Source organism: Colobus angolensis, unplaced genomic scaffold, assembly GCF_000951035.1.
Source record: "Colobus angolensis palliatus isolate OR3802 unplaced genomic scaffold, Cang.pa_1.0 Scaffold17, whole genome shotgun sequence".
Classification (NCBI taxonomy): Eukaryota; Metazoa; Chordata; class Mammalia; order Primates; family Cercopithecidae; genus Colobus; species Colobus angolensis.
In genome coordinates, this window is record NW_012114821.1 from 12,423,935 (window position 1) to 12,568,113 (window position 144,179).

Below are 144,179 nucleotides of genomic sequence, written 5' to 3' on the forward strand. Positions count from 1 at the left end.
TCTTATTTATTTATTTGACAAACATTTCAACCCACAGTATTACAGAGGCTCCTTGCACAGTAGGCAGACACTCAACAGATTGTCCTTTAAGAATAACACTTAGGCTGCAGCTTGAAAGAGTATTATAGTAGACCTCTATAATAACTTCCATACAGAAATAATTAGGTCAGTGAAATGTCTTCAGGCACATGAGATAATAGTAATAATAGATAGGCTCTATACTCATATGTTAAGTGTGAGGCACTAGCTAAATACATACCTTAGTTAATTTAATCCTCACAGCAATCTAGAAGAAATGTCATATTATCCCATTTAATGGATGAGAAAACTGAGTCACAGATGGATAAAGCAACTTAACCAAGGGTTCATAGCCAGAAAGGGGAGGGGTTGGCCTTGGAACACAAGAGGGCAATCAATGTCAGCTACCCTTGTAGGTTTCCCTATCAAACTCCTATAGTTTTTTAACCCCCTTTGAAACTTTGATATCCACAAAAATTGTATCAGATGTTCACAGGGGCTCCATGAAGCCAGAACTTTTACCCCAGGTGAGGATACAGAGGCTCAGTGAGGGAGCTTATATGATGAACCACCGACCACCCCACTAACGAAACTGCACCTGCACCCACCCTCAGCTTTGTGCATGGCTTTCCCCACCAACAACGTAGTACATAGTATACTCATTTATTGTGTTAGCTTTGTCTCCTCTGCACTAGCATTTAAGCTCTTTGGTGCAGAGATTTGTGTTTATTTTGCAAACAGAGGAGTGTCTGGCTCATATTAGGCACTCAAGAAATCACTGATTGGGAAAAAAGAGTGAATGAATGAATGTATGAGGGAGAGAGGAAGAAGCAAGGATGGGCAGCTGGTGGGACACACATCAGCTTGGTCTGGGTCTTACCAGGCCCAGTCTGATTTGCCCCGACCACCACCCTCCTCCTAGGTGGCCATGAACTGTCACCTGAGCCCTTTCTCCACTCCTGCTGGCACTTGGGGCAGGTTGGAGTTCCTCACCAGGATCCTGGAGCGAGAATGGCTACATCTGCAGCAGCACTGTTGGCAGTCACCTGCAGCCTGTTGGGAGAGTTCTCCCTACTCCCCACTTCTCAGAAACAGGCTTCAGGGCTCCAGACAGGAGAGCCTGCAGATCCAAGGATGCCACCAACCCACAGTCTCAGAGCCCATCTGGGGACACCAGGACCCACCTCTGAAGCAGCCTGGTAGAGTGGACTGTTCTGGAGTCTGCCAGGCCTCCTTCTGAATCCCGGCACTGCGCCTCCTAACTGTGATCACGAACAAGTTGCCCAACCTCTCTAAGCCTCAGTTTCCTCATCTGTGGACTGGGTCTAACACTCACAGGGCAACTGTGATATTTACATCAAAGGAGCTGACAGGCATTAAGCACCAAGTGCTTGCCAGACCCAGTTGTGTGCATGTACTCCCGTGGTCTTTGCTACCCTCATTAGGCCCTCAGACATGGCTACCATGTTCTAGTGGTCAAAGGCACTTTGCTCTGGGCCCTCAATCCCCAGACTCTCAGCGAAAAGACCTGGCCTGGTCCTCTATGCTCCCTTCCTCTTTTCTCTACAAGCTCAGACATGCAAAGCTGAGCACGTGGCTACTTGGAGAGGAACTTCTCAGCTCGACTTCTAAAGAAAATGCTGTCGTGCCATTCAATGACTAATATCAACAGCACCAGCGACGTTGCCTCCCCTTTCTTGACATTTCCCTCCCTGACCAAAGCGGTCACAACTGAAGGGGCATCAATCCCACTTCTCTCGTTGATTACCCCAAATCCTGTCTTTGTACAGAAATGTAAAACAACAGGGTTCTTCCCAAAAGCAGAAGTCTCCGAGTCTCTGAGGAACAGAGAAAAGCAGTGTCTAGGCATAGGGTGAGGGTAGTGGATGGAAGAGAAAGAAAAAAGGGAGGAAGGAAGCAACAAGGATGGTTAACCACCATCTACTGAGCTCCTGGTAGGTGTCAGGCACTGTGCCATGCACCAGGGATATAGAAAGAATAAGACACAGGGCCTTGTCCTCCAGAAGAGATGTCTAGTGAGAGAGAGAAGCAGGAAACCAAGATGGCATGCATGAGATTGGCATGTGGTATTAGGAGAACAAAGATCACTGAGACCCAATCCCATGCTGGCAGCAGATACCCTGGAGTGCCTGCTGGAGTGGATGGGAAGGCAGGGAGCTGCCCTTCTACTGGAGGGATTCTCTTTGACTTAGAGAAGATGTTGTCAGGGTAGGACTGCTTTGCTGTTTGGTGACTCAAGTCTGGAAAGCTAGACAGGGAATCAGCTGAGACCATTTGACAGGGATGTGGATCCTGAGTAAGATTCAAAGACAGATGAATCATTTGTCCTTGTCAAGTTGACGTGGGGTCAGTGAGAAAACTTGGAAGGGACCTGCTCTCCTGCTAGAGCAGCTGTGAGGTCATGGAGGAAGAACAAGGGCTCTAGGATGAGGCAGAGCTAGGCATCGACCTCAGCAATACCTGGAATCTGCCCAGCAGGAAACAGGAGAGCTGAGAAGATGAGCTGGAGGACCAGGTCTCTGGGCTTCCCATCCAGGCCCACTGGTTATCAGTTGTGTGAATTCGGGAAAGTGACTTAACCTCAAACTCCATTTCCCCATTTGCAAAGAATTGTGGATGGTGATTATACCGTCATTCTCCTGGAGCTGTTAGAGGATTAAATGTGAAGATCTGATAATCTACTTAGCACAGTAAGTGCCTGCTCAAAGGTGAGGTTAGAATATTGTTTAGCTGGTTGAGGGCTGTGACTCACGCCTGTAATCCCAGCACTTTGGGAGGCCAAGGCAGACGGATCAATTGAAGTCAGGAGTTCGAGACCAGCCTGGCCAACATGGTGAAATCCCGTCTCTACTAAAAATGTGCAAATATTAGCTGGGCGTGGTGGCGCACACCTGTAGTCCCAGCTACTCGGGTGGATGAGGTGGGAAGATCACTTGAGCCCAGGAGTTCGAGGCTGTGGTGAGCTATGATTGTACCACTGCCCCCAGCCTGGGTGACAGAGCAAGACTCCATCACAAAAAAAAAAAAAAAAATAGAATATTGTTCAGCTGTTACTATAGACCAGAGGACTCCAGGCTCCCTGAGCTTATGCCTCTGTTGCATGCGGGTAGTAATTCCTGCTTTTTGGAGTTACTCTCAGGATCAGGTGAGATCAATGTGTCATAGTTCCTCAATATCGAGGCTTCCTCTCCCCTCCCCCTGTGTGGTGTTCCTGAATCCCTGGAAATGGAGGGAAGCTTTGGAGCAGGCCATGGGGATTGTATGAGCATTCGGGGGCTTGGGTCCCTCACATTTTAACAAGAATATTTGGGCTTCGTGGGAGCGGCAGGTGCCATCTGAAACCTGCCCTAGGGTAGATTCGCTGGAGAATTAGGGAGCATTTTAGAGACGGGTGCAGCATTCCAGCATTGACTGGTGCCCCCAAACCACTTTGCCTTTTCTTCCCATGAACCCACCAGCCTGGGGAAGCCAAACCACAAAGTCCTAAGGATGACTGAGGAGAGAATAATTTAAGCTCCTGTTTTTCCAAAGGGATGCAGTAAGAAAGCTGAAGGGCACCGCACTTACTAGACTGAGCCGCCAGGCGAATGGCGTAATCACTCCCGCGCAGAAACTGCTCCGCGAAAGCCTCCCGGGGCGGAAAGAGTGGAGGAAGGCCGAGGTCCTCATTCCTCAGCAGGATTCCCTTGGCCACCAGGAAACTCTCCCCCAGAGGGAACCGAGAACTGTTGGAAGCTGAGACAATCTCTTCCGTTTCCCTAATGAACTGCAGTACAAGGAGCTTCGCTTCCTCACAGGAGCCAGGACCTAGGGGAATAAAAATATCCCAGATGGACTCACTCACCACGTGGACCTCCCTCTGACTCCCATGAAGCATGTGTACCGTCACACACACACATGCACACCACACACACCACACACAGACACACATCACACACATACATATACACACACCACACTCATATACACACATACACATACCACACATTACCCACACGCCACACACACCACACATGCACATACCACACACAAAAACTCACACCATAACCCATATAGAAACACACACCCCCCATAAACACACACCACACACACATACATAAACATACACCCACCACACCACACATATACACACACTACACAATACACACCCACATGTGCGTGCATTTTTGCCTCAGCTGTTTCCTTCTCAGCAGCTCTTTCCACAACCTGGAATATTCTTTGTTTTGCCTCCACACACTCATTCAGTCACCATTTGTGGAGGGCCCACAGCATAAGATGAGTAATAGCTCATATTTGCTCCATGCTGGGCATCATTCTGAGCACATCTACACAGACAATCTAATCGATGCAACAGCCTAATAAAATATTTTTATTCTCATGCTACAGATAAGAAACTGAGGCATGGTGAAGTCATATAATTTAAACGAGTTCCCAGCTAGCAAGTAGCTGATTCAGAATTTCAATCTAGACAGTCTCACTGTGGGAATAGTGATCTTGACTAGCTCTCTCTAATGAAGGATAGACAGATGATGGATGGATGGATGGATGGATGGATGGATGGATGGATGGATGGATGGATGGATGGATATCAGAAGTTGAAGGGAGGCACTGTAGATTAGTAGAGAGTTATTCCTGTGAAGCAGAAAGAGCGTGGCACTCAAAGACCTTTGGGTTCAAGTTTTGGGTCATTTATTAGTTGTGCAACCATGGATAATGCACTTAACTTCTCTGAGTTTCAGCCTCCTGATCTGTGCAATGGGAAATATTGGGGCCTCTAGTCCATGGGGTTTTGTAATGAGCCTTTGAAGTGTTGCAGTTGAAGTGCTTGGCACAGCATCTGGCACATGCTGTCCTTGGCATTGTCACTTAGCAAAATCCACCCTCGCCATATTTACTTAAAACATCACATTGTGAATTCAACAGTGGGGGTGTCACCGGATTCTTTTGAGAGCGTGGGATCAGCAGAAAACTTTGACTTCCAGAATTTGAAGTTATTGTTTTCTTGTTCAAAAGGATATTATCAAATAATTCATTCTATTAATCCCAGGGATTTTGAATCTCTGAAGCAAAAACTCACACTTAAAAACCTCAGCTTGCTCTCCATTTCTTCCAGGATAAAGTGAAAATCTACAACTTGGCACATAAGATCTTTTAAAATCTGTCCCCAGCTGTATGCAGTGGTTCACGCCTGCAATCCTAGCACTTTCGGGGGCCGAGGCAGACAGATCACTTGAGCCCAGGAGCTCAAGACCAGCCTGGGCAACATGGTAAAACCCCATCTCTACAAGAAATGCAAAAATTAGCTGGGCATGATGGCACATGCTTGTAGTACCAGCTACTTGAGAGACTGAGGTGGGAGGATCGCTTGAGCCTGCTGCAGTGAACTGAGATCATGCCACTGCAATCCAACACAGGCAACAGAGCAAGACTCTGTCTCAAAAAAATTATAATCTGTTCCCGATTTACTATCCGCCTCTTCTTTCATTCCCTCCTGCATCCCCTCCCCTCCTACGTCTATAACCTTTTCTCCACCTCACTCACAGCTTCATTGACTCAGTGCATCCTATTTCCTCTGTCGCAAAGGGCCTGCCACATCTGTGACTGGACAAACCCCTCTTAAGATTCATCCCAGTAGTTGGGGTCAAGCTAATCTTTACCCCAATCTTCAAGGAGTTAGTAGCCCCTTTCTCTGAGCACCCTCCACTGCATTTTCCATGTATATACCTCTGCTCCACCATTGCCATTTATTACTTTCCTGATAACATCCTTGGTTTCCCCCATTGGTCTCTGAGCGTCTCAGGGCAGACACCATCCTTTACACGACTATCTCCCCATCGTACAGTACAGTGCACACAGTAGACAGTTCATAAACGCATATTAAATGAAGAAAGCAAAATTTCAACCAGGCCAGAGATAGCAATGCAGACTCAAATTCCTAGAGGCCAGAGCCGTCACCCACACATGCATGAAGGAAGTTATTGGTCCCTTCATTACTCACTGTCAATTGTATTAATCCAGCCATCACTTATTAAGTCCTTCCTATGTGCCAAGTCCAGCACTTTATATCTACTACTTTTTGTAATTCTTCCAACAAGCCTTTGAGGCAGTTATGTGTTGTAACTCAGATTTTACAGATGACACTAAGACTCAAAAGAGTTAGCCTCTCTCAGGTCACAGAGCAGTAGATGGTAGAACCATGGTACAAGACAGCTACTGTTCTGTCCTCCAGGCCAGTCCTCCTCAAGCTTTTAGCTGTACTGAATCCCCCTGGGAATACTGTAGAAATGCAAGTTTTGATTCAATAGGTGGGGCCTGAGATCCTGAATCTTTAACGAGTTCCCAAGGTGAATGCCAATGCCACTGGACCACACTTTGAGTATCAAACCCTTTCAATCGTATACCCTTATCAACAAAAGAATTTGAATATGCACCCCCTCAAAATGGGTATTTTTTTATAAGGCATATACACATACTACTAAAATAATACACTACATGCAGATTTTTAGCTGTTTCAGCTGTTAAACGTTTAATTGCAAAAATGAAAATATTAATAGAAATGTGAAAGGAAGATAGAAAATACTGAATAGAGATGGAAGTTCTAACATTTTCTCCCTAATGGATGGTCTTGTATCCAGTCTCTTGTTACTCAATAAAAAAAAAGCCAATTACTCTAAGTCTAGTTCTAACACTCTCTCCAGCATTCCGACGAAGGTAAGACTAGTCAATAAAGTAATCGCAGCACTTTGGGAGGCTGAGGTGGGTGGATCACCTTAGGTCAGGAGTTCAAGACCAACCTGGCCAACATGCTGAAATCCCATCTCTACTAAAAATACAAAAAAAATTAGCTGGGCATGGTGGCAGGCACCTGTAATTACTTAGGATCTGAGGCAGAAGGATTGCTTGAACCTGGGAGGCGGAGGTTGCAGTGAGCTGAGATCACTCCATTGCATTCCAGCCTGGGCAACAAGAGTGAAACTCAGTCTCAGAATAAAATAAAATAAAGTTACTAGGTACTTTTCGTATCAACAGCTCACGCTCCTAAAATTGCATACAAATAGGACCAAATTTAGTCTTAGATAATTTAAAATTATAGGAATGTCCCCATGTAAGAGACCTGACCACTGGTATGGAGAATGATTCTACCACAAATACCACAAAAATAAATAAGATTTCTTATCTAACAGTCAGACCAAAATCAATGTGTTAACCTTGAGGGTTCTATTGCTAGAACTTGACATTTGAATGGAGGATCTTTGCATTGTCATCTCTGAGTTGTTCAAAATGCCAAGTTGTTCTTATCACGTGGTACTTTCACCCAACATTTTAAAAACCCAGTTGCTGCTAAAGCCTAAAATTTAGCTAGTATCAAAATAGTCTAATGGATTTTAACATTACTCAGAAAGGTCCAGACAATGTTAAACTTGCAAAGAATGAATTGAGAGATTTCACTGAACGCCTGTCATATCACCTATAATATTAGCAGTGGCTGGTTAGAGAGATTTGGATTTAGTGATAACAGTGTTGAACATATCTGGTTGTTCTTTCAAACTGCTGGCACAGCTAAGGGGGATAAGGTATTTTAACTGAAACTCAGTGTTAGCTTCCTTCTATTTATGGCTCATATATCATAACTTTACCATAAGTCTACCTGCCACAAAGCTGAATGTATAGACCTCAATTAGTGGCTCTCCAATCAGTCCCTTAGTTAAATCCTTCCAAATCAATTAAAGCCACTTCAGGTGGCACTCTCCTGAGGTCTGCGCATCTAGCAGCATTCTGTGCAAATAGCAGGTTCACTGTAATACTCATTGGTCCATTAAAAGGTGCACCTAACATAGGAGCGATTACTAAACATTAACCATAGGAGGACAAGGGCCAGGTCATCTCCACTTTTACAGCCTTCATCAGTTCTAAGATGAAGGTGCTTTGCACACAGAAGACATCCAGTAAAAATCTAAGACACCAATTGAAGTAATCAATTATATGAAAGTTTTAAAATATACTGTATCAATCTTGCCAACACCTGACTATGTTGATGCAGGGAAGTCCCTTTGCCTCTGTGAGCCTTGGTTTTCTCAGCCATCTCTAAACTCCATTCCAGCTTTGACACTCAATCCCCTCCCACTAGACATCCTTTTTTTATATATATATTAAACACATAGACACACACACACACTTAGCTCTTCATATGCATTAGCTCACATGTTGGGAGCTTGCTTGGCTCAGCTCGCGTTCCTTCCAGCTCTTGGCCAGCCTCATCCACACACCAGCAGTTCCGAAGGTCGAAATGTGCCAAAGGAGTGCTGAAGTCTGAGTAGGGCCCTGGGTATCGGCTGAGTTGGCCGTTTAGGATCTGCCAGAAGAGGTAGGGATCCAGGAGGACATTCTCCCTGGACTGGGACCGGTTCCCTTCCAGTGCTGCTAGTGGGACATCTCGCAGAGAAGGGTATTGGGACAGCACCGGGAAGACAACTTGCTGGCCAGCCTCATACAGACTCTGAATAAAGAGACCAAAGTTTCCGGAAGCTGCTTCTCTGTAGCTCATGATCTTCACTAGCAGCTCGGCAGGCATCAGCTCCTGACCCTTGTTCTGAGCCTCCCATCGTTGGTACCACTCGAAGACCTGCTCGGGAGGCCCATCACATTGTACTTGTCTCCACTGTCCATCGGCGCTGCACTGTGGGATGTAGGCGTCGGAAAGGGTGGGTAGCATGCTGGAGTTAGAGAGCAGGGCCTGCACCGTCCTGAGGAAAGCTTGCTCAGCCTGTAATTGACAGGGTGTGGGGCCTGGGGAGGAACAATGAGCAGGTGTTTCAGTTTAAGAAATTTAATAAACTGGAAAGACCAAGATAAAACCACTTAACTGTCCAAACCCCATCTGAAACCTCATATAGCCATAGAAATACCATGAAGCTTAAATTTGTAAATAATATCTAGATAGGCATTGCCCCATGACTAAATCAGCATCATTGAAATCAGTTGGTGATCAGCACTGCAGAAATGTGGCAGTTCTTTAAGGCCAAACAAATCTCCTTATTTATTCCTAGGTCTAATTAATATTATCTAAGCGTTCCAGGATCATTTTTAATATAAGCAGTCCATTTCATCTTTAACTGCAGTATAAGCATTGGCCAGGAGTGGATTTCTATTGCTGTACTGCATTAGGTCAGGGCCTAAAGAGAGACTCAGGGAAACTGCAGATTGAATACCCACAGACTTACATTTCTTGGGCTTCCCCATTGCACTTCGAGTTCCAGGAATGGCCTGACCCTTAGCATCAACACAGTAACACTGTGAGTTGAAGCACTGGACAGGCAGGAAATATCCCTCACTAGTACAAGCAGGGACAAACAAGCTGGAGCCAGCAGGCTGGCTGCCCATGAGGCTTTGCATGCGAGCTCTTTGCTTTTCACAGTCTGTGGGGCACCTCGGCTGTCCACCTCTCACTCTTGAGCCGGGAAGCTCTTTGCCCCAGGAATCCACACACCAGCACTCTCCGGCAAAGCACTGGACATCTTCATAGCTTCCTTCTGTCGTGCATGATGGGACAAAGAGCCTTTCAGGTGTCTGCTCACAGGTCTGGGACCTGAGCACCGTTTCCATCACATCACCTAAATCTCTTGCCACATCTTCTGGCACAGAGATAGCATGTTGCAAGAAGAGAAGGAATTCTGGAAGCTCCAGGAGAGAAGCAAGGAATTTGAGGGCATTTTGGTTCTCTTGTAGGTTAATTTCAAAGCCAAAGCTGCCCACAGTTGGCTTATTCATAGCAACATCCTTCTTAGCGGCTTCAGGGGTTCCTGTAGAAGAATTTGAATCTAATCCCACTGAGAGTGGCTTGGCCAAATCTTCCAGTCTCCCTCCATTCGAGAAGCTTGCAAGACCAAGTTGCTGGAAAAATTGACTGAAGTTAAATGTGCCTCTTGTGCCAAGGGCTCCAGACAAGTTAAACTGGCCAAGATTCACCAAAAATTTCCCTCCAAAAAGGTTTTGCTGGAGTCTCTTTGGGTTGGTGGTAAACTGAAGGGCAAGACGAGCCAGCCCTCGGGAGGGAAAAATCGCTCGGATGGCTTCTTTGAGAAGACTTTCTGAGACAGAAAACTGTTGGCTCTGTCCTTCCACCATTGGGCGGAGGAGCCCAGAGTCCACAAAGAGCTCTTTGATTGTGGGTGGGCAGGATGTGGCAAATCTGGCTACTCTCAGAGAGGCCCATCTTTTCTCCGGGGAGGAGAACAGGTCATGCTGGCTGAAGTAGCCTGAGGTCCCAAAGTAGAGTCTGGACAAGGCCTGCTGCCTTTTGGAGGCACAAGATCTGCCTTCAGCTGCAGGAGACAAAGTGAAATGGGAGAAAAGGTTTTAATGTCACGAGAAATCCTGAGACAGCTCCTCAGATCTTTCAGGTGGTAAGATGCCAGAACATTCAATCAAGGACAGCTACGTTTGAAACCACTTTCTTCTCTGTGTCGTTTTATTTTTTCCTTTCCCCTGCGCTACCTCTGTGGGGTCATTTTGGAGGAGTGACTATTCCAGTTGGCATGACCACTCCCCTAGCTCTCACTAGAGGTTAATCCCTTTTAAGGCAAGTCTCGTAAATACTGGCTCACTTTCTGAAAATCTGACCTCACTTGCCAACTGTACTCGGGTGAAGAGTGTCCCCTCCATGCACAGACATGATGTTCATGTCTACAGGGAACCTCAGAATGTGATTTAGAAATAGGGTCTTTGCAGATGTCACCAAGTTAAGATGATGTCATACTGGATTAGGGTGGACTCTAAAACCAATGACTGGTGTCCTTATAAGAAGGTCATGTGAAGACACAAAGATGCACACAGGGATGAAAGCTGTGTGAAGACAGAGGCACAGATTGGAGGGAGGCAGTCACAAGCCAAAGACACCAGGGATTGCCAGCAACCACCAGAAACCAGGAAGGGGCAAGGAAGAATTCTGCCACAGAACCTTCAGGGAGAGTATGGCCCTACCCACACCTTGATTTCAGACTTCTGGCCTCCAGAACTAGGAGGGAATAAATTTCTGTTGTTTTAAGCCACCTGGTTTGTGGTGATTTGTTATGGCAGCCCTAGGAAACTAGTACACCAACACATTCCTATGTGTATTTAATGAAACGATGTCTTCCAGCATGCATTCTCTCGTTGGAATTCTCAGTGGACTTTAATGCCTCACTATGTGTTTTTAGTGTGGCTAACTCCACCTTGGAGGTAGTCTTGTCTAGGCTAGCTATGGTCTCCTTGAGGGCAAGAATCATATCTGAAATGCTGTTAGTGGTTCCTATAAGAAGAAATATTTTCCTATATTGTAATATATAGTATAATATAGGAAAGATAATACTTCCTATAATAGAAAACAATAATGCCCACCCAGTGTACACACTTAGAACATTCTTCTGGGCTTCTTGACCTTTCCTAGAAATTATCAATTTAACAGTGATCAACTCAGCCAACTCTTTGCATGGTCAAGTCATTCTATCTGAACATCCTAGGCTGACTCTAGCCACAATAAGAGAAAAAACATGTAAAATTCAAACACCAAGGGGCTGTCTCAGTTACATAGGTGGATGTAAGTAAGCTCCATTTTTCTCCATAAAATCATAACTCTTACCTTTTAACTACCCCGCCCTCAACTTTTAAAATATGTTTTTCCTCTTGATTCACACAAAAGCCAAAAAGAAAGTCAGCCAATTTCCTTCTGTAACCAGGCAACAGAGAAAGAAGTGGAAAATGTGGTGGGAGGGGAGAGACTGGCAGCATCAGAGCACGTAACATCCCTCAACAAGGCCATGTCCTCTTTTAATGGATATTACAGGAAGGTATGGCAGAAATAAAGTTTACTGCTTTGCTTAGTCTTCTGCCAAATTAAGAGCTTACCCTTTCCATCCATTTGTTATGTAGTGTTACCAAAGCAAGGAAATTCAATTACTGTTTCCATGTGGCATTTGTTTCCACAGAAATAGGACCTGATATACTAGAAAGAAAAAGTGAAAATATATGATCCATCTATGCACTTGATAGAGCCATTTATGGTCTTTAATTTAGAAAACCATAGTTCTTCATTTCCACCTGGAAGTTGGACGGCACCACATTCTTTAGATTTTAGTAGAAATGAAATGTGATTGCAAATGCCTTCAAGAAAGTGTCTCCAAATTTCTTTTTCGATATTCTCACATTTAGCAGATAGAATATAACTACACATCATGAAGAATATTTAAAAGTTCAAGTTGGACAAACGGAATGATTTAACAGGAATTATTGAATGAATGTTAATATATATATATTGAAGCTATTAAAAAACCCTTCATTGGTGTATCACTATTCCTAATCTTTCAAAATCTACCCAGCTTCCCCAAGTTGGAAGCCTAGGAATGCTCCTGGTTCTTCCCTTCCTCATCATAACATCCTTCAAAATTTCACCAGGAAGAGAAAATGGGGTCTGCCTGGAATGCCTGCTAAGAGTTCTCACCGTCTCCCACTGTTTCTGCTGTAATGATGGCTCCATACTGGGTTGAATAGTGTATCTCAAAATTCATGCTCTTACCAGAACCACAGAATGTGACCTTATTTGGCAGAAGGGTCATTGTCGATGGGATTAGTTAAGATGATGCCCGATTGGATCAGGTGGAGCCTTAACCCAACATGACTGGTCTCCTTGTAAGAAGAGGAAAAGACTCACAGACAGACACAGAGGGAAGATAGCCACGTGGCAATGGAAGCCAAGACTACAGTCACGCTGCCCTAAACCAAAGAATGCACAGATTGCTGGTATCACTACGAGCTAGGAAGAGGAAAGAAAGGATCCTCCCCTAGAGCTTTCAGAGGGAGCACGTCCCCGCTGACACCCTGATTTTGGACTTCCAACCCCCAGAATAGACACAATACATTTCAGTTGCTCTCAGATGCCCACTTTGTGGTGATTTATTACCATAGCCCTAGAAAATGAATACAGACCCCATCATCTCTGGAACATAGCAATGACCTTCTAATTGGCCCGGTTGCCTCCGGACTACTGCTTCTTTGAGTCTCTCCTCCAGAATTTCTTTGCCTTACATGCAAAACCCATGATGATACTGTCCAACTTAAAACGTTTCACTGTCTTCACCTGACCTCCAGGATGAAGCCCCCAAGCCTCTGTTAGGATAACAAAGACCTCATTGTCTTACCCCTGCCTTTCTTCAGAATCTGGAGCACCACCCTATTCATACTCCAGCAATTTTTTTCTCTATCCTTCTTGCAGATTAGATGATCATTAGTGTATCAATGCCTATTATTCTGTCCTTCTAATTTTGCTTCTCCTGCTCTCCATATAGAGAACACCTTTCCTTACTCCCCTCCTTCAAGAAACATCTTCTTAGAAGATTCTGATCAAGTGTGGCCTCTTCCATGTATCTTTCCTAAATGCCTCCTTCCCATAGCTGCTGCAAGATTGAATGCCCGTCTCACCATGCTCCTTTAGTTACGTGCATGCTCCTGTCTCATGGCACATGGGAACTCAATTTTCTTTTATTTTTCTTCACCTATGAGCCCCCTAATATTCCCTGAGCTCCCTGAAAAAGCAACGAGGTCTGACACAAGATGACAAACATGTTGGAAGTTAATGATGATAAACTGGTTTTCAGACAGGTTGAGCTTGAAAGGCGAGTGGGGCACACCAGAAGGCAGTTGAATTAATGGGCTCCAGAGAAGTTGGTCTGGAGGACCACTACAGTAATACGATCCGAGGCCAAAAGAGGAAGCCCCCAGAGAAAACCCACCACAAGATGGCGGCTCCCCTTGCTGCCGGGTTCCATGGATTTCCTTCCCCTGGACATCCACACACCAACAGGGCCCTTCCATCTGACACTGTACCGCCTGATAGTCTCCATTTCGGCGGCAGCTTGGAACATAGGGGTGACCAAAGCTGGTTGCTGTAAACCGCTCCACTTCACATTTTGTGGGGCCTAGAGGAAATCCACACAGTAAAGGAGAAGATAGTGTCAACAATGCTTGGTGTCTTCACAGCATGTACTGCTGCTTACTCTTAATGATTCTTTTCATCTCTGCCCTCACTTTGCTGGAGCAGCCACGCAGACCATAGCGACTTTGAAACCCAAGAGGCATCCCCCTAATGGAAACACACACACTGTTGGCAGCTTATTACTTACATCGGAATCTGCCAGAGATGACTGATTGAACTGCGAGGAACCGTCTCTGTAGTATCCGGTACAGGGTAGTTTCGGTGAAGGTAGAAGGAAGGTCCAGACCAGCAAAAATGGTGTCATAAATTTCATCCAGTAACAACTCCAAACCTGAGCAAAGACAGCAAGACTTTCAGGGATGGTCTCACTCAGAAAGGAAGCCCTGACCTTGTTGTGCAAACAGATATTGAGAGAGAGCCTTCACCAGCATCATTAGGCAATAAGTCTGAACAACATTTTAACAGTTTCCAAAGTCAGGGCTGCTGCGGATGGTTGTGCAAGTTGTTCACAGAACAAAGGGAGCAGTGCTTATAGAATAAGAGATTAAATCCATCCTGTGCTCCACTCGCCAGTTTTGGGGCTGCATCTGCCCAGAGCGGGGCACTTCTTTCCAGTGTGCACAAAGGCACTATGTAGGCCAGCAGCAGCTACATTCACCATACTGCAAGATGACAGTTTGCTAAGGTTGTGTCCTCCTCAATGCCACAGCAGCCTGGCAGGGGGAAGGCAGTCACTCTAGCTGTGCTTTACAAGCAATGCTAGGCAGGCTCTCGGACCTGAGGAATCACACTCCCTTCCTTCAGATCACCTGAGGGGTGTCACTCACCTGTCTCAGCCAGTTCCCGCCCTTGGCTGTCAGCACAGTGGCAATACCCAGACACCTCAGGGAACCTCCTCTGGAAGGAACTGAAGGTCACAAAGGCATCTGGAAACCTTGGAGAGAATGAAATTTATGGTCACCATTCATAAAGGCAAGTCATCACAATCTCTTCCTGTAGAAATAAATGTGGCCAAGTCCACGCCTAGTGAAAAGGAATGTCTGCTTTCTTATGGCATGACAGTTGCTTCATGTCTTCTGCAGCAAATGCATTTCCTTTATAAATTAGTTTAACCTGGCTGGAACCAGGCTGGACCTTGTAAAATGAAGCTGTGCATAGCTGTCATCTACTAATTAGCCATTTTCCTCACTTATGGCATTTGACCAATTTATGCCCATGCGTTTGTCTCATAGGGCCAGGCAGAAAGCAGTCAAGGAAGATCACATTAACTGGTTCCTTTCCTGGAATACAGCTCTCGAGACTAAAGGCCAAGTCTGCTTTACAAACATATGGTACATTGGAGATGATCTCATTTGGGGAGATCAAATGACTTCAGGCCCCTTTACAACTTTTCAAAAGCTTGAAAAGAAGCCAGCTGCCACCACAGGAAATCCTTAAGAAGGAAATGTATCCAGTCCCACAGTTGAAAAAAGCACAAATCAATACAGCATCACTAACAAGGGCTATCCATCTCTTTCCATAAAGTGAGGAAAGAGATTCCCTAATCACATCCGGCCTGGCAATTGTTATAACGAGCTCATCAGCTGGATTCCCTGTCTTAGAAGTAATAGAAAGGTAAGGTATAGAAAGGTAAGGTATAAAAAGCCGTATTGAGGAGTTCTAACCCTGTGCAATGATTTAGCAACCAAAGAGGAACTGTTCATCTTTTATAACATTTAGAGATTTGTTTTCAGGCCCTATATAACTACAAAACTTATATATGCAGTCCAAGCGTAATGTGTTTCCACCTGTGTCTGAAATATATCTCCCAACAATAAATTAACAGAAGCAGCAGCTCTGTACATTGATAGGCCAATTGCTGTGCAATCTATTCTAGCAAAATATTGCAAAGAATCTTAATGTCCAATAGTAGAAAATTAAGAAGTAAATTATAGTAAATGCCCTAAATGTAATAAAATGCTATGATTGAGGACAATGCTTATAAAGTCTAGCCAAAAGGGAGTGTGTATAACATTATGTAAAAAGGTTAGATTATAAAATGCCATATACATGTATTGCAATTACAACTGTACAACTGAACCAGTATTGGAAGGCAATGTGTGGTGTAGTAATTGCTCAGAGCCTGACTTTGAATTTCCATTCAAGTTAATAACTATTACTTAATTTGAATGGAAATGGATATGCAAAACAAAAGCTATAAATGCACCATAGGATTATGGATGAGTTTTTTTCCATGCTATTAATCTATTATTCTGTGTATGCGTGTTAAACAGAATGTTGCAGTGTGTTGCATAACAAAAATTAAAAACTCACTTTGCTTAGTTGCCACTGATAGGGAGGTAGGGGGTATATAATAAAAGTTCATTCTTTAGAGCCTAGGATAATTCAATTTTAAACATACTAATAACAGTATAATAACAGCTTCCATTTATTGAGCACAGCTTTGTAAAAGACTACCTACAAAATGTTTTAATACACATTGGTTCATTTAATCCACCTAACATTCCTAAAAGGAAGGTGGTACATTTTAATCCCCCTTGTAGAGATTAAGAAGATGAGGTGTATGGGCCACTGTCTTGAACTAGCAGTGGAGACTGAGGTTTAAATCCGGCTCTTACCCACTACATGCTGCCTATCTCTGCCAGTGGTGTTTGTTATTCAGTGTGTTTTTCGCTGCACCTGGCTTTTGCCCTACACCCTACCCTGCACGGCATGTGACTCTGACACTGCTCCATATGCCCAGCACCTCGCTCTTCCTGGCATCTCATAGATGTTGATGACACAAGTGCTGGCCCAAGGTGGGTTCTGGAACACATTCCAGTGTGAGGCCCAAGTTTAAATCACTCTAGTTCCACGCTTGGCTAATTCAACCCAGAGACCCACCTCAACGTCCTGGTTCATGGCAGACATGACCTCCAGGGTCTTTGAGCCATCTTCATCCTACAACTTTATGGTCAGAGCCCCTCTCTGGGGGTTTCTGGTCTTATAAACTGCCCAGTACCTGGACCTACCAGTGTTTTTTCATGGACCTCACTCTTGATATTCCTGTTCTCGCATATTGGAGATCACCCTGTCTTCAGCTCTGGAGAGGGTCCTCCCACCCTCCCTGTAAGACCATCCTAAGGCCAGCTATGGCCATCTGCGCTCTCTAGGACTGCTCTTTGCTGACCTCTAGGACAGACACCCTGTGCTGCCATCTTTAATCCCTTCTTGCTAATTCTGTTTGTAGTGAGAAGTGCTAATATGATTGTTGCTATTAACTACTATTCATGAAATAATCACAGGTTATATGTATGAACAATCAGACTGAACACTCTCCGTATTTGTCTCATTTAATTCTCACAACCCTTTAAAAATCTTCATTTCCCAAATGAGAAAACTGGGATTCTGTGTGGTGATGTGACTGGGTCAAGATCATCCAGCCAAGACCAGGGACCAAGAATCCCAAGTCCATTTCCAATAGCCTTCCAATGACAGCAGGTGGCCAAAGGGTGAGACTACCTCTCCAATAGAGCATAGTCCTTTGGGGGCCCTGTCCTGCGATCACCAGTGATTTCAGGTTCTGAATCTTCCCAATTTCCTGTGTGCCCACAATTTCATTTGAGACAATTTGATTCTGTGGCTAATTTCTGAAATGATATCATCATCTATGCATTCTGGACTCCTTCTCCAAAATAATAATTAGCACCATGAAGATTGTTTAACTATTATTCTGCTACTGTCATTAGTGATTTACTGTCATCCGGGAACAGGGACTCTGTCATACTTTTAGCCTCCTCCTTGTTAGATCTCTTGCCCCACATCAACCAAAAGAAGCCAAACTACTGAGACCGAACCCAAAGCCCAGATGAAAGCTGGACAGTCTGGCTCCATCGCTAGCCTTTGGCCAGCTGGACCAAAGAATGCCCCCAAAGGAGGTGGGTTTGAGTGGGATTCTAAAGCCATGAATGGTGATTTGACCAGGAGATAACAGAGGAGTAAAGAACATATCTAGAAGGGTCGTTTACATGCCTCCAACTTCAAGGTGGGAGACAGAACCACAGGCGTGGGCAGCAAGGAAAACTGAGATATTGGTAGTCAGCGAGGGAGGTACAAGTCTGGTAGAGAACGCCAGGACCCAAGATTCGCAGTCTCTGAAATACAGCACCTGAAGATGCTTTTTTTTTTGAGACAGTCTGGCTCTGTCACCAGGCTGGAGTGCAGTGGCGTGATCTCAGCTCACTGCAACCTTTGCCTTCTGGGTTCAAGCGATTCTCCTGCCTCAGCCTCCCAAGTAGCTGGGACTGCAGGCACCCACCACCACACCCAGCTAATTTTTTATGTTTTTGGTAGAGACAGGGTTTCACCATGTTAGCCAGGATAGCGTTGATCTCCTGACCTCGTGATCTGCCCACCCTGGCCTCCCAAAGTGCTGGGATTACAGGCGTGAAGATGCTTTTTATAGGCACTGGCCTTTGGAAACCACTGGTCCTTCAGTAGCAGGACATTGTCAAGTCCGATGGTCCCCTGTGGCATACGGTGTTCTCCCCTTCATGAGGACCTGAGGATCTGAGGAACCAAGTTCCCTCCATCATGAATAGAAGAAAACATTGTGATCCCTGAGAAACTCTTATTTTTATCTGGTAGAAACCAAGTAACTTAGGCTATTTTTTCTTTTCTTTGGTTACAGGGAGCTCAGAGTCAAATATGCAGCCCCTCACATTTGTTATGACTTTGTAGAATGAGTGATGTGGGCCAATCTTTGCCTTGCCTTATTCTGATTTTCTACTTTTATTTTGCCTTCCTCATGATTCTCTCTAATTTTCATTTTTATCCTGTTTTGGGCATATCAGAAGAAAGGAGGAAGATAAAATCTACACAATATTTAAAACTTAAAAAATAACATATATTTTGGACTACCACTCCAACAAAGCACAGTCTTTCAGAAGCCCTGCCCTGCAACCACCAATGAGTTCAAGCTCAGGATCTTCCGAATTTTCTCTGTGCCCACGATCTAGTGGAAAAGGATGTTTGCCTTTCGTTGAAAAAAAAGCAAAATCTCAGGTAGCCATAGAAGAATCCTCAAGAAAGCAAATGCTAGCGGAGAGGCAAGGAGTGGCATTTCTGAGTTTATGCTCAGATTATGGCCAGCCTAGACAGAGAAATTACAACCAAGGCTCAGAGGAATGCGAAATTCTGGTCTCCACTGGGCATCTGGTCTTGTTCATTTTCAGAGTACGATTCCTGCCTCCGGGCTCAGTCAGATTCTCTAACGTCTCCCACAGGCAGTTATTTAGAAATCTAAACACTGACTCACAAATGAGCCATGCATTTCATTCTCTCCTGCACTAGGGAGGGTGCTCCTTAAAAGAAGAGACCATACCAGGTGCAGTGGCTCACGCCTGTAATCCCAGCACTTTGGGAGGCTGAGATGGGTGGATCACCTGAGGTCAGGAGTTCAAGACCAGCCTGACCAACACAGTGAACCCCATCTCTACTAAAAACCACTACAATCCAGCCTGGGTGACAAAGTGAAACTCTGTCTCAAAAAAATAAATAAATAAAATAAGGGGGGGCCGTAGCCTAGCAGAGCACCTGATACATAGCCAACCACCGCAGGTGTCTGTAGTGAGGGTGATCTGGTGGTTCCATAGAGAAGATTTCTCCATACAGTACCTTCCACGTTCTGGTTACAATGCCCCTTTACCATATATTAAGACACATCTGGTCCTATCTTCCCACTGGGCAATCTGGGTAGCATGGGTGGCTAAGGCATTTGAAGTTAGACTGGTTGCTAAGAAGTTTGAGTGTGTTTAGTCATTAAGGACAAGGGTTAATAAAGAAGTCAATTAACTCAGATCATTAAGGCTTTGATAATGGCATTAGCCGTGCTTAAAGGCTCTTAAGACCTTTACTTATAATCTGCTTGGTCAGAATGTGTGTCCACAATTAATGGTTGGACTAGCGCAATATGAAAGATGGGGCATGAGTCAGAAGAACCAGTGAAGCTTGCTTCCCATTACAACATGGTTATTTAAAATTTTCCAGCCAAACAGATATTGTAAGCAGTGGCCTTCTTGAAGGGCAAAAGGACCTACTTCAGATGGGCAAACACCATTGCAAAATTCAAGTGCAAAACATCACCCAGCACAAAAATAACTCACAGCAACAGGTCAGTGAATGAGCTGCCCACAGGATTCCAGCCTTCTGGTAGCCCCAGGGAAGTGATTGCCTTCTGTCACTTCTCCATTTGAATTTTCCCAAAAAATCTCCTTAGATTCAATATCCCAAAACAAAGCTTGTGGCTTTTCCTTTTCAAATTTATCCTCAAGAATCCATCCAGAAACCAGACTTAGGAGTCATTCTTTACTCCCCCCGACCCTCACCTCCATATCAATTCCTTCATCAAATTCTGTGGATTCCATCTGGTAAATATTCCTCCAGTTTCACCCTATCTCTCGGCTGTCCTCTCCGACACTTGCTCCATGTCAACATTGTTTCTTGCCTGGACTAGTGCAGTAGCCTCCAAACTCGGAGGATTGCCTCCTTGCACGCACTCTGCTCTCCCCTCACCATTCCATTCTTTCAGAAATCCAAGTCCGATGGTGATTATGATATACCCTTCCCCAATCCCAGGCTTCAAATGCTTGCTGCAATATTGAAACATACTTACACTGAAAAAAAAAAATTACTCTGCTCTCTGAAATTCAAACATAACTTGCCATCTCGTATTTTACCTGGAAACCTGAGTTGCTAAGCTTAGGCCCTCTATATTGCCTCCGAGGCTCCTTCCACTGTGCCCAGAGGAGTCACTGGGCCAGCGACTGCCCAGGTCTACTTAAGTGTCGGAAAATCCCTGATTACAGCTAGGCTTCCAGTAACCAACCACCCAACCCTTCCCATGACCTTTCAATACCAGAATTTGCTCAGAGACATGCTTGCTTACAAAATGAAAAAGATCCCATTTCAGGAGTAAATTTTTGTGTTTCTTTTAAACAAAGGCTGCTTAGTTCTGAACTTTTGCATTTAACTCGACTGCCCTCTTGTGGAAATAGCTGTGAATTGTGCCTCAACTTCAATGTGGCACCCACCAGGGTCTCGGGTCATTCACCAATTCCTTAAGCACAGATTCCAGACCTGCTGCATGCAAGGCTCTATGCCATGCACTGGCGGAACAGAGATGAGTTATATTATGTGGGATACTAAAAGGAGCCAGACAGTTCTAGCATCTAAGCTTATTAGCGTGAGTTCCTTTACCTCTGTGTTTCAATAATCATTTGTATAGTAGTGACTATAATTATCTAATTATTTCTGTAAGTATTAAGGTAGGTTAAAGGATATAAAATTCCCTATATATAGTAAGCAGTCAGGTGATCTTGAACTGAGAATACGTTGGTTTGCAGCAATGAGCATTCAGTAAAACTGGCTGTTTGAGATTTATACGTGCTCGCAGGCAGGCCAGGTCTGGAGGGGAAAAATCTAACCTATGTTTGCTGAAGCTGGCTGATGCATGAGAATTCCCCACGGAAGTATAGTAATTTACAACTTTGTAAATTCGCACCCATGGTTTCATATGTGAGGCCTCATCAAATCTTCACTATGATGTAATGAGCAGGGCATTGCCCTCCATTTGATGGATGGGAACACTGAGGCTCTAAGAGAGTAAGCGGCCAGGTCACTGTGCTAAGCAGTGGCAAAGGCAGAAGACAGGACCAGGCAGGTCATATAAATGGATGAGGTAGGCAAGGGTGTGGCAACAGAGCACGGAGGGACCTGGAGCACAGAAGGGCATGTCCTTGGTGTAAAAAGAGCAGCAAAGCCAGTGTCTTAATGCCACCAGTGAGTGCGTGCATGCAGCTTCCCACCCTTGTTCTTTAAAATCAGGAATTTAGAATTGTGTGTTTTAGGTTGAACATATGAAACTGCTCATGTTCAACTACTTTTTAACCTACAAAAATGGAAATTTCATGCGGTAAAACCTAATAAAAGTTTCCAGTTTTTAAGATATGATGCAGTTCAAACAAAGTCTGCCTAAGGGACAGTTCGGCACACAGGCTGCTAGTCTGAGATTCCTCCTGGCACAGCCCATGAGAATTTCCTCCCTCACACAGGGAAAGAAACTGGTTGTTTTGGAAGCCAGCCACAGAGAGGCTCAAGTTCTCCAAGAGAATTCATATCGGTCTTTGCAGACTAGTATTCATTTTTCTTTTTACTCCAAATGGTTCAATTACATCTGAAGTCTGCATGAACCCTTTACAATAAACAAGTGGCCACCATGGATGACCAGAAGCTACCCTGGCTATTTGAATCAAGATCTATAATTCTCTCTCTGTTTATATCATTATTTACATTTTTAAAGTTATTCATAAGTGCACATATACACACAGTTTACAAACATTCACAAATATAATGATATCCATGCTTTTGGGAATGTTGCCTTTTTTCCTTTTCTGCAGATCCCCTTTCTGCCTCCTCTTTATTTATTTATGTTTTATTTTATTTTATTTTTTTCTTTTGAGACACAGTCTTATTCTGTCACCTAGGCTAGAGTGCAGTGGCACAATCTCAACTCACTGCAACCTCTGCCTCCCGGGTTCAAGTGATTCTCCTGCCTCAGCCTCCCCAGTATCTGGGACTACAGGTGCACATCACCACATCCGGCTAATTTTTGCATTCGTTTTAGTAGAGATGGTGTTTCACCATATTGGCCAGGCTGGTCTCGAACCCCTGACCTTATGATCCACCCACCTCAGCCTCCCAAAGTTCTGGGATTACAGATGTGAGCCACTGCGCCCAGCCTTCTGCCTACTCTTTCTTCTGCAGAGCAGCTCTGGCCCTAAAGCAGCCCGGGATGACCACGTACTGTATGCTCCTTCCTCATACTCTGTACTCACATAGTGTTGTGCAGAGACCTGCATAGTAATATAGTCATATAAGCATGTATAAAGAATCTTTTTGCTTATTTGTTCTTTAAAAATTAAAGCATATTATATTTTCTGTGCTTTGTATCTTGTATTGTATTATCATAATATACTGTGGCCTCCTCTCCAGGTCAAATGTTCTAGCAGCTCTAATGCAGTCTTTTTAATGGCTACATATATATTTATGGCAGATTCACATTTATTCAGCCAGCCACCTTTTGATGATCACTTTATTCCCAGTTTCCTGCTACAATGAAAAATGATGCAGTAGGCACCCTAGCCCATATGTCTTCACATTCTGATGTTTTACATTTCATTGGCCAGAGGCCACATCTATTTTTCATTAAATACCGATTGCCAGTTTGCCTTGTTAAAAAACGCCGTGGCACTTTACATGCCCAGCACGGCTCATGAGAATGAGGTGGCTCTTAATACCTTATCATGCTGCACGTATGACACATGGAGGCCCCCAGCTCAAGGTGAGTGTGGGCTTCGGCAGGTGATGGCCCAGTGACAGGCACACCCCAGCTCCCCTTACCTGTTGTAGCTATGGACCAGATCAAAAATCATCATGTCTGTGGTGTTGACAAATTTGCACTGGACAGGCATAAACTCTCCTTCTGCTGAACACTGGGGTGGTGACTTGTCTCCCACCCCGTGGAGAAGACGACGATTTCTTATTTCACAGCTCCTTGGACCTAAACATTTTCATGAAAAAAAAAAAATTCTTATGTATGAGTAGACATATGTTTCTGCAGTTGAGCAGCACATACAGTCATGTGTCCCTTAGCAATGGGGACGAGCTCTGAGAAATGCATCGTTCGGCAGTTTCCTCGTTGTGTAAACATCATAGAGTGTACTTCTGCAGGCCTGGATGGCTTGCCTATGGCACACCTGGGCTGTATGGTCTAGCCTAGTGCTCCTAGGCTACAAACCCGTATGGCATGTTATTGTAATGAATACCGTAGGCAATTGTAAGACAATGGTATTTGTGTATCTAGACATCCCTAAGCACAGAAACAGTACAGTACAAATACCGTATAAAAGATAAAGAATAGTACACCTGTATGGGGTACTTAGCATGAACGGAGCTTGCAGGACTGGCAGTTGCTCTGGGTGAGTCAGTGAGTGAATGTGAAAGCCGAGGACATTCCTGTTCACTATTGTAGACTTTATCAACCCTGTGCACTCAGGCTACACTAAGTTCATAATTTTTCTCTCTCTTCAATAATAAGTTAACCTTAGCGTACTGCAACATTTTTGCTTTATAAATTTTTTAATTTTTTAAAACTTTTGACTCCTTTATAACACTTAGCTTAAAACAGGAACACAAGGTACAGCTGTACAAAAATGTTTTCTTTCCTTATATCCTTCTTCTATAAATTTTTCTCTATTTTAAATTTTTGTTTTACTTTTAAAACTTTTTTTGTTAAAAACTAACAGATACACACACACATTAGCCTAAGCCTGCTCGGGGTCAATATCGTCATTACATCACTAGGCAATAGGAATTTTTCAGCTCTATTATAATCTTATGGGGCCACCGTCATGTATGTGGTCCACTGGTGACCAGAACACCCATATGCAGCACATGGCTGTGCTTGCACTATACACGTGACAGTTAGAGACCCACGTAGTGACTCGGGTCTGCAACAGGAGACTCACAACGTTCAGTGAAATCTTGTTTATGTTTCTAAAGATCAGCCAGCAAATATGGCTTGTCTACCATATGGAAATATGAGAATAATAAAATCTTCCCTTTGAAGCTTTTACTTTCCCTACTGAGGACCTGGTTCTCTGCCCGTTTCGGCAGGAAACCCTAAACGCTTTGGATCGCAGTGAGGAAAGCTTCAGCCCCTCCCCAGCTCTAGGGGTGCAGGCACTCAGTGAAACTCACATCGCTTTGGCCTCCCCAGCTGGCGGGTCCCGTACACCTCCATCCCCTCTGCATCCACACACCAGCACTGGACCTGCTGCACGTCACACTGGACAGGCATGTAGTCCCCTGAATCCTGACACTGAGGGAGGTAGGAGGTGTCTGTGCTGTTAACGTAGCCACTCAGCAAGATCTGCTGCTTCTGTAGCTGACAAAATGACAGACCTGTGGGTACAAGGAGCAGTGTTAGCTAGAACTGCGGGGAAATTTCCAGGGGACTGAGCCCAGGAAAACTCATGCTTCCTCCCCAGAGCGACACAGCTGAGAGGGTAATGACACGCCCAAGGACACCCAGTGATGGGGTGGCAGCCACAGAACAGGCCTAGCTAGTATCCTGTGGACTGAGTTAGGGAAGGGCAGATCTCGCTGGTGCCACATCAATCAGTCAGGTATCCCAAGCACAGTACTGTGGAGGGGAGATGGGATCGAGTGCAGGCCTCGTATTAGCAGAGCTTTTCTGAGTCCAGTTTTCTCCCCGGGCTCGCTGTGTAACCCTGGGGAAGCTACTTCACCACTCTGAGTGAAGGTTAGTGACATTAACTGCTATGGTTTCAGCATTTGTCCCCTCCAAATCTCATGTTGAAATCTGATCACCAATGTGGTAGGTGTTTGAGTGCTGGAGGTGGATCCCTTATGAATAGATGAATGCCTCCCCTCGGAGTGAGTGCGTTCCAGCTCTATTAGTGTCCATAAGAGCTGAATGTTAAAAAGAGCCTGGCACCTCCACCCTCTGTCTCTCTAGCTTTCTCTCATCACGTGCTCTCTTCACAGATGGTTCCTCTTCCCCTTCCACCATGAGTGGAAGCAGCCTGAGGTCCTCACCAGCAGCAGAAGCTAGTGGCATGCTTCTGCACAGCCTGCAGAGCTGTGAGCCAAACACACCTCTTTTCTTTATAAATTATCTAGCCTTAGGCATTTCTTTATAGCAACACAAATGGACTGAGACATTAGCAACGATCACCCCCTATTGAATACCTACTATGTGCCTAGTGTTTACACGTGTTCTAAATCCTCACAACATCATACAAGGCAGATGCTATATTCATGTTACAGATGAGGACCCACAGCTCAGTGAGGATGCCTGACTCAGCCAAGCTCACACAGCAGGAGAGTATGGGGTCAGCATGCTCCCATGACAGCCGCGCTAGATGCATAAAACCAGTGCCCCAAACAGAGCTTTTAATCCATCAAAGGATAATTTTGGTTTTAGGTTCAATTTCCTTATTTTGAGGTGGCTGCCTTAAGTTAGCTGTTGTTTTAGGGTTATGACATTCTTTAAATGGGGTCTGTGTTTCTTTGATTACTCACTACAATAGTTATCTTAACTGGATAGCTTTGACCCAAGTCTTAAATTTTAGAAACACCTCACACTACAGGTGAGAAGGCACTTTGTATTTTTCTGGTGACTTTCTGATTTCAGGAGACGTTGATATCTGTTCACCATTGTCTTCTCAGCACCAGGCACAGTGCCTGGCTCATGGGAGGAACTGGGTAGATATTTGTTGAACAAATGACTGGACTTTCACAGTGGCCCTGCAGGAAAGAGGGCCTTCCATGGCTTGCAAGGAATGATTCTTATTCACAGAGGAGAAGCCAGCAGCCCAGAGGGAGGACCTGCTCAGTCACCCACCCAAACCCAGTGCTCATTCCTGGAAGTGAGTTGTCCTAGCAGGGTCCCTCCAAGGGACGTCCCCCATTCCCACTTACAAGCCACAGGCCGGCCTGGCTGCCTGCTGCCCAGCACTTCGCTGCCATCGGCACCCACACACCAGCAGGAGTGGCCGTTGTTCTGGCACTGGACAGTCCTGAGGAGGAGACACAGATAGGTGACTCTGGGATGGGCCCCCAAAGCCACACGCCGGCTCCCACCGAGGCTACTTTTCTTCTTCGTTTCAATTCTTCCAAGTTTTGGTTTGTATAAATTAGGGAGAGAGTGGAGTGGAGAAGGGTGGCTGACCTGGGAATGGAAAAGCCCCACTTTTCCTGCCTGGCTAACACCTGCTCTGGCTCCTGCCCCAGCCATTCATTCACCACCTGTCCAGCCTGCCAGCCCGGAAGCAAGTGATCCACTCTGGAGCGCAGGGCTTCAGCCACATCCACCAAGTGTCCTCAGTCATTATGAGGCTGCAGAGGGTAAAGGCAGTGCCCACACTGTATGGATAGGAAGTGGGGACTTGGGGGTGGGATGTTAGTGGGGTCAGGGGCCGGCAGGGTATAGTGGGAAGCACATGGGTGGGGTCAGGCCAAGTCATAGAGTTGACTCCTCAGAAATCATGACTGAACTGAGACCTGCAGGATGGCTGGAGGTATAAGAAGGTATAAGAAGGTACAAGATATTCCAGGTAAAGGGAACAGCGTATGCAAAGCCTACTGAAGAGAGGCCAGGTTTGAAACTGCAAGAGCCTGGAACAAGAGACTTAGGAATGGGAACATAAATAAGGCTGGGGAAAGTGAGACTTCCTCCTTAACTCCTTCCTTGCTGTTCCAGAATTCCCAGAGATCTAAGCGTCTCTGTACACTGGTGGGAGGTTAGGCCCATTAAGAGTGTACATAAGATAGCAACAGGGAGGGATGTTTCACAGATGTTCCCCAGAACGCAGTCACATAGATGGAGTTCCCCTGATTCAACATGACCGGAATAGCACAGGGAAATTTCAATCGCCTGCAGAGTGCAAAGGATTCCTGTCTATTCCGCAGGGAAGAATTGTCTAGATTATTACCACACTCACCACAGAGAGGGTCTCAGGCCCCAAGTCTGCATTAGGGCAGCTGGAGAAACCCCTTTCAGAGAGCAGCTCAATGAGGACACAGCGGCCCAGAAGCCCAGAGGCAGCCTAGAGAGCTGGCCCACGCAGTGTTGGCGGCAGCTAAGGACTGGGAAATCAAGGCCGCCTCTGCTTCCACCACCTCAGCTTCTCAAGAGGATACTTGGAGGAGGGAGAGGTCCCAAAGCACAGATCATTTGACACCCCCCTCAACTCTGCCCCACCCCCACACATGTCGTTTATTCAAGCCATCACAGAAAAAGTGATGTGAGGAAGAGAAGGGAGGGCAGTGGGAGGATGAAGCATGGATTGGGGTTCACGTGGTCAGATTGTCCAGTGTTGATCAGCTTGGGGAACTGAAAGGCGGGCACCTCCAAATGACAGTGACCAAGCCTCACAAGCACAAAGGAGTTGTAGGGCAGAGCTTGGGAAGAGAGGGGAAGGCACGAGATGCTGTTTATGGCATCTTGGACCTTGAGAGGTCCAAGCCTTACTGACATAAGCTGCTGCTGACATAAGCCTTACTGGAAGCTGCCATCCTCTGCGCACTGGGGCACGTAGTCTGCTTGCTTCAGAAAGGCCCTTTCCCTCTGCAGCTCACAGGGGCGAAGGGGCTGGGCATCCACCTGGTACTCTAGGAAAAGAAAAGTGGTTCATCAGAGAAGAGTGTGGACTGGGCTGCCAGGAGAGATGGGCTCTCGTAAGCACAGATGCTTTTCCAGGATTATCATCATTACCTATGACAGCCTATCTTAAAATTTGGCAGCTAAGCACACTTTTTTCCAGTATGACATTAACTCATTTAATGTGCAACATTCCCCTAAGAGGTGACAGGCAATATATCCTTGTCACTCATGAGGCACCAACTCTCAGGCAGTGTTAGTCGTCTGCCCAAAGTCACGTAGCTGGCAAGTGAAGGATTCCAAAATCAATGCTGGGACTCCACATTCCCCGCCCACCCCCACCCCACCACAATTCCCGTGAGGCTATTTGGAGTAAGTTAGAGAGCCATAAGGAAGTTCTTGAATCTATCAAGCCATGCCCTGCAGATGTAGCACCTTCCAGATATACATTGAAATACAGATTAATTAATAACATACATGACATATTCTCCATTGAGAACTCTTGTAACACATAGGATCCTACCCAGAAATCACAACCACATCATGAGGTATGTGTTATTTGTTTACTTTTTAAATAAAAAAAAAACAAAAAAAAACAGAAGCTTGGCACTTTGCCCCAAGTCACACGGGTTAGTGGCTGAGCCAAGGACAGAACTTAGGGCTATTTCACTCCACAAGTAGATTTCTTTTTCTATGGCTTCTTAAATACCTCTTATGGATGACATAGACTTTGGAATAGCTAAGGGGATAAAAACCCAAGGTCAATGCCAAAAGTTTGCCAAAATGGCGGGGCGACGGTGACCTAGAATTGAATTAGGAAGATCAACCACATTTCCCATCTCTGCTCCATCAATCACTAGCTCTGTGACCTCAAGTAATTCAGTTTGCCTCTCTCTAGATCTGCCTCTTTATCTGAAAAAAAAAAAGCAAATTACTGACATGTGGGCATCTGTGAAGATTAAATTCGATTGCATCTGTTCAAAGGCCCAAGGCAGAGCCTGGCTGACACTGGAGCTCCCTCCCCATGTCTGACTCCATGGCCTCAGAACTTACCAAAGATATTGGCCGACACCCAGCACACAGAGGCCAGCAGGCTGGAGATCTCCAGGACCAGGGCCATTTTCCTGGCCCTTCCTAGGGGGAAGGAGGAGAAACCACTGCTTGCCCTAGGTCCCCTGGCCAGGGAGCTTTTATAGAGCTGCCGTTGGCACTTTCCTTCCCACCCACAGGTCCTCAGTGAGGCAGTGCCCCATCCTGTTTTCTCTGCTGGTCACAAGGAGCTCCCTCCACCTGTGTCTGATCCTTCTGAGGGCACTCGTGTGGCCAGTGGAGCATGAGGATCTTGTCTAAACTGTGGGGGAACAGAACTGGGTGAGGTGACTTCAAAATCCTTCTTTATGGGTAAAGACCAAAGCTTTGTATCCTTGGAGGCAACAGGCTCAAGCCCATAGTGAGGGAAAAGCAATCCTTTGTTCTTTCCTCCCCACCCCCAACCCTTTCTCCTTCTCTTTCCTTCCTTTGTTGCCTTTCTTCCTTCTTTCCTTCCTTCCTTTCTTCTTTCCTTCCTTCCTTTCTTCTTTCCTTTCTTCCTTCTTTCCTTCCCTTCTCCCTTCTATCCTTCTTTCCTTTCTTTCTTCCTTCCTTCTTTCCTTCCTTCCTCCTTTCTTTTCTTTCTTCCTTCTTTCCTTCTTTTCTTTCTTCTATTCTTTCTCTAACAACATTTTAGAGCTCCACAGTAGCAGGCACCTAATCTAGACATGAGGATATGGCAGAGAACAAAACAGGTAAAACCATGCCCTCATTAATATAGACTGTGAAAACTTTAGTGAGGGAAGCAAACTACACACACGCACTCATATTGGTATTTCTATTCTTCTCCTCTCTTTCCTAGGACCTCAGACTTTGTCAACAAAAAGAAAGCAGGAACTGTGTATTCCACAGAAATCCTGTATGTAAGTTCGGTTTCTCCTGGCAAACAAGGCTTCCTTCCTTCAGTCCTGTTCCTGTGAGACCTGGGAAAACTCATCTCATCTCCCTGAGCCCCAGCCTCCTTCTCTAGAAAGCAAAGTTAAAAGGAGAATAATAATATGTCCCTATTTGTTAAGGTATTTGTAAGAGAATAAATAGATATGAAGAGCACATGCTCACTAGACGTGAGTAGTTATTATTATTATTATTATTGATTTTCTTATTTTGCAAAAGCATCATGCCAGGGAACAGCAAGTATTCAGAAGAATACTTACCCAGCCGGGTAAGGAGCTAGTGACAGATAGGGTCAGGAACTGGCAGGTAATGAGGGCAGGTTGCTGAGCCTGGCACCTGAGGAGAGATGGAGGGACCTGTGAGAATCTGGAGGACATGATCCTGGGGACAGTGAAGGGCAGGAGGACAAGCTGGAAAGTGGAAGAGACTCCAAACCTTGGGGGAAATAAAGGGGCTGATATAGCTGCCATGCCATAGACGGTACTACCTTCCACAAATAGGGTTATGAATATTAAATGTGTTAAGATATGCAAAGTGCTTAAAACAGCATTTGACACATATTAAGTATCCAGTGTTCACTACTGTACTAGTCTGCTATGGGTGTCATCACAAAGTATCACAGACTGGGTGGCTTAAGTAACAGAAATTTATTTTCTCATAGTTCTGAAGGCTGGAAGTCCAAGATCAAGGTGTCAGCAGTGTTGGTTTCTTTGAAGGCTCCTCTCCTGGGCTTGCGGATGGCCATCTCCTCCCTGTGTCCTCACTTTGTCTTCCCTGTGTGTGTGTTGGTGTCCTAATATTTATTTCCTTTAAGGACACCAGTCATATTGGATTAGAGCCCACCCTTGCGACCTCATTATGCATTTAATTACCTCTTTAAAGATCCTACCTCTAAATGCAGTCACATTCTGAGATCCTGGTTTTAGGACTTCAGAATATGGATTTGCAGGGAGGACACAATTCACTCCATAACAGCTACTGTCATCATTGTTGGGTTCATGATACAAACTAGAGAAAGTAAAACAAAACAGTTATTTTAAGTGTCAGGGTGTGGGATTAAAAACAGGTGAGAATCCGTGCTCTGCCCGTCCTTCCTGGGGACCATACATGCCTGGAGCTCCCACATCTCTCTCTAGCTCAGTCTCCAGCCAGACTTTTTTGAGCTTAGGTCCACTCTGCCTGGACACCCTACAGATATTTCAAATTCAACACATCCCAATCTGAACTCCTCAAACTTTCTCCTGACATCCCACCATTGGCTGTCTCTGTGATAGCAAATCCAAGCTCCATCCTAAGCCTCTCCCCTCAAGTCTTATCAGCCTCCAGGTCCTACCAGGCTGCTGCTCATTTCTACTTCTTGGGTCCTCCCCTCCTCTGCATCCTCACTCTTCCTGCTTCCATCACATCCCCTCAGCTCAGAACCAGCCAGCCAGAATAGCCTGCTGTACTGCCCCTCACCAGGGTTTCCCCACCAGCTGCAGGGACAGTCCTCTAAAATATGACCATCCATGTCACTTTGTAGATTCTACAAAAAGAGTGTTTGGATCCTGGTGAATCAAAACACAGTTTCCATTCCGTGATATGAAAAGGCACATCACAAGGTGTGATGTGCTGATGGGGATGGAGACTCAGCCAACAGATGCTCAGGAGGTGCTGTGGCAGGCAGATTAATTCACCCTGGGGAGTGGGAGGACAACTTGGATTAAGACCTAGATGTTAGGCAAAGGTGAGCTGGGGAGTGTATTGACATTTACTGGAAAAGGCGATACAAGAGGAAGAACTTACCTGCCTGACGCCCTGCTGCCCCATTACGTAGGCCAAGTTCACCCCAGGCTATGGAGAGCCGGCAGCATCCTTCTCTCTATAGCAATATAATAAGCACAGCATTGTGCAGTCCATGGTCATTTCTCCATTTCTACGTGCTCTAAAGCAGATAAATCTTAGAAAAAATTGAATGTGGTTAAAGATTTACCACAAACCTCACTCACCACGCTTCCCATTGCCCTAAAATGCATGCATAAAGCTTGCACAGGTTGGCCTCTGTGCTGAATCATTCTTGCTGGCCTCGTCCCTGAGAAGCAACCCACAGAACCATGCCAGAGGTGTCTCTGCTTCACTGGGTTTGGTGCTTTAGGAACTCTGGTCTCAGGGTTCATGAAGCAGGCCAAGATATCACTGGAATGAAGAGTACTATGAGAGAGGAATGGCAGGCCTGTGAGCTGACTCCACATCAGACCCCACCTGGAGAAGCAGCAAGGCGTTAGGAGCCTGTGGGGGAGCACTCAGTACTCCGAAATGCACAGGCTGCCTTCAAAATCCACGCAAAGAGCTTCCCTCCATACGCAAAAGCAGAGGTGCTTCTCTCCACTCAAGCAACAAAGCAGCAAGCTTCAAGAGAATCGAGCCAACGTGTCACTTCCACCACCCTGAAACCTCTTTCTCATAATGACTCAGCTACTGGTCCCTGCTTTTACCTCTTCTCCACTGAGCTCTGAAAACATACAGGCTTCCACAACGACTCCACATGGCAATGTCCTAATCTTTCTTCACCAGCTTGCTCCTTGCTCAGACCTCCATCACTCTGGCAGACTCTTCATCGCTGGCCCTGCCACCTCTCCCAGTCTCCTTGGCCTAAAATACAACTGCGTAACCTTCTCTTTCATCTCCATCATTCTTTAATACTAAGGTGCTTCATATAATAGATGCTTACTGAAGATTTAGGGGGAGATGGAGAGTAAGAGGAATATAGAGGAGGAAATGGCTTCAAATCTATCATCAGGCACCACTGTTTCTGACATCCATCTATCAGCTGTCATGCACCACAGGGAATTGCTTCCCAGTCATCTCTCCTTTAGTCCAGCCTGCTACTATATTGCTGGATCCCTGCTACCACTTACGGACAGCTTCTCCCCATCCCCCACATACCCAGGGACACAAAACCCCAACCCTTCTTCTCCTAGGTTTCTATGGCAATAATAAACATTTCTGGTTCTTGGTTTCTCACCCCAGAAAGACGGAGTGAAAAATACACTTTTCCCTATACCTCCTACGAAGTATAGCTACAACCATGAATATTATATATAAAATAAACATAAGAAGGCACTGAAAGGTAGAGAGAAGAAAGACTGGCTATCAACCTCAGGATCAGAGGGACGAGATATATGGTAGGAGTTTCCTAGATTTTCTTTGGCCTCCTGTGTCTCAGATGAGACGTTGGAGAAGCTGGACATTCAGAAATGCCAATAAGCACAGACAAAACAAGCCCCCAGAAAAGCCTCTTGAGCCAAAGTTCCAGGAAAGGGTGACAGACTGGTAAGACAGAAAACTTTCAGATAACAACCTCTTTACTATATCAAATATCTCAGAAAATTTGTCTCTAACCCCACCAAGCCAGCCAAGGTCAAGTGAGGAGCCCAGATTTCCACCCGTGTCAATCTGTAAGGAGGTTCCCCAATCCCCCTGACTGGGTTTGTCAGAGGAGGCAGAGTGTGGAGCTGTGACTTTTACCCTGCTGGGCAGGAATGAGCCTCCTGTTTCTGCTGTATCAGTGGAGACCTTGTAGGGAGCCTGAACTTCTGCTCTCATCCAGTGGTAATAAGGTGTCACTCTCCCCCTTGCCACTTAGGTGGTGTCAGAAGAGACCTAGTGAAGAATCAGGACCTTCATAATTGTCCAGCAGTAACAAGGCCTTCTCCAAGTGGTGTCCATGAAAGGCCACGTGATGAGCAGTAATGAGGCAACCCTGACCCTCCCAGGCGGGGTGGCATCAGCAGAGAGAAGAGACTGAATTGCCATCCCTGCCCAGCAGTACGGAAAAGCACAACAGCTTCCAGGTGTCAATGGAGTAACAACTTGGACTTCCAGCCCCACCTGGCAGTAATGAAGTGGCATCTCCTGTTTCCCAATGCAGTGATGTCATAAGAGTTCTTCTAAAATGAGATCCAGAGTTTCTTAACACCCAAATTGTTCAAGTTTTGATCAAAAATCATTAATTGTACCAAGAACTAGGAAAATCTCAACTTCAGTGAGAAAAGACTATCAATATATGCCAGCATCTGGTGACACAGATATCAGAATTATTTGATACGGATTTTAAAACAATCATAAAAATGCTTTAACGAGCAATTATAAATGTATTCGAAGCAGGTGAAAAAAATAGAATTTCTTGGTAAAGAAATAGAAGATATAAAGAATAACCATATGGAAATTTTAGAACTAAAAAAGAAAATAACCAAAACAAAACACTCGATATACGTGGCCTAACAACAAAATGGAACAAACAGAGAAAAAAACCCAGGAACTTGACAGAACAATAAAAATAACCCAATTTGAAAAACAGAGAGAAGAGAATATAAAAAGAACCTCAATGACCTACAGAACTATAACAAAAGATCTAACATTCATGTTATCAGAATGCAAGAAAGAAAAAAAAAGGTGGAACTGAAAATTTGAAAAAAATAATGGCTGAAAATTTTTCCAAATTTGGCAAAAGCCATAAAACTACAGATTTAGGAAACTGGGTAAACACCAGAGTATGAACTCAAAGAAACCAATACCAAAACATATCAAAGTCAAATATCTGAAAATTAAAGACAAAAATAACTTGTGAGAGTAGCAAGATAGAAACATCTTTCCTACAGAGGAAAAACAATTTCAATAATAGCAGATTTCTCATGAAAAATAATGGAGGGCAGAAGGTTATGGTACGACACTTTTCAAGTGCTGAAAGAAAGGAATTGTCAGTCCAGAATTCCATATCCAGTGAAACTATATTTTTTTAAGAATGAGGACAAGAATCAAGAGATTCTCAGGTGAAGGAAAACTATTTGTCACCAAAAGATCTTCCCTAAAAGAATGGCTAAAGCAAGTTTCAAAACAGAATGAAAATGACAAAAAAAGAAATCTTGAAACATTAGGAAAGAAAAAGGAACAATAAAACAGAAAAGAAATGGGTAGATGTGATAGTTCTTTCTTCTCTTCCTGAGTTTTCCAACTTATCTTTGATGATTGAAACAAAAATAACAACACTGTCTGATGTGGTTTTAACTAAACAGAGAGATAATATTTAAGACAATTATATTATAAATGATGGAGGGTAAAAATATGAAAAAGGGATAAGCTTTCTATACTTCACTCAAACTGGGAAAGATGCCAATATCAGTACATTATATATTATGTATGTATAATGTAATACTTAGAGCAGTCACTGAAAAAGCTGTACAAAGAGATACACTCAAAAAATGTCAAAGATAAATCAAAATAGAATTCTAAAAAAAAAAAAATGTTAAATAACTCACAGAAAGGGAGAAAAAAGAAAATAGAGAAATGGAAAACAGAGAGAACCAGCATGGCTCATGCCTGTAATCCCAGCACTTTGGGAGGCCGAGGCAGGCAGATCTCCTGAGGTCAGGAGTTCAAGACCAGCCCGGCTAACATGGCGAAACACCATCTCTACTAAAAATACAAAAATGGGCAGGGTGGTGCATACCTGAAGTCCCAGCTACTTGGGAGGCTGAACCAGAAGAATCACTTGAACCCAGGAGGTAGAGGTTGCAGTGAGCTGAGATCACGCCATTGCACTCCAGCCTGGGTGACAGAGCGAGACTCTGTCTCAAAAATAAAATTAAATTTAAATTTAAATGGCAGATTTAAGCCCCAAAATATCAATTATTACAATATGGTTACAATTAGTACAATATTAAAAGACAGAGGTTGGCAGAGTGTTTAATAAAATATGACTTACCAATGTACTGTCTACAAAAAGTTCACTTCAACTATAATAACATAGGTGGTTGAAAGTAAGGAATGAAAAATGAGGTACCATGCAAATATTAATCAAAAGAAAGGAGTGGCTTTACTAATATCAGACAAATAAAAAATTAGCAAATAAGAAATATTACATAATGACCTAAGGATTAATCCTCCAAGAAAAGATAGCAATCCTAATGTGTATACATTAAACAACAGAGCTGCAAAATAGGTGAGGCAAAAACTGATAGAACTGAAAGGAGAAATAGACAAATCAATTGTAACTGGAGACTTTAACACCTCTCCCTCAACAACTGATAGAACAACTAGACTGAAAATCAGCAAGGATACAAAAGAACTCAACACCATCAACCAGTAGCATCTAATCAACATTTATAGAATACCCCATCCAACAGAGAAGAATACATGTTCTTTTCAAGCATCCATGGAACATAAACCAAGATAGACCATATCCTGAGCCATAAAATAAATGTTGACAAATTTAAAAGAATTGAAATCATACAGAATGTGTTCTGTCAACAAACGGAATCAAAGTAGAAATAAATAAGGGAAAGACAACAGGAAATTTTCCAATCTCTTAGAAACTTAGCATACTTTAAGTATCCTCTGGGTGCTTAAATGGAAAACAGAGAAGACCAGCATGCCTCATGCCTGTAATCCCAGCACTTTGGGAGGCCATGGATCAAAGAGGAAGACTCAAAGGATATTTTAAAATACATTGAACTGCATTAAAATGTAAATACAACATAACAAAATTTGTTGAACACAGCTAAAGCAGTACTGAAAGAGAAATTCATAGCAAAAGTTTATAGTAAAAATGTTTACATTAGGAAAAGGAAAAGTTACTCATTAACCAGGTAACTATCAACATCTATGGAAAAGGGATGAAACAAGAAGCCAAGAGCATTTAGGGAAGAATTATTCTCATAGACTGAAAATCAGGAAAGAGGCAGAAGCACTCCCGAGTTTCCCAAAATGCCTCCCTCCATACTCTGCCTAAGTCCAGGGGTCTCTACCATTAAAGAAAGAATGGTTAACACTTGGAGAGGAAAAGACCGTCCATCAGAGTCGCTCTGCATTCATCAGAGTGGTTCTGGTCTCCATGACACTCTACCAAGAGGACTAACTATATGACCTTGGACAAACTATTTAATCTCTCTGTGCCCCAATTTCCTCATCCATAAAGTTGTAATGCTATTCGTGCCCAACTTCATAGGATGATGTTATTATAAATGAAGTAATAAATATAAGATGCATAGTAGTACCTGGCATGCAATAAACACTTGATATCATTTTTCTTGAAAAAATGAGAATGTTTCAATGGTGGTAGCCCCAGATGCTAGTCTTATTTAAGATGCATCGCCTTATATTGAACATACTTGAAACCTCTCAGTTTTTATTTCTCCTTTGAGCCCAATGTGCAGCATTGAAGGTGGATGTATCTGGCCACACTTCTTCTACTGGCTCTTGTGAACAGCCATGCACAACCCTGTCTCACACTGGCTGTTGCCCTGGAATTTTGCAACCCTCTGAAATCTTACCCTTGGGAATGTTTCCTCCTTGTCCCCCAATTTTTTTCAGTGGAAATATCATTTTTAGCTTATGGAGGTTTCTGAAGGCTGTCACTCTATGGGACTGGTAATGATTAGAAGCCTGATGCTCCCGAAAACACTGCTTTTCTTTATTTTCAACTGTTCTGTGTCTTGAGTAGTAGTTGTTTTGCTACATTGTTTTCTGCTGTAGAGAAATATGACGCTGACATTTTGTTTTCCACTATGGTTCTCCCCTTTGCTTTCTGAAAGGCCCAGCCGGTTTTCTAATAAGTTAACTAGCTTAAGTCACTCTCCTTTCTTCGCTGATTCATTTTGGGCTGGGATGGTTTGCTGGATTTGAGCCCTTCTTTTTGTTCTGTTCTTTGTAGAAATATTTTTAAACATATGCCACTAGATTTTGTCCACTTGTTTCTCTCAGATCTGAGGAAATAAAATCAATATACTCTGGGACTGCCCAAAGCATTAGTCATTCAGAACTATCTTGTCCACTGCCACTTCCTCAAGTGTCTCTGTCAAGACATTCTGCCATGTGACCAACAGTTCAGACATGTACACTATCTTGCTTTGCCTGGCCCCTTCAATGGCTCTCATATTAGTGTGCCTCACTTTAAAGCCATCATTCTGTAAATTTTTCAGGCATGTTTCCTTGGGGCATAAGTAGTATCTGTATCTCCACCACTGCATGAAGATGGCTGCCTCACCTTGAAACTCACTAAAACTACTTTGAATACTCTGTGTGTTTGGTCCAATCTTCTTACATCTGTCTACGTTTTCTGTAAGCATCCCATATAGTAGCCCATTCTTCATGGGATGGTTCCCACTTACTGAGCTCTCTATTTGTGGTTTTAAGATGGAACTTCTCAACTGTTGATTGATCCTAGTTTTCTCCTTGAATAAATCCAACAAAAGAGCCAAGATCTTCCAAGATCTCCGAGTGCAGTGTGGTCCAATCTTTCCAAGGTTGTTTTGATTTGTAAAAATTAAGATGTTTCTGCTTTCTCTAGTGTCTACTTTTAGATCAATTGAATTCCCTGTGCATCTCCACTTCCCACTTGTATCAACCTACCCTGGCCTTCAAAGCCCTATTTTATATTTAAATCTGACCAGTCTGCCTTTACAGATTGCACCCTTTCTTCAAAGCAACACTCTCTTCTATCTTCCTTAATTTTGTTTTCATTCTTTCAAGGCTTCTGTGTTGATTGTAAGAAAGAGACATATTTTTCTCATGACTGCATTTCCTCCTTGATTTCCTGAGCCAGCCTGATTCCTAGAGACAGTGTGTTGCAAGGATGAACTTTAAATTGCCTGTGGGTTTGTAATAATTTCACTGATTTTTTTTCTTTCTCAAAATATGGCATATTAAAATTATCCTTTCATATTCCTTTTTCAGAAATAGAAATTTGAAGTTTCTAATTTTTTTAAATTAGTAGACTTTACAGTTTCTGATTTACAGAAAATTGAGCAGAGAGTACAGAGTTCCCATATACCCTCCTTCCCCATGCAGTTCTCCCTACTGTTCACATTTTATATCAGTGGTGCATTTGTTACAATGAACCATTATTGGTGCATTCTGAACTACAATCCATAGGTTGCATTTTCACTCTTGTCTCATATAGTTTTTTAACTTTTTATTTTGAAATAGACTTACCCAAAGTTGCAGTAGTAGTACAAAGTTCCCATATACCCATTAATCAGTTTCACCTAACGTTAACATCACATCAGAACAATACTATTAACTAAACTGAATACTGTAATAGAATTTCATGAATTATTGCACTAATGTTCCTCTTTCTGTTCCAGGGTCCAATCCAGGATTTAACATTTTATTTGGCTGTAACATCTCCTTGGTTTCATCATAGTCAACAAATTTGATGTGTATGTGTTCTTTAAAAAAATTTTTAAAAAGACTTTGGTGAGATAACTCACATACCATACAATTTGCCTATTTAAAGTGTATAATTCAACAGCTTTTGGTACATTTACATAACTTTGCCTCCATCACTATAAATTTTAGAATGTTATCCTCAAAAGAATCCCCCACCCTTTAGCTATCATCCTCCATTTTCCCCCACAGCCCTAGTCTAACCAATCCAGTTTCTGTCCTGTAGATTTTTCTATTTTGGAAAATTCATATAAATTGAATCATACAATATGTGGTCTTTTGTGACTGGCTTCCTTCACTTAGTATGAGGTTTCCAATGTTCTTCTATGTTGTAGATGTGTTGTAGCATGTATCAGTAATTCATTTGTTTTTATTGCTGAATAACATTCCATAATGTAGATACACTACATTTTATTGATCCATTTATCAGCTGGTGCATATTTGTGTTGTTTCTGCTTTTTGGCCATTATAAAATAATACTGCTATGAACATTTGTAAATAAGTTTTTATGTAGACATGTTTTCACTGCTCTTGGGTACATCAGTATCAGACAGAACAGATTTTAAGACAAGGAGTATAACTAGAAACAAAAAGACATATTTAATAATAATGAAAAGGTTAACACGCCAGGATATAAAAAATTATAAATACACACAAACACAAACTACAACAACAGAGACCCAAAAGCACAATGTAAAATTGATTTAATTGAAAAGACAAATAGACAATTCAACCGTTTTAGTTGGTAATTTCAATATCTCTTTCTTAATAGTTGATATACCAACTAGAGAGAAATCAGTGAAGATATAGTCGACCTGAGCTAAACTCTTAACCAACTTGATGTAACTGATACATATAGAACATTTCACATAACAATAGCACAATACACATTCTTCTCAAGTGCACATTTAATATGCTAGGCATAAAACAAGACTTAATAAATTGAGAGGACTAAAATTATATAAGATATTCTCCAACAATAATGGGATAAAATTAGAAATAATCAACAAAAGGAAATCTGAGAAATCCCCATGTACTAGGAAATTAAACAACATTTCTAAATAATCCATGGTCAATAAGAAATCACAACAGAAATTAGAAAATCTCTCTAACTGAATGAAAATAGAAAGTAAAACATGCCAAAAAAGTATGATATGCAATTAAGTCAGTGCCTAGAGGGAAATTTACAGCTTTAAATGCCTAGATTCAAAAGAAGAAAGAGCTAAAATCAGTAATCATAGTTTTTACCTCAAGAAGCTAAAGGAGGGAAAAAAATAAAGGGAAGAAAGAAAGGAAATTCAAAAGATCAGAGCAGAAATGAATAAAACATAAATCAAAACACAACAGAAAAACTAAAAGCAACAGTTTCTCGAAAAGGCTAACAAAATTGACAAACTTCTAGGTAGACTGAGGATTTGGGGTGAGGGGAAGAAGAGAAAGGAAGGAAGGAAGGCGGGAGAGAGGGAGAGAGGGAGGGAGAGAAAAGCAGCCAATTATAAAATCAAAAATAAGAGACATGACTACAGACTAACCATAAATTAAAATAATTTTAAGGGACAATTACAAAAATTCACATTAGACAATTACATGAAATGTACACATTCCTAGAAAGATGCACACTTCTAAAATGAGCTCAAAAAAGAAATATCTGAATATCTATATTGATAAAATATTTTTATTTTATCAGTAATCAGTGATTCAAAATCTTCTCCAAATGTGAAGGCCAATCCCAGTGGTTACACTGGTGAATTCTACTACACATTTAAGAAAGAAATTATACTAACTTAAGTCTTCAGAAATTATAGGAAAAAAAAGGAACCCTTTCCAATTAATTTAATAGAGCCAGTATTACCCTGATATCAAAGCCACACAAAAATCCTACAAGAAAATAAAACTACAGAACAATATTCCCGTATGAATACAAATACAAAAATCCTTATCAACATAATAGCAAGTCAAATCCAGCAATATATAAAATGTATTTTATATCATGACAAAGTAGGGTCTATTCTGGGAATTCAAAGTTGGGTCAACCTCTGAAAGAATTCATGTACTACACTATATTAAAAAATACAAAAGTTATACGACCATGTCAACAGAAGCAGAAAAACACACTGTCAAAATCCAACACCCATTAATAATAACCATAAAAAAACTCTTAACAAACCAGAAAAAAAGGTAACTTCAATCTGATAAAAGGCATGTACTAAAAATTTAAAGACAACATCATGTTTAATAGTGAAAGACTGCATGTTTTCTCCCAAGGGAATGAGGCAAGAATGTCCACTCTCACCTCTTTTATTCATATTGGACTGAATGTTCTTGCCTGTGCAATAATGCAATGAGAAATAAAGACATACACATTAATAAAGAATAAATAAATGTGTCTCTATTCATAGAAAACGTAATTTATACAGAAAATCTTAGGGAATATACAAAAATTCTAGGACTAATGAGTGATTTCAGCAGATATAAGATTTTAAAAACTCAATTATATTTACCTGTTCTAGTAGTAAAACATGTAAAAATGAAGAAAACAGTTCCATTTAAAATATAATCAAGAAAAAATACTTAGAAATAAATTTAACAAAATAAGTGCAAAATCTGAACACTCAAAACTACAAGAAAACTGCTGAGAAACAAATACATAGATTCTACACAAATGTAGAAATATACGATGTTCATGAATCAGAAGATTCAATATTGTTGAGACAGCAATTGATCTCTAGATTCAGTGCAATTCCTGTCAAAATTCCAGCAGGTTTTAAAAGAAGTTGACAAGCTGATCCTAAAATGTTTAGTGCACAATAAAATCTAGAATTAGCAAACACATTTTATGGAACAACATAATTAGAATTATGCTACCTAATTCCAAACCTTACTACAAAGCTATAGTAATTAAGACAGTCTCATGGTGGCATAAGGATAGACATATATATTAGTGGACAAAGAATATAGGGTGCAGAAATAAACTAACATAATTATGGTTACTTTTCTCTCAAGAAAGGCACCTAGGTAATTCAAAGAGAAAAAAGATAATCTTTTCAACAAATGGAGCAATTGGATATTGACATGCAAATTAAAACAGTGAGATAAGCCAGGCGCCATGGCTCACGCCTGAAATCCCAGCACTTTGGGAGGATTAGGTAGGTGGATCACCTGAGGTCAGGAGTTCAAGACCAGCCTAGCCAATATAGTGAAACCCCGTCTCTACTAAAAATACAAAAATTAGCTGTGTGTGGTGGCTCATGCCTGTAATTCCAGCTACTCAGGAGGCTGAGGCACAAGAATCACTTGAACCGGGGAGGTGGAGGTTGCAGTGAGCCGAGATCACACCACTGCACTCCAGCCTGGGGGATAGAGTGAGACTGTCTCAAAAAAAAACAAAAAAACAAAAAAAAACTGTAGGATAGCACTGCACACTTAAACAGCTAAAACCTTAAACACTAACACTACCAAATGCTGGCAAGGATATGGAGCAAGTGAAACTCTCATTCAATTGACCAAGATTTTTAGGTCTATATCTGGATTCTCTGTTTTTATGCTGTGGATCTACATCTCTATCTTTATGCCACGTCTATACTGTCTTGAAGATTGTAGCTTTATAATCAGCCTCAAAATTAGAAATTGGATTATCTCCAACTTTGTTCTTCTTGAAATTTCTTTGGCTATTCTAGGTCCTTTGCATTTTCATATACATTTTAGAATAAGCTTGATATCTATTTCAAAAAGTCTTCTGGGATTTTAAGTAGGATTGCATTTTACTTACAGATCAATTTTGGAAGAACTGACATTTCAGCAACACGGAGTCTTCCAATCCATTATCCTGGTTTATCTTTCTATTTATGTCATCTTTAATTATTCTCAGCATTGTTTTTGTAGTTTTCTGCATATACCTTAAACAGTTTTAAAAATTTATCCCTATTTATATTTTGATACTGCTGAAAATAGCATTTATTTCCAATTGCTCATTGCTAATGCACAGAAATATTAGTTCTGGTAGCATTTTGGTAGATTCCATAGACGTTTCCTGGTACAAAACACATCAACTAAAAATGTTTCTTCTTCCTTTCCAATTGGTTTACTGTTCTTTTGTTTTCTTTATTGCCCAGCTCCATCTTACCCTGGCAGGACCTCCAATACAATGCTGGATAGAAGTCGTGGTAGTGGACATTCTTGCTTTGCCCCTCATCTTAGGGAGGAACATATTCTTTTGCCACTATGATGTTAGATTAAGTTTCTTGGTATATGCCCTTTGTATAGTTATAAATTATAAATTCCTTTCCAAATTTAATGTGCTCACGGGACATAATTAGGAACCTGAATTTGCAAACTGTGTTTGGCATTAACTCCTGCTTCAGAAGAGGCCTGATAAATTATGTTCACGTGAGGAATATGAGAAAACATATTCTTAATTTTGTATTTTTTCAAGGAATAAAGAACAGAGAGCTAATGGAAAAGAAACTTTTATCTAATATTATAAATGTACATTGGCATTTAAATTTTTTTTAAATAGCTTAATACTAAATGGGAAAAAATACCTGTGATTGTAACATTGAAGATGCCAGCTAATTTTTCACAGAGCAATGCAATGGAATACAAAATGTACTGACATTTTGTTTTCTTCTGAAAAAAATCCTTGCTTAATGTACTGTTGAAAATCCCCGTGTTGTCAATGTTCTCAGTTGTAAATGTTCAATTTGTTGAAAATTTAAAAATCTAAAAATAAAATAAACAAATTCCTTTCTAATGTTTTCTGATCATTTTAAATCATGAATGGATGTTGAAATGTGTGAAATACTTTGTTTTATTAACATGTAGTTTGTATTCTTTTTTCTTTTTCTTTTTTGAGGCAGCATCGCTCTGTCACCCAGGCTGGAGTGCAGTGGCAATCTCGGCTCACTGCAAGCTCCGCCTCTCAGGTTCATGCCATTCTCCTGCCTCACCCTCCCGAGTAGCTGGGACTACAGGTGCTCACCACCCTGCCCGGCTAATTTTTTTGTATTTTTAGTAGAGGTGGGGTTTCACCATGTTAGCCAGGATGGTCTTTATCTCCTGTCCTTGTGATCTGTCTGCCTCAGCCTCCCAAAGTGCTGGGATTACAGGCGTGAGCCACTGCGCCCGGCCATAGTTTGTGTTCTTTTATTGACATGTTTTATTACATTGATTTTTGAATATTAAAGCAACTTCATATTCCTAGGAAAATACTCAACCTGATCTTGATATATTATCCTTTATATCGCTGGGTTTGGTTTGCTAATAATTTTGCTGAGGATTTTGTATCTATATTCAGGAGGAATATGTATTGATCTTCTGATATCTTTTTTTTCCTGGTTTTGGCAAGAGGTCAAAGTTCATCTCAAGACATAAGATAAATTTTTTTTGTACTTTCTGCCAGTGTTGACATAAAATTGAGATTACATCTTCCCTAAATGTTATAATAGAATTCACATTTAGGCCTGAAGGTTTTTTCCGTTGTTTTGAGAGAGGGCCTTGCTCTGTCACCCAGGCTGGAGCGCAGTGGTACAATCACCACTCACTGCAGCCTCAACCTGGGCTCAAAGCCATCCTCCCACCTCAGCCTCTTGAGTAGCTGGGACTACAGGCAGGTGCCACTACACCTAGCAATTGTTTTATTATTTTATTTGTAGAGACAGGGTGTTATCATGTCACCCAGGCTGGTCTGGAACCCCTGGGCTCAAGTAATCCTTCTGTTTTGGCCTCCCAAATTGCTGAGATTACAGGCATGAGTCCCTGTGCTCAGCCTAAATTTTTAATTATAAATTCAACTTTTTTTTTTTTTTTTTTGGTAATTTGTGTAGTTTGAGGGATTTTTCCATTTCAGCTAAGCCTCAAATTTATGGAAATGTATTCACTGTGTTTTAAAAAACTCTGTTGGATCCACACTAATGTCCCCCTCCTCCATTCTAATTACTTATCAACCTCCAAGACAGTATCAACTTTTGTTCTGTTCAAAGAACCAGCTTTCTATTTCTGTATTTTGTTCATTTAGTATTGCATTGGTTCCAGCACTATCATCATTTCTTTGCTATTATGCTTATTTGGCTTTAATTTGCTCTTTATCTTCTGGTTTCTTAAGGTGAAATCTTCTGTCAGTGATTTCGTACGTTCATAAATGTAAGCAAAAGCTATAATTTCTAACATTGATTGAGGTGTATCCCACAAATTTTGGCATGTTGTTTTCATTTTCATTCTATTTAAAATATTTTCTAATTTTACTTGTATTTTTTCTTGGGCTCATGGGTTATTTAAAAGTACACTGTTTAATTCCCTAACATTTGGGAACTTTTCCAGACTATCTTCCTGGTATTGATTTCCAATTTAATTCATTTGTGGTCAGAGAGCATATTGTGCATGATTTCAATTACTTTACATTTATTGAGACTGTGTTATATTTACCTTTATTGAGACAAGTTGTTTTATGGCCTAGCATACAGTCTATCATCGTTAGTGTTTCATGTACACTTAAAAAGAAAATGTATGTTCTTGTGTTGTTGGACAGAATTTCCATAAATGTCCATTTTAAGTCATTTTGAGTGATTTTTGCTTAAGTCTTCTATTAATACATTTCGACTTTGTCTACTTGTTCTATCAATTAGCGCTAAATTAGGAGGGGTGCAATGGCCAACCACAATTGTAAATTTTTCTATTTATTCAGTGATATTAGTGCTTGCAGTGTGTATTTTGATGCTTTTTAAAATTGCAGCAAACCATTTTTTGTGGACAAAAGTATGAGAGGGTGATAAAGACCTATAATTATAGAAAATAATATTCTGTTGGTAAGTAAAAAGGAAAGGCAGAAGGGAGAATATAAACATGCAGAATCTCTAAATGTTAAAGAAGATTGCTCATGTATTTTAAAAACAGATGTTGGTAAGAAACAAAACTGTATTCTGATTCTATTGTATACATTTAAAAATAATGTAACTGGCTTATTTGAATATGTCAATATTTGCAAATCGAAAGTCATCCTTTGCAATAGTTTATAAACAACTTCAAGTGGAAGAATCAAAGCCCCATTGCTCATGGCAGTGTCTTCAATTATGCATATTCATATTAGCTTTTTCCCTCCCCTCCCACACCTTTGTTTCTCCCTCATTTCAACTTCCTTGGATCATTTCCTGAATAAACTAAGTACAATCAAGTCTTATTTCTTGCTCTACTTTCAGGAGTACCCAAAGACAGTAGGTATCAGGAGTGAAATGCAATTTTTCAAAATTTCTTTAGAGAGGCCACTCGTAGTCAAAAGACATGAGAAGACCACTGTTTTAATTAACATGCGTCACCCATTTCCCAAAAACCCCTCCACCTACAACTCTAATTATCTTTCTTTTGTCTCCTTGTACTCTCCTGTTGAAAAATATTTATGTTTCCATTAGTCTATAGACTGTGATCTTATTAATCCCATATCCATCCCCAGCCTCTAAGCTTAACAGCTGGCACATGGACAACCCTAACGTCTAATGAAATTTCTATTTATTTAGTAACAGCTTCTAGGTACTTTATTTGCTTTACTTAATTCTCAAAACAAGGCTCTAAGCTGGGCATTATTCCCATTTTACAGATAAGGACAGTAAAGTTCCAAAAGATCACACTGCTAGTAAATTGCCAGAGTGAAAATTTGAGTTCAAGACTGCAAAGTTCATGCCTGTTCCACTATATTATTAATCATTGATGTAGTTCCTCCATAGCTTGCTACAATGCAGGATACCATGAAAGGCTTTCAGCAATGGATTACTTCTTATAGGAAGAGAACTGAAGTTTGAAGGATTCTCTGGGTTTACAGAGGGACAACAAACAGTTGAAAATTTTCCAGAAGAGGAAAACAATATGAAGGTAATAGAGGAAAACAAGTGTAGTCCATTTAACAGTGAGGCCACATTTAAATAACTTTGAGGATTATGTAAATTGCAAAAGATCCAGATTACAAAGACCTGATATGGTTTGAAAGAGGGAGTCACTAGACATTCCAGAGCAGAAAACTGAAATGACAATAATAGTTGAAGCACATATGCTGGAAAGAGACTATGAACTTGAATAGCACAGGATTTGAATCCTGAACCCGCCCCCTTATGTCTTATCCAAGATAAGTTTCTAAATGTCTCTATCCCTCAACCTCGTCTAGAAAATGATCATTTTACCTTATTTTATGAACAAATTAGATACTGCAGGTAACGTACAATGCATGGAACAGTCTGGCAGTGACAATTTTGATGAATTAGAATAAAGGCAAAGTTACACTTTCAGAGGCCAGTAGTAATATCTTCATGATATTATTTTATAAAAAATGTTAGACTTTCAGTAGGATTGAGAAGAAGACAACATTATCTGTTTTAATGATATGGATATGAGGGAGGACTCAGTGTGTGAAGTCTGGACTCTTAGGGTAACGTTATTAACGGAGACAGTGAAGTTGGCAGGATACTTTGTTTATTGGAGGGGAAATAGTATGCTTCATTTTGAACATGTGAAATACGAACATTTGAGAGGAAATAAGACAGTGGAAATGAGTGTTAGGAAAAGGGGTTTTACCTGAAATTTAAAGAATAACCAAGTTGTTTTCGAAGTACATTACTCTTAAGTTTGGAAATAAGTCAGTAGAACCACAAACAAGTATGAGGAAGTACATCAGTAACATACCAAGAAGGAGCCTTCTCTACCAGTGCTCATTCTGTTCTGCCTGGGTGGCAAATAAAACATTGTCATTTGAAGAAACTCTCTCTCTAGTTTATTGCTTCTATTTAAATACATATAGTGATACTTAAAAAGACTAAAAGGACAGAAAATAATCTCATCTGAAACTTTTCACAATGGATTGACTTCTCAGAAACTAATTCACTCTCTTAAAGAAGAAAAGGCTCAGCCTACTAGTCGTGAAAGACTTCAATCGATTGATATACTCTATATTAAATGAAAATATGCATAAAAATAATTTGATTTAGAGATCTAAATTTAAAAATTCAGATTTCCAGTTCATATACATATAAACAGAGCAAAAATTGCAGTAATCTAATAATGGAATTTTCAATTTGCTGGATAACAAATAAACTGATCTCATTTTTAGAAACAAGAACAAATGTGCACAAATTTAACTGTATTCACCAGGAATCGAGAGGATGAATGTTACTAGGTACAAAGGGTCTTCTGTGTGTGTGACAAGAATCTAGGCAACACCATTATTCATAGGTTAAGGATGCTATTTGCTCCGTATCTGAAAAAAAGAAGATATAAATTCAATGTCTAGAATGAAGGCATGACAGGGAAAATATTAGAGCCATTATTTCAGAACGCAAAGGAAAAATAATAGTATTAATCATAAAACACAGACATTAGCAAATTTACTCCACACATGGAATACAGGCACTACTTTTTTACTTTGATATGCAAATTTAAGCAATTACCCCACAAAACCACCTCTGCTAAAGCTTTTCATTTATCAGTAAGATCTTCCACAACGTTGAAGTGTGACAAGTAAATACACAGGACTATATTTTCCGTCTGTTGATCTTTGGCACATTTGTCAAGTTGGAGAATCTCAAAAGGCAAAAAAATTTCTGTTTTGCACATTCTTTTAATCTTTACATCAAAATATAAGGCCGCAAAAAGGCAAGCTGAAATTTTAGGATATGTGGAATAGTTTTAATAAAGAGTTTTACATACAGTACCCTTACATATAGAACAATGTGTTTGCAAATTTAAATAATATCTGAATGTACAGTGGCATGTATTCTTATCAAAGATAAATTCAAGTTTACTGTCTATCAGTTCTAAAATGCATTTATACAGATTGCGAGAACTGATAAACAGAATGAGGCATAAAATATTCAAGTGTTATATGTCGTCAAATAGCCTCCTCTTAACAGTCTTTTTCCCCTTTTAAAAAAATTTCAAAACCTATACATACATTTTTAATTTTTAAAAACAGTCTGTTAAAAGGTAACATTTCATGTTAACCACCAATTCGTATAGTCTATAGTAATAAAACTAGATATGTGATATAAATATGTGTAGATTATGTACATATGTACGTTGAGTGTTTGTTTAAAACAAGCATACACACTTATGCATACCTGCGTATGTAGCACTGGGGGCGCATACAACTCACATGAGTACTGACGGACAGTAGGACCTAGGCTCAAAATCCAGCAAGAGCATAACACAGCAACTTAGTTGCCTTTGGTTTCAGAAATTTGTCCATTTGTGATCAAAGCTAAAAGTTTTGAGTGTGCATGTATTTTTTAAAAATAAAATTCATCTTCAGAAATGAAGCGTTTCCAGTATTCCACTACTAGCAGTTAAAAAAATCCACAGCCACAAATTATTTTGATACTTCTGTCACTCCTCATCCCAGCTGAGGTTATTTACAATTTTTTTTTTCTGAAGGCAAACACCAAGCATACTCAGGATCAAACTGTAGGTTGAGCCTGAATATTGCCATTCAACTATATATATGATATATATAGTATAGGTGATACATAGCTTTCGGATGGACTGGTGGCATTATATAAGACTTAGGGTGGGAGAACTCCCACAATATTTAAAATCCTCTTTCCAGCAGAATCATGATCACTTGGCACATCGGACCCTTCTGCAAGCCAGTTTGTTTTTAATGAGCTTAATGCCTGCAATATATTCCAATTATTTGGTGTTTGTTTTTTAAATACATTCATAATGAAGTAAGAATTCCACAACTGTTTTCCCCAGAAGTGAGACTTCTACTGTCAGTTTTCTGATCAAGAACATTCATCGCCCAAGAAACAGCTCATGATCCTGTAAGTTTAAATACCCTAAATTTCCGTACAGCTGGATCAACTGCTGAGAAGACAGTTCTTAGAGCAACCCTGTAGAATTCTCCAGAATTTAAATTTCCTTTACAATTTTGTTTTTGGCCAAGTGCTGGTTTATAACTGTAGATCTTTCTATTAAAAACTATATAAATATACCATATTTCTTTCTACAGGTATCTTGAGCTTCATGTAAGCAACTACTCAAAAATTCTGCCAACTTGACACCCCTTAGTATACATTATATTCTACTTCATTGTTCCTTGGCATATAACACATTCTCATTTGCAGCTTGCTCATGAATTTGTTTTTAAATACTAGCTTCCTTGATAAAGTTGTTCTTCATTTTTCTTTCCAAGGTGCCATCCTATTGACATCACAAATCAGTGAATGACCAGACATTACTAAGCTTTTAAATTATCCACTTAGCTGTCATGTGGATAATAAAAATGATCTGACTGAAGAAAGCCACATTCTTTCATTAAGTGTTCACTGTTGTCATACAGAGCAAAGAGTTGCTATCTGCTGTACTTTGCCCATGTCAATTAGGAGCTGCTTTATGTGGCGTTTAAGTTGGGGCAATCTTGTAAGAGGATCTGGTGGCTCCAACTCCCCTGTGAAATCAAGCCAGCTTTCCAGAACTAAAAGAGAGAAGAAAATAAAACAAATTTAAACTGCAACTGGAAGAACAGTCAGAAAATGAAACAATTAGAAAGTTGGAGCTGTGATGGAGTTAAGGATTCACTTCTCTGTCTTTAAAAGGCCAACATACTCGAGACATTTCTAAGAGGTTAGTGTCCTGTCATTCCACTCTACAGAGTTCTAGTCGCTCTTGGCAATTTTTATGTCATTTAAAATAATTTTCCCCTTTATAGGAATTATATGTTTATATATAAGGGGAAAAATACATACACACACATAAACATATACATATACTAACTTCATTTTGAAGGTCTCCTTTTACTTGTGGAATAAGATACAACAGTTTCCTATGTCTGCTCAAGCTTTCTATTAATTTAGACTCGTCATCTCTACACAAAACATACCTAATCATATTTTTTAATCCAGAAGTTCTTTTTAACAAAGAAAAGGAAGTAGCAATTTCTCAGTGTTCTTTTCAGTTCCACTATTTTAACACTACTTTTTAAAAGACACGTAAGCATATTAAAATTCTAGGCAGAATGCAATTGATTATATTCTATAGTTTTTATTAATGTTTCCTTTGGAAATCTACGCTAACAATATTAAATAGTGTCAAGATGCATTTTCTTTTCTTCAAAAATTGACTCAAAACATTACATTAACTCTACAGTTAGCTTATACCCACATGGAAGAGGCTTCTAAAATGGGTTTCCATTTCCTCTCTTCTTTTCTCAAGGGGGAAAAAAAGGAGTAGGAGCTCTAACTTAGTGTAGAGGAGAGATATCACGTGCTTATGCCAAATTTAAAAAAGGAGAGTTGGGGTGCAGAATATCGTCTAAGATGTTAGGAAGAAACAGGAGTCAGAAAGCATTAAGAATAACATGGACTGAGAATCAAGTAATCTAAGTTACTCTAGTTTTGCAACTATAAAATAGTGATAGTATCTTTCTTGCCCACTTTTCAGGCCTCCTGTGTGACGATATGATTTTAAAATATAAAAGAAAACCACTTAAGGTTTACCTACTTAACTTTGTAGAAGTTTTTGTTAATTTAACAAGTGCTAACCAAAGTAAAAAATTTTCAAAATGTTTTCACATTTCAAACATGCTTAAATTCCTTATGTTGACTTCCAAAGAAAACTTACTTCAATGAAACTAATAAATTTATTCCATAAGTGATCTATCTGGAGCCTGGCAGACAGACAATATTTAATAAATACACATCTTAAAAAATAAAACCAACCTAAGATCATACCCAGTCATATTGTTTTAAGCGTAAAAGATCCTAACTGTGTTAAATCCAATACAAAGGGAGTAATAAAGCCCCATCAGTATGGAGAGTATCTGTAGTTTTCATCCCATCATTTAAGAATTTTAAGTAACTTCTTCATAGTAACAATAAATACACTATAGTAACTGTATTTTAGTTTTTTCTTAAATTACCATCAACTTCTTTTTCGATTAGGTCCATCCTGCTGGTAACTTCATTCTGCACATTTTCTATGTGTGTAAGGAGATTGAGCTGCCACTGAAGATGTGAGTCTCCTGGGTCTTCAGTGCCCTTTTTATCATTATAAACAAATACTGTATTCCCTTCAGCTGGATTCTTCTCCAAAGGACCATTGGAAAATAAACACAAAGAACGGGATGAAATGCAGTCATTGAGGTAAGGATACATGAAACACCTCATCACTGGTAACAGTTAGTGAGATCCAATCTGACTCCTGGGGTATCTTTAAAGAAGTACTGCTACATAACCAAATTCCAGGTGGGGGTTCTTAAAAACAGACGCACCCACCACCTCCCTCCACCATGCCTCGCATGGTGCTACACAGGCAAGAAGGCTTCAATAAAATGCTCTAAATAAAAGAAGTCACTAATTCTATTCTGTAATTAGAATTCCTGACTAATTTAGACTGGCCTCTTCCTCAATGACTCTCAACTGGTGATGTAAGTGGACATAAGAGGGGAAAGCAATGATGAAAAGAAATCAAGAGTGTTTCCAAAGACCAGTATAAAATCTAATTAACTATAGACTGGACTTTACTGTTATAGTTCAGTAAATCAATGAGGGGAGGGAAAGGCAAACACCTTTTACCAGTTTCAAAAGTACAAACTGCTTCACATACACGCACACACACGGACACACAATGTGCATTTAGATTTGCCAGAGATAACTCATTTAATATTAATTAAACAAAATAACTTACCACAAACTTTATGGTATGAAATACAAACGTTCCAATTCAGTTAAGTACTTATTTACAGTAATTACTTGTTGAGGAATGCAGAAAAATGAAATAAAAAAAACTAATTTTAAAGTGGCCTCATTAATTGAAAATCAGTAAAAAATAAAGGTACATTTCTAAGATAATCCCAGTGAACAGGAAATAAGTTTATAGATGTCCAACACACAGAGATCTGTCAGAATTCAGCTTACTGAATAGGGGGATGCATTGACAAATATGCTAAAAATTTCTAAAAAGACAATTAGAGTGCCACCTTTTATCCAACTCACATAAAGAGGATGACAAATCATTATACCTATATGTACTTTCACAGTCTTACACACAGACATTTTCATTTTGAATACAATGTGGTTCATTTTTTAGAAGCATCTAAATGTATTTATACAATTGAAACTTTTGTTAGAGTAACAGTTTATTGAATTATTACAATTCTGAATTAGGAGATAATCAAATGTTCAAATGGCCAGTGTTTTCCTGTAGAGAAAACAAAAAAAAACCTCCTTACTTTAACAAGGTACTGGGGAACTTGGAAATACAAGTAAAATCTGGGAATTCAGTATGTCTTATTTTATAAAATTTTCCTTTGTTGTTCTATCATAGTTTCCAAGCAAAAAAAAAAATGAACCCATTTTACCTTTTCAGGCATTCCGTGTTGTTTTGCTGAGTACTGTAAACGGTTTTTATTTCTCATGTGGAATTCTTGTTCTTCTTCCAAACTACTAACATCATCATCATCTGAGCTCCCAGGGTCTGCGAGAGATTTACAGTCCTGACCAAAACTCTGTGGCTTTTGATAGCTGTGCTCACTTGTTATATAAGTTCCTTCCATTTTTAGGGGCAAACGAGGTGGTTCTTTATGGTTCTGTACATATTTCTTTTCTTCTCGATTAACTGTGTCTTGTGCTACTTTTTTCGCTACCCCAGCTATTATTTGATCTTGGTCTTTTCGCTTCCCAGAACGAGCCCAGAGATGAAGGTCAGGATGACGTTTATTCCTTAAAACAAAGTTGGAAAAACAGCAGTTCAGAGAGAAAAAAAATATATATATCTATTAAGGCAAATACAATAATCTATTTCAGAACTAGGTTAGGAGGAGATCTAGGACTCAAGACAAAAGCAAAGGTATTCTTTAAGTTAACTCCCTCCAGGATTTCATCCAAAATTTGAATTTCTCAATTAAAGAAATACTACTCAGAAAAGCAATAACAAACTTAATTGTGTTGATAGTTCACATCATTTGATACATGCATTTCTTTTTCCACTGATTTTTCATTGTAAAATTTGAAAAACTTTAATGTAAGCATATTTTAAAAACTTTTATTCAGTCAAAAAGTGATCATTCCTGACGACAAAAATCCTAAATATAAATGCACAGAAAGTAAACATTTCTTCTCCCATGGCAAACATAAATAACTGAGATACAATCTTCCAGACTTTTTCTGTATACCTAAAATCAGTTCTTAAATGGATAAGTATACACATCTTCTTTTGACACAACCAGGACACATATAATCTGCCTTTTTGTACATAACAAGCTATGGGTATCTTGCCATATCATGTCATACAGATAGATTTCCCTTACTTTTACTCTAGGGTGGAACAGTTACAAATGTACCAGTTGAGTCAACCAATTCCCTACTGTTATATGTTTGTGTACCTGTGTGTATCTCTGCGCACAAGTCAGAATATTTCAGTCGGATAAATTTCTAGATATGAAATTGCTGGATAACATGCACATTTATTTTGATAGGTACTACCCAAGTGACCTCAAAAGGGATTATACTAATTACAACTCCATCAACAATCTTTGATAACGTCCATTTATCTTGTCCTCACTGAACATGTAAGCATGATATTGTACAGTTAATTCTGCAGTAAGTAAAACACAAATCCAATCATCAGAGCTGAAGTGAAAGGGCATTCGGGATATATAAACCTTTCAAAAGGCTCAATAATGTTTGCATATTAATAATTTCCAAATTTGATACATACTGAGTTAAATTAGTTCTCTTCCAATAATACTCAAGTATTGTTTCTGAAATAATAAATTTTATCATTTGAATCCCTAGTAATTTAACATTCAGAAAATACTAAAACACTCAATCAGTAAAAGGCATAGTAGAAGAAAAGCTGGCACTGTAGTCCAGTAGTCCAAGGGGCTGAATTCTGCTGTGCCATAAAGAAGCCTGCACAAGTTATAAAATCTCTGTCTTTCACTACCCAACAATGAAATGAGGTCGCTTATTATAAGGATCAAATGAAATATCACATGAAAGCATATGACATGTAGGACTTTCAATAAATCGTATATAATAACAGATATTATGATTTAAAATATTAACATAAAGAGGGCCTATAAGTGTATGAAACAGAAAGGGTCCAATTAAAATCCTTGGCAAAATTATGAATGCAGAGAAACTCATACTGACACCAAGAAGGAAATCAGGTTTTAAAAAAAGACCTAATAAATTATTCCCTCCCTTAAGTCTTAGCATTTACACGGCCTTTTAAAAAACAAATTCATATTCAGGCTTATGATAAAAAGAAGCAAATTTTATTCAACAAATAGTTACTAGGTACTTACCCTACAGTATCAATTGGAGACAAAATGATAAATAAGACACAAGCCCTATTTTAAAGGATCCCACGACTTAGTAAGGGGAGGTAGGCATTAAAAAATTAAGTATACCAAAGTACCTGACACCAGTATGCGTGGAGTTTGCCAAGAAGAACATGGTCAACTCTAGTTAGACAGGTAATTATGAAGGCATCTGCTAGGGGCACTAGTGGTAGAAGCTTATCCTGGGTGTGAGTAAAGGCCTAGAGCAATGGAAAAGCTTGCTTCATTTGGGGATTATGGTTTGGGATAGCTGGGACATTTGGGGGAAAAAGCACAGGGAATATGTGGCAACAAAATGGTAGACACAGTATGTGTCATGGAAGGACTCTGTTCATTGGGCTACAGGAAGATGCTCTAGTACATTAAGTTGAAAGCTGATAATTATCTTTTCCTAAGCTTACACTGGCAGCAGTACAAAGAAAGAGCTGATAGAGTACAAGGCTGGAGCCACAGAGAATGGACAAGCATGGCAATCGTTCGTGTGAAATATAACAGCCTGGCTGAGGCAGTATCGTTGAGAAGGGAGAGAGGAATGGACTGAACAATGTTCACAAATTGCAATGGATAGGATGTGAAAGACACAAGGATGAGAAGGGAAGGGGAGGATGGGGCAAGTTTCTGGCCAAGGCAAGTGCATCCAAATGAAGAAAATCTTGTGAAGAACCAATGAATCATCCTGTTTTTACTTAAAATGTGGGTTTTTTGTTTGTTTTTTCTTTTAAAGAAGAATTCCAGTAAGGCATTAGGAAGGACTGGAAATAAGGACTTCAAGAATATTCTGATACGTTCTTTAGGGAGACTCGGACTTGTTTAAGAGAAAATTGTACGGGATTACTAACGTATTTGGTGCACAGCAGAGAAGTGGATTTGGTTTTTAGGCTCCCTTCATCCCCTTTAAATCAATCTTTATAAAAAAAAAAAATACCCTGCTTAGAATCTATTTCATCTTGATAGCATTCCTGAAGGAGGACACAATGTCTAGGGTTCACCACAGCAACTGCACTTAATTTTGCACATATGGTAAGCATACAAAACAGTGGGACAGGAGCTAAAATGTGTTGAAATACTAGATGCTATATATACCTTTAACCACACTTACACATTCTAGGAGAACAGGCAGGAAGCACCAACGCATCCAAAAGGTTGTTAATCTTTCCTTATTTTTAAAAATGAAACTTTATTCAAACACCTGTTCTCTCCTCCAAACTGTTACTCTGGACCATCAAAAGGCCGACAGTGTTGGTTTGAATTAAAACGTCCACGGAAGTGTGACTCTCCCTTTGCCACCCTTCACTTACTTTAGTATTCCAATCTTCAGCTGTAGCCCGTGTAGCACTTCTGTAACACCATAGACATCAGCAAGCAGGTGATGCGTAGAAACTATTTTTTTGGCATTGAGATGAGAATAATTTTCTTTGAAAAATGATAACCCACACATTCTCCCATTATTCAACCACTCCTTATCATAGCGATATTTTGCACTCCACCTCTGACCTGCAGATGAAGTTGACATTAAATCACAAAGGATTGTACTTATTCGGATTTTTCTTCAACTGCTACCCTACTAACGTTGCTCATTAAGCAAGGCAAGCTCTAGCACTAGGGGCAGATTCAAAAAGAATAAAACAGCGTTCTGAGAAACTGGTGCAGGAAGAGCTCCTCACACCTTTAGCGGTCCTGCCCATCCAGGAGAAGAAACACCATTAAGGACATGGTCAGTGGCAGATGACACTTGCAAAGGGAACCCTGAGTGCACTGCTTTCAATTTTTTGTAGTCATCATTTATTCTCTAAAAAGGCTCACAGGGCTGGATAAAAACTAGACAGGGGTTATTTCTTTCACTAACCTTTGTTTTGAATTGGATGAACCATAGAGTTCTAGTTGAGTGAATCGGAACCCTTCCCCCATGTGTGTGATTTCACAGAATCCTATGAAATTCCACATCCTCCATGCTAATACAAATTAGATCTTATTACAATGAGGTGTTTATGTGCCTGTGTCCCATACTATACTACTAGCTGGTTGAAGGCATGGTTTAAATCAATCATCTCACCACAGTGGCAAATAGAAGCCATCCAATAAATGCTTCTGAATAAGTAACAAATGTCTACATTTGTTATTGAATAAATACAATGAATAATGAACACTATAAATGTTGGTGAATGAATAAACAAATGTCTACATTCATATGGTTGTGAATAATTAATTCTCTTGCTTCTTACTGTGACTTTTTTGTGACTTACTTTGACTTTTTTCTTTTTTCCCAATAGTCACGGGACCAATTCACCACATGCCTATTATTTGAGAAAACCTAGTTATTTCCTGCCGGGAGGCTGAAGTTAAATTTAACACACAGAATATGCTATCTGAAGATCCTCTAGCATAGAAGGCACCAAGTAGACAGCATGGTGGATTGAGAGTCAAAAGGCACAGATTTCATCTCAGTCGGCCTCATCAGTACAATAAAGGCATCCCAGGTAGTGTTCTAAGACCTCACCTGCTCTACGATGAGTCGAACATGCAGAACTGCCAGGTCAGTAGCGTGCAAGTTCAGAATGCAGATCTACTCCGATTGCCACAAATAAGCCTAGCTAGAAATGGATTCAGAGGAACAGACAGAGGCTAATTCTTCTCCAGGAAGAAGTTACACCTTTTCTCTTCCAGTAAGATAGTAATTGTGTTGATAAATATATGCTAATGTATTTGTCTAAGTAATCAATGTGGAAAATAAAAGTGTAACAGTGAAAAAATATTTTAAAATGTTAATATGGAAGTTCAGTCTACTTGACCAAGAAGTACAGTGAGTCCTCACTAAGTGTAATCAATAGGTTCTTGGAAACTGACACACTGAATAATGAAATGAATTGTACTATAAGCTAACTGATACATACAAGTTAAGTTCCTATGGCATATGGCATGCTGTTTCATTTGGAGCCATAGTTTCCAACAACCTATCAATGACATCATGTGAGAACTTGCTATAGTGGTGGTGAACACAGCTGATACACTCTGGAATCCTGGAGGAGACATGGAGGCATCCTGGCAATCAGCACGGCGCAGAAAGCCTTACCCGGTGGGTCCCGGCAGATATAGCAGATGTACTGCTCTGGAATGCTCTCCTCCAGCAGCCCCATGCACACGCTGTGTTGCCAGCACAAGCACTCTTCACACTGCAGAAAACAGAGGAGTATTACGGTCATCCGATTCTCACTAGGAATAAACTAGGAATAAGGATACATGCCTTTTCTTTGAATTGGCTGGCTTGGCTTCTTACTGCCGCTATCAGTTCCATTCTTATTCGACATAACAAAATCAAGTCATGACTTAAGATGAATTTTATCTTTGAAATGGTCAACTACTTCAAGAACTTTCTTTTGTTGCACCTATTAGAATATGCTTTGATCAAGTACTTAAATCATAAAAAAGTCATAATTTCTCTAATTTAATTCCCACTGATTTTTAGGCAATTACATCATAATACTCTTAAAGTAGTTTACTAAAATGTGGAAATTAGAGGAAAATAAAAGCAAGTTTGTACCAGTGTCTATAGCAATGATCTCTTAAAGTACTGCTTGTGTTGTAAAGCTATAAATTTGTAATTCCCTCCAGAAAACCACTGAAAAATGGGAGGAAAAAAAAGATTACTCTTTCTTCATGCTCTCAACTAACATCTCCAAATCTTCTGGCATCACAAAATCTGGGTTATGCTTTCCTTTTATCTTAAATCTATCTCTCCTACAAGAAGAAGTTGTTAACTCCTGCAACAAAATTTTTCCTTTTTTAAGAATACTGGAAATTTTTATCTTTTAATCACTGACAAGTGAAGGATGACTCTAAATTATTAATTATAATAATAATTACACGAATGTAGATGAGAAAGAGAAAGGTTGATGTAGCCTGCCCATTTGTGTAAGCCCCATTAGGGCTTACCACCCTAATCATTCTAAAGAGTTTCAGCCTGAAGGCACTGAACTATGTACCCTAGAAAACAAAGAGAGCTGCTAAAATAAGAACATTGTCTACTTTACTTAATGAGGAAATCTCCTAATCATTACTATGGGTATTTTCCACATAATCATAAGTTAGAAAAGTCTTCAGCAGTACGGTTAGTAAAGAAATAAAACACCGTGATGTATTTGCTGAGCACCTGAAACAACTAACTCATTATTATATATAGGGAAGAGAGGTTAACCAATTACCTGGATCATGAAGCCATTCTCCTCATCCATCTCACAAATACATCGCACAATTTCATTAAGAGCATCATCCTCATCCTGAGATTCCTCAAAATTGGTTGAATCAAAGTCCTGATTGTATTCATCCCCACTCAGAAGCAAACTCTCCGTTGAAGAATCATCTAGGAAGTCTACATCTGATAAGTCTAGAATATATATAAAAAGTATACTCAGTGCAACTTTTCTATCTTCATGTTACTTTTCATAAAGAAAGGAGCTACGAGAAGTGATCATAAGCTATTAAACATTTTAAAAGGGGGGGCAAACAAATGAGAATACTGTACTGTACTTGTCTCGGGACATGGAAAGAAAAGATTTTTGAAGCTTAGGTATATGACTGCTTTACATCTCACAGTATACACTATTATAAGTAACTCAAAGTATCTTTTAGACTTCATGCTTACAGAATTTATGGCTAAGGCTGATGTCAATAATTTAAATTTGCATAGTTTCCATATACTTTCACAAACATTATCCCTTCTGACCCTCATAAAAACCCTGGGTTGTCCCCTTGTGATTTCATACTATCAGTGTGACACCACTGTCCATGGATCTGGGGACAGGTATGTGTAGTAAGCCCCCATTACCCAGCACAAGTTAGCTCTAGCACACCACTGATTCTTCATTTTATTTTTTTCTTATTTTTTTGATTAATAAAGTGCTTTTTGAAAAATCACTAAAAAAAAAAAAAAACCCTGGATTGTAAAGAGGGTGAGTTTTTTTTTTTTTTTTTTTTTCTGAGGCGGAGTCTCGCTCTGTCGCCCGGACTGGAGTGCAGTGGCCAGATCTCAGCTCACTGCAAGCTCCGCCTCCTGGGTTTATGCCATTCTCCTGCCTCAGCCTCCCGAGTAGCTGGGACTACAGGCGCCCGCCACCTCGCCCGGCTAGTTTTTGTATTTTTAGTAGAGACGGGGGTTTCACCGTGTTAGCCAGGATGATCTCGATCTCCTGACCTCGTGATCCGCCCGTCTCGGCCTCCCAAAGTGCTGGGATTACAGGCTTGAGCCACCGCGCCCAGCCAAGAGGATGAGTTTTATTATTCGTACTATAAACTACTTCAGAGAGGTAAAGGAGCTTGCCTAGGGTCTAAAATCAACAATACCATTATCGACAGTATCAGTAGCATCAACTACTATAGCACTTAGTAAGCACACAGTGCTGTATTAGCACTTTAAACATAGGATATATAACTTGCTTGGGAAACGCAGCCATTGAGCAGGAAAACCAACTGAATACCAGGAATGCCTGATTCTCAAGCCTGTGTTCTTAATCACTTTACCAGTATTTCTTAAAACCAGAACCGTGAGTTCCCCAAGGGATTTTTAAAATGTATTAATTTTGTTTTGGTAAAAAATTCTTTTAAATTAAGCATATTCTAGAAACTACACTATATGGATGACTACTACACACAACTCAATTTACATGCCAGGTTTTAGGCGTGTGTGTATAATACTGTCAATGCCGAAGCCTACCATTTTGCTCAGGTTACTGAGGAAATGGAAATTGAGACAGACATGGGGGAATCTTTATTTATAACAAAGGAAAATAAATGATGGAACACTAAAATTTTTGCAGTAGTGTGGATGGAGAAATGTTAGGAAAACTGAGTCATCATGAGACACAGAACACCATATAATGCTGTGTGAGCTCCTGACAGAGGCTAATCAGCAGAGCACCTTCCTACCTCACACCCTACCCCCCAGCCACATTCTGAGTCATCCCTTCACCTGCTTATCATCTGTCTCCTCTTACTAGAATATCAGGATCCATAACAGGAAGAACTTTGCATTGTTGAATTCTACATCCCCAGTGATTAGAATGAGGCCTGATATATAATATAGCCACTCCAGAATGTTTGTAGAAGAACTAAGGAGAGAGTCAGAGAGAGAACATCTTCTTTTCAGACTTAATCAGATCGGACTGAAGTTGAACAGATTTGAACTTTAAAAATTCATGCTATTTATACTTTACATATTCATGTGACTTAGTGTTTCCTCTATCAGCTTCTAATCTTGTTTACTTTTTTCTTGTTTCAATGTTTTTGAATGTTTTGTTATTGATTAATGTTTTATAGAAAAAGACAGTTTTCTTCTCTTTGACGTCACAGGGACATATGGAAGGAAGGTCAGCAGAAATAGATAATAGAGAAATATCTGAAAATATTCATGGAGCTAGTAAATCAACTAGATATGGAAAATCTAATATGAACAGTGTAACTTGTTTTAAAAGAACCTAAGGAGGAAACTTTCACCCATCCATAATGTTGCTGGCTTTAATCCAAATTTTCTTTTGGGCTTTCTCAAGTACAAGTTCATTAGAATGTGGATAAAACCGTTTCAAACACTGTCATAGCATATAAACAGTATTAAATGGGCCGGGCACAGTGGCTCACACCTGCAATCCCAGCACTTTGGGAGGCCGTGGTGAGATGATCATTTTAAGTTAGGAGTCTGAGACCAGCCTGGACAACAAAGCAAGACCTCATTTCTACAAAAGCAAAAATAATTTGCTAGGCATGATGACCTGTGCTGGTAGTCCTAGCTACTCAGGAGGCTGAGGCCAGAGGATTGCTTGAGCCAAGGAGTTTGAGGTTGCAATGAACTACGATCACACCACAGTATTTCAGCCTAGGCAACAGAGCAAGACCCTGCCTCAAAAAAAATCTATATAAAATAAATTAAAAAAATAAAAATTAATTTGAAATTATACCATTAAAAGGAATTACTGTATCTCACATACACTTGCATGGCAAAGATTACCAGGTTTTATGGTGTTAGCAAGCAAATTTATCATATTCTCCAGAAAATCTAGTTTGAATAACTCCCAAGCACTAAACATATGCTTAGCTGAGTTTTGGAAGTTGAGTAAAATGGATGATAGAGCTCAAAGTTATATAAGAAGCAAATAAAAGTTCCCCCTTACACTTAAATAGCCACCTAGACCATGGCTCCAATTGAGGGGCCACAAGAACAGCTGTTGCCTTCCAACAAGTACCCTTTAAACTGTCATTGCTATTTCCTGAGACAGCATTTTGTAAGTATGGTTCCCGGATAAGCAACATTATCACCACCTGGGAACTTGTTGGAAATCAGAAATACTGAGGGTGAGGCCCAGAAATGTGTTTTAACACCTTCTCTGGGCAGTTCTGACACATGCTAACATTTGAGAACTTCTGACCTAAGACCTTACTAACATTCCTTTTCTTTCTCCTGATTCCGTACTTGATCATAAGGGCAGGGCAGAGATTAAGAAGAACAGAGAGTACACATCTATGGCTCTTTTCATGCTCTTTCAAGGGTTCTCGTTTCAGCACCACAGCTAGCCTAGATATAACCCCTATTCTCCATCTCTTTATAGCAAGAGATAATCTTCAGATCTTGATGATTCACAGTAAAGGTGTTCTTAATGTGATTATCAACCTCTGCTTCACCACAGAATCACCTAGAAGTTGTATCTTGCCAGGATCCTTCCAGAAATCTCATTCAATTGTGCCTCATGGTAGGATCCACGATCAGTATAGTTTAAAAGCACCACAGCAATGACTATAAGGTCCATCTGGGGTGAAGAACCACTTAACCATGGGAAAAAGCAGACTTGTATTTGCTGGAAAAGAGTGGTGGTAACTTCTTTTTAATCCCCTCCCATACCTCAAGCTTTTAAAAATAAAATCTCGCAAGTGTCATGTGCTATAAAGGAAAGAAAATGCTTTCTCCATAATGAGCCACGGAGGACTTAGACCTGGAAGCAAACGCTGCAAAAGAAAACATTTAACCTAGTATCACCATCAAGGGCAGTCAGAAGAAAGAAAAAGGGAGGAAGTGAGCACACTCATAAGGATCCTAAGTTGTACTTAGGCTGAAGGCCCCGTCCCTTATTCCTCACTCTGACTCTGGTCGCTATTAGAGCTCTACTTTTACGCCACAGCCCTCAATGTCTAGAGCTGGGATCTCTCTTCCTATTGCTTACAATATTGGAAGCAAGGTAAGAATCTTCAACACTTTCCACTGTCATGACTGGACCTGCAGGAAAGTCTAACAGATTTGAACTCCAGTGCTCCCTTCACTGCTGACGTGGCCTTCTGACTACCTAACAGCACTTAGTTCCTGCCTGTACTTAAATCACTTGTCTGACTACATCCCAGGACTTTGGTTACAGATGTATCTGACCAGGAATTCAAAGTATACTTTTAAGATTACCATAAATATTTATTTTAAAAAAGCATTGTCTATGGAGTTAAGACAGACCTTGGTTAGAGTCTTAATTCTAACACTACCTAAGCCGAAAAGTTACCCTGTAAGTTTCGGCTTGTTTATATATCAAATGTGAATAATACCTACTCTGTAAGTTGATAGTAAAGAACATAAAAATATATGTACAAAAGCCTGCAGAAGTGTATACACTAGTAATATTTTCCTTATGACTCTCTTTTCCACCAATAAGTATAAAGCCAATTTAACTTTATATAAATTAAAAAGTAGCTCAAATTTCTCCCATCAAGACTTTCATATTAGTTTAGCTAACAACTTTTTAAATCATGTGCCCTTAACAGAGTATGTTTTATTCTCAGTTACACATTTAGGAATTGTAAGTCTTATTTTAATCATCACATGGTTACACATACTTTCACCACTAAGATCAACGGACAGAATTGCCCTTGGGTACTGATAGGTTGTAGTTTTCTCCATAAACATGCTTCGTGGAGCCAGAGAACTCCCAGAAGATCGAGTTAGTGGAGAAGAGCACCTTTCCAAAAATTCGAGGGAACTGTCTTCATAGTCTGAATAGTCTGTAACATAAGATACAGAAATATTAATAAAGCGTCAGATAATTAAGGTCACTATAAAAATAACGAAAGTCATGTTTCAGGATACATCAAATAATCATGCCACTACTTTCACTTCTCATCCATGAAAAGCTACATATCTATCTGATGAACTGGGTTTAGCAAGAACAATTGGGAAACAAATATACCCCAGACAATACATACATAGTAGGGGGCACCAGGTTCTAACCGGTACCGGTAAACTTTTGTGAAGTAGTACAGAGGTGAAAAAGGATTATTTCTACATTTTCTCTCCATTATAATCACAACTATGTCTGCAGTAAAATATGCAAGATGACAACACATGGTCACATGGGGAAGAACAACACACACTGGGCCTGTGGGAAGTTGGGGGAGAATCAGCAAGAATAGCTAATGCATGCTGGGCTTAACACCCAGGTGATGGCTTGATCTGTGCAGCAAACCACCATGGCACATGTTTACCTGTAAAACAAACCCGCACATCCTGCACATGCATCCCAGAACTTATTCAGTTGGTGCAAAAGTAATTGAGGTACTTTTGCACCAACCTAATAACAGTTGAAGAAAAAAAAGATATGCAAGATGGAAATTAACCTTTTTCGTCCTCACAATTCGTAAAGAGGTTCTTCTGATGCCTGGCACACCAATTATATAGTGATAATCTGATCAATACATTTTTCAAGTAAAAAATCTCTGAAGGTAATTAACTAGTCCTGGAAGAACTCTGTAAAAATTCTGTCTTTCTCAGTTTTGGAATGAGTCCCACAGATGTTTGCAAGGGGAAAGGCCACATGCAGCCTACTGGAGCGTTAAGGGTATAGTGAGGGAAGGAAAAAAGGAGGTGGGGGTGTGATTCCAGGCATGTGGGAAGGCTCTGAAGCTGAAGAGTGCATGCCACATTGGGCAAGCTGTAAGACTGGCTGGAACACAGTGAATAAGGGGGAAACAAAGCTAGAGTGACAGGAGCCAGACTAGCTTTTTAAAAAAAGTTTTACCTTAATGCAATAAAAAGTCATTCAATGCTTGTGTGGAGGAGCAAGATGTGACAGTTCCGTTTCTGGAGGATCACTCTAGCTGTGGAATGGAGAATGGAGTGCAGGAAGGCACACATAGAAGTGGGGGGACGGTTCAGAGGCTACAGCAGTAGTCCAGACAAGAAATGCTGGTGGCTCGGTACTTAGGTGATGGCAACTAAGGAGAAGTTTTCAAGGAAGATGGAGTGCTATTATAGACTAGAGGCCAAGAACTACGATGGCATCATCATGATTGATTCCCAGGTTTTTGCTTGAGCAACTAGGCAACGAAAGTGGGTCTGAGATGGGGCTGAAGAGGAAATGCGAGGTGGAGAAACCAGAGAAGAAACAGAAATTTAGAGGAGGGCTCTGTAAGATGGGAAATCTTACACATAATCTACATGAACCTTAAGATGTGGGAAAGGGAAATGGCAGTGGTGAGAAATGCCAGAATAAGAAGAAAAAAGCAGACATTCCCTCCACTAATAGAGACAAAGAAGATGAATATTTTCATGTAAGCATGCAGATGTGGTGGACAGAGTACAAGCAAGTTCCCACCTGATGATGTCTGTCTCAACTCTGTGAGGAAAATGATGTCAAGTGAGGCAGGTTAGGGAATACATGAGAGGTGGAAATGAGAGGTGGAAACGAGTGGTAAAAAGGAAAGACAGAGAGTGGAAAAATGAGCTTATAAGAGAAGTACTGGTCTGTACTAAGTATCCATTTGAAGTTGGCAGTTGTGGGAGGCAGAATAGTCTGCCAAAAACGTCTATGTCCTCAACTCTAGAGCCTTTAAATGGGCTAAGCTATGTGGAAAAGTGGAATTAAGGTTGCTAATCGGCTGACCTTACAACACGGAGAGTACCTTGGATTATAGGGTGGGCCCAATGTAATGGCAAGTGTCCTTAAAAGTGAAAAGATGGAGGCAGAAGAGACAATATGAGAGTGAACACTATGAGAAAGACTGGACCATTGCTGACTCTGAAGATGGGAGCAGGACAAGGGCCATGAAATGCAGAAGCCTCTGGAAGCTAGAAGAGGCAAGAAAACAGACTGTCCCTGAGAGCCTCCAGAGAAAAATGGAGCCCTGCTGATACCTTGGTTTTAACCCAGAGAGATCCATTTTGGACTTCTGACCTCCAGAATCTTAAGATAATGAATACATATTTTTTTTAAACCACTGATGTGCAGTAATTTGCGACAGCAGCAATGGGAAACTTACACTCATCATCATAAATACCACAGAATAACCAACACTGATTGAGGGCTCTCCATGTGCCAAACACAATTTTTAGTTATTTATGTGTATTAACTCTTTTAATCCTCACAAGCATCTAATGAGGGAAGTAGGACTGCTAGTAAAGAACTGAGGCAGGACAGATTAAGTAAATTGCCCAAGAATATACAACTATCAATGGCAAAGCCAACATTCAAACCCAGGCAGCCTGACTATGGAAGCTGCACTCTTAACAAACAAGTGATATCGGTATATTTGAACATTTAAAGTGTGTACAAGCTGGCAAGCTTGTTAAAACCCAGATTCCTAGGCCTCATCTCCAGTACACTGGGAATGAAACACTCCCAGATAATGCTGATGCTGTCAGATTATAGCAGTCTTTGGGCAGCACTATGCCATTCCGACTCCAGTGGCCTCACCGTAACCGCAGTTTGCCCAACACCATATTACTTAGGCCCACACATGGAAAGGGCATTTATTAAATGCCAGGTACTTTATCAAGTACTTTGATTACTTTATTTAATTTGAATAATAAATCTACACAGTAAAACAACAATTACCATTTATTTTAGAAGAAAAGAAATTGGGATATAGAGAATTTAAATAACCTGCCAAAGGTCACTTAGTTATAGTGTTATGGGCAGGATTTGAATCCCTATACTAAACTTTCAAGGCTGCCTTCTTATCAGCTCCATTCTATGTTGCCCTTTCAGCAAAAGTAAAAGTAGAAACAGAATCTGACTGTAAAAATAATGAAAGAAATCTCAATTTTGTGCTAAAATAAAACATGGCTGATATTTAATAGGTTTCATTAACAAATGAATAAAACTTGGCATTCCACACCCTGTCTGTATTCCTCACTCCAATTCCCTCTGGCTATTATGAATAAAAGTCTGTTATGCTTCAAGGATTAGATCAGAATTAGTCTCCTACATAAAGCCCCTTCCTTGATGTGTCATCTTTTCTAGCTTAAATGTTTATCTTGGACCACTCTTGCCACAAATATCAGACTTTCCTGGTAGAGATTTCTGTACGCTTATCTCTCTTACAATATACTTCAATGACTTACAAACTCCTTGAAGGAATCTTTTTTACTATGCAATGCTTTCAAGTCTCTTTTCACTTCTAACTATTTCTTTTCAATCTCTGTATGCCTTCAGTATCCTTATATTTACAGACAGATGAAAGACAGATGAAGTGATTTGCTCAAAGTAGAAAGCTAAAAACTGGCAAAGATGTCACTCTTAAATTCCAACATGGTGACTTCTCATACACACGAATTAAACACAATGTTAGTATTATGTCTTGTAAACCAATTCTGTTAATCAAAACATATCTTAACCTACTACCTCATAAAATAATAAAACAACTAATCTAAATTATTATTTAGCATAACTGCATTAAAATAACAGATAAGGACAAGAACTTAGTATGCCAACAACAAGTAAAAACTTGCTGAAGAGAAGAATACACAGTCTGATAAACAGTATTTCAGGTATTAATAACATAGCATGGTGGTTAAAGTTAAAAATTCAGACTTGTAAGTCAGACTGCTTGGATTTGAAATGAATCTGCTTTTCACCTTGCTAGCTATGAGAGATGGAGAGCTCTCTTTCTCACTCTCTCTAACTGTTGGTAAAATGAACATAACAGATCCTACTGTAAAGGGTTAATATGAGGATTAAATGAAGTACTAATATTTATAAAATGTTTAGTTTGGGGTACATAAGGTACCAGCAGGATATATAAAATAATGTTGAGTGGTAAATAAAAGAAATAATTTTGAAACTCCCTCATGGTGCTAACTATAGACTAAAAAACATACTAGAAGCCTCATACAGTAATAATGTCAATTCTTTAACATTAAGATGTCTTTAAAATTTCAAAGTTACTTAATACCCTGTACTTCCTGCTTAAAGCCCACACTTCTAATTTAACCATCTGGGGAAAAGTGCCATTTCTAAGATAAAGTAAATAGCTCAGAATAAATTCTCCTCAAATGCAATAATTAATTACAAAGATGACAGTGATGACCAAACTCAACACCTGCTGTTTATAAATAGCAATGTTTCTGTGCATCTTACCAGGACTCTATTTACAAAGTTAAGATTTTCATCTGTAAGCCTCATTTTAAAATGTAAACAAATATATAAGGTTTTCTTTTTCATTAAAAAATAAAAATATATACCATTTAAAGTATGTTTTAATGCTCTTTGTAAAGGGTTACCATAGTTAAGGGCTGGTCACAATTCTAAGGTGCAAGTTTTTTTGGTCATTTTTCTTCTATTCATCCTAATTGCTCTTCCTTCTCTCAGGTTACGATTTCCTGCCTTCTCCTAAGCTCTAGCCCTCATTGTGCTGCCAAGCGTGGCCCCCTTCTTATTTTGTTTTGTATCAGCCCCTGTTATCTTTTTCTCTACTTTCACAGGTATTTTGTATATAATATTCTGTGTCTGCTACTAAATATTAGAACAGACCACCGTTTACTGCTGTGCCATAAGATGACTTGAAATAGCTGACCATTCCTGCACTGACAATGCAGGTCTCCATTGGAACCCCTAAGCTAGGCAAATCCCCTCAGAGCCTTTGGTAAGGGGGGAGTTCATCTGGAAGTTTTATTTGCAGCCTGAGCTTCTCATTTCTGTATTGTGATATACTGCTTACAGGAGGGTATTCAGTCATCAAATGAGTTCACAGTGAATAGTTTTTGTTTACTAAACTCTGGAATTTCCTACCTCTACATCACTTCTAGTTTGAATTCCACAGTTATATATGAAGAGGTGATGGAGGGGTGGGCAGAAGGGAAAGGAGTGAGGAGCAAGGCACACATAGAAGTGCCCGGAAATGTTCAAGACTCTCTGGAAAGCAGTTTCAAGCTTATGAACCCCATTTTGATCCCGTACCTTCAAATTTACTCTGGCAGCTTTAGAATTTGAGAATGTGAAAACTTCACATTCTGTGGGAAAATTAAATGTTTTTTGGACTATGGAGAGAGTTAAAATCTGAAGAATTTACTAACAATGATTACCAACCACAAAACTGCCCAGTTGGATTTGTATTCTTTAAAACTGGTTTCATTAAATGTCTCATAAATACAAAAAATGGGTATGACACAAAGAATATCAATAGCACAAAACACTTAGGTACTAATCACGCAGTTTAAGGGAGTATCATTATTTTTGAAGGTCCCTTTGCATCATTTTCCAGTTTGAACTGATAACGCCCCTTCCCCACCTTAGAGGCAACCACTATCCTGAATTTTTGTTCATCATTCTCTGGTTTTTCTGCTTTTCCCATATACAGTTGAATCTCTTAAAAACATAGTTTTATAACTTTTTTATCTTTACATAAGTGAAACATTATGTTTTCTTCAGTTACTTGGTTTTTAGCTTACCATTTTGTTCCTGAGATTCTGTAGCTGTAATTCATTCATTTACTCCACTGAAGGAATGCATGACTTCTGATGGAGAGCTGGGCTGCTCCCAGTGCTGCTGTGAACACTCTCATGTTTGATGCACCGTGTGAGTTTCCTCAGGGGTTTTTAGGCCACATGGAACACACATCGTCACCTTACTCCCTGGTCCCCATCTGCTTCCCACAGTAGTTGTGTAGTTGCCTTCATTTCCTTAGCAACATCTGTTATTATCTACTTCGTCAGTTGTGCCAATACAGCATGTATGAAACAGACTTCACTATGTTTTAACAACTGAGTTTCATCTAATTTTCTGATACAATTTTGCATATCAATCCTCTGTGGTCATATCCTTTTAACACATTGTTAGATTTAATTTCGTAACATTTATTTACGGATTTTGGATCTATATCCATAAGAAGAGTTTGTGGCTGTGCTTTCCCATATTATTCTCTCCTGATTTTGATAGCAAAGTTATTTAAATCATTTAAAACACATTTGGAGTTGTGTTCGTTCCTAGGGGTGCCATGAGAAAGTACCATAAATTTAGTGGCTTAAAACAACAGAAATTTATTTTCTCAAAGTTCTGAAGGCTGGAAGTCCAAAATCAGGGCTTGACAGGGAAGTGCTCCCTCTGGAAGCCCCTGGGCCAAACCTTTCCTTGCCTCTTGCAACTTCTGGTTCCTCCGACTCCTTGGCTTGGGGCTGTATCCCTCCGATTTCTGCTGCATCTTCACATGGCCTTTGCTGATACCAAATTCTGTTGGTTTCTCAAATTCTTCTAAAAGTATCTATTTCACTCTCATTCTTGAAAGCTAATTTAAGGAACTCTACAATTCTAGACTGAGAATAATTACTTGAGCATGCTAAAGGGTGCTTGGTCAGGGCATCAAGTCTACTATAATGCTGGAAGGAAAAGTGTCTAATCAGTTGCAACAATTAATGTATAGGCCAGACTGAAACAGAGTAGTGTATTTTTGAAATTTCATGTCAAAGAAAAGCTACAGGAACTTTTCAGTTCTCAACACGGGGATCTTGTCATGACTCCATTTTGTAAAAGAAAAGGGGAATCAAAGGAAACTTCGAAGTTTTTAAAAAATGGGAATAACCATCTCAGTGTACTTACCATGCTGCTTAGATTTCTTTTTCTTTTTTTTCTTCTTCTTCTGTTTTGGTTTGTAGTGATCTTTGTCTCTCTTCTCTCTTCTTTCCTTATCCTTTTCTTTTCTCTTACCTAAAAGATAAAAAGTGAATACTTCAGCAATCACGACTGATCCTGAGTTGTTCCTTTGTGGTTAACCTAAAAGCAGCATTTATGTTTTAATCAGCTATTCCAGTCACCTGCCCAGAGTGGATGGGTTCAATTAAACTGTTCATGTCATGACTCTGGAAGTCCTGATAAGCTTATTGGACTATAAGGGGGATCTTCATTAGCAGTGCTGAGAAATCCCAACTCCTGATACCTTAAAGTTAACACAGACAGTAGTTAAAACCTTTCAATGAGTAATATTCTCAATTTTCTGATGTGGTAAGTAGTTAAACTCCATAATTTACAAAGGACCTGAATGAAGAGACTCAGCATTTCCACATATAATTTAATGAGAGAATAAATTAGGAGATTAAAAAAAAACAAAAAAAAAACCTGATGGACTTTTTGCTTTGGATAAGCTTTAAAAAATAATTAAACCAATTTTTAAACAACTCCTCCAGTCTTTATTTACATTCTCTGTGTGTTTAACAATGAAGGCTAAGAACATGAGGAAAAAAATGTATTTCATTAAACTAATTTTTCCAAAATTGTAAAGCATTCTTTTCCCTAATCATATGTACTTAAAAAAATAAATATTAGAGCAGTATCCTACATTTCAAATTAAATCATCACACATATCCTACTAGCTATTGCTCCAACTCACAATGGTTTAGCCTATAATTTATCAAATATATTTGACCAACTTTCAGTGATTCAAGCTCCAGTTAACTAATCTACAGAATATTTAAGACTATCATCCATTATTTTGTGACGTTCAGTCATTACAGCACAGAAAATAGAAAATATAGCAGAAAACTCAATAACATTTTTATAAAGTATAATGAAGAAGAAAGTGTGAAAAAATTACTATTTTAATCTATCCATTCTCTAAAGTCTCAACAATATTAAATCAAGGTCTATTTTTGAATAGCCATAATTTTGACTAGGGATGATCATAAACACCAAAGTTCCTTCAGAGAAAGCAAGAGACTCTCTTGATAAAAAAGTTACATATAAAACAAGATATGTGTTTAATAAGTCACGTATCTGGAGCTGACTAACACTAGTAAGAACTAAAACAGATGATCACTTACACCTAAGGAAGCATTAACTGGTAAAGAGTAAGGGGCAGACTATGTCCTCCCTCTCTGTCAAGCTTTATAGTCTTTTGCTTAAAGATTACTTTCTGTTCATACCAAATGCTGTTGAGCTTTTTTCTTCCAATTTCACTTTTTTTTCAGTTTTCGATACTCCTGTGGGTTAGGGGAAAAATACGTAAGTTTGATCAGAAAAACTTAAAAGTATGGAACAATATTTTACATTACAATTGCTCATAAAACTCTCTATGTAAGACTCTTTTTCTCTTAACGGTCTACATGTTTTACTGCCTGAACTGGTAACAAAGCAGTGAGATTTCTTACCTTAAAAAACAACCAAAACAATAAATTAAATGTGATTTTTGTTATTCAAACTACTTAGGTTCAACTTCTGGTTCCACCACTTACTAGCTCTGCGGCCTTGAGAATATCATTTAATGCCTCTGTGCTTCCGTTTCCTTATCTGTCAAACAGGAATAAGTCTATATACCTCATGCAGTTATAAGGATTATGTGAGTCAAAATATGTAAGATGTCTAGTCCAAAGATAGGTAAATATGTAATTTTTTTCATTTTCTCTTTTATGGTAGGGTAATAATTTGAGACTACACTATTTCCAGAAATAGCATAAATATGAGTCTAACCATAAAGAAAAAGTTAACTGTACTAGGCCATCAGTAAAGGTCTACTTTAGCACCACAGCCTTTGGCAATCCAAAAGATACTGAAATTCATCTGAGTAATAGTTCCAGGCATCATTTCTACTTCTGTGACAGTTATGATATGAATGCTATCTGGATTATCAAAATGTAATATTAAACTCCACATTAAAGTATACTGGTTTTCAACAATCTGTATACATTTTTAAAACTAATATTTAAGCTCTTGTGCCTAAAACAAACTTGTACCTTTGAACTACATCATGAATGCACTGTTAGGTAATGATAATAGTCAAAATAAAACTGTTCTGCAAACCACTTTTGTTCTATATATAAATGTAAAATACAAAGACATACTTATACATTAAAATATTCAATCTCAATAAACATTCCAAGAAAACATAGGTATTAATAGTCTAAAATTCATTTTTAAACCAATATTGCCCTTTTAATTACTGTGCAGCTGACACAGGTACATTTAATCAATTCATATTCAACCATTCCCAATGCTAATATGTATTTGTGGCTAGTGTTAATCTAAGAAAAATACTACAGTACATTTAAAATACAATTTTAGTCTATAAATTATGCTTTAATGTCACCATTTACCAGTTTAATTTTTTAAGATCATTCTACAACAGTATCAAAAAAGCTGATATTTCATTCATCTTACTTCAAATATTTTCTATCATTTAAACATAACAAAAATATAAAAATACCACTCAAATCAAGTGCCAATAAGGCTCTAGCAAGTTTAAACCTAAATAAGAACACCAATAATCTCCATTTGTTATGACAGAAAAAAATGAAAGGGATATCACAGCAAAGAGAAATACAATTAAATTTTCTTATTAGCAAGACTGCTGAACAAATGCATCACTTCTGTTTACTACTTGTTGCACTATTAGAACTTTACAAATTTTATGCAATTTCCTTGAAAACAATAAAGCATTTACAATGCAAACCATGAGGAATGTGCTTTCCAAATCCTCAGTGGTAGTGCAGATACAGATATATTGCTAACAGTGATCATTGCCTCTTAGGTGCTTACATCTCTGGAGCACCGGATCTCCAGGGAAAAGGTGGAGCAATGATGTTTAGAATCTCCTGGAGTGGGTACAGGGAGTCAGATTAAAGGAACTGCCTTACTAGGCTACTTTTACTGACTGGAATGTGTGCACGCCTTAGGTACCTGACAGACAAATACAACAGGTATGAACCACCACACCAGAAACACAGAGGCGAACACAGCAGAAGAGATGCAGCCAATCCCAGAGCGGGGTCCAGAGAGTGAGTTCTAGATTTAGTTTTTACATGTTCTAGTGGTTCCCAAACCATTCGATTTCATAAATGACAAAATTTCAAAAGTAAAACTGGGGGACTCATAAAGGGTTGTCCATGTTTTACTCAAGTAAGGATATTAAAATAAATATTCATATATGCAACAGTAGGATTTTAAAAAATACTTACACACAAATAGGAAAACAAAACAGACCATTCCAGAGGTCAACAAGAAAAATAAGTTTAGTTTTACAAGAAGTTCACTATCTTGTCCTTATTTTACCACGCGCTAGAATTTGGTGACCAAAGTATCAGAACATTAGTTTGTAGAATGGTAATTTTTAAACTAAATTTTAGCAACAGAACATTTAAAAATATATAGATACATAGATTTAAAAAATATATATATATATATATATATATATTATCTGGCAGCTGAATGCAAAATGCAACAACAAAAACCAAAACACAAATGGAGCTTCTCTAGTTAAAGTCAGAGAGGCAGATCTCTGAACCATGCCTGCTTGCATGCAACTCAAAAACTAGTAATGTAGAGTGATTTCTCAAGCCTCTTCTGGTATGCTAATCATTACAGATTCTTGTGGCTAAAAAGAGAGGCAATCCCTGAGACTCTCCATGGAAACCCCAGGCTCTGTAGAAGCCATGAACATTTGGTATGAGGGTGGAGGCAACAGAGTCTCCAGTTGTAGTTTTGTTTTGAACAAATCTGGAAAATAAATTGAAAAACAATTTAAAACAAAAAGACTTTTAAATAGTAAATATAAAGTTGACGTGAGATGTTGGAATAAAAATGAAGGCCATTTCAAAACCCGCCACAGGCAGATTAGGTAGAACTGACAATATGCTATTTTGCCATACTAACTTAGACCAACCCCAAGACCTGCTTCTGTTTTTCACTGGTGATAAAATGTATTATATTAACCAATCCATAACATAATTCATGAACACTCTATAGAAGATTCACTAAGAAGAGTCCAACTATCTTAGCTATGATGATAAACCTACACACATGTCTTTACTTATATCTACATTTCATTCAAAAACTAAGATGACTTTGAATGACACTGAAGCAAAGCCTAATGCATTTCATCGAATGTTACCCGAAAACTGAGGGGACCTGCTCATGGACATCCTGACGTTACATAAAGGTACACTCTGCATGGCCATGTCAAGCCAACATTCCTATCCATGCTAACTAAGACATGCTGCAATGAAACAGGTAAATGCTCCTTGGATTTATTTACTAATTTGCTAAAAAATAAAAATAAAAAAAATGAAGATGTGTTACTAAAGGTATTTCTTTTAATACAAGAGTAACTAAAATGGCTCAAAATTATATTCATACAGCCTACTAATGCCAATTTTGTCTTCACAGTGGTACAAGCAATAAAAGTTATCATCTCTAAAGCTATCTTAAATTGACATTTTTAAGCTGAAAATAACCCTATCATATATCATAATCTTTTTTTTTGAATAAACATAGACTATCAAATGCCTAATTAATGTTTAGTAAAACATCAAGATTGTAAAGCCAAAAGTGACCACAGACATCATCTACTATCATCTCATCATATAGATGAAAAACTGAGTTTCAAGGAAGCAAGAAGACAAGGCAGATGGTTTGTCTCTACAGGGTTTTTAAGAGGCTCTACCAGAGGCCTCTTGGGGCAATCTTTTCTTCCTTTACACCCAAGAGTACTTTACACCTCTTCAGGCACTTATATCATGCTTTAAATATTTGTAGTTCAGTTACTAGCTTTGTGTCCCTTCTAGACTCTAAGTTTCTGGAAGGCAGACTCCATATCTGTTCACACTGTGTTTCCTACCTAAAGAGAATTGTGTGATAAGGGGCAACAGATAACCGTTGGCCCAAGGTGCCTGTGAGAACCTGAATCAAGAGTTTATTTTTCAAAAGACCATTTTTCAAAAAACTTGATTTACTGTATCCTCCCAGATACTAACAGAATTAAGATTTCCTGAGGCTGTATCCTTACCTAAAATTGGCTGGCTCTGTGAGAAAGAATCCTGATAGTAAAATAAAAACAAAGGCATCAATTTTTACAAAGATACCAATTACTTGTTTGGTAATGTAGGCAGCAATAGCATTCTTAACAGTGGCTAGTCATGTGGGCATCCACCCCACTAGAAGAACATAGAGAGTATTGTAAGTTCATTATCTCTATTGGAAAACAATTAAGAACAGTTGCATATAATAATTGGACTATTTGCAAATCTCATCAATCCTTTAGCATCAACTGCTAAACTCAGCAGTGTGAATTTATCTTGCTCCCCCAAAAGTAAAAACCTAACCATGTCGAACAATTTCACAGTTAGCAACTAACACCCTCATCATTCTAAACTCCCCAAGAGTTTCAATTTGACAAAAATAACTCAGAAAATGTCTCTGACAAACTGTAAAGCATGTTTTCAATGATCAGTTTTAAAATTCAACAGTAACAAAATTTTCTTTTATAATTAATATGGATACCAACCAAACATACGTGTGTGTATGTATGTGTGTGTGCATATATGTATATATGTATCAAAGAAATAAAAACATAAAAACCTGGCACTTTGACTCTAAATCTAAGAGGACTTGGGGAGCAGACAGAAGCATAACAAATACAGCAAAATGGTCAAGAGAGGGTAAATAACAAAAAGGTTAAGGAGAAAAACAGAGACCACTGAGAATTTCAATGCAAGTGGGACGGGCACAAGATTGTAATCAAAAGGTGTTCAGTTAGAACATGACCTAAATTCTACTACTTTCCTCAAAAACTAAAAATTAAGAGGTCACAGAAACAAATTAGAATTTCACCTCCCTCTATTCAAATACTGCGTTCAACCCTCTAATAAACCTGCAGTAATTAACAATTAAAACTATGCATTTCCTTGCTATAAGCAATCAGTTGACAGCTACCGTACTATTAAGCTTATCACACCCAGAAAATCCTTACTCTTCCACAAATTCAAATTATAGCTAACCTCCTCTCTACCTTTTACTTTCCCAGAAAACGATCTTACTTATTTTACTTTTCCAATAGTTACTGCTAATATTTAAAAAGGGAAAGAATATTCGTGTGCCTTCCTCTAAGGTAGTCAGCCATAGTGCCACAAATATGCTAGAAATTCTGAAAAGAGGAAGTTAATAATCTGGTTAGAAGCAAAATCATCTAAGTCAAGGACTTTCGTGCACAATCACTACATTGATATTTTGATATTTTAGGATACATAATCTGTTAATGTAAGACTCTTAGTTATTACACAGTTACTTATATTGATCTATATTTCAATATTGTTACTATTATCAGAATACTTTTAAAGAAAAATGTAATTTCACATGTACATGTGAAAATAATTTTCCCAATGGATATACAACCTTATAACTTTAACATATTTTTCATATATTCAGTACAGTGACAAATGCCAGATCATTAAAGAACTGAATAAGACCTTTATCAAAAAAGTATCTCAATGGGTCAATGATAACTCGGAAATCTTGTGGAAAAGTGGAAAAGAAAAATTAAGGAAAGACCAAGAGTCAAAAGACAATAGATCTGATTTGAGAAACTACAGGAAATGTTTCAAAAGCTACAAATATTCAGACTTGGGTATTTTATTTTTTTAAACATGATAAAGAATTATCATGTACAAAGTAACTTCGACCTTTATATAAACAGTAATAAAAATAAGTATATGTTTCTTAAGTTACTTCAATCATTTTATTTCAACACATCCCATCACCAGAAAAGAGTAAGTTTCATTTTATGCTTCATCCATAAAATGGATCAAGTGGTTTCAGGGAAGACGCCTGTAAACACAATGATCACCAACACCCTTGGTAATGCATCAACAAATTGCTTTATGTTTTTCTTCAATTCACAACAAACTAAATTCAGACTTCTTTCAAACATCTAATTCCAAATAGTAATTTACTACAAGTGCATCTGTAAGATAGTATTGGCCTTTTTTTATTATGTGTATTCTGGATCAGGTTATAATTTTTAAAAACTTCTAAATAAAACAATGCACCAACATAAGGGAAACATGAATCGATATACTGTTAGACTTAAAATATCAGCTTGGTAAAATACACATCCAAATGCTTTCGAACTACAATAAATATCACAAAATCATGCAAAAAATGTGTTATTAAGGATGGCTGATTTCACATATTGCACTCCTCAAATAACTTTATAGCAAATTTGATTCAATTTGGAGGAATCTGCCCCAAAATATGGAATTATATTAAAGACACAGGCATATAGTTCAGTGTTTCTTAAATATTAAATTCTGTCAAAATCCTTAAACTGAAGTACTGATCCCATTAAGTACTTCCTGGCTTCAAAAGTAAGAATTCCTGTAATTATACTTGGCTCTAATAATTTATATTTAGTAGAAATAAGGATATATAAAGAAGAAGCAGGGAGAAGGAAATAGATCAAGTAACAAGGTAAGAAGTACGTATGTCCAGGGAATATGATTGTAACAAGATCACACAAAAGACCTTTAAAACAGAGAAGAAACTCTCCTATAAATGTTAAAGTATTTATGAAAAGGAATTATATAGGAATCAAAATAATATAGTTAAACCTCAAAATGTTGATACCTAATAACTGCAAGCCTAGCTACTTATCTACTTATAAGAGCCTTTATTTTTTTTCTTTTACCTGCTGCTGCTGGAGCTCCTCTTCCATCAGCTATAGCTTTGGAAGAAGAACTTGGAAGCATCTGTGTATCCTCTTTTTCTGCCCTGGGACATTCATTATGGTAAGAGGAATCTGAGGCTACTGGTGCTGTAACTTCTGAACCACGACTTAAGTCAAGAGGGAGACAGGGTCCCAGCTTCTCAAGTGGCAAATGTGCAACATCAGGCACTACACAAAATAAAGAGTGTAATATATTATTAACACAGATAAAATGGCTCAGTTACTATCACTGTGAATTAAAGTGTTACATAATTTAAACAGTGCCTGGCACAAAGAAGGCACTCAATAAATATTTGTAGAATAAGTGAAGTGCTTATAACTCCAGAAGATATAAGAACAGAAATGTCTTAATAGTTTAATAATCTTTATCTCTTAGTTTTTTCTTTATCTTCTTTTATGTTTGGTTCTATAGGAAATCAATATACATTACCCTCTGGTACTGAAGATTCTTGCTGATTTTGAGAACTGATGGAGAATACTTTTCCATCAGTGGCTGGAGAGGGAGAAGAAACCTTTTCTACAGAATCATCAGGCATGGGTAAGGTGGCTAAACGCTGAGATCTTCTTCTCCGCTCACTATGCTTGAAAGGTCTAGGGGGATTCACAGGCTGTGGAGGACCTAGAAAAAGATCTTCAATGTTCACGAAGCAGATACATACCAGGAGCATCTTATAATATTTAAGGAGATAAATGGGAAAAAATGATTCATATTCTTCCCTCTGATGTTGTTATAAGATATCCACAAGGAATGGCATGTTTCAAAGGTAATCAAAGGCGAAAATTGTGACCTCATTCAAAATGAGTCAATCAAAAATTCTAAAATCTACTCTACTAGAACTAAAAGAAAATAAAATGGAACATTAATTTCAAGTAGCTCCAACTGACAGACTACAGTTAATTTCTCTAATTGCAGATCGTTGTGTAAATTGCCATTTTTCCTTCAGGAAAATAGTCTCTTTACAGCAAAAGATAAGGAAAAATATATATATATATTCCTTTTGCTAATTGCAAATCTAGAAACTCTAAGGGAAAAAAAGGCAGGGACACAGATGATATAACATTATAGAGTTAGTGATTTACTTTACACTAATGTAAATAATTTTATTCCATCATCATCCCCCCAAATGGAGTTTTATAAACATGTCTGGGCCTGATTCATTAAAAAAAAAATTGAACAAAAACAACTTTGTGTACTTATTGTGAGCAAATAATGAGGATATTTAAGATTACAACATTGTGTACTTGGGTTTTTTTAACAACTTGGTAAGTAATTTAGGCATCTTCTAGCAATATAATATAAATATTTGGAAATGTCTTTTACACTTTTACATATCGTCTCTCTACATGGCATATAAGCATATTTGACTAGAATAGGCAAGATTATATATGCCAATATATTCATGTTAATTTAGAAAGAGGAAATAAGAAACAGTCTAAAGAGACTGATGTTTGGGTATTTAAGAGTAATTTTACAATGAAAACGAAAAAGACATGTTGATAACTAAAAAATATAAAAGAATAAAATTTAACTGCCATATTGTGGTTATAATACCAAGATACAATTTCCAAAATAAAATGTTTGTCAATGTCATATGACATTCTAGTGACTACTGACACTATTTCATGATGTCATAATAAAATGAAGCTTATTAGGAAAACAACTGAATTATGTTCCCATTCTTTCCACCTATTACAAAGAACAAAACAAAAAAGCAAAACCAGATCAAAATGAAAAAATGGTTCAGTAGAAAATATGGCAACTGAAGGAAAAGAGGTTAATATGTCTGATAAAAGTCTTCTGAATGCCAACATCTTTGATTATTCTGGAAGACACAATATGGAATAGTTCATGAGGAAACGTGTCATATTCACTCAACTGATCATGTATTTCATTTGTCGCATCAAGAGCAAAAAAAAGCATCATTTACCTACTGACTTCAAATAACTGTTATTCGTGTCTCCAACTTAGAATACTAAACTAATATGAGAAACTCAGGGTCAACACAAATCTTGTATTATTTATATATATAGATATATAGGGAGATAGATAGATATACCCATGTGAAAGGTGATTTTGAAAAAGACTGCGTTAATTCTTGAAAAATTAGTCGTACTGAAACAGTAAAATCGTTAAAAAATATAATCATGGAGGCATTTTCCTTTCATTAAAAAGATTAAACTGAAGTCTAGACTACAAATATTGTAAGAATGAATAACATGTATTGCAGAGAGAAGTTATAGACAAGTGGGGACAAAAACATCTACAGGAATAGTCTTAAGTAAAAATAGCTATGCTGGGTCTTTTTATAACTTTCTTTTTTTTTGTAATGAATCAGGCCTCTCAGTATGCTCGGATTATTAGTTGAGGAGAGTCAAACTACAGTGGAATCTGTGTTATTAAATGGTAAGGATTCTCAACCAGCAGTAGTCTCTAAGCAATAAATCAGTAAGAAATGTCTATGGTTTTTGCCCCTGGAATAGTTTCAAGCCCTCCCTATCATATCCACTTGAGTTTTTAAAAAGCAACTTCATAAAAATACAATATAACTACAATCAAACTGTTTTTAATGTATCTTATAGGACAAATAACTATTTTTTAAAAATCTGTGCTCACTAGTTTTATTTATCACTGAAGAAGAAAGCTGAGATACAAGCGTCAAATCCTCGACTTGTATTAATTCTGGGGAAAGTGGTGATTTAGGGGGTTTTATACACCCAGAAGAATCTCCAGATTCATGTTTGCATTTCTTGCTGCGAGCCTTCCCTGAAGACAAAGTTGAGGATAACAGTGCAGGTTTCTGAGTGTTGGCAGAACTGCTAATGTCAGCTTCATTTTTTTTCTGACTTTGAGGTTTAGGTGAAATCGCCTGAATAAATAATAAAAAATTGATATTTTTATTTTGGCTTCTTCACTTTTGTTCTTGTATTCTATTTTGACTGTTAAGCAACTTTAGTATCCAGAAACATTGTTAAGCAACATATAACATTTCTATTACAAATGAAAAACCAAAAAGAACCCCACAAATTATTAACTAAAAGTTGAATAGGCTGTCTTTAAAGGGATGCTGCCAACTTTCAGTCTAAATTCATTTTTTAAATATATTATTTGTAATATTTTCAGAATATAAAATGTTATCTTACTGGACAAATATTTTCAGTATTAAATAGAAATATACCCCTTTAGGAACCATAACTGCCAATGACAATAATTCAAAAAATAAACAGCATCTTCATGTTTTAAAGGATTAGAGGAATACTTAATTTAAGCTTTTGACTTTAGATGTTTTCTTATAAAATCATTTCTTTCATTAAGTTGAATGTGAAGGTCTAAGTAGACAGTTTCCCTTTAAAGAAAGATCTGAACAGGAAAACAATGACCAAATTAACAAAACATTATCTTTAACTCATTTTAGCGCTGAAAGCTAGAGTTTCATAAGCACAATGCATCATGAAATCAGAGCCACCAGCAATATAGAGTTAAAAGACTAAAAAACAATACAAAACAAGCAACAACAACAAAAAAAACCAAAGAGATAAAGTGTAAGTTAAAAACATTGGATTTAAAAACAAAATACGTCGCATTCTTAGATGAGAGTTTTTACCTTCTTCCTGCCAACTGATACTTTTAAAAAAAAATTAGAACTTTGTCAGTTCTTTCATAAAAGAATATTTTTATTCATTTGGCTGTAAAATTTCCTACATATGTTAAAATATGTGTGAATGTGTCCATTTTTCAAAACAAGAGAAAATAGCTACATTGGATGAATTTGCAATCTACGGTGCTGCAATACCTCTATCTCTTTCTGATACACTTATCTGAAAGCAAAATATATAATATGCATTTTTTGAAAATCGATTCTACCATAGGCCTTTATAAACAGTCAAATTGCTAGCACCATAAACAACGTGCTTGTCCCCAAGAAATCTTTTTACTTCCGTATTTTGTGGAGAATAACTATCAGGTCTACTGTCTGCAGTTCTCTGGAGTATGAAAGATCATTTTCTGGGGACTAAATAAATAAATAAATAATTCTGTTCCCACTGAGACACAAGTCAAATTTTACTGGGGAAGAAAAGTGCATATTTGGTATTAAGTAGGGCACCTTGAATGCTCTACAGACAGCATGTTGGACATACCATATAAAAGGCCTGGTGTCAAGTGTCCCATTCATTCAGTTGTCATCATTTCTATGATTGGATTTACTCATTACAAATGTGTATAAGTGCAGATTAATTATTTGAAAAGGTACTTCACAAATGGATAGTATTCCTAACCTTATCATAAAAGGTGTTGCCAGAAAAGTAATTAGAGCCATTACTTGTAAATAAACAATTTTATTGTTCATCTTCACATATGTGAAAGACATCACTACAGCATCCATTACTCTCAAGTTACAAAGTTATAAAACAAGATTTTAAAACTTAATATCTTGATAAGGTGCTTAACTTCTAAACAAGGAAAAATTAACATTATTTTTAAAACTTACTGAGTTATTATGCATCTAATGCAAGTTTTATCCAAAAGTAAATATAACATGAAATATCCCTAATACAATTAAATAATCTATAATTAATAAGCTGAGAATTGGGGTTCAAGACCACAGAGTTTGAATTTTTTAAAAATATAAATAAGTCCATTAGCACAGTAAGTTTTGACTACAGGCCTGTTATCAATCGATGTCATGAGTGACATTACTTTAACTCATTAGGAAACAGAGGTTAGTAACAATCAATACCTCTCCTTTAGGTCTATTGCTGATACCAATTGAGATATAATTAAAAGCTTTATAACTCGGCTTTTTAACTATGAAGCGAGGCTAACACATAGGATAAAAATAAGTGTTTGGTTACAAAACATTTTCACATTAAAGTCAACCTGAATGACAAATAGAAAATGAGGGAATGGCGTGGTGTTCCTTAAAATCTAAAATAATTTACAAGGTTTTCATTAACGATTGTTGGTCTCTTTGTTACAAAACTGGCAAGGACTCTCAAAATTTTTTAATTATGAAAATTGAAACAGCCGAGTTACACCATGTTCCTTTCTTTCTTTTTTAAATTCAATTTCAAAACGTGGTTTTCTGTACTTTTCTCTAAGATAGGTACTGCCCTCTACACTAACTTCCACATTTAATAAGTACTTTTCACAATCACATTCACCTCAGCAGGATTGTGCATAATCAAAGATTGACATTGTAATGAATTTTCCAGAAACATTTTATTACCCAAGTCCCTGATTTATCGCATTCTGAGAATACCATAAACAGTGGTGAAAATACAAAATATTGTTATATCTGGGACATTGAATATAGTAATACACAGTAAAAAAAGTTATTTAAAATTTGGTTGATATATTGACAATAACGGCAAAGACTTAACCGTTTGATGATCACAGAAAATCAGAAGGTATGATTCAATGACATATTAATCAATTTAAAAGACCCATTGATTTAATACAACATTAATGGAGGCACCAAAACAACGCATTGTTATCAAATCAGGCCTAAAATAACCCTGAAAAACTCAATACAATATCAATTAAATTTGGAATAGCTTTTAAAACGCATCTAGAGGAGAGCAAAAGATACTCATTTTAAAGACTTCTTTATTAGGCTACTAATAAAGAAAAGTAATACAAAAAGGATATATTAAAACTACATTAAGGCTCAGATTTTAAAACAGGAGAACCAAGGAAATCCAGTTATGGCTATTACTGCGTTCTTATAGTCTTACAGTGCCTAAGAAGTTAAGCCCTTAGAGAATGTAAAAGCATGCACAGTTCATTATGTACAAGTATTGTGGGAATCTGAAGGTAGCCAAGGCAAAATCTAGCAACTGCAACCTTCACTTTTAAATTCCTCTATTAGGTGGTTTAAAGACAGACCCTTAATAGTTTTTTAAACTCTCTTTTTTTGTAGTTATTAAAATATACATCCTAGCAAAAATGTATGGCTCATTGATCAATTCATAAAACACATAGTCAGTCTAACACCAATTGTTACAATATAAAAGAAACTTCTTACAAAAGAAGTTTTATTAGATGTCAAAAAACCCTGTTTTAACTCACAAATGGGAAGTATTTGTGTAAGGGTCTTTTTGTAAGCTAGTTAAAGGTGATCCAGCTGGAAGCTTATACCCTGGGATGCCTGTCTCCAGGCCTTCAAATTTTGGAGACAAAGGCTTTAATGCCAGTCTATGAAATCAAACACTAATGAAGTCTGTAGTTATCTGTATACCTTGGAGAAGGCAGAGTTAAAAATATATCATCAATTAATTAGCTTCCTATTCCCATATCTGATCAAAAGGGGAGTTTCAATTATGTAGATACTAGAGCTCCGTGATCATTCCAGTGGGAACCCTGAAAAAAATCAAATGCTACCATTTCATACCTGCTCCAGCATTGGAGCTGTTTCATTGTAGTCTTCCTTTTTTTCAGCACCATCCACCCCAACAGCTTTGGATGCCAACAAACCTTGAGAAAAATTGTACAGAAATTGTTTATTAGAAAAAATACTGATTTACACCCTAATTAACTTTTCAAAAATCTTAGCAGTTGAAATTTCCTATACTTTGTAATATATAGGAAGTAGTCTCAAATGTTTTCCTTCCGAAAATACAAATATGCTTAATAATAAGCCAAGGGACTGAATCAGAACTTAAGAGTTGCTTACACAGTTGTGTGGGTTTTAATATTACTCAATGAAATCACCAAAAACACACACTTGCACACATACATTTATTCTGTAAAAAGTTAAAATTCTATGTCTTCATGTCAGATTAAGGTTGCTCAGGTTGCTAATACTTATAATACAGGTTTTGTCTATACAACTATAAAAACAGAGTAAGAAGAAATCCTTCCAAACATCTAGAACATAAAATAAGATTTTCTGTTGTTTTAGTAGCTAAAAAAGCTACCAATTCTTAAGTTCATTCAGATCCTTTTAATCTAAGCTTTATGTGTGCCCAGTTGTACCTCATCTTCTTATAAGAGTTTAAACACAGATGGATCTATTTTATATTAAGGGAAAAAAAGTGTGGGTCCTTCCTAGAACATCTGAACTTAACATCATAGTTTATTTTGTTATTTTGTCTATAAATGACAAAAATTTTTAGAAGTTCCAGTTTTCTTCTATGTATGTCACTAATTCTCAAATTTAAAAGACAGAATAGGCCAAGCACGGTGGCTTACACCTGTAATTCCAGCACTTTGGGAGGCCAAGGCAGGCAGATCACTTGAGATCAGGAGTTCAAGACCAGGCTGGCCAACATGGTGAAACCCCATCTCTACTAAAAATACAAAAATTAGCCAGCTTGGTGGCAGGTGCCTGTAATCCAAGTTACTCAGGAGGCTGAGGCAGGAGAATCACTTAAACCCAGGAGGCAGAAGTTGCAGTGAGCAGAGATCCCGCCACTGCACTCCACCCTAGGTGACAGAGTGAGACTCTGTCACCTCCCCCCGAAAAAAAGACAGAATATTTTATTGTAATATATAACTGTATTACTAATTTGAATCCCAAGACATTAAAACTCTGTTTTAATAAAATATAGGCATTTACTTGGTTAAAATTCTTTGCTAAGCCTGTCAGGTACCTTCAATGAAGTCTAGTTTATAAGCCTTGCTTAAGTACACCCTGCTCATAAAAAGTCACCAATATTCATTTCTGTGTCATTTCAAAGTTGTCAGTTACCTTCAATGAAGCCCAGTTTATAAAGCCTAGAACAAGTATTTGTTTTTGTTTATGGCCACGCTGCTCTTGAAAGGTCACCAAAAATCATTTTTTGTGTCATTTCAAAGTTGGCCACACAAAAACTTTGCTCCAAAGGAAGCATGTTTAACAACTGACAACTTAATAGTAAACTGACTACAGCAATTATACTACATACATTACAGAAGCTGTCCACAACATATTTAACAGGAGAAAAATGGTGCCCCCTCAAACACAGTATGATGTAGAGGTATCCATGAGGCAACATGTCTTGACTTTATCAGATAGCTACCCTAAAGAAGTTAAGTGATCAAGGTAGGAATTCACATACTAAAATTATATTCTTGGGCCCAGCACAGTGCCTCACGCCTGTAATCCCAGCACTTTGGGAGGCTGAGATGGGAGGATCACCTGAGGTCAGGAGTTTGAGACCAGCCTAGCCAACACGGTGAAACCCCGTCTCTACTAAAAATACAAAAATTAGCTAGGTGTGGTGGTACATGCCTGTAATCCCAGTATGGGAGGCTGAGGCATGGGAATCACTTGAACCTGAGAGGTGAAGGCTGCAGTGAGCCGAGATGGCACCACTGCACTTTATCCTGGGGGACAGTGTGATACTCTGTCTCTAAATAAATAAATAAATAAATAAATAATAAAATTATATTCTTAAAGTAGTACTCGAGCAAATTCTAAATTAGGCAAAAGGTACCTAGTACTCAGAATGTACTTTAAAATAAAAAAGGCTGAGTGTAAGACAATGATTTTGATACATCTATGATTAGTATTAAAACTGGTATTTAAGGTCTGGCGCAGTGGCTCATGCCTGTAATCTTAACACATTGGGAGGCCGAGCTGAGTGGGTTGCTTGAGCCCAGGAATTTGAGACCAGCTTGGGCAATATAGCAAGATCCCATATCTATATTTTAAAGTAAGTAGAAAACAACAACAACAAAACCCTGGTATTTGTACCAGTTTGAGATTTAAAAAAAAAACAAAAACAAAAAACAAAAAACTACATAGTTTGTTATAGTCTCATACCACATCAACTGTATATAAACAATTTTACAAAAACAGCTTCAATCCTAATTATATTCTGAACATACTGAATATTTATTTAACATTTAAAGTCACATTCATTAGGTTTTTATTGTCTAGCTAATATACTTAAGGCCCAACAAACTATTAAAATAAAAATAATTAGAAAATCAAGTTGTTCTTTTGTAGGAAACTGAGTAGAGTTCTTTTTCTAAGGACTATTCAAACAGGACAAATTTTCCTATTTAATATTTTATATAATTATATCTTTTACTTTCCTTTCATATAGGTGGTAGAAATAGTTTTTAATACTCAATAGATGAAACAGATCACAAACTAAAAAACTGAAAATAAGGTACCACAAGTAATAAAAGAAACAAAATAATTCACCCATAACATACAGATTTACATTAGGATATTACAGACCCAGTTTATTAAAATCCCTTTCCATTAATGGTTTGAGAAGGAAAAATAAAGTGTTGTAATGTGTTCATAAAAAGTAATGAGATTTAAGAAAAACTACTTAAAATCAGATTTTAAAATGCATACTTGGTTATCTAGAGAATTTAAAAGCCCAAATATGATTAATAAAGTTTTTTCACGCTTTACATTCACACCAACTTACAAAAGAGTTATTAAATATAAACAACAAAATGGAACAAATAATAAAATAGGTACTTGAAGAGACAATTCTGACTACTTCTGCCTTAAGAGGCAGTCCAAAATCTGTTATCTTAACCTGCTAATATTCCAGGAAAAAATGCACTATCCACAGAAAATGAGAAGAATTAACTGAAAGGAAATTATCAGCAAGTACCCATTAATTATCAATGTATTACTAACAGGCCCTCTTCTAGAAGAATATACCTATGGGATAAAATTGCCCAGTAAGAATGCATTATGCTACTTCAAGAAATTATTTAAACTTAGGTAAAAGAAGAATCTCAAACAGTCATCAGTTCCACCCACCAACAAAGTTACAACTTTCCAATATTCTATATTAGCTATAAAAAATACACAGCTGGTCTTTTCCTGCCAATAGGAATAAGTAGAACAGAGCCCAGAGCTCCCTGGAATGGGAAAGGGAAACAAAGAGCAAAGTGGTTAAATTCTTGGTCTACTTTTCATCCAGGTATTTCAAAACACAATCTTCTTGCTGGAACTAAGAATCAAATATTCTTGATATTATTATCAATAACATACTGCTGGTCAATTCAAATTTCAGGATTTTTAAAACTTTTTAAATTCCTTAAGTTACAAAAACACACCTTAGCTAGCTGAAATTCCAGAAACTCTTAGAGCCTATTAGAAAGAGACCACGCACCAACTGCTGATGTTTTTCTCCTTTGCTCCCTCGATAATCTGCAGTTTAGTCTACTCAAATTGAATTTGCTTGCAACTTTGTCCCAAAAGTATGGACTACTAATTTTCTAAGTAAAATTGTTTATTTCAAATCAGTATGCATAAGCCATAAAATAATAGCTATCAATAAGGTACATTACATAATGAAAAATATGAATCAGGAGGTTGTGTGTGTGTGTGTGTGTATATATTGCACAGTATATGGAATATGTATATATGCACACATATGAAATATGTATATGTGTATATATGGAAATATATATGTATATATGTATATACATATATATATATTCCATATACTGTGCAATTATATTTTCAACGTCTACCTATTTGGAATCTTTGAAAAATGCCATCCTTTTAACATTCTCTATATAGAAATGGGGTTTAAAATCATCACATGGTGTGTATGTGGCAAAGTGAATAGAAAGAATGATAAACATATGAATTAAAGTTATCCAATAGCTGGTCCACCTATATAAGCTAGAACTCTTTTAAAAAATAACAAAATATAGTGGAGAGAAATACATCAGAGCAGGCTGCCATGATCCCAGCCCCAATCCTCTCAGTAGTAAAGGACAAAAAGACACATACAGATGAGCTTGATAAATTTAAAATACACCATAATGCCATAACAAAATTACTATATTAGTACTCATTTATCTTTTATCTTTATAAACTATAAATGAAATTTACTGTAAAAAGGCAAGCCTGAATTTCAACTATTGAAGACAATCTTACAATATCTATGGACTTTTTGCATGACATAGTTGCAACATGAAATCAGAAATAGACGCAGAAAGATGAACTATTAAAAAGATTATCACACACTTAAATTTTCTGAGTAAATAAAAAGATAGTAATGGCTTCACATTCATAAAATCTTATGCTTTGCTGCTGCTGTCAAACTATAACTTATTCATTTGAGACCCCCGAGGGAAAGTGAAGAGAAAATCCCTCTGTGGAAGGGAAGGGTGTTACTAAGCAACCAGTATTACAAACTTGAGGCACATGGTAAAACGGTACTTTCTTTCCCCACTACTGTCTTTTCAAGGCCATAGAGAAATAATGCATCATTGTGGGCTCAGCTGAGTTTTTCTGTTGCAGTTTTTCTGTTTTTTTACTTCTTTAAACGTTGAGCTTGAATCTCCCAATAAGGAATATGTAAGAGTATATTGACTGAAACTATTAAAAGCAGGTTATGCAAACTGAAGGAAAAAAAAACATGATGCTGGAAAGCTGGCAGTTGTATCATGTCAGTGTCACCTCCGTCTTCTTTGATCTTGACTCCTCCAATAGTGCTGTTTCAATCTTTGTATCACAGGAGTTAGAAATACTATTCCACTTCTGCCCAGCACATAGCACTGGGTTCCATATTTTAAGGCAAAACTGAAGTCTCATGCCATAAGAACAATCACTTAGAGAACATTTGGCTTTCTCCAAGGTTAATAGTTTACAAGGAAAAGGTGTAACAGGTTAATTGATTTAAAATATTTTCTCTCCTGGGGCCAAATATGTCCTTTATCAGAGACAGGCATGAAAATAATATATACAAATGGCAAGAGACTAAATATTCTCACCTGCTGAAAACAATTATAATCACTTAGATGAACAATATAAATAAAACAGTGGTTCTAAACAACCCTCAGCTCCAGAGTCACCTTTCAGTTAGCTTCCTTTCTTCAGAAAATGGTCAAAATGTTCAGTTTACATTTATTCCTAAATCTGACCATGAAAGCAAGCTTCTTCAAGTTGAAGCCAACAAAGGTTTATACAGCTTAATTAGGCCAAAGGCACTAAAAAAGGTTCTGTCCTCATGATAAGAACATATGACTAAATCATGAAAGTATTTAAATTCCCCTTTTAACATATACTCAGAAAAGGTAAATATGTTCACAATTTCTTTTGAAGACTAGAATCACTAGGCTGAATAGACCATGAAAACAGCAGGATGTAGTATGACTGGCCCCAATTCTAATCCTTCAATCCCCTCTTCCATGAACACTAACCAGGCTAGAATTTTCAGCGTTTTCTAACAGCCTAGCATGGCTATTTCCTAAACTAAACTACAAGAAATCATATGGAAATAAGCCCAGATGCTAGTGATCAACCTGAAGAGTAGAAATTAAAAAAACAACAACAAACTTACAGAAATACTTTCACATCAGAAATTCAGAAATTAACAGATTCAGGAAGTAAATGTAAGTCAGTCATCTTTTCAACTATATATGGTACCATCCTTAAGTAAGACTGGTCAAGTATATGACTGTATAAAAACATTTAAAACCTCAGAAATTGTGTCACCATAAGTTGACAAAATAATTCTTCTAGAAACTACTACCACCAATGTAATTTAAAAATGACTGAGCTTTGTAGCATTCGTCCTTATCAACCCTCACAACATCCCTGTGAGGTAGGTAGAAGATACGTGCTATTTTTCACATTTTACAACAGAAAAAGCTGACAGTGTTGAAAGACGCTGACTTTGAAGAACCAGAAAGTAACTGTCTATGTTATTAACAGGTCCATGACACTAAACCAAAACCATTTTACTTCATTAAAAATAAATTACTCTAAAATTAAACCTTCCATTTCCCACCCCCCAAAAAAAATCATTGTAGTTTACCAGTAATCTTGTTAAGTCGAGCTCTCTTTGCCTGAAATGAGTTGCCTTGATTATTTTTCCTCTTGTTTGATAATGTGCTCTCTGGCTGTGGAAAGACCATCTTTGGAACGTTCTCTACATGAAGTCCTACTTTTAATAGAACACATATATGAGAGTTTATCTAGAATCCAAAATTAAAACACATGATTTTTTAATAGCAAAATAGTAAAAATGTTTTTCACATTAGTTTTTTAAATCTACTACTTGATATAGACCTTTGAAAAACACAAATCCCTCCAGACTAGTATGTTAGAAATAAAAGACAACTAAAGCAGTTATTCTCAAAGCAGGAAGAAAATGACTTACTGCTTTTTCCGTATTACATATGAAGCATATATAGAAGCATATAAAAGGTTGAAGAAAAAACACAAAAGAAAAAATTTCAAACAAAAACCTGCTATCAAGAAGTTACAAATCAAAATCTCAACCTATTTCTATTCCAGAATACTGAGGGCATCCAGTATCAAGTAACCCAAACTAGACTATTAATTTTCAGGTCTATCTGTAAAATGCTAGATAAGTTAGCCATCATATTATGCTAGGGAAAAAAGCTTAAAAATTTAATTATACATTCAAAATCAAAGGGGCCAAGGGATTTGACTTTACTACATGAGTTTACCAGTGTAATAAGGAATTAACATAAGAATGTATTTTGTACCAAATGTTTCACTAGATGTAGGTAGATCTTCCTTCTTCTCTACGTCTGGTGTGGCTATACAAGTTGAAGTTTCTTCCTTCTTTGAAGGTACTTTAAACCACTTTCTCTCATCTTTATCCTTATCTTTATTGCTGTTAGCGCTGGTTCGAGGTTTACTCCCTGTTTTGTTCTTGGCTGCAGCTGCAGCAGCTGCTTTGACTAAAGCTATCCAATCCTCCAAAGGAAAAACACAAAACATGTGAAGTATTAAAAATTAATTAAAATGTAATTACACTAATAAAAATATGTGTCACATTTTCAAAGCTATTTTCACATGTAACCAAACATAAATATAGAGATAACAATATTTACATGATAGCTCAACATGGTAGGTTATCAAATTTAATAATCAAATGAGTTAGATTGTACAACCTCTCATAAAAATAGGAAGCACATTCAATAACAGGTATTCCATGGACATATTTTCACAGGAATTAAAATCTAAAATAGCAGAGGAAACCTATGGCAGATACGGAATACTACATGACATGCTACCTTAGTATTTTAGGGCTCAAATGTTGCATTCCATCTCTTTCCCATAATACAAAGGACTATAAAAGAAGGGAAAAATGCTATCTTCCAATTCTACAAAGATTAAAAATATTGTATTCCCACCTACCAAATTGGTATTCCTTATTAGGATGAATGTACCATTCAAATTATAGTCATTCTCATAGAAATCAAGAAAGGTATGATTTTTATTATTTTCTAAAGCTACTGAAGTTCAGATAGCAATTTATCACAACAGCTTAATCATACTGATGAAGAAGAAAAGAGCTCCATTGACCAAGGTAAAGCATTAACTGTCAAAACTCCATATTAATTTATCTCCCTATACAACATCCTAGGTCTCTGTTTGGTATCATTCCTCTGAGGTGCAAATATTTATTTTTCCTGTGTTAGTTTGTTGCTAAATACATTTTACTATTGTATTTTTAACTAAAAATGTTTATTATAAAAAAAAAAGGTATAAGGAAGTATAAAGTGGTCCTAACATTTTAATTTTCACAATCAAAATGTTTTTAAGACAAATATTTTAAAATAAATACAAATATCTCTACAAAGTGAATCTGCTGAGACCACTAAGCTTTGTCAAATAGACTACCAGTTCAGATTTACTCAAAATACTTTTAATCCCTAGTCCAAGCAACTAAAAATTTCACAACATCAAATGAATTTAATTCATGGTTTACATTAACAAATATAAGCAAAATAGGTTAATAAAATTAAGCAATGAACAATGTAGATTAACATTGCCTTGAAAATATATGGTGAAAATAAGCCATTAAAAAAAAAATCTGTATTCTAACTCTTTCTCTCGTGACTGAAATTAAGTGAAAACACCATGTGATTGCACTTAACACATTCAATCATCAATTTTCTACTGAACACCCTGTCCTATACGCCAGGTACTAGGCTAAGCATTCAGGAGACCACAACTGATAAAAGACTGGTCCTGTTCATAAGTAATTCACGGGTAAATATAATTAGCTATAAGCCGTGACAGGAGACATACTAGAGAAATAAACAACATACTATAGAACAGAAAAGAAAAGACTGATTTTGACTGAAGAGAAAGACTAATGCAAAGCTTCAGGGAAAATGATAGATGAGCTGAACCCTAAAGGTAAGTAGGAATTTCCCAGGGAAAGGGGTAGTGGAAAAGGAGAATAGGTTACTCCAAGCAAAAGGAAAAACATTAAACAAAGGCCAGGAGTGAAAGTGTACAGGAAAGTGAAAGAGCGATGAAAGGTTCAAGGAGCAATATGGATAGCTAAAAGCAGTATGGCTAAGTTGAGCTTTGAGACTAACATTTAAGCAGTAAGAAAAGAAAGCATCATCAATGAAAAAAAAAAAGGATTGTGAGAGAACAATCAACAAAGTGGGAAGAGAAACAGAGAAACAAGAGTAAGTATAATCAGACAACCAAAAGGAAAGTATTATATGCCAGAGATCATATGTTTGCAGACCTATTAAGAGTAGAGCATTTAACTCTCGTTCCACATTGTGGGGAAAATGTTAAGTTGTCAGAGTTGCTGGAAAATGTCAGAAGTAATTTCCATCCCAAGTTGTTTTCTACCTCCAATAAAGAAAAAACTAAAAAGAGACTCATACTGCACCTTTTAAAATCTAAATGCTTTTTCATCATACGACTTGCATGGGAATCACTGTAGCTGTGTGATTAAAGAATTCTCTCATTGTTTTGCTCTTTTATTTTTACGATGAGTTCTATTTTGTGTTTACTTTTATGCTTATTTATATAAATTTATGGGATACATGTGAAATTTTGTTACATGTATATACTTAGTAGTAATCAATTTAGTGTATTTAGGGTGTCCATCACCCAAATATAGTACATTTGTATTAACTATAGTCATTCTACTTTGCTATCAAACACTGAATTTATTCCTTCTATAGAAAAGCTTCATTGTTAAAAATAACTGAAGTGTGATCTTTCCATGAACTATAACTAATAATGATGTTTTCAAGCTTTTTGTAGATAACATAATAGAATACTGCACTAAAAAGGGCAGTCTTTGAAATCAGAAACTCTGGGTTAAAGGAATCACTTTGCACAGAATAAGCAAAATTTTAAGTCAGTCAGTCACTCAATTCTCTAAGTTCTGAATTCTTCAAATGTGAAACAGAAATATTAGCCATACCTATGTCAAAGGTTCTATGAGAATCCAATGAAAGAATGCACACAAAAAATGTTTTGTAAATATTAATAGCAAAGGACCTATGAGCCAACCATTAACACCAGTGAGTTACAACATAACTTTTGTATCAGCACACCCTCAGGAAGAAGAAATGAGAGAAAAGGCAAGTACTTCTGTTACAAGCTTCCAAATTAAAAATGTAATGGCTCAATCTCTCACCCTGTAATCACTACTGCTCTTATTAGAGTAGAAAACCAGAAGGAACAAGGAGGTATCTCATAAGATGAAGGAATCAATCACCCTCCTATATGTCGGTTTCATAGTTATTTGTGTATCAACACTACCATGCCACACAAAATTATGTGGAAGAAGAAAAAAATGTAGGTAGGGAGAAAAAGAGGGGATCTTATTTTGGGCTGTTAACATGTCTACCTTCTTTCCCAGTGAGAAAAATGTCTACAAAGAAAGTATTAGAAGGACTACAGCTCACACTGCACCCACTATAATATTAAAAGCTCTTTAAGGTGCTCAAGCTAACCTCTTAATGCAAGCAGAAGTTTATCCAGTATTAACTAACTGGTTCAAAGTCAAAGACAACAGAATTAAGACTTATTTAGGCTTAAGAATATTAATTAATCTGGAGGTTTGAATATGCCAAAGTGTTATTAATGTCACATTTTAGACAGGTTCAGGAAGAGTATTTCCACAGTGCATTAATTTGATGCACTATTCTTCGCTAGCTTAATTTAAAAATTATCTTTATAGAGAAATTCTCAAAGTCCTCAAAATCTTGCGGCTATATTACGCAAGATAGCCGATCCCCACCCCCGCCCCGCCCCGCCCTTAGCTTTGCCCAAATAACACCTGATTTGGCATATTTCCTTGATGAAGGCAAGTCAAAAGCTTGTTGGGAAAAAGTAACTCATAAAATGAGAGTCATTTATGAAACACAATTCTACAAATATTGTTAACATTGCTGTAATTAAGAATTCTAAAGAAAAAATGAAAAATTAAAAGAAATATACTACTACCCAAATATTATTGCAGTTGTTTTATATCTTGGCACTGATCTTAATGTTACAATGCATTACAGTGTGACTAAAGAATCACTACTTATTAAAAACAAACATCCATAACATCCAATAAATTTAATTTTTACAACCTGTAATTTTACCACAAACCAAACTGGCTCAGTGTCTCACTTTGAAAAAACAAAGTTTTAAGGCAATAATATTAATGTCAATTCATGAACATATCTGATCAACCAGAATAACAAAATAATTGTTTTAAAGCAAAAAAAAAATGAGACTTTTGTTTAACCAGGTATATACTAAACAATGTTCCCAACATTTTAATCAATCTATGTAGTAACCAAGAAATCACACCACTGAATGCTTAAAAGAACACTTTATTTATACACACATGTGGGAAGACACAAAGCCGCTTCCTGATCAAAAGCATTTTTATTTTAAATTGCATTTACATGTTAATTAGAGGAAATCTGCTTGCTAATCATTTCATAACTAAATTTTTGAAAACCAGGCAATTTAAAACAATCACACTTATTTCTTCATGAATTTTTTTAATGTGGTAGTTATACATTTCTAAAGCACTAAATGTTTATACTTTACTGAAGCTGACCAGGTAATTTCAATACATTTCAGAATGACAGTTTACACCGCATGGTATGGAACAAATATGTAGCATATTTCCACATTAGACATTTTTACAGACTACTTTCAATTTCTTAAAATTAATTGTAGGTCCAGGTGCTGAAAATCCCAAATAACAGCAGAATATAAAAGAAAATATTTTAAATTTCTAATGGCACCTTTCTTTCCAGTATTTCAGAAAACATAGCCAACAAATGAAATTGTGGTTTTACCTCTACCCAAGATTCTCCTTCCAATGCTTACCGTCCATTCTTGCTTTGAGCAGTGACAAAGCATACAATACACTGCTTCCATCATATGCTCAGAGAGCCCTATCTGAAACAGCCTACAGAGTGTCAGGTAAGCGCCTTTTAAAGGAAGATGAATGACTATGATTTGTAGAAGGAAAGAAGAAGGTAAGAACTCAATGTAAAATTTTATATTAAAAAATTTTAACTTTCTAAATGACATTATATACCAGAAAAAACAAAACAAAATTCAAAAAAAAAAAGGCACTTACCTCACTTCCCATAGACTGGTTACACGATCCAGCTGGGTCGATAGGACAACACCAGCTTAGTGGATGCTGGGATTTCACCTGGAACAGAAACTAGTGACCTATAACTTTAGCAGGTCTAAACCAAAGAAGCAAAAATCAAATGTATAATTTATTTTACAGTCTAAGCTTCCTTTTCTTGCTGCTATTTGGGGCTATCAGCACATAACCCTACAATTAGTTCATTAAAAAAAAAAAATGTATAAATATATTTTGAACAGTCACCGTGCAAGAAGATGTCCCTTTGGGTAGCTAGGAATACTGAACACTCTTACCTGCCCCTTAGCATCCTCGGGCATGGCTTTAATGTGCATTCTTTTTAAACAACGAATTACTCCATCATAAAACTGAACTGTAAATGTTCCTGAAACAGGAGCAAGTCAGAATCATTAGAAAACATAATTCAAGTTTACAGCAACACTTGAAATCTAACAAGTAGTGACCTGTATAGATAAATGCTTAGGAATGCAAAAACTACAAACACTCCTGTTAAGGACTCCATCAAGTTTAAGTTTACTTTCTCCCTCCCTCTAAAAACAACTCTGAACTCCTGTTTCCCCTAACAAGTACACAAATTAAGTCTTGATAAGTTAGTTCCATGTAATTCTGATTTTTACTAAGAAATTTTATAATTTTACAATAATTTAAATGTTTCGACTCATAACATAGTTGACAAAAGTAAAATCATTACTTACAAAAATATATATTTCCATAGGCATTACCATTTGCTCTTTGAATGTTTCTTTCAAAAGAAGTAATACAGAGAAGGAGCTGATATGCAAAAAAGATCATTTACCCCAGAAAGGATTATTCCTTGGGCAATAACAACAAACTGGAAAATAAGAATTATAGTTCTAGATTTTAAAGCTAGAAAATATTTTACAAATCAACTAGATAAAAGTCTTCACAAAGTAGCTCAGAACACTGAACTCTAGAGGAAGGCTAAATGCTATACCCAATGGCATTCACCTAAGTGGCAGGCAGCATGGCCATAATTAATATTTCCAATCTCATCTAGTCAACCATGTCTTTCCTACAAATTCATCCTATTTGAAGGCCTCAAGATTGTTTGTCTATTATGAAGCATATTCACTTTTTGTTACAGACTCCATGCTTTCAAGTCAATATAAACCAGTCCTATCAGAGGATACATAAATTATGTATAATGCCTACTTAAGGAAATTCAAATGTTTTTCTGTCATTTCCTAGATAAATGTTCTTCTACCATTTCCCCAATTAAGGCAGAATCCCACTTTAAGTAAACAGATACTTGGTCTTTATAAAAGAATTATAAACAAGAAATGTGACGATCATTACTAATGTCCTTGGGGTTGGCACCAAAGCCAATAATACATATGTGCAAAGATTTTTGTGGGGCGTAACTTGAATAACACCATTTGATTTTATACCTTTCTATAATTAGCATAATGTTGAATTTCACAGATATAAAGATCTAAATTCAAGTTACACAAACAATTGATCAGGTGAATAGTAAGGATGTATGAAAAGACACTAGAAATATTTTGAGAATGCCAAACTCTGCGTACACCTTGCACTCCCATCTTTCCTGCAACTTTCTGTCTTCCTTCTTCAATACAGCATTCCAGAAAAACTTAGCTTGTACACCAGGCCGTCTGGTGTACAATACCTCTCTGCCTTTGCTCATGCTATTTCCTCTGTTGTGATGCCTTTCTCCTTTCCTGATGTCTATCTAAACTCCACTCCACTCTTCAAGTACCATTCCCAAGATGAAAACTTCCCCAGTACTCCAGTACACCCTGACTGGCCCCTTTTCTTTGCTTCTATATGCTGTATTACAAATGCCTAAATGTTCACAATTGTTCATTTTGGTTTGCTCTTACATTGAATGGATGGCTTCTTTTGCTCTTCTGATTTTTGTCAAGGTGGGGAGGGGGCAGGACTATCCACCACTTGGGACATACAGAAATCACAGAATTAATAGCTTTCAGAAAACAAATAGTATCTGCCAATATTTCAGTATGTGTTCACTGAAACTACTCTTGAAATGGCAGGGATCACAATCAGTATCATCACTCTTCCACTAAGGTAAGCTGAATTTTCTATATTAAATGCCTGTAGATGAAAGGGATAGAATAAAGAATGAGGGTGGTTTTGTTCTGAGTGTGTGTGATATGTGTGTACTTGCATCTGCACACACACAGGGAACTTGAAGCATGGAACAAAGGTTCCAAAGCTCTTAAAAGAAACTGTTATGAATTAATGTAGAGGGCAATGACCGTGTAATTTTATTTCGTTTTGGGTACATCCTATTACCCAACAGAAGAGATTTGACTTCTTCCTTTACTTCCGCAAATTGTTACTGACTGTCTACTATGTGCTGGGCTCTGGACTAGACACTCAAGAGCCAACATGAATAAGACCTGGGAATGTAAGCTCTATAACACAGCTCCACAGAAGTGTAAGTGCACAGGGAAATACAGGCCCCACTAGAAAAGAAGAAACAGCCTGCACACCTAACAACTAAGATGTCTCTCCACTCTTTCTGTAGGGGTAACCAGTGGTAAGAAAATCATAGCCATATTCATGATTTCAATTCATTAAAACAATACATTGGATTAAGGTCTTTATAAAGTTATATCATGATTTCTAGCTAGACTACTATGATTTTTATTTTTTCACACCTAACATTCCTTAATATATCTCTGTTTTCCTCTTCTGTCTTCTCTTACCTCCTATTTTCTCTCAAGTTTGTTGTTAGATTAAATCCTCAGCTTAAAAAAACTCTTCCATGGCTCCCATCACCTCCAAATAAAATTCTAATTCTTTAGCAAGGTTACATGACACTTCACATACCAATCTTTTCCTTTCCCTCCAACTTGTACCCCAGCTATTCTATCACCTTTAAACAAATCTTTCATTCTAAGCAAACTGCAGTTCCTTAAAATGACATGGCATTCCTCTCCCACTTGTTATTTTCCACATATTTATTCCCCAGAAAAGCCTTTTGATCACTTCTTTAGCTAACTTAGTTGTCTTTTAAGACTCAGTTTAAAGGAAATGTCCCCTTACTTAGATTAAATGCCCTTCTTGCCAAGAAGCTGTCACTCAATGTTTGTTTCTTTAGTAATAACAATGAATACAGAAATCCCCCTTATCCACGATTTCGCTTTCCACAGTTGCAGTCAACCGCGGTCTGAAAAGGAGTGAGTATAGCACAATAAGGTATTTCATGAGAAAGAGACAAGAGAGAGTGAGAGAGAGAGGAAGGAAGAAAGAGAGAGACCACATTCATATAACTTTTATTACAGTATATTGTTTGATTATTCTATTATTATTGTTAACTTCTTACTGTGCCTAATTTATAAATTAAACTTTATCATTCATATACATGTACAGTATAGGAAAAAACACAGTATATATAGGGTTCAGTAGTTTCCGAAGTTTCAAGTACCCACTGGGGGTCTTAGAATGTAACCCCTGTGGATAGGGAGGACTAGTGTAAGTGGTCAAGTTTAAGAAATAACTTTAGTAGAAAATTAATGTATTACTGAATTTAAAAAACATGTGCAAGTATTCCATAACTTTTTTAAATGAGAAATTTAAAAAACAAAATATTCAGGTATATTTTCAATAATAATTTAATTATTAATTCTTACAACTTTCCAAATAAGTCAGCATATGAATTCTGTTTTAAATTAATGATCTGTCCAACAGATTTCCCAGTCTTCTGCAACACTAATAAGCCTAACTTCTATGTTACTTTCAACATTTTTGATTACTTAAGCAACTTAGGCTCAGTATCTAATATTCTAACAAATATCCACAAAAAAACTACTAGAAAATTAACTCAATTATCTGTAGAAATTAATGATAGGACAGCAGGGAGAAACACAATAAAGGAAATCCTCAAATTGGTAAAAATTCCATACTCTTCCCTCAGAAAATATCCTACGTATTTCACTTGTGAATTGAACTGATTTGAATTCCCCTAAATCTTTAACCTTTCCTCACACTCTTGGGTAGATGCTCATAAATAGAACTTGGTCACAAACTAGAAACAGAGAAGCAGAAATAAAATGCATATGATATAAGCCTGTGAACTGAAAGTTGAAAAATTTTAACCAACTATTTTTGTCTACTAATTTAAACACTACTTAGGTAGCACACCATGTAGCATTTTATTCTAGACACATATAACAAATTAAATGCTCCCAAAAAAGAATACTTACAGAAAATATAAAAGTTATACATAATGATTATATAACACACACTAATTAAAATTTAAAATATAGTGAAATGTTACTATTAATCTAATTTTAAGTCTCAGATCATTTCAAACACATACCTTCTTTGTTAATTGCTTCAATCTTGGCAGGGTAATAGCGACAGTCTGTCCAACGAGCCAGAACTTCTTCTCCAGCTTTAAAATCCTATTTTAAACAACTTTTAAGATCAATTCCATGTATATTAAATAAGCATTTCCTTAACAAAAACAGGCTTTTGTATAATTTAACAGAATCCTTTTAAAATATGTCATTACATAGCTGGCAAAACCAGAAAACAGAAAAAAATCTGCTACTTACAAAGAAATCTTCCTCATCTTTTAGCCCTTCTTTTCTTAGTGCCGGTCTCTCAAGGGGTCGCAATCTATTGCTATCCCAGTAAATCCACTCATCGTAACGATGACTCCAGCGCTCAAAATGGACCAACATCTTGCCCTCCTCATAGTCAATTTTTTCAATTCGTGATGGATACCTCAAAAATCAAAATGCTTCATATCAAGAGAAAATCCTTATATTTGTACAAAGTATTATACACAGAAGATTTAGCTGAACATTGCTTACCATCAAAACCATGAACAAAACAATAAATACGTCCATATTTTAAAACTAATCAAAAAAGTCTGCTTGTCTTTATAAATGATTGTCCTCAAGATCTGAATAAATTCCTTGATACACTCCCAGTAGAAATATAAACGACTGCACTGTTTTGTGAAGTAATGTGGTAACATACATCAAGAACCTTAAACATATTCCTACTTTCTGACCCAACAATTCCAATTCTGGAATTATATACAGAAAACATTATTTGTAATAACAAATAAAGTAGAAACCGTCTAAATATATGATTGGAAAAACTGAAGATTGTCTAGAGCTAAGCAAACAATGATATATACACTGAATGAAATATTATGTAGTCACTGAATGTGGTGTTTACAAAGAATTTACAATGTGGGGAAAATGTAAAAAATAAGCACTCTACTTAGCATAAATATAAATATGTAAATTTTGTCTAGCAAAAAATATATCAGCATGTACACTGTCTTTATATGGCATAAGCTCACTTTCTTATTTTTCTGTATTTATCAATATTTTATAAAGCGCAACAATGATGGTAAGGCTCAGTAAAAACCTTAAATTTAAAAATATAAAATATTTCATTGTTCTGTCTTGATATGTGATAATTCCGTAATTCCAAAATAGGAATTCATTAAAACTTTTACAAGGAAAGTTGCTTTGTCATTCTTGATGTACTGTATTAAAATGTTAACAGATGACTCAATTTTTTTTTAAAGCATGATTAAATAACATTCAGAACTCAATAGCAGCACATAGTGGATGATTCAACCATACAGTTTATCCCATATTCTTGCTAGTTTTTGCTAAATTCAGAATCTTTGTTTTCCCTGTGGAAAACTAGCTTTAAATATAAAGTACAATGGACTTTATATAACTTTGAAATGTAGGAACTGATTACTACCTAATTTATAGCTTAATCTTGCTATTCAGAGTTTTTTAGACATTTCAGGGATCATTCTCTGGTAGAGCTTCTTCCATCTTTGACATTCAACCCTACTTTGATCTAATGATATTGAGTTCTTGGATTTTCCTCAAACATACGTGGCTCTGTGTCAAGCATTCACATATTTGTGCTATTCTCCATTCTACTCTTTCTGCAGAACCCTAAACCACCCTTTCCTTCCTTTGTATACGAATCACTGCAGACTTGGTCAAACACAGAACTGCTTGTGTGAAGACTTCTCTAACTCCTGGGGGTCCTGCTGCTCTGACAGCACTCATCTCATTATAGCTGTACATCATCTCTGCACAGGTTCTCACTCAAACTGGGTGCTGCAGAACATTTATATCTTTTGGAACACTGATATGTGTGTGGCACCAAAAAAAAAAGGGTCTTGTCAAATAAGCTAGAGAATTACTGGATTAAAAAAAGTTAGGTTGCATTCTTTATTGAAAGATTTCTTGGTGCAGTCAACGAGATGGAGATAAGGCATTCAGTGTTACTAGATTCAAGAAAATATGTAACCCCTTTTATCATGAAAATGTATTAACATTTCTTGAGATAGCAAATAGCTAAGAAAGATGAGGTTAAAAACGCTACTCTGGCCTGTGAGCTTCTGGAGATAAATGAGTCATGTTTACTTTTGTAGTCCCCAGCACCTAGCACCATGACAGGACACAAAACTGCTATTCAGGGAATGTTTGCAGGAGTAAGAAGCAGCTTTAAAGAAAGGCAATTTGCTCATTTCTTCAGAACAAAGAAGGCAGTTGACCCAATTATAGCCTTGTTAGATCTTAGTCTTTTGCGGGGAGTAAAAAGAAAGGCATAAAAACAAGAAAACTTAGGAGATTAACATACTTCCTGAGATGGACATGCCTACCCCACCCACTTAGAATCAATGCTGTAATACTTGTCTTTTGCAGTGTTGCTCTGGTTTTGTTTTTGTTGCCCTGGTTTTTAAAACACAAAAATTGCCAATAGCATTAAGAAAAACCTAGAACAAGGTTGTTCTTTATTTTTTCAACATTCACTAGCCACTAAAGTACTATAAAAAGATATTCTATCAATTATAAAAATTGTTAAGTTTCTCTCAAAACATAAACACCTCTAATTTCATGTGCTTAATTTGTCTTATCATTTACATTTTGAATTAAAAAAAAGGAGTTTATTCTTTAGGTTCCTTCATATTCTAAATGTATACAACTCTATATATTTCAAACACTTCTCAAAGTGAGAATAGCCCACAGTAACAGAGTTAAACACATCTTTATTTTCACAACATGACTTAATTCAGTAAAGAATCAGCATCTAAGTGAGCTCAAATAATTTAAATCTGGATTGCATTTTAAAGTGACTTATGGTTTTTCTAAAATATTTTAAATTATTCTGGCTGAGATGCCTGATGCAACAACCAAAATAAAAATTATGTTTTGGGGATCCTCTTTAGGATAAGTCATAGCATGCTGTACTCTCTACATAAATATCTAGAAATTGATACGCACACTTGGGATGAAGGCCAAGAATTAAATAAGTAACACAGATACCCACGATTCTTCTCTATTTTAATTTTTATCATGTTCACTAGTCAAATTTTGAATCTTAAAGGTGCTAGAAATATTACCATTATCAAAAATGTCCAAATTTCTGTTCATTCATTAAACATTTATTTGAACATCCAGTAAGACTAAGGCACTTGCTAGGCACTGTTGGTACATAAAAAGGAAACAACTCGGCCAGGCACAGTGGCTCATGCCTGTAATCTCAGCACTTTGGGAGGCTGAGGCGGATGGATCACCTGAGGTCAGGAGTTCGAGACCAGCATGACCAACATGGAGAAACCCAGTCTCTATTAAAAATACAAAATTATCCAGGCATGGTGGCACATGCCTGTAATCCCAGCTATTCAGGAGGCTGAGCCAGGAGAATCGCTTGAACTCAGGAGGCAGAGGTTGCAGTGAGTCAAGATCATGCCATTGCACTGGGCAACGATAGTGAAACTCCGTCTCAAAAAAAAAAATGGAAATAACTCCTATCACTGAAGGGTTTAGCTTAGGGTCAGACTAGGAGAAAGACAGAAGAATCAGAATATTTACTATCACAGGTATGTCAGATATGTCAGGCTCTGTGTTTTGATACTTATTGAGTATCAACTGTTCTTTCTATATGTTTTCTCATTTGATCTTGGTAATCATCAAAGGTATAGAAAACATAGTGTACATTTAACAGATGAAGACCTGTCCAAGAATACACATGGTGCAGCCAGTATTAAAAACCAAGACTAAGTGGAACAAAAGTCTGTACTCTATGCCAAAAGGAGAAATGCGATAAGGCCCATCTAAGTGATTATATCACACGTAGTAAAATCGGTAAGTGTATACAAAAACTGTATACAAGATGCTTTAATAGTCCATAGAAAATCTGTAATTTACTGAAGGTTCTTGGGAGACGTTGTTTATGTTAGACTTGCTAGGGGACATCTAGAATATAGAACTAACGAGCACAAACAAAGTGTATACACAGAGTATAATTCATTTACTCAGTGTTCACTAACTTAAAACCATCACACAACTCTGAGCTGGGCAAGCAGCCATGGAGGATTTCAAGAGAAGGAGGACATGGTTATTTGTCCTCAAAGACCTCATGTTCAGAGATTGGAGGAGCACTTAAAGGAAAGAGTAATAGTCCTTTTGGCTAGACTACATGGTAAGTAGTAAAGCAGGTAAAGGAGAATAGTAAGACATCAGATGGGACTTATTAGCGGGGTTGAAACTTGAAGGGCTATGAAATAGCAAACTAATGAAACAACCGTTTACTCTACAGATAACAGGGAGTGACTTAAAGTTTGTACTTAATTTGGTTGGCAGTTACATCTCAGAGGAAAAAAATCGTAACATCAAGATCTTTGTAACACATGTAAAATGCGTTAAATAGTAATTTAACATATAGCTTTGCACAGTGAAGTTATTTCTAGCAGATGGCTCATGGCAATAATGTTTTGATACATACAGTGAAGGAAAAATCCTGTTGAACACAAATGTATTCACAAATGCCTCTGTATACTGAACTACAACAATATTATTTTGATGCACTATTTATGTTTTATTCTAATTGACTGAATTAAACATAAGATTTTTCTAATTGAATTTGGAAGATGTAGTGTTAATGTTTTTGTTTCGTCATTTTTTTAAAGGTTGAATCACAGAAAGCTGTTTATTAAAGAATAGTGATCAGGCCCGATCCCAGACATTTATGAGTAATTTGGAAAAAGATTCAAGAAGTGGAAGACTGAAGTTTCAGAGTTTAAAGAGTCAGAGATAAGACATCGGTAACAATGATTAGAGAGAAAGAGAAAAGAAAACAACCATAGCTGGCATCTCTCAAGGGTTCAACCGAAAGAGACGGAGAGAAGGCAACTTTACTAAAAGTAGGATTTCTCAGTGCCAAAACTCTACATAGAGCTCTCTTATCCTTTGTATATTACTGCAATATACCATACAATTTCTGCTATGTACCTTGCCAGATTCCACTTAAAAATTCATGCATTATTTAAATGTTATCTACTTGTGCAGAAAATAATCACCTCCACTGCTGAGTCTACCTTGCTCTCTCACATGTCTTGTATACTTGAATCCCAGGAAAGAGTTTACCCTCAGAAAACTTAACAAGAAAAATAATTCACTCTAAAATGGACTCTCTTGTTTATTTGGCTTAATGGAAATGAAGAGCATTCCAAAATAGAGAAGACTTTAAAATGATTCTTGTTGAATTTAACAGAATTTTCACATACTCAATTCTAATCTCAACTGATTTCTTGAGACCCTTTCCGAATTACTGTGGGACCCTTTTGGATTACTGTCCTCTAATGGCAAAGTCAAACTGCAGCCATAACTAGAGTAGAGCAAAGCCATCACCCAGAATAAAATGTTTTTCACCTTCTCTAAACTCCTATAGCATTTTATTGCATTATCTGATATGTTGTCATTTTAACACTATGACTCCCACTTGTACAAGACTCTTCAGAGAGTGGCAGTATCTACAGATTCTGGGCTGACACCATAATCTCGTAAGAACAGAAACTGACCAAAGAGGTTAGCTATACTGTAAACATACAGTATCAGTTCCCCATTGTATCAACTCTTAAGTGTTATCAAAACATAAATATGTTTTGCTTAAAACTTATTTTCGCGTATTTTACAGAAACCTAAAATGGGAATTATTACCAGTGAATTCTTATTCTGGCTCACATTGTTAACTGTTTTACAGGGGCAGGTCTGGACTCACCCACTAGATCAGGAGACTGAATTCCCTGAGGCTGCCTGAAAAATGTTATGCGCTTGGTGTAGATGTGTATGGGTATTCTTTTGAGGTGAGAATTCCCAAGTTAATTAGATTTTCAAAGTGGTCCACATTTACAAAACCAGAAACTTTTGGAAGGCAAGATCATTTATTAACTCAAACTGTCAGAGCTTCATTATCCTAGGATAAAAGAGGGAAGCAATGGTGGGCATGCAGCTATGCCAGAAATATAATCTGATGGATTAATTTTAAAAAATTCTTTGCATTCAACGTAGGAACATTAATACAACTAAACATCATTTGCATTTAAGGAATTCATTCTGATTTATCCTCTAATTTGAAATATATATCTAGATTTTTATCTGTATTGATAAAAAGAAAAGTCAAGCATGAGAAAATGACAAGGGAAATTAACTGACACAACCTAGAATCTCCTGAACTTAAGTCAAAATAGAGTTGATAACTACCTCAACGACAGGTTGCAATCCACCGAGCAGGGCCAGAATATGCTGTCAAATGCCCTAAAGACCATGAGAATTCACGAAAAGATTTAGGATTTAACTAATCATTTGAATAAGCACCATATCAATCAAAATGGCAACATCTTTTTATAAACTGCCTCAATAAGTTATTCCAATTATGCATTTTAAGTAGTCATTTTCTTGTTTATATGGATAAGCCAATAGTATGTCTAATTCATGTAAATTCAGAAATTGACAGTTCCTCATTCATTTCATTTATTCAACAAAGAAAAAGAATCAAGTACGTTAACACAATTCAGCATAATGATAGCAGTATAATAAAGACATGCCAGCATACGGAAAGAGTATCTGAACAAGGATGCTCTCTTTGACAAAGTACTTCTTTATGTTTTAAAGGCTAGTATGTATGAAATACACCTAAAATATGACTTAAATATAACTAAAATATTAGCAGAATCCTAGGGATCTAGGATTAATAATTAATTTCATCTATAACTATGGTAGTCATAAAAAATGACTAAAAGATTAGAAGAACTAGAAAATAGAAGGGTAAGAGCTGTCTTACATCTAATTATTAGTAAGAGGATTATTTGCCAAATAACAAAAATTAACACAGAATGTAACCCAAAGCAAACAAAATATTCTTGTATCCTAGTTACCCTTTAAAATTTTTAGTTTCCTGAAAGCACTTTAAATTTACATTAAGCTTTATAATTTTCAAAAATATTTTCTCATTCACCCATTGATTATAACTGCAGCAATAATATCACCTAGTACAATTACAGTATTTTAAATTCAGCACTTTCACATATTGCATGTTCATTTGTTTCATACTTTAAAAACAATAAACTGAAAACAAAACTCTCTTGATTAATTCAAACTCAATATTCCACAATGCAATGTTAATACAAAATAGTCTAAAATTTCAAATCATTCAGATGACAGCTTATAGGTCAAAATCGTATCTTCTCCAACACTGAAGTGTAAGAACCTCATCATATTATTTCTCAGGTCTTTTCATACCTATTGATCCCCATAATACACATATGGCATGAGCTGACAGTTCACCCTGCTTCCCACTTGTCCACAACTTTTACAACAAAGAGAAGAACAGAATTAGCTATGTCTTCTCTTTTAGAACCTTGTGACAGTACTTTGCAAATTAATGTTTCACTTCAGATCACTGTATTTAAGTTCCTGTTCCTTTCTCCTCCCAACCCCCACCCAGCACACCTGAATCCTGCCATGCCTATATTCACTCACATTGTCAGTTCTAACCAAAACACCTGTACCATATCCTTTGTACTCACTACCTTCTCCCACCACAAGCATCCATTAGACCACAGAGAATTTCTTTCCTACTCCACTAAAACATGATCTTTCTGTCATGAGTCTTGGACTCAAAGTTTATGCACTTCATACAGTTTTTTCAAGTTACAACTATTGTTACTTAATTGTGCTAGCGAAACTCAAAATCTAGCAGGTTGCAATCACCCAGTTATATTTCTTAACATTTAGCACTTTAAAAACACTTTACAGTTATATTTGTTTATATGCCTACTGATTAAAGTCTGATGAATTTACATTGATTCCAAAAAACACTTTACAGTTATATTTGTTTATATGCCTACTGATTAAAGTCTGATGAATTTACATTGATTCCTCCTGCATTTGACTACACCTTCTTAAAATAATGAATGTTCATGTTACTGTTATGATTAAAACTAATGTTTAAGTGCCTACCATGTGGCATATAACATGCATTACTTTGCTTAAATCCTGAAAGAACCCTTTAAATGAAGTACTAATACTGTTACCAGTTTTTAAAGGGAGGTCATGGAGGCTCTGAAAGATTCAGTAACTTGCTCATGTTAAAACAGGTGGATCCTTGAACTGAGGTATTCCTGTCCATGAAGACTATGCATTCAATCATTACAGATTCTGCATCTTGCAACTGATGATTTTCAGTTCTTATTACATTTATGGCAGTGCTTCAATATAGGGGGTGCTTACCAATTAAAAACAGATAAAACAATACAAAAATCAAGGTATTTTATCTATTTGTTTTTTCTTAAAATTTTAATTTTAATCTCTCATATACAAGCAACATGCCTAAAGTTGGTTTTGTTAGACTAAAGAGTATGGAAAATAATTGTACAAAATAAATATCCTCCATGCATAAAATTACTAAGCAAAGATAAAACGCTCTTCTGTTTTATTAAAATTTCTCAAAACAAGAGGGTACTACATCTCAACTATGACTCAGTATGAAACATCACATTATTAAAATTAAATAATTGGAGTAAACAAAGTAGCTTAACTTTCATCACGTTTGAAACTCATAAATTTTAAAAAATCTAGGATATGATACGTTACAGAACAAAGGAAAACAAAAAGTGACTCTAAAAATAAACTGAAATAAATTTGCTAAACTAGGTTAACAAATAAAATCTTATGTTTAGTTTTCAATCCAAAAGTCACAATGCATTTGCCATAATTTTCCGCAATGATAACTAGGTTATTTCAAGATATCCCAAAACTTTTGTGTTCATTCATCCTTTTTAAACCCAACAAAATTCAATAAACTTTGTTGGGTAACTTTTATGAGTAAGTTACTATGTTAAGGCCTTGTAGATACACCATTTCATATAAGTAGTTTATACTTCAGTACCCTCGCTAATCATGATGTACCAGAAATACGTTTATTTCTAATTGATGGTAACTTTTTTGGCAATAAGAAAACAGACTTTCAAGATATTCTGAATATTAAGTAAATATCTATATTCTTCCTTCAACTTTACTGCAACAATCCTCTCAAAGTTGAGGTAATTATAATTACTGAAATAACATAATACTTGCATACCAACTTCTAATTTAATAAGAAGTATATTCTTATGTGCTGACTAATGATCTGTAGCAAGAAATGATAGGGAGTGGTCAACACTTCTTTAAAATACACAGTTACAGTAAAAATACTAAAAAACTGGGACCTTAATGAAGAACAGCAGAACTAAGCTGCCTTTTCAATACTCCGTTAATTTCTTTTAAAAATTGTACTACTGATATTCAAAACTTAAAATTAAAACTAGTATTTTCTCCCTCAGCTTAAATCACTTAAAACCAAAATTAAAAACATAAGCATCTGCAGATGCCATTTCTGTCTACTCAGCAAAACTAGAATTGCAAAACATTCTTTTTAGTAGAGTTAACTACCACAAAAGATAAACTGTTTCCCAGCTAGTGGCTTTAATCAGCCCCCAACTAAAAACTAAACCATTATCTAATGTGATGTGACAGGGTGAAATCTCATAACACATACATTCGGCAGGAATGATGTAACAAATAGGGAGCTGGATGTGTGTGATATGTGATGGCTGGACTTCAACCAAATGTCAGAAAAGCAAATAAAATGGTCTTTTCTCTTGTTCCAACCCTTACCACTATATGATCACACACACATAAAGCACAGCATAGTAAGCCTGCGATTCCTGGACTTTACCCTCATTATAAATGTATGAAAGAGGCTAAGAAATCATCAGGTTGGAGGTTTGATTCTAAAGTAAACTTAGGAGGAAAGCTCTCTAGGACGGATAAACTTGAAATGTACCTACATTGCACAAGCCCTCTAATTCCAATGAAAAACAGTGACATAGGCTTGCCGGACTTTCAGGGCCCTTCTAGATGCCAGACATACACTTACTACTACAATCGGTCAGAAACTACGGTGGTCCATGAACACTGAGCCCATTGAGTTAACTGGGGCTCAAAGCTTTAGGAAATTTATGTGAGACAATGGGTTGTAGTGGAGAGATCACTATATTGTGAGCCAAAAGGTTTCATGCCCAATATAGTTATACCTCAAATAGCTCAAACCTCTACATTTTTTTTCCAAATTATGTTCAGTTTTCTACATTTTTCTCATTTTCTCCTCTCCATAGGTAGTTCAAAACTGCTGGTGAGCAGTTTTGAACTACCTATGACGTTTTGACTGTCTTACCTCTGCCTCGAGTTTGTGTTATTTACCCATCTAAAAGTGTGATTAAAAAAAAAAAAAAACTGTCATTCCTGAATAGGTGAAAATCAATAAAAAGAAATCGAGTTTGGAATTCAATGGCACCTGAAAGATCATCTAAGGTGTAAGACTTTCATTTTAAGGTCATTAAAGCAGAGAAATACCTCTCCAAAATCACTAGCTCATGGCAAAATAGCACTTAAAACCCATATTTTGACTCCCAGTTTATTATTTTTTCCAACACTTTTGTTTTTCAAAAAAACTAGGATAAGCAGAAGTTTATAAATCAGAAAAAGTTCTATAAACAATGAATTAACATAAAAAAAAGAACACTAGAGCAAGAACTACCTGAAACCAGGTGTGTGTTCAAATAAATAAGTCTTCTCTATCCCTATTTCTAATCATGCTTTTCACATTTGTGGAGAGGTACAGGGAAGCTTTCTTATATTTAGCATTGTTCAGAGGAATTTATGGGGCTTTCTTTTGTGGAAATTTTAAAATAGAAGTAAAATGTTTGTGTACTGGTACAGACCTGCTTGATAATTAAACTGGATGATTCACTTTGATCTTAAGATTCAAAATTTGTGACTAAATGTAAATTATCTCAGACTTTTTAAACAAAACTTACAGATTTCAATTGAATTGTCTGCAAGAAGAGTCCTTAAGCTGGAGGGCATGTGTAAGTTTTCTATGAACTTATGACCATAGTATATAATTCATTTATTTTGGTGTATACATACAACTGTATGTTTTTTCTGAGTCTATGGCTGGCATTGGTTTTCAAAGGTAATGACTCAAAATAATCATTACTTTCCATGTATAGACAAATGGAAAGAATCCCAAATTACAAAAAGACAAAAATTGCATGCATTTTATATTAGCAAAAGAACCTCTATTTTTGAAGTATTCACCTAGTGTTCCTACAATACTGTATTTGATCTACGTGTTACATTTTAGGACCATTCTCCTACTCTAAATATAGATGACACAACTTTGTCTAGTAGTGTTTTCCTTTGAATAGTTAAATCTAATTAGAAAAAAAGTAACTTTTTATTCAGAAAATGTGTACTTTTATTTAAATTAACAAGTATTTGTACTTGCTATAATGCAAATTTCCTTAATTCTCCTATACTATTAAAATTCTGTTCACGAACATCTTAAAAACTCACATTTGCAAATGTTCCACACAGTTCAAAAAATTCCAAATGTGTGAAAACAGCATTTGCCAATTCAAATTTATACTGTTCTATTAAACTCTGATACTTGGAGTTATCTCCACAATTTTTAATCTTTCATATTTCCTTTTCTTTAGATTTAGAAGAGAATTAAATAGAAATATTCCAAAAGAGTCCCAGGAGCATAACTCATCTGAATGTTTTAAGTTGACTCTACATTTCAAATTTATTTTAAGATTAACACCAGAGCATGTTACTTAATCTCTTGTGTTTTCCTAACAATCGCTTACTGTAGAATAACTATTTTAATTTCAATCAGAAAACAGGAGTTAAATCAGTAGTCAATACCAGTGTGATTTTATCACTTTTCTTACTAAACAATATTCAGAATGATTAGATACTTTAATATTTGCAAGCAAACTTTATAAAACTGTGGAAACATGAGGATTTTATTATCACTTCAAAAAGACTGTCTACAACTTTGGAAGGACAAGACAGACGGAAGAACTGCTGGAGCCCATGAGTTCGAGACCAGCCTGGGCAACATAGAGAGACATCTTTCTCTACAAAAAAAAAAAAGAAAGAAAAAGAAAATCAGCAGGTTACTATGGCATATGCCTGTAATCCCAACTACTTGGGAGTCTGAAGCAGGAGGATGGCTTGAGCCTTAGGAGGTAAAGGCTGCAGGCTGCAGGCTGCGGCAAGCCATGATCTTGTGACAGCACTGCAGCCTGGGCGACAGTAAGACCCTGTCTCAAAAAAAAAAAGGAAAAAGAAAAAAACGTCATCAGCTTGTTGCAATGACATGTTTTGTCTTCTATGGTTCCAAGTCACTCTCCTGTCAACTAAAGCTACATTTAAAAACTCAATCACTTAACTCTTCAGATCCCCAAAGATTTACTTTTCTATTCTCCCTCTCCCCTGGCATTTACCTCAATGCTTTACGATTATGTAACAATCTGTAGAATTTAAAGTAATATATAATTTTATTTGAACCTTACAAACCAATCTCTAAATAAAAGCCAGTAACGTTGCTTCCATTTTACTGCTAAGAAAACCAAGTTAAAGGACTTACCCATATTTATAGGATTAATAAGTAACAGTCTAAATTTAAACAACAAGCTTACAGTGTCTCCAATATAACTTCAACTCTCAACTTTCTCCTTCCCCAAATATACTTCTGTATCAACACGCCTATACTCATTTTTATTCTTATGATGTTACTACCTCCCAGAAATTATAAAACCGATCAAGGTTTGGATGCACAGACTTTGTTGTAAAAAACATGATGAAAATAAGATAAAAAAGTTGACTGTGCTAGCTGTAAACATTAGCATGTCAAAGTCTTCATGCAGATGACTGAAAAAGTTAAAAGAAAATGTTTTTAAAATATTGTAAAGCTATAATATTTTTAAAAATTAAAACAGCTCACACCACTCAGGAGTTATGTTTGGTGGGTGTAGGAGAGATCCAATTATCAAAAAACAAATACTGGGACTAAGATGAGTGACCTCTTGATGGCTTCTCAGGGCCTGCATTCATTAGTACTGATAAATAAACCACCAATGAGTGTTCTTATATAGCTGTAAAGTTACTCTGAAAATAAAAATAAATCACTACTTAAGGCCCAGCACGGTGGCGCATGCCTGTAATCCCAGCACTTTGGGAGGCCGAGGTAGGCAGATCACAAGGTAAAGAGATGGAGATCATCCTGGTCAACATGGTGAAACCCCATCTCTACTAAAAATACAAAAAAAAATTAGTTGGGCATGGTGGTGCGCGCCTGTAGTCCCAGCTACTCAGGAGGCTGAGGCAGGGGAATCGCTTGAACCTGGGAGGTGGAGGTTGCAGCGAGCAGAGGTTGCAGTGAGCCGAGATCGCACCACTGAATTCCAGACTGGCGAAAGAACGAGACTCTGTCTCAAAAAAATAAATAAAATAAAATAAAATAAAATAAAAATAAATAAATCACTACTTAAAAAGGTACAATGTTGTCTTTCTGATCTTTAAGAATTATGTGATACAGTTTGTTCAAGCAATAATAACATACTTTTCCTGGAAACACAGATTGAGTCTTCCTGTTAAATCAAATCTACACCAAAGCTAAAAGTGAGAGCTTAACTTCAGATTATTTCCACCTACTAAATTTAGAATTTATCCTTTTATGTCTAGACACATACCAGAAACTATTTTCCTTTTTTATATATGAGAAACCAGCCAGAGGAGTGCACTTTGGGAGGCTGAGGTGGGAGGATCATTTGAGGCCAGGAATTCCACACCAGCCTGGGCAATACAGTGACACTTCACCTCTACAAAAAAAATCTTTTTTTTAATTAGCCCAGACTTGTGGTGCACGCCTGTAGTTCCAGTTACTCAAGAGGCTGAGGTGAGAGGATAGCTTGAGCCCAGGAGGTAGAGGCTGTAGTGAGCCAAGATCATGCCACTGCACTCCAGCCTGGGTGACAGAGTAAGACTCTGTCTCAAAAAAAAAAAAGCAAGAAAAATCTTTAATAGGCATTTTAGGTTCTTCACTTGCACCATTTTCCTTTTGCACTTCTCTTCAAAAGGTAATTTATCAACATGCGATAAGTTAGTTTCTCAGTAATATACTGCTTATTGTAAATGTTTTGAGTATAGAGACAGTAAGCAAGATTTACATTCCTGCTCCTCCCTATCCAATGCCTATAATAGTTCAAACTACATTTATCTCAAAGATGACTCAATACTTTTCAAAAAGAATTGAATAAATTTGGAAGACTAAGCATTCAATATGGATGCAAAAAATAGAATATGAAAGAAGGGAAAGAGAGAAGAGTGGGAGAAGAGAAAAGAATTTCGGTGTGTTTTCAATGATTAACTGTAATATTTTGCTTCTCACAAGAATGTCAGTTTCTCGTCAATCAAATAATCCTATAATTTTACTTAATAGTAATGCAAAAATTTATAGAATTTCCATGAAATGTAAAATGGTCATTTATAAATGTAATAATATGAAGAACTGTTTATTATCCCATTTATAAATAAGATCTGTTAAGAGCACTAATCTCATAGAACTTTTGTGTCCCATATAAAATTCAATACATCTTGGTAATTAAATAGTTTGACCAATAGCACACCACCTAATACTAAATTTAAGGGGTAGCTAAGCCTAACTAGTTCTTGAAACTACTGACATTAATAAGCAAAATAACAATAAGAAAAATATTTTTGTAAATTACCTAGAACACATACATATAATATTCTTAATCCTTTTCTAATTAAGGAGCCACCTGAAACAGAATGCCAAAATCTTTATATAAATCAGCTTATAAAAACAAAACTGGTAACAAGTTTCAGTGATATGTGATTATTCAGGCGAACGCTTATTTCCATCAAAGAGAACTATTATTACCAGGGTTATTAAAATTAAATCTAAACGCCATCAGTGAGTACATTTGCATGACACTACTCAAATAAGCACATATGAATTTTGTGGCAAGAAGATACAACTTTCATTTGTTCTCTGAAATTCCACGTATTCTAAAAGCACAGAATACTCTAAAAGTACATTCAAGCATGGTTTTAAAAGTCCTTTTTTGTAGTCTTTTAAACTACTGGATCATAAATTTAACAGCTCCTAAGTAAGAAAACATTTTACTACCAAAAGAAAATTTCTCACTAATATCAAAGTTATATTAATAACCCTGAAAATTACTGACAGAATAAACTATGTGTTTCTCCAAAACTGGAAGCTAGTTCAACTGCAACACTGTTAGTTGGGAAGCCTAATATATTAATATGAATTAACTAAGTCACAAAGCCAGTAACTTAAAAAATAAATAAATCACTTAAGAGTAACATCAAAGAAGTAACAAGTATTATTTCTTATACCCTTGTATCACACAGAGATTCAGTAGTATGCCTTTGGAGTAAAAAGCTTGTCTTGGTCAAATGAGAACCAAGATAGCCAAGTGCTGCCTCAACTAGCATTTTTTGTTGTATGTTCTAATGTTGAGTTTCTCAATCATTTTTACCGCCACCCACCCTCATTCCAGTTGTCATGTGGCAATGTCTGGAGACATTTTGATCGTCACTACTAGGAGAGATGCTACTGCCTAGTTTCCCAGGTGCTTCCCAAACCCCTCCTGAGAACTACCATGTACATTCTTCATCTAGAGAGAGTATCAATTAACCTCCCTATCTCAAATTGTAGCTTCAAACTGTCCTAAAGTGGAGCTCAAAACAATAGGTCATTAAGCTGGGGTCAGAGATATGTGCCAAGCTCTAATGCCAGATGTTAAGAGAGAGAAACCCTAGCCTGGTCTATACATGTAGTCAAATATCATGACTAAACAAGATTTCTCTCCCTGCCATTGCCAACTCAGGAAGTTGACTTAATACAAATCAATCAAAAGTAAATCTACAAAATGCCCACTATGGTTTTCAATGAGAGAAAATATCAAAAAGTCTGGGAAACTCCAAGACCAGATAAACCAGAGCTCGCATCAAAATAAATCGGCTTCAAGAGGAACAAAGGCAGCATTCCTCCCAGAAGCGGAACTCCTCTAATGCCCCTCTCAGGTTAGGAGCCTGCAAATGGCAACAAAAAGAGCGCAGAATGAGGGGCCACTTAACCCAAATGAGGAACACGCTCCTTAGGAGAAAGGAGAACCCTCCTCATTCCTACTCTGGCCCAGGGACCCCTGCGTGTAGCTTCTCCTTCTGTCCTTTCCAGATGGTAGTTTTACACCAATTCATTAATTTTTCCTAACCACTGTATAAAGGCTATGTTGGGAGGTGTTTACATTTACCACTTACCACGATGGCCAGAATAGGGGGAGACACATAGTTCTGAAAGGACAGCCTATTGTGCACTGGAGACAGCAACAACCTGCCTTTAGGTTACGGCCCTCCAGGGAAAATAGGAGGTTAAGTGTGATTTTGGTTTTAGGTGAGATACTGAATAGTGGAGACATTTTTGAAAGTGTTCACTGTGAAAAAATGCTATGCTAACCATTAATATACTCTGTAGTTTGAAAGACTACCACTGACATACCAAAAATACCGATTTAAATCAAAATGTATCCAAAACTTGAGAAGTTGGTTCTCTGGATTACTCCTCTCTCCACTTCCATCAATATAGCTCATGTGAGGTATATATGAGGTCTACATAAACCTCACACTCTAGACAATTATTTTCATTTCTCAAACACCAAAAATGATTGTACTAAATAATTTAGTCAGTTGACTAAACATAGTTTTTAAACGCTAAACCGAAAAAGCCTAAAGAGTAGGAAAACTAAAAAACAACGTATATGTGTAATCAAAATGTGAATACACTGATGTTTCTGCTACCATCAGTGGAATTTACTGTCTTAATTAACATATGTAAGGCTACAGATATTGTGATATTTAGGTGAAAGTTCTATATTTTCCATACCATTTTTGTAAGTAGTCCAGTGCCTCCAAACGAGCACCAATCTCAAAAGTGATTCCAGGGCGATTTGGGGGCTTTTTACTCATCTTGAGATCCTATTCTTCAGTATTCTCTTTTCACTACCTCAAGAGAAAGAAAAAAGTTAGATTCCGATGCAGAAAATGCATAGGAAGTAGAGTATAAGGGAACAGGTAAAATTAAATTTAAACAGAATTTCTAACACAATACATGGGAATATAAAATACTTGCCAAATTGTTAAGAAATTTGAAGGAGTATTACCAACATCTCTACATAAAGTTCTGTGCAATCTGCAGGCAATCTTGATAATGACTTCAGAAAAAGAACAAAGAAAACATAACTATCTAAAAAGAATGAATAAATAGACTGTGAAAAATTGTTAATAGCTAAAAATGCTTTATATTTTAGCTTGAAGATACCCAAGAAAATTCTCCACGGGGACAGCTGAAAATGCTTTCCTGCCTTTGAAAAATTAAGACACCTGAATGTTCTGGAATACGACTACTAAAATTCTTGAGAACAAAATCAATTTTTTAATTTCAACAAATATTTGTTGAGTGCCTCATAATACAAAACACTAGATAAGGCCCTACAGCACACAAAGATGGAGGAAAGAGTAGGCACAATCCTCTGCCAGTAAAGATACCACTAATTCCTCTTGGGATTAGGATTTTTCATTACTCATGATCTCCCACCTTGGCAGCACATAATTCAGTAATTTTAATTTAACATATAGTGTTACAAAAGAGACTGCTTTCTTATACTTCACATTCAACAAGCAATAATAACATGCTTTTGTTAACTCTGAGTATTTCTACTATATTTCAATATAGACAGTGTCCACATTGATAAAAAAAGTGGTTGTAATGCTAGAACAAAAACTGCAAAGGAGTACCTATGTATCCCTAAGTCGTTCACATGCAAAGTACTATATTTTGAGCCACACTGGCCACCGAGCACATTTGAGGTGGCCTCTCTTTCACTAATGGGTATATGAGGAATATGAATAAATTTTGAGATAACCTAATCAAAACATATAACTCATAATTAGAAATGTAAATTGATTGCTATCAGGGGCAAGGAGAGATCCCTAAAATGTCCTTCAATATTTGAAATCACTAATGCCTATGTTCCCTAGAGTTTAAAACGAAAAAAGAAACACACACACTTGTCATTTTTTATCATGGTTTTGTCACAATTCAAAATAGACAAAACAGAATAGCAAATATAAAATTTCAACTGCTCCCTCTTTTCTCTTTGAAAGAGTCTGATAGATAAGGGAAAAAATAGCATCAATACAGGCCATGAAAAGATGCGAACTCAAATACTCATGGTTGGAGGGGGAGAGTGGGTATCCGCCTGCTATGGCATAAGCACATATTAAAGCATTAAAAAGTTAACAGGGAGCTTGCCCAGGGTATAGGTGGTGCAAAAGAACAAATGTATGAATATTTCTAACAGAGGTCTTGTCAGTGTGCAACACGTAAGGCAGTTACTTAAATGTGTAGAAATCGAATCAACCTTTTCTGCTGTCCGTCACAGGAAGAATTCAGTAAAAGGTAGTAAAGGTACACTAACATCTTCTAGGATCAAACTTACAGCCCATAATTAAGCGATGGATTGAATAAGTATAATCCCCCATTGACACTTAGGGGTGAAGTACCAGAAAAAAAACAAGATTTTCCTTTGTCTTAGGTTTGAAGAGGGAAGGATGAAGAGGGACTTGAATTAAGGAACTTTTATAAAGTAAGACAGTCTACTGGGAGTAAAACTTGAAGCAAAAAGAAGGCAGAGAGCACGGAGAGGAGTAAAAACAGAAAGGAAAGGAGCAAAGAATGGCAAGAAATAGGACAGTGGAAGTTTTCAGAGATGACAAGTGAGAGAGAAGAAGAAATGAGCAAGAAGACATAGAGACGGATAACATAAAGCAATGGTCAGAGAATGACCGCCAGGCCAAAAAAGGTGAGGAGGTGAGGCCAGAGAGGGGGTGGCAAGAGACAGGCAGGAAAGGCTGAGACCGGGCTGGCAGGGAGCTGGAGAAGCCTCCAGGTTTGACAGCCATCCGGCCCTCGGCAGGGGGGTAAGGAAGGGAGGGGAAGGGGGAGCGGCGGCGCCCAGACAATAGGGCCGGCGAGTTACGGGGAGGGAGGCGGGAGGGGAGCGGGCCGGAGAGAGAGACACCAGAATGGGGGCGTCCCGGGCGGCCCGGCGGTGGCCAGGCGGCCTCCCGGCTCAGCTGCCGCCGCCTCTTACCGACTCGGCCTCCTCTCTGCACAGCAGCCGGGCCGTCCGGGGCCGAGCTGGGGTACGAGCAGGGCGGCCAGCCCGGGCCTCTCCCTCTGCCTCCGCCCAGGCAGCGGCCGGGAAGGGAGCAGGAGCGGAGCGAGCTGGGGCCGCAGCGCCGGATCGGCCCAAGGTTTCGCGGGAGGGAGCTGGGTCCGAGCCCTCAAGCTCGCTCAGGGTCCGCTGCCATCGCCGCCGCCACCGCCTCCGCCGCCGGCCAGCCCTGACGCGACGCCGGGCCCCGGCGACGTCAGCCGCCCGCGACGTGCCGGAAGCGGGCCTGGCCTTGTCACGTGACTCGCGAGGGTTGGGCCCGGACCGGGCAGCAGATTGGCGGGCCGCCGTGGGAGGCGGGGCTTTGCGGTAGTTGATGGACCGCTAGCGGGCGGGGCTGTGGTTAGTGGAGGAAAGAACGCGAGCTCTTGGTACCTATTGGTAGTTGTGAAGTGTTTGACCTTTGAGATTTGAGGATGAAGGGCATTGCTTGTTATTCTTGATTCGTTGGGAACCACGTCCCCCAAACCCCTCTACCCAGGACCCTTGGCAAACTTTTTCAAATGCACTGCATGCTTTCTTAGATATCCACCCCATTCCACATCAAGAATAGAGTATGGTTACTGCTACAAAATCAGTAAACCTCCCTTGAATGGATACTTTGTGATAGACACTAGGCTGTAAATATGTCACCTGACAATCACAATTGTACAACTGTATTACAATTGTATTGCTTTCCAGTCTTGGAGATCTTTACAATACAAAGACGCGTATTACTAAGATGTGTGTGTGCACTCGCGCTGAGGCACAGCTGAATAACCTTAACCTATGGCTACATTGATATCACTTCCCCAGGACTACACAGTTAATGATGGCAGAACTGCTTTTATTGAATACCTACCCTCCCAAACTCTACTAAGCGTAGGAGACAGTATCCCTGCTGTGGGGAGAAACCAGTAAGTGAACACATTGAAAATAATACTGAGATGAAACATGTTTTTTCTCTTGCTTTCCACTGTACCACTCTGGCTTTCAAGTGCAACATTGCATACAAATGACACTTATATTTATCTTGCTTCACAGTGTGGAGTTAAAATAGCAAAGTAACTCTCTTTAAACTTCAGTTATAGTAAGATTTGGTAAATTAAACAATTTTTTTTTTATTCAACAAACAATCATTTAGCACCTACTATATCACTAATAGCTACTGAGCTAGACTGAGCATGGTGATACATAGAAAAGGTATAAATAAGACAGTCTCTAGTGGATATTTGTTGTCTTGTTATTTGGTTGCCCGGCATCTCAACTCTCTTTCCATGTTTGAGAAATTTCTCATCATGGTTGTCATTAGTTCAGAACACCAAATACTTGTAGCATCTTCCTTAGGACATGACAGGATTATACTTTCTACCCTCCTTAGAATTATGCATGGCTATTTGATTTGCTTTGGCTGATAAAATGTAATTACAAGTGAGAGTTGTCATGGCCAGTTGGTAATTTTTAACGCCAGCTCACCAAACTTTCTGTCTCTGGCACAGTGTAAAGCAGTGTTTGAGATGATAGCTGCTCTACCATCTGTCTAAAACTGTCTACTAGGTTCTAGACAGATTATGATGAACCAAGGCCTCACTGATAATCTACAACTACTGTGTTGTATAAGGAAAAAATAAATATTTATTATTTTAAATTATGGAGATTTGGGGACTGGATTGTTTGTTACACAGCATAATCCTACCCAAACTAAATGATACATCCAACCTTATGTATCTTGGATGCAGAATCAACCTCCCACTAAATAAGATGAAAATACCAGAAACTTATGTTTCCAGTCTCCCTTGCAGCTAAAGTTCTAGTCTCAAGTAAAACTCTCTTACCAATGACTTTGTCGCTAATGATTTTCAAAATAAGGAAACGTTTCTCCTGCATCTGTGGCAGTACCAGTATTCAAGTTTCTGATGGTCAGCCTAGAGTTAAATCTTTCTGAACTCTGTCAGAACCCCTGCTGAATCACAAGCTAGTAAGTGAGAAATAATAAATATCTATTATTATACACCACTAAAAATTTGAGGTTGTTTGCAATTTAAATGAAATACATACATAAAGAATAACACAGATTCTGTCCATTCTCCCAACTATTTGTTGAGAATCCACCCTGAAAAGATGATTGTTCCATTGTAATTGGAACTTGACGATAAGTCTTCCAATAATGACACTTGAAAGAAAAAAATTAAAATGAGGTCTTATATAAATGATTCCTGGTTTCAGTGGATTGAATAGGCTTAGTAATCCTCTGTGGAGTTAATACCATCCCCTAGGGGGCACTTTGGAAATGGAGGAAGGTATTTTAGTTGTCTCAGGATTGGGGTCGGGCGCTGCTACTCTTTTGTGGGAAGGAACCAGGGCTACTAGACATCCTGAAATTTACAGTGCAGTTCCATACCTTGAAGAATTGCCCCAGGTCATGCATGACTTCTGGATGTTCTTCCAGACATTCATGTAGGTGAAAAATCTGTTTATAATTGTCTGTACCTAAAACTGCATTTCACATACAAGTTTTCACATGTAAGTATTTTTGAAAGGTTTTAATACACATTAAAAATTTCCAGGAATGAAGCAACTATGTAGCATAAGGGAACACTGACCTTTTTTTCTGAACATTACCAAGAGTCTATCTCATTTTAAAATATCATGCCACCAATGGCTAATTATTCGTAGTATTTGAGGCACTGATAGAACGCACCTATGTCAGTCTGGTTGCGTAGCTGTTACATTTAGGAAAATCTAAATTTAGATACAAGCACGTCACTACTTCATTATATATCTCTGTGAGACATGGCTGAATGTTATGTATTGAAATATATATATGATTTCTTATGAATTATTTTCATAAAATTTGGTTTTTTATATTATCATTGTCATATTGGTTTTTAAGTATATATATATATAGCTTGGTTATGTTATTTATGAATTTAATTTCAGAAAGTGGAGAGGGTGTGAGCATAATACTGACTCTAAAAGGGAGTCTTTTAGACTTATCTCAAGCCTGATAAAACTGACAAAAAATTCGTGTAGGATGTCATTTCCTCTTTTAACCACACAGAGTCAAAGGTCAGGATCAGAGTAGGGATACAGGATATACAAAATTCTAGTACTGACTCCCCGGCCATGTAGTGAAGCTATACATTGCTCTGTCCCTTCTCCTCTCTTCCACCCAACACACCCTCTTCCAGATGGTTATGCCCAGCCATCAGTCACTCCATCTCCAAATATAGAAAGAAAGAACTTACAGCTGTGTTTGAGCAGAACCAAACAAGCAGTGGGCAAATTATCTTGAAACAACAGTTGTTAGGCAGAAATCACTGAACTAAATTCCTCCAACATTAAAAATACGAATATGGAACCATAATGTCTCCTGGAATATTTAACAAATGTTTACCTACTTTAAGGTAGAAAAAAAGTTACCACTAAATACCAGATACTTCTTGATTACAAATAAAACACAAGAAAGTTACTTTTTGTGTGTTTACTTAATATTTATAATTAGCATTATTAAAGAAAATCAAAGCAATTCAAGGTTTTTTCTGTTTTGTTTTGTTTTCTTTTCTTTTAGGTTAGTTTGGCAGAAACTTAAACGGCTGTGATAGATAACCTCCATCAAATCTCTTCGTTCCAGGTGCATAAAAATCTTTGAAAATAGCACTGACATAATTTTCCTCACCTGCCAAAGAGCTCACTTATCTTTTCTGTCAGCATATCCCTTTGTCAACTGAACAGAAGTTATAGTTATTCCAGAATTAATCCCTGGCAATAGGAGCTCTAGGCCATGTATGAACTGGCAGAGATGTCATCTCTCCCAGTGTTCCCACAGCATTTTTTTCACCTCTCTAATGTATTCCTCACTGTGATTCATAGGTTTATATTCCACTTTCTTAGAATGAGCCAACTCCAAGGATGATAGGGTGTTCCAGATTACTTTAAACATATTTATATACACGTATACATAAAGAAACATAATGTTATTAAAGTAAATAATACATATTTATTAATTTATGTACAAAGTACATAATATTCAAGTAATATATATTACTTTGATATATATATGTATATATGTAAGTTTATGTGTTACTCAGTTTACACATTACTCAGAGCCACATGGATTTCTGAGATTTTTAAAACTTTTAGGCTTGGCAGTAATGATTCTAAGATATCAAAGTTTCTGCTACCAAGGGTCATAAAATAGAAAAAATATGTATCTCTATTTCAGCAAATGCAGCAAGAGAGGCAAAGAACTCTTTTGTGTGTGTGCAGATTACCATGAAGCAAGAGAGTGAACATAAAATTTATCATCCAACCCTGAACACTTTTGAGAATGGAAGGAAGTGCTATTAATAATTACACCAGAATGACAGGTGGACCCAGACAGTTCCAGACAAACTGAGATATCTGGTCATGACACATAAAGCACGAAGAAATAATCATGAGAAATTAGTGAAGATTTTATTAATAGAAGTACATTGAATATGGAATCCTCTCGTGATACCTCAAAGGATTTTCACATTTCCAATTTAGGACAAAGGATGGTCTCTGCTTCCCACTGCTATGTGATACTTTGCACCTCCCCTGATTTTTATCGTTGTTTACTAGTGTCTCTTGCATTAACTATATTTGTATTTCTCAAGCTTTAGTCTGCCAATTATCTGCGTTATAGAGATGTGCATAAGGCTCAGGGGCCCCGTTTTAACAAGATGGTCTGTTAAAATGCAACGCTGTTTGATAAAATGAAAGTTCCTGGGCCCTGATTTACATCTTAGGTTTGGGGACTGGAAATCTGCATTTTCAGTAAGCTACCCAAAAAAATTCATACGTACATGAAAAATTCAGACCCGCAGTGTGTGAGGATTCTTTTGTAGCATGTAACAGAAAATTTTATGAAAACAGGTATAAGCATAAAGGGAATTTTTCAGTTTGGGAAATTAATAGAAGATAAGGGATAAATCTGCCTTCTACATCAGTTTGATTTAGTGAAAAATTATAACATCTTTCACTCTACTTCCTAAGGTTTGGCTTGATTCTGGGGATCCCCAATAGCTTAAGATATCACAGCATCCTGGTGACCATAAAAACAAATCCTAGAAGTCTTTCTCTCACTGGCCTAAATAAAGTTAGGTGCCTAAACCTGAACAAAGCATGGTGGCCATGGGGATGACTTGTAGTGATTTGGCTTAAACTGGATTCCTATTCCTAATCAGGCAGGAAAGCGTGAAGACTGGTCTAAACCTCACCGACTGAGCGATTGGAATGAGTGGGTTTTTTAATGCAAAATTTGAGTGCTGTTGCTTAAAAGAAAGAGACTGTAATTTGGACAATAAAATAACTAATATTCAACATAACTGTAACTCCAAATTACAATTTACAGCCATTCAACAAAGCTGAGAATTCTCTTCCTGGCTTGCAAAGTTAGAAAAACCAAGCCAAATGAGAGCCAAATCTAGTAAGAGATTGACCTAACACTCACATTCCTAATTCTGTAGGTGTTTGATTTTAGAGATAGTCTCTACAATGTCCAATGCCTATTTCTGCAGATTGTTAAAACTGGGGTAGGAGAGGCTGAGCAACAGAACACAGCAACTACACAAATTAATAGTCACCAAATAGTGAATATTTTTACTCTGTTAGTGATCATTCTTTTCGTTGAGAACAGAGCTAGCAGCAATTAAGTGGCATCCTGAAAAATGGTAGACAGCATACATGCATACATGCAATATTCATTTATTTACATGCATTCATTAGTCATTAATTTATTTGTTTAATCACTTAATGTCTTAGTTTGTGCTGCTATTTAAAAAATACCATAGACTGGGTAGCTTAAACAACAGAAATCTATTCCTAACAGTTCTAGAGGCTGGGAAGTCCAAGATCAAGATGCCAATTGATTTGGTGCCTGGGATTCTTCCTGGTTTGCACTTGGCTGCCTTCTCACTGTGTCCTCACATGACAGACAGAAGTCATCTCTCTAATGTTTCTTCTAAGGGACTAATCACATTCACGAAGGCTCAACCTTCTTCATTACATAGTTACTTACCAAAGGCCCACTTCCAAGGACCATCGCATTGGGGATTAGGGCTTCAATATTAATTTGGGGGACAGGGAAACACACACATTCAGTTCATAGCACTCAACAATCTTTTTGAATTCTCTCCTAATGCTAGAGACTGGGGGATGTAGAGTAAGGGAACAGGAAGAAAAATAAAACTAGATACCCATTCAGAGGTGACTTGTCATGATGCAGACATGGATACAGAAACAATTAAACACAATATGAAGCTAAATATAAATCAGTTTGAAATAAAGATACTATTAGAATATGGTCATTCTGACTCGACAAATCAAGAAAGACAGCATAAAAGAAGAGACATTCAAAATATGCTTTGAAGGATAAGTAAGCTCCAAATAAGGGTTCTATGCAGACTTTATAATTATTAATGCCTTACAGTGCTTTATAGTTTCAATTCAAGGACTGACAAATGAAAATATTCTACTTCCATTTCTTTTCCACATACACGTGTTGAACATCTGTGATGTGCCAAGCACACAGCACTAGTTTCAGGGAGCATAAGGGATAAGCTTAATTCCTGATCATTGTTAAGACATTTAACAATGTAGAAACGTAGACAAACATGCTAACAGATAACTTGGATACACTGTAAGTGTTAGTGTGGAAGAATGCACAGGGTCAGCATTTGGGCTCTAACTGGTCACTCAGAATTTGTCTAAATGTCTGGCCTCCTGGCCAGGACCAGAAAACAATGACAATATCTCCAAGGTAACTGTGGACATTCAAATGAAATAATTCCCCTTCTGCAGGAGGGAGAGTGAGCAGGGAAGGGGCAGATAATTTATCAGCGCAAGCATTGCACAGCTCGTGGTTTGCCTTAGTAAAAGTGTTGAGGCAACACACCCTTGTGGTTGAGTATTAGATTACTTCCTCTTTTGTATTTTGCAAAACATTCTACTGAGCCAGTTTCACCAGGATGAGGAGAAACACCCTTTAGTTTTCTTTCTTTTCTCTCCTATTTTTTTTATAACTATGATGTCTTCAAGACAATAGGAGACTGTAGATTTGAAGGAAATCAATCCATTAACTTGCTTTTTGCTATTGTTTTTTAAATAACAACTTAAAATAATAAACCGTATAAGATCCAGGGATCTGGAATGAAGCCAAGAATTGTATGTTAGACCTGACACATTACCAGTTTGTTTGGGGGCTAGATACTTCTCTGATTTGCTCTTCCTCACATGTAAATTAAAAATTTAAACCTACTTTGCAGAGTTGTAATGAAGATTAAATTAGAAATTATGTTTTGCAGATTATAATCGATATACAATTGGCAGGTGCTTCCTAATGTTCCTTTCTCATCATTTTCAGGGACCCATATACTAATTATTGTAATCTCTAAGAATAGTCCCAGTTTTGCTATGATTCCGTGAAAACACACATTTGCTGAGGACGTGCTGTGTCAAGCCCTGTGTTTGCTGCTGAAGATTACAAAGATGAATAAGACACTGTTCTTGCTGCCCAGAATGTAAGCTCTTATTAAGACTTTATTGAAAAATTTCCACTAGCTAATCAGTCTCTCTTAATGTGGCTCCTCTGCACCCTCATTTCATAATCTGTCTCTCCCTATCTCTGTCTCTCTCTCTCAAAAAAAAAAAAAAAGAAAGAAAGAAATTGCTGCAATTGAAAATGAACCCTGAGCAAACAGTAGGGATATACCTATAGCATTTTTGAGAGACAGAATTTTAGTTGCAGAAAATATTCTATAAATTCTAAAAAGACACATTAGCAGCAAATGATCTGCCTGTCTCAGCCTCCCAAAGTGCTGGGGTTACAGACATGAGCCACCGCACCCTGCCAAACACAACATTTTTTAAAGTAAAAGGGAGGAATGTAAATATTTGTGACCAAAGGAAATTTAAGAACATCAATTATAAGAAAATCAAATCTAAAGTACTTATCATCTAAAATGAAAGTACTACAATGAATTTAACGATGTAGAAATTGTAGATTCTAAAAAGCAGGACAAAGCCTCAGAAATCTCATTGTTCTATCACTATTTGGACATGAACTATTCCAGTGTTATTACAACGGAATTGAGGTGAGTCAGTTTTAAAAAATGCAAATTTAGCCTGGTTTGCCACTTTTCTGATTTCTATGTCCTTTCTTAGTACATCACTTATAATTTAATTATTCTCATATTCTCTAAATACTCATATATATAATCCCCATCCCTACCCCCATATTACCTGTAGGTAACATAATTCCTTAATGGCACTGTGATCTCACAATCTCATCACAACTCATACCACCAACATAATCTTTTTCTCATAAAGCCAAATACTTTGAAAGTTCTTCAAAGACGTGCCCATGAATTATTCACCCGACACAGGACAGATGCCTAAGCAACAGGTTGTCCAATAAGCCCAAGGTTCTAGCAGTTAAAAACAAAGAGCTGGATCGGGTGTGGTGGCTGACACCTGTAATCCCAGCACTTTGGCAGGCCAAGCAGGTGGATCATGAGGTCAGGAGATTGAGACTATCCTGCCCAACATGGTGTGAAACACTATCTCTACTAAAATACAAAACATTAGCTGGGCGTGGTGGTGCACACCTTCCCAGCTATGTGGGAGGTTGAGGCAGGGGAATTGCTTGAACCCGGGAGGCAGAGGTTGCAGTGAGCTGAGATCATGCCCATGCACTCCAGCCTGGCAACAGGCTCCATCTTAAAAAAATAAATAAATTAATTAATTAAATTAAATTTAAAAAGAGGTAGGTATGTCTCAAAACAGTTATAAGCATGAATATTGACACAAGAAGCTGACTGGAATCAAATGCATGAAAAGTTGTCGATATGTTCTTAATAGAATGTACAATCACAGAGGTAGCAGCTTGGTATCAATGAGATTATGACAACTAAAGGTTTCAAAGTTACATTTCCGTTTGCTAACTTCTACAAGCAGAAAGTAAGCTGAGAAAGTTGCTCAGCCCCCAAGAAAGGCATATTCTCTAATCTTCAGAGGTGGCCAAGGAGAGTAATGGAAAAGGAATACTTTTACTTTCCAGAAGGTAGAAACAAGAGCCCCAATTGCCTGAGCTACTACCCCTGAGGAACAGAATCAGAGCTGTATCAAGGAACATTCCCTACTCACAGTGTACAAGGCTTTTGTAACAACTGATCATTCCGTTTCAGAATAGCTCCGTTACTCTCTTGCTAAATAGGAAAAGTTTTGATGGAAGTTATTCCATCTCTGTTCTGGTATTGAATGTTGGACATATAGGCTAAGATGTTCTAGAAGTCTTTGTATCAAGAGAAACCACATCGATGTAGAGATTATTATGAGATTCTGGACTGGAAGTCTGTTGTCATGATTAAATAAGATTTTGGCGTGTTCTCTGGAAAGATGAAGTGAAAACAGCATCTCCTTTTCTTTTTTTTTCTTTTGAGACAGAGTCTCTCTCTATTGCCCAGACTAGGGTACACGATCTTGGCTCACTGCCACCTCCGCCTCCCTTGCTCAAATGATCCTACTGCCTCAGCCTCCTGAGTAGTTGGGACCACAGGCTTAAGCCATCACACCTGGCTATTTTTTTTGTAGGGACAAGGTTTCTTCATGTTGCCCAAGCTGGTCTTGAACTCCTGAGCTTAAGTGATCCACCTACCACGGACTCCCAAAATGCTGGGATTATAGGCATGAGCCACCGTGCCTAGCTGAATACAGTATTTTTTTTTTTAAAGTAAAAAGGAGGAATGTAAATATGCGTGACCAACATGGAGGGCTATAGTAAATTCTACAATTCCCAGTTCTTCCTTTCCTCCCCACCCCCCGCCCCCACGTGCTTCTGCTATATACATCTACCCATTGCCCTATGACTTACACTGCTTCCCCCTGGAGATGTGTACTTCCCTATCCTGATGGCATTGAACTTGACCATGCAATATGCTTTGACCAAGGAAATATGGGTAGAACTTTCAGATGTCAGCTCTGAAAAGCTTTAAAAGCCATTATGTGTTTCTGACAGCTCTCCTGTTCTCTTCCCTCTGCCACAAGAAAGGGAAGTCCCTCACAAGGGGTACTGCTTCCAGGAATGATGGCACAAGGAGCAAAGCTTCAGCCAACTTGCAGTTAACACAGGTCAAAATGTGTTAGATTTGGCAGGGCACAGTGGCTTATGTCCGTAATCCCAGCATTTTGGGAGCCTGAGGCAGGTGGATCACCTGAGGTCAGGAGTTAGAGACCAGCCTGGCCAACATGGTGAAACCCTGTCTGTACTAAAAGATACAAAAATTAGCTGGTGGTGGGTGCCTGTAATCCCAGCTACTCAGGAGGCTGAGGCAGGAGAATCGCTTGAATCTAGGATGCGAAGGCTGCAGTGAGCCGAGATCGTGCCACTGTACTCCAGCCTGGGTGACAGAGTGAGACTCTGACTCAAAAGATAATAATAACAATAGTAATAAGAAGAAGAAGAAGAAGAAGATGTGTTAGATTTGAGTAGAGAAGCAGAACTACTAGGAATGATGCAGAATTGCAATTGTGTAAAATAGAGATTGAACCTTGTACAATTATGGACACTGGTAAGCGAGCTCAGTTTGGCTGTTTCTTAGGTGGGGTGCTGAGCCTGAAATCACAAGACAGTTGGTCAGTATGAAAAGATGGACAGGAAGCAGAGGAGAGCTGGGAAAACTGGAATCCACAAAGAACCATCTGGAACACGCATCTGTCTATCACCAAAAGCCATATAGGCCTTTTCCTGTCTCTGAGACTCCACCCTCATTGTCAAGTATGCTCTAAACAGAAGCTGGTATTCTTTCTTTAGAGCCACACCCTCTCCTCTACCAGGACTTGTGAAATGGAAGCAATTGATCTCCAGGAACTGGAGCTTTGGGCTGAGTCCATGCATCAAGCCAGCAGGTCTGTGAAAATGTGCATGAGCTGCCGCAAAGTCTAACTTGCGGGGACCTTCCAAAAATACACACAGCTTCAGCTCCACTTTCATCTTCCAAATCTTGCACAAGTTGCTTTTAGGGCCTATCTTAACCAGGAGCATACAAAAAGGGAATTCTGGGAAATGTAGTTTCAATTAGCCAAGTTAACATATTACAAAGCCATCAAGTAGGAAAATAAAAGCTTACTGCTGTATGCCACTAAGACTTGGGGGTTGATTTTTACTATGGCATAACTGTTATGATAAGAATTGCTAGCTTCCAACTCCTTCCAGATTATTAGCCTGTCCAGGCTTTGGCCCATATCTCTCCTTCTGGCCCTTCTGTGTTATGTGTGGCAGAGAACCCAGTCAGACTTAGATGATAAAAAATCTTATTCACATATTATTAAGTGCCTACTATGCTAATCATAGAAACTGTGATAGCAAACTAGAAAAGCATTCTCCCTACTTTCTGAGAACTCACAGTGTAGCAGAAGGAACCAACATGGACAGAAACTTTGCTCATTAATTGCAACTGTGATGCATCCTCTGAAAGGAATGTGCAGACAACTATGGGATCCATAACCTAGTCTGGGAGGGTCAGAGAGGCTGCTCAAAGAAAAAGCTCTTTCAGAAAGAGATGAGAGGTGAAGAAAATAGCACATTCCAAGAGCCTGAGATGGAGCAAAGCTAGGGAAGCTGAAAGGAAGCCAGTACAGTTGAATTCTAAAAAGAAAGATGGGGCCTGTTGAGGGAACAATGAGGTTGAAAAATAGTCAGGACCAGCCCCTACCAGGCCTGGCAGGCCTTGAAGAGGATTTAGAACTTGACAGGAGAGAGGAGCAAGGGCAGACATTGATGGATTTAATCAGGGGAGTGACATGATCAGATATTCTATTGGAAAGGTCACTCTGGCCATGGCTTGGGGAATGTATTGGAGAGAGGCCAAGTGACCTTGGCATGTTGGCACAGAAGTCCAGGCAACAGGTACAATACACACACACACACACACACACACATACATTTCCCGGTTCATATTTTTCATTATGTAATGTACCTTATTGATAGCTATTATTATATGGCTTATGCATACTGATTTGATGTCGCTGGAACCCCAGAACAGATAGTGGAGATGGAGACTTAGATGATAAGTCTAAGAGCTACATGAAGAGGAGTCACAATTTCAAGTCCGTATTCAAAAGCTACATGGAGAGGAGTCACGATTTCTCCCAGTTTTCTGGCATGAGTGATTGGGTGGAAGATGTTGTCATCTAATAGGACACAGAGTTCCAGAGCAGGATGAGGCTTGGGTAGGAAGAAAGATCATGAGTACATGAGGGATTTAAGCAAGCATGCAGGCATGTTTGTTCATTGCTTGTGGTATGCTAAAATCAAATTTGTCAAGTTTGTCAGTTGATGTCAGCATTTTGTAACATGAGTTCTTTAGCATCCTGCCTGTCAAAGAGTATCTTACGGACTAACAGTTTTGACTTTACCTGGGAGCTGATATGAAACACTATCTCCAATTCCCTTACTTCTGTAAGATCCTCTGTGATTTGTAGCACATGAAAGTTTGCAATACACAGCTCTGGAACCTGGGTCTTGGGAGATGTTATGTGACTAAAGGATTCTCAAGGCAAATAATTTTGACAGATGGTGAGACCATGTTTCCTGTGTATAGTAGCAAGTTCGAATATCATTTAAAGGTTCTATAGTGACCTCCATTACAGAGACCTATGTTTTCTAGGACTTGTTGGACCTAAATTTACCACTAATCTTTTCCCCATCCACACGCATCACCTCCATTAATAGTGGAGGATTGAATATTCTGTGGAACATGCTTTTAGAAACATTGATTTATAACACACAGAATAAAAGTTCTGAAGGCAAGTCTACCTGGATGTAATTAATTTATTTGTTACTTCTACAAACATTAATTGATAACCTACTATATGGGAAGCACTATTCTTGATACTTGGGCTATTAAAATGAAGAAAAATGGCAATATTCTTTGCTCTTTTAAGGCTTATGTTCTGGCTGAGGAGTATGTTTCTTATTACAAGGAATGAATGGAGTGACATATTCCTTGGTAAAAAGTGCTAAGGAGAAGAATAAAATAGGAAGAGACTAGGGAGTGGTGTGGAGGGCAACTTAATTAGAAGCAAGGCAGTGGAGCAAAGAGCTGAGGGAGGGGAGGATGAAAGCCCTATGACCCTTAGGGTGAGGGAACGCTAACCTCAAAGATCTTAACGTAGACCCATGTCTAGTGTTTGAGAAACAACAAGAAGATGAGTGGGCCTCAAGAGAGATGATTGAGAGGGGAGCCATAGGGTTGGAATTTAGTTCTGGCCCTTGGCAATTTTGAAAGATTTATGCAAACTCTATAAACCTCTGTCCTGCATGTGAATAATAATTGCACTTATTTTCTAGGGCTGTGTGAGGTTGAAACAAGATTACATACGTACAGTGTTTAGTGCAGTGTCTGGTTTGTAGGAAATGCTGACACACATTGGCTATGATCATTATCACTTACAGGTTAAGAATGCAAACTCAGGAGCCATCTCACCAGGGTTTGAATCCTAGCTCTACTTACTTATCACGTACTGGCTATGTGAATTTGGGCAACTCTCTAAACTCAGTTTGCTCTTCTGTAAAATGAGAATAATAGTAGAGCGTCTCCCATGGAATTGATATAACAATTAATGTATTGATACGTGGAAAGGCCTTAGAGCAGTGCCTGGTACATAGTAAGCGCTCCTTAAAGTTAGCAATTATTATGATCATTAATAATAAGGTTCTAATATTTGCCAGATCTTTAAAAAAAATGTAGACCAAAGTCTTTCTGATGTGAACTCTTTGGAGAAGTGGATTTGTGGGCACAGGAAGAGCAGATGGTCTCGAATAAGTCAGAAAGATTTTCCTCCCTCATCTAGAAGAGATAAGTCAAGGCTGGAAGCGGGAGGATGAGGGATAAGCAAAACAGGAAAAGGAGAAGAAGAAGAGAACTGTGAATTCCAATAAAGAGAACACCAGACAGCTGTAGAGCAGAGTAGCTGTCTGGTAAATCTAGGCAGATGTGACCAGAAGTAGCCTTGAGTAAATGTGACTATATTCTACAGGAGTCACTAAAGCAGGAGAGAGTCAGCAATGACAGGTGGCTCAGGAAGTGACCTGTGTTAGGACTATACATCTGCTAGCCGTTGCTGTGTAACAAATTACCTCAAAACGTGGTGGCTTGAAACACCATTTGTCACCTCCCAGTTTGTGTGGGCCACGGATCTGGGCAGGGCTAGCCTGGGTTGTCTGCTTCTGGGTCTTTCTCGGTTCCAATCAAGCATTAGATGGTGCTGACCTCAGCTCGAGGCTCACCTGGAGAAGGATCCACTTCCAAGCTCACACACTTGGTTCTTGGCTGGATTCCTGGCTGTTGGATGGAGCATCAGACCCTTACTGGCTTTTGAGACAACTCTTGATTCCTTGCCACATGGGCTTCTCCACCATGGCATCTTGCTTCATCGAAGCGGGCAAGCCAAGAAAGTAATAGAGTCCAACAAGACAGAAGCCTCATCATGGTAGTGGAAACCCAGCACCTTTGCCTTACTCTATTTACAAGGAGCACGTCAGCGGCCTCAGTCCACACTCGAGGGATGGAGATTAGACATGCAGTTCCAGAGACAGAGAACTTTGAAATTAGATGGGTCCTCCTCCTGACAGCTTCTTCTGCCTAGAACATGTTCTACAGAAGATCCTGCCATGTGGCAGAACCTCAAGGGGAAAGGGAACCACAAGAAAGGATGAGATTAACTTTTCTGCCAACCTGACCAACTGGTGCCTCAGAAGAGAACTTGATTTGCAGAAAACAAATAAGGAATACATCTTGCATATCTATGCTGAGGACTCAATTATTTCTCATTTCTTTTATTTCATTGAATTCTTCAAGCTATCATGTGACATGTATATTTTTATGCTTATAATTGAGAAAACTGCAACTCAGAGGGGTAAGTCACAAATCTGAGGTCACACAGCTAAGGTAGTAGACAGGTTGAATCTCTGTCTATGTGACCCCAAACCCACAGTCTTTCCACTATGCAGTAGTACCTCAATGTTGCTGGAATATATATTTGAATGTACATTTCTTTTATCACTTATAATAGTACAGATGTGTATGAACCCACAAACATCATCAAGTCTTTGAGCTCTACTATAATGTAAATGTAAAATGTCATCTATACAGTTTTTTTGTAAAGTCCAACCTTCATTAGATAAATTTACTGCCTCTACAGAAATTTTCATAAGATCAAGCTCTTGCTATTTAGTAGTATTCTGAATTTAACAGCATCAGTGCATTATCCTCAATACATTTAAGTGATTTGGACAAAGATCACTACTCTGCACTGCTGATAACGGAATGTGGCCAGATGATGAGCAAGAAGTGAGACTGAAAGTCTTTCTCATGTTCTTGCAGCCAAAGGTGACAAGTTAGCTCAGCAAACCACCCCTCCAGTGACCAGGTTGTAACCAGCTGGCCTGACACACGGGCTGCACATTCCCTGCTGCTGGCCCGGGAAACTCTGTGAAATCTTCACCACACTCCTCAGTGTGAATGCCACTGATGTGAGCCCAACAGGAAGTGTGACCTCATTCTGCTTCTTTGTCTCTGGTTACGCAGGCTGTTTTCAAAAGAAAACAAGAGAGGTTGTAAGACTGACTTTCCCAAGAACTATACGCTCATTTATACTAGGAAACAGACCAGAGAAGAAGAGGCTGCTGAAGACAAAACTTCTCTGCAAACACCTGTGCACGGCAATGTGTGTGGGCATCTGTGAGAAGAAGGTAGGGTGGGATTCCCTTTATTAAAAGACTTTTGCACCTGTTGACATTCAGACATTTTTTTTCAGCTGAGGAACTGCTCAGTCCTCAAATTTTCCACTGTCAACCACAGGAAGCTTCGTATTTCAGTAATAATTTTGTCCTTTGTCAATTGGAAGAAGAGGCTGGGAACTCCCTTTGGAAGGAACACGTATGCACCATTATTTTTCAGAATAGATGTGTTGCTTTGATGAAACTAGCAGATTCTGTTTCTTGAAAAGTTTTAGATCTATAACTGAAGGGTTTTTTTTCCTACTGTTACTAATTTTCTATTGAATGTCAGTGTACTGCCTGTAGATTCCTCTAAGCACTTGTAAGATAGAGCAATAAGACCTTGCTTTCTGCTGCAGGATTTACAGGCTTAAAATTAAGCTTAATACTTGGGGAACACTAAAATAAGGTAATTTGGGCTGGGCATATCCATACAATATTGATCAAAAATGAAAAGAACAAGTGACATACTAATATATTACATTACATTGGGATTATTTTATATCCCAAACAAATGAAATTTGTAAATGTGTGCTTTGATTTAGAGATCTTCCAAGGAAGGCCAGAAAGTTCTCCTGACATCTTTGAAGGTCTCTATAAACCAGGTTTATAGTTTCCTAATAGGGTTTGTATATATTTATTGAAATATTCAACTTGAAGCTATAGAATTAGCCTGGTTTGATTGATTGTATTACAGCTACAAAAACAATCCGTTACTAGTTCTCACATTACAAAATGTGGCCATAGGTGGTGAATCAGAAAAGAATTTAGTCCTAGCTTATAAAGTGATTAGGATAGTGATACTATATACAAAGTTTCATAGTCAACAGAAGTTGGTTCTATTTGATGAACAGTAAATGATCAAAGTTTGCATAATTTGCATTCTTTGATATGTTTTTAATTTGTAATTGAGAAATTAAATTATGTCTTCATGGGAACTGAGTTCTAAAATCTTCCCAGTGGTATGCTATCTTTAGTGCAATGTTACTTATGCTGTTTAGGAATGTCCAGGCTGATAAAAGCTATTAAAAAACACTCTCTGTGACTACCTGCCAATGGTTCAAATTGTTGGGCAAAAGACAGACACCAATCTCCAAGCACCGTTTGAAACTTGATAATGAAGTTGATTTGTGTCAGATGATTAAAATACAAGTAAGTTTGTTTTGGGGGCTAAATTACTGTTAGAACCAGTCATTTTATTAATATTTCTTAATCAAATACCTCACTTCCATTATTGTCTTTGGATTACAAATCAACCTTTTTAAGTCTAGATTTTCCAAATAAAGTGTGGTTCTTATTTACAGAAAAAGGTTATTGAGATACACTGAGTGAGGCAATGGAAAATGTTCAAAGTCATAGAGGCAGACACAACTTTAGAGAAGTTGTGTCTTCAATCTGGTCTCCTACCTTCAATTCTGTATCTCTGTATTATTTCAATAAACAAATCTGACTAGTGCAATTAGTAGATGCCATCTGTTTTGGCATAATTTTTCTATTTTTAATATATAGTCCACCTTTTTTTAACGTCTTTTGCAGAGAATCTGTGAAGTTTGAGCAAGCGGCCTTCCCAAGATGTACTGAATATCTCAACTGATGTCAACACCAGTAGCAAGTAAATGTAGAAGAACTGTGATACGCAATTATCTTTTGAACGATTAGACTCCTTTTAGCAATTTCCTTGCTTTGATTTTGCTGATACTCAGACCATTAACCATCTGTCAGTAGCTTGTGCTTCTTAAATGCCAGTGTTCACTTTGGCAAAGATTTTGACTTCATTTTTTTCCTTGAAAGAAATGTGGTATTTTTCCTTCTATTAGAAAAAAAAAAAAAAAACCGTTTTTTTTAGATGCTTGTGCATAAATGTGAAAGGAGATTGTTTATCAGCTACTATTAAGATGCAAAACTGTTTGTGTATAAAAAATGCTGAATGATTTTGATAGCTACTTGCAGAAAATAAGGGCGCTGTTAAAACGGTAGTGGTTTCAAGTTTCTTCCTTCCTCTTGTTATTTTCTCCCAAAACCCCACTTCTAACTCTCCCTCACACACCCACAGTTTTCTCCTTACAAATCAACCAGCCCAATCTGAAAGTCTAAATTCCTTTCTTTGTCCTAGATACTAATTGTCCGTAATGGAATCAAATTTCACTAAGCTTGTCTGTTAGGACTATTGACACCATCTCTGCACACGATAAAATTCTGCTTTAGAGTTTAGAATATTAATCAACTCCAACTTTCCCCAAGTAAAGTCTGTTGCCATGCCTTTGGTTAAACTGGAATGAACGAATGGATGATGTTTCTATAATTAAGAATACTCACAGTCTTTATACATTGGAAAATTTTATACAAAACAAAACAAAACCTTATTTCTTCCCCACTAATGTCTTCTGCTCATTATTTTACAGTAGAAGTGCCTTAATATGCACTAAAGAGAGAGAGTCTAGAACAATGATAGAATTCCTCAGTTTACTGAATAGCTACAATAACCAACACATTGGGTAACTGATTTGGGTTTTCTCCTGCTTCACACAAGACGTTTTTTTCCCATCCTTTCATGAGCTCAGTTTGATGCTAATGATTTATTATTGCCTCACCCTGCACTAAGGAACGTTTTTTTTTCTTTTTTTTTTTGAGACGGAGTCTCGCTCTGTCGCCCAGCCTGGAGTGCAGTGGCCGGATCTCAGCTCACTGCAAGTTCCGCCTCCGGGGTTTACGTCATTCTCCTGCCTCAGCCTCCCAAGTAGCTGGGACTACAGGCGCCCGCCACCACATCCGGCTAATTTTTTGTGTGTTTTAGTAGAGACGGGGTTTCACCGTGTTAGCCAGGATGGTCTCAATCTCCTGACCTCGTGATCTGCCCTCCTCGGCCTCCCAAAGTGCTGAGATTACAGGCGTGAGCCACCGTGCCTGGAACTTCTAGAGAGTTATGTGGGAGCGGGAACAGAAGATAGAAGCCTCTAGTTTATGTCTTGCTTCCAGCAGTGCCCTGGTGATAAGGGTGTCTGTACTAGTTGGAGTCTTCCAGCTGAAGCTGGGACGTCAGCTATTCCCATCGTCTTACATGCCTCCACTGTTTGCAATTATACATATTGATACATGTATCAACATATGTAACTGTTCATCAGTTATGATACATTCTACTTCTCTCTCATTTGTTTATGCAGGTTCTTCCAGGTTGGAAAGAGAATGTGCTGGAGAACTGTCTCCCATGTGCATTTTCCCAAGGTATGTTATGGAGCTTCTTTTAAGAAATAAGAATTCTGGCCAGGCGTGGTGGCTCACGCCTGTAATTCCAGCACTTTGGGAGGCCTAGGCGGAAAGATCACAAGGTCAGGAGATCGAGACCATCCTGGCTAACACAGTAAAACCCCATCCCTACTAAAAATACAAATTAAATTAAATTAAAATCAGCACAGCATGGTGGCGGGCACGCGGGCACCCGGCTATTCGGAAGGCTGAGGTGGCAGAATGACGTGAACCCAGGAGGCAGAGCTTGCAGTGAGCCGAGATCGTGCCACTGCACTCCAGCCTGGGCGATAGAGCAAGATTTGCCTTAAAAAAAAAAATCATTCTTCTCTGGGCATGGTAGCTCATGCCTGTAATCCCAGTACTTTGGGAGGCCGAGGTGGGTGGATCACTTGAGGTCAGGATTTGAGACCAGCCTGGATAAAACATGGTGAAACCTTGTCTCCACTAAAACTACAGAAATTAGCTGCGTGTGGTGTTGGTGTGCCTGTAATCCCAGCTACTCCAGAGGCTGGGGTGGGAGAATCGCTTGAACCTGGGAGGCAGAGGTTGTAGTGAGCCAAGACTGCACCGCTGCACTCCAGCCTGGGCGACAGAGTGAGACTCCATCTCAAAATAGTAATAATAATAATTATTATTATTCCTGTATGTCTTACTTTGCTGTATTATTGGCTTGAAATTATTATTTTAGCTATCATCTAGTTTTGAAAGGCTATTTTCAGTGCCATGTACATACTAAATGAAAACTTGCCTAATAGAATAATGAATATATATATTATAATCACATATCATATATATTAGTGTCAATATATAGGCAGTTGTGAATTGTTTCTCTGGTGAGTGGTGAAACTATTGAATACTGATGAATGGTTACTTTTTCTCAAACTGATGTCTTTTTAAATATGCTTTCCTATCTTATGTTATAAAAGCAACAGAATTCTATACCAATGGCTGAATTTTATGCTCTACCAAAACATGTACAGTCTACCATTTTGTTGAAGTACTACAAGGGAGTCTTTTTTCTTTCTTTTTTCAATGACTCAGTGAGTGTCTCTTATTCCTTATACAGACATCAGCTGACATTTCCCCTAGCATGGTGAAATGTGCCTAGAGCATAAAGAGATCATACATTCATTTTAGGACCGGCTCCTTCTTGTAAATTGTAGGCCTCCTGATGCTACCAAATGAATCAATGTGAACAGAGGCATATGTGGAAAGGATCCATGGTTTAGAGTGAGATAGACTAGGGTTCATATCATAGTTCTGCCACTTACTAGCTATGTAAAATATCCAAGTAATTTGCTGATTTTGTAAATCATTTTTTCCTGCTATATGATGAAGATAATAATGATACTTAGCTTTTAGAGGTTTGTGAAGAGTAGATAAAAGGCAAAAAGTAGGGGGCCAGGTCATGCTAAATGTTCAATAACTCACATTAATTTGAAATAGTATTTTATTACTAGACTGAGTGCTTATATTCATTGTATATAAGCTTTTAAATGTAAAAATATCAGAAATTCAGTAGAGCATGAGGCAGATGTGTAGATGGATGAGAGACATTTTTGTAATCTATCAGTGTGTAATTATCTAACATTTTTTAATGGTCCTAATGATACTTGTCCTTTCACCAACCAGTCTTTGTCCTATCCTAGGAGGTACGATTTAGGTTCTTCTAAGGCCTAGTCAGTAACCTCACAAGAAAAGAAAAGGCTTTGTCTTTGGGCAGTTAGGCACGTTGCTGGGCTTTGCTGTGGGATTGGACTGTAGAAACCAATTGGAAAGGACCTGCTAAAAACACATCAGCTACTAAGTTTATTGGAGCAGAATGAAGCAAGAGTCAAGATCTAGAGATAATTTTGTTATCTGCTCTAAAGGTTTGGTATTGTTCAGAAAGGTCCTTTTTTAAAACTATAATCCAGGTGTTGGAAGACTGTCTTCATTTTGTTTACAATCAAGAGAGGATAGGTAAAGGTAGGAACATTATAAAGGAAAGATGCCGGGGGATTAGGGAGGCTGCAGTTGATAACTGTTGAATGTTGAAACCTTGGAAATTGGAGTGCAGATAGAAATACAGGTCCAGAACTCTGAAACCTCCTAAGTGTCCAGCACCATATAGTTGCCCCATTAATTTTCACAGAGGCAAAAGGCTGTAGAAGAAAGAGCACTAGAATAGGAGAAAAAAGATCTAGATTTTTACCTTGCCTCTCCCACTTGTAAGCCCTGAGTTATTGAACAATGCACTTAACCTACTGGAGCCTCCATTTTCGTATTTATTAATAGGGATAACAAGAACCAAAATGTTCTGTTAAAGTGCATGTCTGGAAATGGTCCCTTTTGATGTTTCCGAAGTCTCAGATTTCTACCCATACTATTCAATATTTTTATCAATGATTTGGATTGAGAATATATAGATTCCAGGGATAACATATTTGTATGACATCATGTAAATATATTAAAAGTATTGTGTAATATAATGAGAATCCCTCAAAATTCTAACAGCACAAAATGAATTGTCATTCAAATAGTAGGCAACATATTTAGCTTACCACCCTTAGGCAATGGAAAGCATAGACATTAGCAACCTCCATTAAATTATGACATTAAATATTTACAGAAATCTATGAGGTTTATTTTGGGCAATCTTTACTGCACAGATTCACATTTGTTAAAAAAAAAAATACTAAGCCTTGGAGAGAATAATTAGCAAGAGGTAGAGCCAGGATTGAAACCAAGGGTATGAACCTAGCTCTATCTGCAAAGTCTGAATTACATACTGACTTTGTAATATAAAATTGGTCCCAAAGTCTAAGAGAGGAAAGGTACATCTAAATATACAGGAAAAAGACTAGAAATTGATAGTTTATTTAGATGAGATCAGGCGCGTTCAGGGTGGTGTGGCCGTAGACTTGATAGTCTATTTAATAGTGTGATAATATGTTGGTAACTGGAGGGGGAAAAAAAGAATCAAGCTAATGTGACTTAAGCTTCATTGCTAAAGACATGGATTCTATAATGAGGGAGGTGATAGTCCCTATATCTCTTGGGCAGACACACCTAAAGGGCTAGGTTCTACGGTTGGCATGATATTTAAGAGGAACTCTAAAAAGTGGAGAATACTCAGAGAAAAGCCATCAAACTATGATAGCTAAGGGATCAAAACTACATCATGTCGTATAAAGATGACTTAAATGAACTGGAGGACTTTTAATATGGAGAAGCGAGGACCCAGGGAGGACATGAAAACTCTCTTTAAACAGCTGAATAGATCTCAAATGGGAGATAGAAGGAATGGAAAAGGAAGGGAAAGAAAAGAAGTGAGGAAGTGAACATTTATTAAGCCCATACTAGGTGCTAAGCACAGACCATTTATTTTATTATGTAATTATTAAGATAACCCGATAAGAAAGATTTTTTTCTTGTTTTACATATAAGGAAAGAGTCTAAGAGGCTAAGTGACTGGATTAAGGTTACTCACCTAAGCAATGACAGAGTTGGAATTATGGGCTTAGAGGGGGATTGACTTCAAATCCCGTGTCTTGTCCACTATGCTACAGCCCATATTTGTTCAGTGAAGGGTTGTGGGGTTGCTTAGTAAGTGTGGGGTCCTTCTTACTGAAGGTGTGCATGCAGAGAGGGACAATGTTTGTCAGAAATACGGCAGATGGGAAATTTGGTGGGGCTGCAGACATGACCGTCAAAACTCCTTCTGAGTCTTAGAATCTGTGATTTTCTGGAAGCATATGGTCCCAATTTATGCAATTAAGTGGAATACACAATATGTAAAAATTATTGAAAGCATCAAGGTAAGAGCACATGAGAGCCATTGTACTATCAGTGCTGTTAACCGATTGACACAAAACC

At 37.9% G+C, this 144,179-nt stretch overlaps 3 protein-coding genes across 6 annotated transcripts in view; 1 reads left to right on the forward strand and 2 right to left on the reverse strand.

Moving 5' to 3' along the window:
- Window positions 1-29,390, reverse strand: part of TG (thyroglobulin) — a 272,792-nt gene extending 243,402 nt beyond the window's left edge. The window contains exons 1-11 of the mRNA XM_011938150.1: window positions 29,283-29,390; window positions 28,132-28,240; window positions 26,549-26,646; window positions 24,803-25,006; window positions 23,444-23,603; window positions 14,833-14,939; window positions 14,193-14,336; window positions 13,803-13,988; window positions 9,261-10,361; window positions 8,242-8,826; window positions 3,607-3,846 (exon numbers count right to left, since the gene is read on the reverse strand). Of these exons, the coding sequence (XP_011793540.1) occupies window positions 3,607-3,846; window positions 8,242-8,826; window positions 9,261-10,361; window positions 13,803-13,988; window positions 14,193-14,336; window positions 14,833-14,939; window positions 23,444-23,603; window positions 24,803-25,006; window positions 26,549-26,646; window positions 28,132-28,240; window positions 29,283-29,349 (3,001 nt within the window). The 5' untranslated portion in view covers window positions 29,350-29,390. The remainder of the gene's footprint in view (window positions 1-3,606; window positions 3,847-8,241; window positions 8,827-9,260; window positions 10,362-13,802; window positions 13,989-14,192; window positions 14,337-14,832; window positions 14,940-23,443; window positions 23,604-24,802; window positions 25,007-26,548; window positions 26,647-28,131; window positions 28,241-29,282) is intronic.
- An 18,460-nt stretch (window positions 29,391-47,850) lies between these two features.
- PHF20L1 (PHD finger protein 20-like 1) lies at window positions 47,851-121,522 on the reverse strand. Of its 4 annotated transcripts, none has more exons than XM_011938158.1 (21): window positions 121,211-121,495; window positions 118,942-119,061; window positions 102,342-102,513; window positions 102,104-102,188; window positions 98,052-98,140; window positions 97,741-97,818; window positions 92,870-93,083; window positions 92,173-92,298; window positions 85,836-85,918; window positions 82,061-82,313; window positions 79,877-80,065; window positions 79,408-79,614; window positions 72,878-72,934; window positions 71,559-71,666; window positions 64,588-64,752; window positions 59,931-60,112; window positions 58,802-58,901; window positions 57,030-57,225; window positions 53,746-54,106; window positions 52,306-52,468; window positions 47,851-50,862 (listed from the first exon to the last, which is right to left on the reverse strand). In XM_011938158.1, exons 2-21 carry the CDS (start codon window positions 119,022-119,024, stop codon window positions 50,720-50,722), a joined length of 3,054 nt encoding a protein of 1,017 aa, XP_011793548.1. In that variant the 5' UTR covers window positions 119,025-119,061; window positions 121,211-121,495; the 3' UTR covers window positions 47,851-50,719. The 4 variants fall into 4 exon arrangements, with proteins under 4 accessions (XP_011793548.1, XP_011793547.1, XP_011793549.1 ...); XM_011938157.1 differs by having other exon boundaries at window positions 52,306-52,471; window positions 121,211-121,477; XM_011938159.1 differs by lacking the exon at window positions 97,741-97,818.
- Window positions 121,523-136,897: 15,375 nt separating this feature from the next.
- The window catches only part of TMEM71 (transmembrane protein 71), a 48,510-nt gene continuing 41,228 nt past the window's right edge, over window positions 136,898-144,179 (forward strand). Inside the window, exons 1-3 of the mRNA XM_011938161.1 lie at window positions 136,898-137,048; window positions 138,612-138,687; window positions 140,237-140,297. Of these exons, the coding sequence (XP_011793551.1) occupies window positions 138,669-138,687; window positions 140,237-140,297 (80 nt within the window). The 5' untranslated portion in view covers window positions 136,898-137,048; window positions 138,612-138,668. The remainder of the gene's footprint in view (window positions 137,049-138,611; window positions 138,688-140,236; window positions 140,298-144,179) is intronic.

Coding starts and splice junctions, on each gene's coding strand:
- PHF20L1 (XM_011938157.1), bottom strand. CDS start 119,024: ATGAGTAAAAAGCCCCCAAATCGCCCTGGAATCACTTTTGAGATTGGT. Junction 97,819..98,051: donor CCGAGGATGCTAAGGGGCAG/GTAAGAGTGTTC, acceptor TTTCTGTTCCAG/GTGAAATCCCAGCATCCACT. Junction 52,472..53,745: donor AACACGGAATGCCTGAAAAG/GTAAAATGGGTT, acceptor GGTCCTTTGGAG/AAGAATCCAGCTGAAGGGAA.